Source organism: Monodon monoceros, unplaced genomic scaffold (genome assembly GCF_005190385.1).
Source record: "Monodon monoceros isolate NGI ecotype Baffin Bay Population unplaced genomic scaffold, NGI_Narwhal_1 Super_Scaffold_11, whole genome shotgun sequence".
In the NCBI taxonomy this organism is placed as follows: Eukaryota; Metazoa; Chordata; class Mammalia; order Artiodactyla; family Monodontidae; genus Monodon; species Monodon monoceros.
This window is the reverse complement of record NW_021703767.1, coordinates 3,162,077-3,303,835: the sequence shown is the minus strand read 5'-3', so window position 1 is coordinate 3,303,835 and position 141,759 is coordinate 3,162,077. Positions and strand designations below refer to the sequence as shown.

At 50.0% G+C, this 141,759-nt stretch overlaps 3 protein-coding genes across 13 annotated transcripts in view; 2 read left to right on the top strand and 1 right to left on the bottom strand.

Annotated features, from left to right (window-relative positions):
* The window catches only part of UBASH3A (ubiquitin associated and SH3 domain containing A), a 41,924-nt gene extending 33,964 nt beyond the window's left edge, over positions 1-7,960 (top strand). The window contains exons 12-14 of the mRNA XM_029214792.1: positions 646-752; positions 3,939-4,048; positions 5,870-7,960. Coding sequence (XP_029070625.1) covers positions 646-752; positions 3,939-4,048; positions 5,870-6,007 — 355 coding nt within the window. The 3' untranslated portion in view covers positions 6,008-7,960. The remainder of the gene's footprint in view (positions 1-645; positions 753-3,938; positions 4,049-5,869) is intronic.
* A 22,907-nt stretch (positions 7,961-30,867) lies between these two features.
* RSPH1 (radial spoke head component 1) lies at positions 30,868-44,141 on the bottom strand. 2 transcript variants are annotated; one of them, XM_029215368.1, is made up of 9 exons: positions 44,078-44,131; positions 41,495-41,608; positions 41,287-41,392; positions 39,123-39,213; positions 38,280-38,415; positions 34,967-35,038; positions 32,797-32,953; positions 31,885-32,028; positions 30,968-31,079 (listed from the first exon to the last, which is right to left on the bottom strand). In XM_029215368.1, exons 1-9 carry the CDS (start codon positions 44,129-44,131, stop codon positions 31,027-31,029), a joined length of 927 nt encoding a protein of 308 aa, XP_029071201.1. In that variant the 3' UTR covers positions 30,968-31,026. The 2 variants fall into 2 exon arrangements, with proteins under 2 accessions (XP_029071202.1, XP_029071201.1); XM_029215369.1 differs by lacking the exon at positions 41,495-41,608 and having other exon boundaries at positions 30,868-31,079; positions 44,078-44,141.
* Positions 44,142-60,582: 16,441 nt separating this feature from the next.
* Positions 60,583-128,347, top strand: SLC37A1 (solute carrier family 37 member 1). 10 transcript variants are annotated; one of them, XR_003792340.1, is made up of 20 exons: positions 61,174-61,453; positions 67,609-67,798; positions 76,088-76,169; positions 84,041-84,173; positions 84,822-84,900; positions 88,775-88,910; positions 90,378-90,454; positions 91,382-91,548; positions 96,323-96,360; positions 102,134-102,214; positions 107,252-107,386; positions 110,590-110,680; positions 112,371-112,433; positions 112,881-112,966; positions 113,440-113,488; positions 114,599-114,672; positions 117,363-117,441; positions 117,823-118,102; positions 123,065-123,162; positions 126,887-126,918. XR_003792340.1 is itself a non-coding variant. In XM_029214452.1 (20 exons), exons 2-20 carry the CDS (start codon positions 67,743-67,745, stop codon positions 127,394-127,396), a joined length of 1,605 nt encoding a protein of 534 aa, XP_029070285.1. In that variant the 5' UTR covers positions 61,174-61,453; positions 67,609-67,742; the 3' UTR covers positions 127,397-128,347. The 10 variants fall into 10 exon arrangements, 4 of the variants coding, with proteins under 4 accessions (XP_029070285.1, XP_029070284.1, XP_029070287.1 ...); XM_029214452.1 differs by lacking the exon at positions 117,823-118,102 and adding an exon at positions 127,381-128,347 and having other exon boundaries at positions 126,887-126,951; XR_003792337.1 differs by lacking the exons at positions 61,174-61,453; positions 117,823-118,102; positions 126,887-126,918 and adding exons at positions 60,583-60,673; positions 119,380-121,475 and having other exon boundaries at positions 123,065-123,154.
* The last annotated feature ends 13,412 nt before the right edge of the window (positions 128,348-141,759 follow it).

The window sequence follows — 141,759 nt, the reverse complement described above, 5'->3', positions numbered from 1 at the left end:
CTCGCGTCGTCTGCTGCTGGGGTTTTCTCGTTCTTGTTAAAGAAAAATTACCCACGACACTTGGTAAAGATACCAAGGAAGGCTTTATTCAAGAGGGACCACTGCAGTGGGGGGTTGCAGAACGGGAGGAAGATCAGATTCCCCTCCGAATATAAGGCCAAGTGGGGATTCTTCCTCCCAGGGGCAGTGTGGGGCGATGGGAGATTCTTAAGAGAACAGGGTGATTCTTGCTAAACGGAACCTAAAAGGATCCTTGCTGTGGGCAGGCCAGGGGATCGGACACCTCCTGGGGTTGGAGGGGAAGCCGGGTTTGCTCGGATATCCAGAGTGGTCAGATACGGGGGTGGGCGATTCTGGTTAAACTGAGCCCACAAGGTTGGATGTGAAGCCCACAGGTCGGGCCCGTTGAGAAGAGGGTCAGTCAGTCTGGCTAGAGTCCGTCAGCCAGAGAACCTGCATCTCCCTCTGCCCGTGGCTGGCTGCGCCATCACAAGCCTGTGTGCCTGGTGCTCAGTGAGAAAGCACGCTGGAGGCCCAACGCCAGCTCTTTGCTGGTTTTGAGCACAAATCTGAAGGCTTGCTGCTGACCGCGAGCCCTGGCTAGAGGCGAGCCGTCTCCTTCCTTCTCCCCTCCCCCTCCTCCAGGCCCGCCTTCCCCCTTCCCTCCCTCCTGCCCGCCGAGCGGTACGAGGATTACTTGCACAGGTGTGCGGTGAGCATGGAACAGATGGTCAGCACCCGCCCGCAGGATGGTAAGTGCCCCCATTGTCCTCGGGTACCAGCCGCCCTGGGGGTTGGGTTCTCACCTCTGGGATGGAAATGATTGATTTTTGAACCTAGGGATGCCCCAGCCTCCCCTGCCCCATTTCCCTGCCACTGGAGTGCCACATCGCTGCCTCTGCATAGACACGTGCCCCCCGACCCAGGCCCTGGGGCCCCTGATTTCGAAACCAAGAGCTGATGGGATCCAGGACAGAAGGGTCAACACAGACCAGCCACGCCCACTTCCTAGGAAACAAAGAAACTAAGGAGCAAACAGCCAAATGTTGGGTCATGTTTAAATGACAGTTCGGACAAAGCATCTGTTTAAGTTGATGGTTGAGACCACTAAAGAAATTTGAACATGGAATTTAAATCTGGAATCTGAATATGGAAGTATTTAAGAAATATTAATGCTAATTTTATGAGGTGTGATAATAGCATGGTTGTTGTGTAAGAATGAAAAGTCCTCATTTGGAGATGCAAACCGAGGTATATCCTGTGAAATGGCGTGATGCTTGGGATATGCTTTAAAACGCTTCACTAAGTGTCCATCAACCAATAAATGGATTAAGAAGATGTGGTGCATATACACAATGGAATATTACTCAGCCATAAAAAAGAATGAAATTTTGACATTTGCAGCAACATGGATGGACTTGAAGGGCGTCACACCAAGTGAAATTAGTCAGACGGAGAAAGACAAACACTTATATGTGGAATCTAAAAAATACAACAAACTAGTGAATATAACAAAAAAGAGGCAGACTCACAGGTATTGAAAACAAATAAGGAGTACCAGTGGGGAGAGGAAACGGGGAGGGGCATGATAGGGGTAGGGGATTAAGAGGTGCAAGCTATTAGGTATAAAATAAGCTACAAGGATATATTGTACAACATAGGGAACATAGCCAATATTTTATAGCAACTAAATGGCGTATAGCCTTTAAAAATTGTGAATCAGGGGCTCCCCTGGTGGCGCAGTGGTTTAGAGTCCGCCTGCCGATGCAGGGGACACGGGTTCGTGCCCCAGTCCGGGAAGATCCCACATGCCGCGGAGCGGCTGGGTCCGTGAGCCGTGGCCGCTGGGCCTGCGCGTCCGGAGCCAGAGGCCACAACAGTGAGAGGCCCACGTACCACAAAAAAAAAAAAAAAAAAATTGTGAATCACTATACTGTACACCTTATATAATATTGTAACTTATACAGTATAATATTGTACATAAACTATACTTCAGTAAAAATAAAATAAAAATACTTCACAGGAAAGGGCGTGGGGTAGCAGAGACAGATGATACAAGATGGGCAAAATGTCAACAACCGTTGGAGCTCCCTGATGGGAGCACGGGGATATATGAAAATGTCCATAGTAAAGCTCGAAAAACGAATCCTATAAGATTTAAGTTAGCAAGTGCGTATTGGACATCAGCAATGTGTCAGGTACCAAATAAAGCATCATGGGAAAAATCTAAGCAAAGAAGACACACGTTCTGCCCTCAAAGGGTATGAATATTGTTGGAGGAAAAGGCGCAAACGTCTGGAGTATTAGGAATATTAAATAACATGAAAAAGAGCTCAGAAGGAGTCGATAAGGGACCACCCGGCCTGCTTGCCCCACCATCGTTCTTTCCATCCCTCGTCCAAAGGAGCTCAGGGAACCAAAGACTCTGATGACCAGGACCTCGGGGACAGCTGAGCCCCTGCCCTCCCGCCAGAGTCCCCAGTGCACCGTGGGGCACAGGCTCTGAGACCTCAACCTTGCGGTGTCCAGCGCCACACGCACACCCGGCCACAAGACGGGTCCATGTGACCTGTTTTGACTGATGGGCACCCTGGGGAAGGTGCTTTTGGAAACCACATCTTAGTGGCCTTTGATTCATTATCAGTCTCACGTTGCTCACAATTATTGCTACAGGCCATCAGAGGACAGAATGAAATGAGGGCCTTTCCTGCACCCAGGCCCCGCCCTGGCCCACCTGTCTCCACCTGACCCAGGCTGAAATTCAGTGTCCACGGATGAGCTTCCTTCCAAGCATCTCCCTAGGGTCCTGAGGGCTTCTGGAAGAGGATGCAGAACCATTGCTTCATTACCTCTGGGGTCTACTGACCCCTGCCATTGACACAGGTGGCCGCTGCCTGCTGCAGGGATGCAGACCCATCCACCCATGGCTGTGGCAATTGGCTGAGGCACCCAAGATGCAGCACCTGAGCAGTGGAATGAGTAGGGTTTGGAAGGCAAAGGCGGGGCCAGGAGGAGGCAGAGACGTGTGGATCCAGCGGACAGAGCAACGGAAAGTCCAGGGGGGCTGGAGGGTAAAACCTAACACCTGCAAATCCTGCGGCACTGGTGGCCCTTCACAGGCTTTACCTGTTAGGTCCTCACCCTCCCGTGCGGTGTGAGATATCACCTCCACTGACACCATGTGACTTGGAAGCTCAGAGTGTCTAGAAAGCCGCCGTGTCCAGGTGGCCCAGCTGGAGAGCACAGGCCAGGGGTCAAATCTGCATGTCCGGCAACCTCACCATAACCTCGGAGGCCGAAGAAATGAGTGTGAAATTACTCAGAAATAACACAGGAGAAGCAGGTGGGGGCTTGGCTCTGGGGGTCACACCGGAGAATTTATAGCCACATTAGGGGCAAATGAATAGATCGCTCTGTGACTCTCAGCTTTCCAGGGAAGCTCGGGTTCTGATTCCGTCCTCAGGTGGCGGGCTGGGTCCGGCCTTGGGGCCTCCCTGGCTCACCCGCAGGTCTAACTCCCAGCCTTGCCCGCGCCCATCACCTTTAGGAGACTCACTCGGCCCTGGACTCTGGAGGTCTTTCTGTAAAGAGAGAGTCATCCGTGGCCCCTTTGGCACTGAGCAGCTGATCTTTCGCAAGCTCACAGACAAGGCCTGGACGAGGCCGCTCAGCGCACGGCGCCGGCCCATCCCTGAAGCTTGCGGGCGGGTGCTGCCACCCGAGCCCCGCACAGGATGCGACGGGCTCGGAAGAACTTCTACACAAACGAGAGGCCGACTGCCAGTGTTAATGAGCTCTTACCAGCCACGCCTCCCTCCTACCCGGGGCCTCGGGGCACCACGAGCTTGTTCCGCCTGACAACTTTGCCCCCCCACCCCCGTCTAATAAGACGCGTTCTCTGTGCCTGCTCTGACCTCGGGGTGTCCTTTCTCCCACAGTGGGCGTCATCCTGGTCGTGGGCCATGGCTCGGCGCTGGACTCCTGCACGCGCCCACTCCTCGGGCTGCCGCCCCGGGACTGCACAGTGCTCACCCAGCTAGTGAGGAAGGTACGCGCCCCCTCGTTCGTGTTTCTGCCGCAGAAACACGCAGCCCGACGATGTGGCGTCACCACACGCCCCTCTCAGGACGAAGACAAGCGTCCTGACAACCCAGGGCAGCAGGGACCCACCTGTCACCTGAGAACGTGCCCGCCTGCTCTGACGCAAAGGGCAGTCTTGGGCAGGGAGCTGACGGGGAGGTTTGTCATCTTTATCATTATGGCAACTGTGGCCATTTGCTACCCACATAATATAAAAAACAAGACAGAGAACTTTTATTATCAGGTCACATGATAATTCCTGTCACTCCAGTAGTTGAGCACTTGGTCCAGTGGCGGGTGGGACATTTGGATAAGAAGAGAAAGGGCGGTTGCTGGGCTCACTTGCTCTGGGGACTGGGGGCCTGACGGCCAGAAGGGAGCCCCTCCGTCTTGCCTTTGGAGTCATCCAGCCTCGGAACACACGAGCTGGTCAAAGCTGCTGGGGTGCCTGGTGCCGGGCCGGGGCCGTATAAACACATACTGAAAAAGCAAGCAGGTGACGGATGTGTAGAGAAGGATGACGGGTACTTTGGACCAAACTGTGGAGCATCACCCGGCAAAGCAGAGGTGGCTTTTATCCAGATGACGAGGTGAATGGAGGCGGGAAACTCAGGACTCAGACCCTGCCCCCATCCCTGCCCCCTAAATCTACTCAGGGCCTTGCTCCTGCTGACATCACCAAGTCTCCCGTCCCCGCGTACTCCGACGTGGCCGCTCCTGTTCTTGCAGCCCTTCCCACCCCGGGGCCCCCTGGGGGTCCTCGTCATCCATGCAGACAGCAGTGCTGCACACGCCAGACGCTGGCTGAGACTGCATGGCAATTGCATGTTGACACGGTTCCAAAATCCCATTAGTCTTTGTGGCCAAATTCCCACCCACTCCCCTGACGCTTGGCCTCCCTGCTCGAGATGCCAGCCTTGAACTTCCACACTCCCGCCACTTTCTTACACTGAGAATTTAGAGTCCACCCCACCCCATCCCCAAGTTAGCTGGACTTGCCAGTTAATATCAGAAATTCATCAAGGGCTTTACCAACCAACGATGGCCCTTAAAGTCAGGGGCAGCTGAAAACGGACATTCAGGAGCCCACCCCCATCACACTCATCCCCGAACCCTCTCCCCAGGCTCTACACACAGAAGGAGAGAGGGTCCCTGAGTCAACGCCAGCCCCCACTTGCATCCTGCCCCTCAGGTTGGAATTTTTGCACGTTTCTTCTAAGCAAGGAATTTCCGGACATTGAAAAGAGGGGGGGAAAAGAGGAAAGCAGAACATGTAAACAAACAAAGCCTTAAAAGCAAAGATCTGCTCCAAACCATTTATTTTACAGGGAATTGAGGTCTAAAGTTTCGCTTTGTCCTTTAATCTTGGGTTTGAAAACACAATACCTGTATCGATTTGTGACGCTGAATTCGAGAATGGAAGCCACTCTTGAAGCAGTAGCGTAGACAGAAGGGGTTCTCAGCCTCAACATTGTTGACGTTTGGGCGGGACGATGCTGTGCTACGGGGACTGTCCTGTGCATTGTGGGATGTTTAGCAGCATCCCTGGCCTCTAATCCTGAGATGCCGTAGCACCCCCAGCTGTGACCAAGAGTAAGGTCTGCAGACATTTCCCACTGCCCGTGGGAGGGCGGGGAGGCCCCGCTGAGGGCTGCTGTGTTGGATGTTAGTGCTGCGTTCAAGGCATCGTGGGGACGTCACGCCAGCCTCCAAGGCTGTTGCCTTTGGAACAAGTCTGAAATCCATGGACTGGTATAAAATAATAATAAGTGATTTAACTCTGTTCTAGATCCCTTCTCTGGGTATGTGCTTCTTAGAAGAAAACAAAGAAGAAGGAAAATGGGAGCTGGTGAACCCTCCCGTGAAGACGCTGACTCATGGCTCAAACTCAGCGTTTAACTGGAGTAACTGGATCCCGGGCAACTAAGAGCCGCCTCTATGTTTGCATAATTCACAATGATGAAGAGGGGAAACGCTTGGCAGTGGCTGTAAGATACTGTTATTTCGAAGAGGTCATAGTCTCCCCTAATGTGACTTGTAGAAGCACAAAAGGCACTTTTAGATACCAGAGTGTTTGCCCTCTGCGGACCGTCATCCTGTGAGCTTAGCTGTAAGGATGCCACAGTGTACCATGTGCATTGGCCATGTGGCTTGGAGGGGAATGAGGAACCATGACACTGACCCCACAGAAAATTCTACTTTACTTTATATGTTTTTATTCATCAAGTTCCCAATCGTTTTTTTCTTTTTCTGTTTCAATCACTCTTTGGCTATGTCCACATAGGCCAAAAGAGGTGGAATATTGAATAAAATGTTGCAAGAAAACCACCTACCAGATCAAAACCGGGAAACAGGCTTGGTGACCACAGACCAGGTATTAGCGTCCTGTTGCTGCTGTAACAAGTAACTACACAGTACTGATTAGAGACACAACTTTTTAAACACACACGTGTTTACTGTTACAGTCCTGCAGGTCAGCAGTCCTGAAATAGGCCAGCGGGTTCCTTTCCTTCCACGGCGCTGGGGAGAGTCTGCTTCCCTGCTTCTCCAGCCTTTAGCGGCTCCTGCATTCCTTGGTTCACAGCACCTTCCTCTGTCTTCAAAGGCAGCAGTGGTGCCCCTTCAGATCTCCCTGTTCCTCTACTTACAGTCACATTGCCTTCTGCTTCTGACCTTCCTGTCTCCCTTTTGTAAATTCCCCTGGGATTACATTGAACCCACCCAATAATCCCAATAATCGGGGACTATCTCCCCATCTCAAGACCCATAACTTAATCCCACCTGCAAAGTCCCCTTTGCCATGTGATGTAACATAGTCACAGGTCCAGGGGTTAGGATGTGCACAGCTCTGCGGCCGCTCAGTCTTCAGCCCACCCCACCCCCAGTCCTTCCAAGCACTTCCAGCTGCTTATACAGAGGCCAGGGTGTAAGGATTTGTGACATCCCCCCCTTGGTGCAGGTCTTATTCAGCTTCTCTTTTTCTCCCTTTGATCAAGTGGAGGGGGGGAGGGGAGCTTTGCAAATGGAGGCAGTGGGTCCTGCCCTGACTAACAGGAAGGAAAAACCAGAGAGCCCCCAAGCCCACCAGGCACAGTGAAGTATCCAGAGACGGTGTATCCAACGGTGCTCTGACTTTGAAGAAGCTGGTCCAGGCAGTCAAGGGGGCGCCCCCAGCGATGTCCTCTCACCCCAACCGTGCTGAAGAAACAGAAAAAGTCCTCCAAGTGCTCAGAGGGAGGGCACAGTCGTGGTTGGATGTGCTACACCGCCACCTCGCAATCCCTCTGCACTCTCTCCTGGGTATCCCAGTGCCACACAGACCTTCCTAATCACGATGATGATAAAAACTTCACAAATCAAGCAAATGGGGTTTACATAGTGGTCACTGCTCTGGGGTGGTCCACAAGATGTCCAGGTTCACCCTCTCAGGGGGGAGGCTTCTGGGTCTCACGTCCCTGGGTGATGAAGGAGGCAGACAACGACCTCGTCTTCACTGGGCTGCTGATGGGGGTTTACACGGGACGACGAGATGGGTTTGAATCTCGGAGCTTGAAGTCAAGTGTGCAAGAAACACTGATTTCTTTGTATTCTCTAATTCTTCTGACTAGCCCCCCACTTCTGCTGCAAAGATAGAAAAGCCCACTTCTGTCATTCTCGGCTTCCAGAATGACCCTCACTGTGTGGGGCGTCCTTGGGCACAGAGCTGTCCTGCGGAGGGGCAAGGATGGAGGTGCCTTTGGAAGCTTTTCATTATTTGGTGTAAGTTTTCAACTCTATGAACTAATAAGGAACCAAAAAAGAAGGAAAGAGGGCTTCCCTGGTGGCGCAGTGGTTGAGAGTCCACCTGCCGATGCAGGGAAGGTGCCCCGGTCCGGGAAGGTCCCACATGCCGCGGAGCGGCGGGGCCCGTGAGCCATGGCCGCTGAGCCTGCGCGTCCGGAGCCTGTGCTCCGCAACGGGAGAGGCCACAACAGTGAGAGGCCCGCGTACCGCAAAAAAAAAAAAAAAAAAAGAAGGAAAGAAACTTTTCTGAGCACTCTCCTCTTTCCTCTTTCCTTTGGCCCTGCTGGTCCTCAGGTGTTTACAAGCCTAGTCTGAGCCCTGCTGACGTCATCTGGAAATAGATGTCCTGTGCCCACTGGCGCCCACCTCCGATCCCGCCCACATTATCTCTTTGATTTCCTCACCTGTGAGCTCGAAAACACAAACCTGGAAAGGGGCCCTCCACCGTGTTTTGCTTGCTGCCCCCCACACGGTGGAGGTTAACGTTGTTTAATAACTTTGCGGCACAGTGACTGGGGCTTCTCCTGGCCAGTACTTGGCTCCTTTGGAAGATGAGAGGAGGCTGAAAGCGGGGGGAGGAGCTGGCCTTGGGCTGGGCTGCAAAGGAATTGAGGGGCCTGAGCTCATGCCTGTGACAGAGAAGCCCTCAGCCACAGGTCTGGGGCCACCCAACCCTGCAAATGCTGCTAAGTCTCTCTAAGAAAGAGCCGTCATAATTTTCCACTGAAGCAAGTCTTATTTTAGCACCAAATTTGAGATGCTTTAGGTATGAGTCATGTTGGTGAATTTTATGCGTTGAATCATGTCCCCCTAAATTTTATAAGCTGAAGTCCTAACCCACAGCACTTCAGAATGTGACTTCTATTGGAGATGGGTCTTTAAAGAGGTGATAAAACTACAATGAGCTCATTGGGGTGGGGCCCTAATCCAAGATGACTGGAGTCCTTATAAGAAGAGGAGATTAGGACACAGACATACAGAGGGACAATCATGTGAGGACACGGGGAGAAGAAGGCCATCTACATGCCCAGGAGAGAGGCCTCAGAGGGACCAGCCGTGCCCACACCTCAGTCTTGAACTTCAAACCTCCAGAGTATAAGACTAAAATAAACAACGTTTTTTTGAGCCGCCCAGCCTGTGGCACTTTGTCAAGGCAGCCCCAAGACTCTATTACAGAGCATAAAAAACATTGATACAAACACCAAACATGGATACTTCTGAAGGGCTGGTTACTGGCCAGGGCACGCAGCTCAGCGCAAGGCCCATAATAAATGTCACCATCAACCGAGCCTGTTTAAAGCGTCCAGATCCATACACGACCCCTCCTGACTTTTTCTGTACTTATTTTCAGTTAACATAAAAATCTAACTCCCTGTGGGCAGGTCTTGTGAGGAGTAAAGACCAGAACCTTGGTCACCTAAAGGTCCTCCCTCCCTGGCCTTGGGGAAGAATGAGGTGCAGGGACGTTTGTGCTGACCCCCTCTTCCCACCCCAGTTATTTCTGGGAGCCCTCTGGGGAGCACGAGTGCTCGGGAAGGGATCTGTGGGACACTGCCCTTCTCAGCCCCCAAGATCAAGAGCCCCTAGTGGCTTTGCCATCCTACCGTCTAGAGAAAGGCACCCACCTAGGGTCACGGCCCACGCTCCCAGAACCTCCTACACAGAGCCAGGCTGGGGGTCTCATCCTCTCCAAGTCCCTTTGTCACCCGGTCTCGGGGGCTCACAAAGGCCTACAAACAGCCCTAACTGCTTCTCCCACTCCATCAGACCCCCAGATCAGTCCAAGGAGCGTGGCAGAGGAAGTGGGGAACAGAGGCGTCCCTCCTACCCACGTGCAGAGACCCTGCACCCTCTGGCCACGCATCGAAAGCCAGTTGTCAGTACTTACAGATGCTGGGACCATAAGCCTGGAACCCCAAGAAATGGACTGAAATCCTCGTACTCCAGGAAGAGAATTCAGCAACATGGCTGAGCTCATGGGTAAGTTCAAACATCAATAGCTTTTGTTTAGGGCCACATCCTTAGGAGATACGACACAGAGAATGTCCCGTTTGCATGGCCATGACAGCACAACATGAAACACCTAGGAATACACTTACAGGACTCATGAGAATTTAACATACCACCGAGGGGCACAGAAAAAGGCTGGAATGGTTGGAAAGGCATGCCATTTTCCCCCATAGAAAGCAAGACTCAACATCACAAGGATGCCATCTCCTAAATTCATCCACAGGGTGATCACAATCAAATTCAAATCATGAAAATGACTTTTGAGGGAGAAACGAGTAGATTCTGAAGTTCATGAGGAAAAACAAACTTCCAGGAGGAATAACTAACAAAATCCAAAAGGGAGTGTTGGGATAACGAGGGGAATTAACCCCAACAGATATTAAACACATTATATTTTATTTTATTTTATTTTTTGCAGTACGTGGGCCTCTCACTGTTGTGGCCTCTCCCGTTGCAGAGCACAGGCTCCGGACGCGCAGGCTTAGCGGCCATGGCTCACGGGCCCAGCCGCTCCGCAGCATGTGGGAGCTTCCCGGACCGGGGCACGAACCCACGTCCCCTGCGTCGGCAGGCGGACTCTCAACCACTGCGCCACCAGGGAAGCCCCTTAAACACATTATAAAGCTACTGTAGTTAAAACAGTGTGGCAGAAGCGCTGGATTTTAGGCAGAGCGATCAGAGGTATAAATAGAAAGGCAGGAATCAGCTCTGAAATATAGGTGTTTATGTATGTTAAACTGGGTAATGGAATGACTGGGTGGTGGGGCGGAAGATGATTAAGTCAGTGATGTTGGGACAACAGGGTCGCCATCCGGGGAAGAGAAGGTTGGAGTCGTTCCTCACTCATTGCAAGGAAAAAAAAAAAAAAAAACAAAGGTTTAAATGTACAAAGTAAAATTGTAAAAGTACTGGAAGACACCATGTGAGAACTTTTTATGTGAGAACTTTTTAAAAGTATCTCAGAGTGGGGGGAAGGCCTTTGTAACCATGACACAGAAATCTGGAACTATAAAAGGAAAAATAGATAAATTCAACTAAAATATTCTTCAAATCTGCTTTAAAAAGCACCTTAAACAAAATTTAAAAGTACAAGCTGGGAAAGTACAAAATTTAAAAGTACTACAGGCGTAACCCTACCCCCAGCCCACCCAGCCTCCTCCCTCTGCACCACAGGGACCCCGATGCCCTTAGCCATGCTCTGCCTCGCTCTGCTGTTTGCTGTCACTTATTTGTGTAGACATTGCTTATTTCAAAGGGTGCAACGGTGACCACGTGCCAAGTTCACCGCAAGCCCAGGACCTGGGCAGGGAGTGGCACCCCGTCACCTCTGTGACAGTGATTCACCTGCGAACCTGCTCCGTTTACGTGGTCCAGGGTTTCCCAACCTCGGCACTGTTGACACTGGGGAGGGATAATTGCTTCTTGTGGGGGCTGTCCTGTGCATTGTGGGCATCCAGCAGCATCCTTGGTCTGGACCCAGTAAGATGCCAGAAGCACCCCTCCTCCCCATTATGATAACCAGAAACGTCTCTGGACATTGCCAAATGTGTCTGGGGGAGCAAAATTACCCACCCCAGTTGAGAACCACTGATGTATCCCCTTCCCAGAGATGCCGAGAGCCCTGTCCCCAGGCGATGACACATGAAGTCACCCGGGCTCCCCAGGACCCACACACGTGTGCAGGTGGAACCCCTGCTGGGTACACGTGCTATTATGGAGAAAAATGCCTTAACCAATAGGTCCCTATCTTGAGCTGAGCAGCCTGTGTTGCTCTGAAGGGCAGGGCTTTGTGCATTACAGGACAGAGGAAGCCCGGGGGTACCTGTGAACAGCTGTGTGAGCCTGGGGGGCTGCACGGAGGGGTGGCCGAGACCAGCAGGGGAGAGCTCTGTCAAGTGGGTCTTTCTGTCCAGGTGGCCGAGACCTGGTGACAACCCAGCCTTGTTTCTAGACTTTTAGTCCATTTGACCGAGTCCCCCAACCAAATTCTAGAACTTGAAAGTCTGTTTTTGTTTTTTTTAAATTTTTACTTTATATTGGAGTATAGTTGATTTACAATGTTGTGTTAGTTTCAGGTGTACAGCCAAGTGATTCAGTTATACATGTACATATATCTATTCTTTTTCAGACTCTTCTCCCATATAGGTTGTTACGGAGTATTGAGTCCCCTGTGCTATACAGTAGATCCTCATTAATTTATCTATTTTATATATAGTAGTTATGTATATTAATCCCAACCTCCTAATTTATTCCACCCCCCACCTTTCCCCTTTGGTAACCATCAGTTTGTTTCCTAAGTCTGTTTGTTTTGTAAATAAGCTCCTTTGTATCATTTTTTTAGATTCCACGTATAAGTGATACTATATGAAAGTCTGCCATGAACGCCCAATGGCTGTAGAGTCTTCGGACACAGTGCATGGTCCCAAATCAGAGTAACCTTCTCAATCCCTATCCCGTACTTCCTCCCTCCCCCAGACCCCAAGGGCCAGCAGACAATGGATACACACAAAACTAATAGAATTGAAAGAAATAGTTTCCAATAATGAAGGAGACATTAATTATTCAACGTCACCACCAGCATTGTCCAGAGGAATTAAATTGGGTTTGGGAGACCTGGGTTTGAGCTCCAATTCATGTGACCTCGGGTACCATTTCTGTGTGTTTTGCGTGCGCCACTGTGACCTGGCATTGACACTTCAGGAGGAAGTGTCACTCTCTTAGCAGTGAGCACTGGGGGGCTGAGCTGGGGTGTCTGTGGCGTTTGCCAATTTCCATGATGCAAATGCTCCTCCCACCGTGGTTGATTCTGAGCCATCAACGTTTTAACAGTCGATTTACAAAATGCCTGAGAATTTCAAAAGCCGCTCTCCTGAGCTGGTGTGAGCCGGCTCCAGCCCACCACTGCTCTGTGGGGAGAGGTCAGGGTCAGTGAGAGGGGCTTCGACTGGCCTGTGGGCACCATCGCAGCCATGTGCTTCGGGCTGGTGCCCACTTCCTGCTAAAGAAAACAAGCCTCCTTCACAAAGAGGGGGACGGGCAGGAGGAGGGAGCCAGAACAGGAGAGTGAGGAGACTATGGCCCTGGGCTGGGAGGAAAGACTTGGCAGAAGAGCCGGGCCAGGGGGTATCAAGTGAGATGCTGTGTGCTGGACCCTGGACAGACGTTTGGCTCCTAGGATCCCACCAAGGTTGTGTCTCTTCCGGGTTCCGGGTCCAACCAGCGACTCTGGTGCCTGGACCCTGCCTGGAGGGAGCCCCACCGCTTGCCTGTACCCAGTCTCCCTGTTCAACTGGGCACCACCTGCTTCCACCCCCTCCTGACCTGCTGTCCCCCCCCCACACACACACACACGAGAAAACCACACACTTCCTCCAAGGCAAGACAAAGCCTGAACACTCCACGCACTGAGTAAAGTCTGGGGGGTGGAGATGGCAAACTACCAAAGCTGAACTTGACTTTTAGAGATGTCACAGATTTTACAGGCTTCTCCATCACAAAGGGTAGTAGGAACTCAGCTGTGTCGAAAGGTCTTTGCAAGTCTCCGCAGAAAATTTCCAGAATCCTTAGCTTCTCATCCCTGTTTGGTTCCAAGTAAATGCCACTTCCAGTTGTTGAATACCATTTGCTTCTAAAACTGAAGCCCCCCAAAAAGCTAAGAATTAGACACACACACACATACACACACATGATCTCCTCAGTGGAGCAAAGACGTTCTTGAAGAAATCATTCCAAAAATGAATGATCTGGAAATGTCAGATTTCTCCTTCTCCCTCCAAAAGTGTTTCTTTCAACTGGTAACTCATTATCTTTCATTCTGTTCCACTCACAATAAGGTGAGAATCTGTTAGTGCAATAAGCCAAAGTGTTTTCCCAAGAAGCTACAGCACATAAATCCCAAAGGAGAAATGCTCTGAGTGAGCTGCAGGTAGGCTCTCCCCCAAAACCCTTCCCAGAAAGGCAGTCCAGCTGATTTTAGTGGTTGATTCTGGAAAGTACACGTTTTACTGCCTTCAGTGATACTTGGACCATTTTGCTCTCCTTGCTCGGGGTGCTGACAGAAGGGCGGACCCTCTACCCTGGCTCACGTCGACATTATTAAAAACCGGGGGTCCCAGAGCTTATTATCTGGGAAAACACAACCAGTCTTTGAGGAAAAGCAAGGAACCCTGAATAAGCCATCTATCAACTTGCTTCTCAAACATGCAGTGGGATGGGCATCACCTGGGAGTGTGCTAGAAGTGCAGAGTCTCGGGCCCCTCACTCACCTGCTGGGTCAGAAGCTGCATTTTGACTCAGTCCCCAGCGGGTCTGCATGAAGTGAACGTGAAGAGGTGCTGTCTGCCTTGAAGAAAATATATTATGTCATGTGCCATGAGAAGATGAAAAGGGACACAGCAGAGAAGGGAACACAGTGATGGTGACACAACATTTGTGATAGAAATGTGCCACCATCCCCACGTCCTGACCCTCTGAGGTCCCAGTTGGCTGCTCTAACATCTTCCTAACTAGTCCTCTTCCTTTGTTTATTCCTTAAGATAAGTGAACCCAAAGAGGATGTGGTGCATGTACACAATGGAATACTACTCAGCCACGAAAAAGAATGAAATCATGTCATTTGCAGCAACGAGGATGGACCTGGAGATGATCGTACTAAGTGAAGTGAGTCAGACAGAGAAAGACAGATGTCACGTGATATCACTTATATGCAGAATGTAAAAAAAAATGATACAAATGAACTTATTTACAGAACAGAGACTCACAGACATAGAAAACAAACGTATGGTTACCAAAGGGGTGGAGGGATAAATTAGGAGTTTAGGATTACTAGATACACACTACTATATATAAAATAGATAAACAACAAGGACCCACTGTGTAGCACGGGGAACTATATTCAATATCTTGTAATAACCCGTAATGGAAAAGAATCTGAAAAGAATATATGTGTAACTGAATCACTTTGCTGTACACCTGAAACTAACACAACACTGTAAACCAACGTGACTTCAATAAAAATAAAAGATAAGTGAACCCAGATTCTCCCACTAAGCTTTCTTCCGCCCTTAAGACCTCCTCGGAAGCCTCAGAGTTTATGTGAGATGAACATGGGCATCATCTACGTGGGCAGCTGGAGGCCCTGGAGACAGAAACTTAGACTCAGTCCCCGCCGTGCACAGGACATGCATGGGTAAGCGAGCGATGGGACATCATCGGGGCGTGCGGGGGTCTGGGGAGCCCCAAGGAGACCGCCTCACCTGATCAAGTCTGAATGGGCACATCTCCAGTGCCCATTCACTGTTACATAAACGTCATCCCGGTCGTGTCCTCTGGCTCTGCAGCCCAGCCCCACCGAGGAGGCCTGAGCAGCAGCGGAAAGATAGCCAACCACGGGGCTGGGAGAAAACACTGGTCACTTCGTATGAGCTAGAGATGAAACGAAGCTCAAAAAGAGAGCCGGCCCCCAAATTGAACCCCGGTGAACTGAGTACTGCTGTCCACCCCAGGGGTTATAAAGAAAGAAAAATGGACCAAGCAGTCCTTGTTCACAGCAGACTGGTTCTCGACTCAGGATGTAAACCCAACCTGGTCCTGGGCCCTGCTGGGTGGATGGACTCATCTTTCAGGAGCAGTGCAGGGGACAGGGGCTTGGTTATCACACCTGACAGTCGCCTGTAGAGGCTCAGGAAGAAGGACACACTGGAATCTGTGGGCTGGATGGGTGGATGAGCTGGGCCAGGCCTGCTCCGGGGCTGGAGCGCTCACCCTGGGCTCTCACCCTGCAACAATCCAGGCCTCCAGCCACCCTGCCAGCAGGTGCAGGGGACAAGGGAGGGAAGCAGAGCTACGGCCCGGCCAGGACGTCATCTGGGGAGGACATAAATCATCTTGCCACGTCTATGCTTCTTGAGTTTCCTGTTCCATCTCGCTTGTATAGAGCATGGAGCAGGACACCGGAGCTGGGGAACCTCTGTGGACTGTTTGCAGTCATGATTGGCGTGGGTGACGTCAGAGCACGTGAAGTGGCCCAATCTGGTCATTAGGTCACGGTGGTGCAGAGGAGCTAAAAGGAGCACAAGCTTCAAGTCAGAGAACTCTGAGTTAAGCCCACACTTGACACTCACCTACTTTGTGACCTGGAGTCACTTAATTCTCTAAACTTCTATTTTCTCACCTAAAAAATGGACATATGTTAGTACCTCCTTCATAGGATTGCTGTGAGGTGAAGCTAACCAATGTTCTTTACATAAAATAGTTAGCATAATGCCTAGAACACAGTGATCTCAATTTGTGTTGGAAGCTCTGTTATTTTTTATATCGCAGCTTCGATTACCAATAAAACCACTCAGGTTTTTTTCTAGATTCCCTCCTCCACTCTGGCCCTGTGAGCCTAGATGTGGAGTGTTTAAGGGATATTTACATGGGGTATTGTGAACTGAGAGGGAAGCAGGACCTAGAACTTGAGAAAACTGATTTAAATCAATTTTTCTATGCACTTGGATTTAAAAGAATTATATACAAAAAGGTAAAGTAGTAATTTGTTGTAATCAGAAAGTTAGAGCAATTTAGAAGAGAAAATGGCTCCTGAAAAGAGCAAGATGACAAATAACAGTAGCTTCTACAGAATGCTTTTTATTTTCTTGAATCATTTTCTATTCTTTCAGTTTATGCTTTTAACACTTTATAAGAGGATGAGTAATACCAGCTCAGTATTAGTGAAAAGGTGTGGCTTTTCAAGTCAAATACCTCGTAAGTGATGGAGCCCAGGTGAGAAGAGTTGGGTACAGGTTTAGAAACATTTAGATCCAGTATCAAAAGTGAAATTGGGTCCTGGAAGTAATTGCTATGGCACTTGCCTTCTCACCATGAACAATGAGAAGGCTCATCAAATATATGAAACAGGTTTTTTTCAGATGTTGGACAATGGGCAGTGCAGCAATTGTCCATCTTACTGACTGAAGAGAGGGTTTCCAGGTCAGAGTACAGAGAGCAAGAACCTAGGTAAGCCCAGTAGGCTGCCTGAGTAGATGAGGAGGGGTGAGAGTTTGTAGAGACAAGGCAGCAGGGATTCACCAGTACCAGAAAAGAGGGTGGCACAGAGAGAGCTCTAGGGACATGTGCATGGTAAACTTCAATTATTCAGCAGAGCACTTACTTAAGTCAAATTTCTTGAGATGAAAACTACAAACCCTCAGCCAAGAATCTCAACAAACTCCAAGCACAAGAAATATAATGAAAATTACATGAGAAAAAATATAATCAGATCGTTCAAAACCAGGAATTAGGAGAAATCTTAAAAGCAGAGAGAGTGAAAATATACAGAACAGACAGAGACACAAATTTAAGAATAACAGCAGACTTTTTGTCAGAAACAATACAGGTAATGTGGAGCAGCATCTTTAAGTACCGAAGGAAAAAGCTGCCAACATAGAGTTCTATACCCAGGGAACATGTGCGTCAAAAATAAAAGTGAAACGGAAACTTCTTCAAATATAAAAAGCTAAAGAAATATATCACCAGCAAACTCACAGGACAGGAAATCTTAAGAAAATTCTTCATCAGAAGGAAAATGATGCCAGATGGAAATCTGAATGTACACAAAGGAATAAGGAGCATCTACAACGTTAACTGCATGGATAAGTGCATAATATTTATTCTTATTGTTATTTTAAGAGACTATGGGATATATAAACAAAAATAATAACAATGTAGGATGGGGTTTATAATATCTGTAAATTAAAATATAAGACAACAATAGCCTGGGAACAGAGAAATAGGGTTCTTATACTACACAAGAACTGATATACTATTGCTTGAAAGCAGAGTGTGAAGAACTAAATACGTGTACTATAGACCCTAAAACAATGACTAAAAGAGAAGACAAAGATTTATATCTAATGATCCAAGAACAGAGATAAAGGGAACCATGAAAACAATCTAAAAGAAGACAAAAAGGGGGGGAGAGGGTAATAAAATGACAGTTGGTATTTAAACCTAGTCATATCGATGATACCATCAAACATCTGTAGTCTAAACATACCCATTAAACAGCATAGCTCAACAGAGAAGATAAATAATCAAGACCTAACTGTGTGCTACCTACGTGAAACCCCTTTCGCCTATTTTAAAAAATTATTAGAAGTAGAAGAATGGAGAAAGACATACCCTGCTAACTCTATTCAGAATAAAGCTGGAATGGCTATATTGATGTTAAACATTTCAGAGCAAAGATTATGGCAACCCCAAAGATTTGTACTACAGGTAACAGAGCTTCAAAAACTGATAGAACTGCAACTGTGGAAAAATCCACAATTCTAGTCATGGATTTCAATCTCTCTCATAATAATTGATAAAAACTAGTAGACAGAAAATAAGTAAGTACATAGAATTTGGCAACACTATCAACCAACTTGGCCTAATCAATATTTATAGAACACTCCACCAAGCAACAGCGGAATTCACGTCTTTTTCAAGTGTGCATATGGGCCATTTACTAAGATAGACCATACTCTAGGCTAAAAAACAAGTCTTGGTAAGTTTAATGAAAGTACTCAAGTCATTAAATGTTTGTTTTCTTACCAAAAAGGAATTAAATGGAAATTGATAACAGGAAAATATCTAGAATATTTGGAAACTAAATAACACATCTCTAAATAACGCATGGATTAAAGATGAAATCAAAAGGGTAAACGGAAAGTTTTGAACTGAGGTAAAATGAGAATATGTGGTATCAGAACTTGTTAGATGTCATTAAGGCACGATTTGGAAAGAAATTTATAGCACATTAAATGTCATTCTTAGAAGAGAAGTAAAGTCTAAAAGCTATGAGCTTAGCTTCCACCCTAAAAACTAGAAATATAACAGCAAATTAAACCCAACATAAGCCAAAGAAAGGAAATGATATAGATCCAAGGATTTATCAATGAAATAGAAAACAGAAAAACTAATAGAATCAATGAAAACAAAAGCTGGCTCTTCGAACACATTCAAGAAAAGGTATAAGCCTCCAACAGACTAACCAGAGGGAAAAAGAGAGAGAGAAAAGACAAATTACCACTATCAGGAGAGGTGACATCACTACTGAGTTGGCAGATACTAAAAGACAACATTATGGGGCTTCCCTGGTGGCGCAGTGGTTGAGAATCTGCCTGCTAATGCAGGGGACACAGGTTCGAGCCCTGGTCTGGGAAGATCCCACATGCCGCAGAGCAACTAGGCCCGTGAGCCACAACTACTGAGCCTGCGCGTCTGGAGCCTGTGCTCCACAACAAGAGAGGCCACGATAGTGAGAGGCCCGCGCACCGCGATGAAGAATGGCCCCGACTTGCCGCAACTAGAGAAAGCCCTCGCACAGAAACGAAGACGCAGCACAGCAAAAATAAATAAAATAAATTAATAAAACTCCTACCCCCAACATCTTCTAAAAAAAAAAAGACAACATTATGAACAACTTTGTGCCAACAATTTCCAAAACTTAAATAGAAAATTTCTTAAAGACGCAAACTGTCGAAGCTCAACCAAGAAAAAAGAATCTGAACAGTCTTATACCTAATAACAAAATTGAATTTGTAGTTAAAAACCTTTCCACAAAGAAAAGTACAGGTCCAGAAGACTTCACTGGTGAATTCTACCAAACAATGAAGGAAGAAATAATACCAGTTCTAAACAAACCCTTCCAGAAAATTGAAGAGAAGGGAACGCTCACCAACATAGTCTATGAAGCCAGCATTACCTTGATAACAAAACTAGAGAAAGACATTTCAAATCAGAAAACTACAAATAAATATCCCTCATAAGCATAGTTGCAAAACGTGTTAACAAAATTTTAGCAAATCAAATATAACAATATATAAAAAAGGTGATATATCCTGACCAAGTGAGGTTTACCCCAGAAACTGGGTTTATCCCTTTGTTGATGTCCTTATACCCTATTGTTATTCAGTCTAACTTTGCCAGAACCTCTCCCAGCTTTGTATGTGATTTGAGCAGTCATTCAACATAAATTTAATCAATTCCATGAAATCCTACATCTTTTGCAAGATTCAAATTTTCATGTTGCCATCTGTTGGTAATAGACTTGTATTGTACTGTGGAAAATTTGACAATCAGAAAAACTGATTGCCAGAAGTGTGGGCATGATGGTCAAGGACAGAAAGATGCCAGCACTGACCAGGGCTGGGTGCTGAGTGAGGATGTGGTCTGGAAGTGGCCGGTGCAGTGGCAAATACGGTCAAGGAAGCCAGACCCCTTTTGCTTCACTGTGTAACAGGGGGTCCTAGGAATAAGCATCCCACTCTAAGCCCCACCTCCAACACGCTACCTGGCAAGCAGCTGGCTTTCAGGAAGTATTTGTTGAATGAATGAATTGAAAATTATGAGACATGGCATAAAGAAAAACAAAAGAGTGCTAGGAGATAGGACATTAGGAGGGGCCTAAAAGAGATTGGGTCAAAGAAGGCCTTTGTGAAGAGGTGAAAGGTAAGGGTGGTGTGAAATAATAGAAAATATATAAATTGGTCTCTGCTCCTGGCACAGAGCTCCTGAAACCCTAGTCATTTCCTAGGTGATAAGACAAGGTCAACTTGTTGACAGTTTGTCAACAATTAAGACAATTAGAATTTGTTCTTATATTTGGTCTTTGACCGCAGAGCTCCTAAATCCCTTGGAATGTCCTGGGTGATAGGAGTGTCTTTTGTTCTAATGAGGTGACTCTGGGCTCCTGAATGGGGGCTGGTCTCACCAGAAAGACCAAGCCACGATTAGAACCTTGGAATTTTCAGCGCCTTCTCCTCAACATTCTCCAGAGATGGGACAGGGGCTGGAAATGGAGTTAATAATTGATCATGCCCTTGTGAGGAAGCCTCCATAAAATCCCAACAGTATGAGGTTTGAGGAGCTTCCAGTTTGTGCATTTGGAGGGTGATGCACCCCAATTCCATGGGGACAGAAGCTTCTGCACTCAGGAACCTCCCAGACCTCGCCTTTGTACCTCTTCATCTGGGTGTTCATCCGAATCCCCTATCTCATCCTTTAATAAACTGGTAAATGTAAATAAGTGTTTCCCTGAGTTCTATGAGCTGTTCTTGCAAATTACTGCATCCAAAAGGGAGGCAGTCATGGGAACCTCCGATTTGTAGCCAAGTCGGACAGAAGTTGTGGGTCGCCTGGGGACCCACTCCTTGCCATTGGCATCTGAGGTGTGTGTGGGGCAGTCTTGTGGGACTGAGCCCTTAGCCTGTGGGATCCGATGCCATCTCCAGGTAGGTAGTGTCAGAACTGAGTTCAGTCGTAGGACACCAGCTGGGGTCACAGAAGTGCCGGGTGTGGAGAAACCCACACAGCTGTGTCAGAAGTGCTGTGAGTGTGGCAGTCATGGAGAGTAAAGGAGAAATGCAGGAGGTAGATGGAGCTTTTCCTAACACGTGTGGCTTTAGAGGGGGCGTGGCAGGGTCTGAAGGGTCAAGATTCAGCGGGTACAAAGCAGAGACGGGAGACTCAGACTCCGCTGGTGAGGTACCCCGGTGGCGTTTGTCTCTGTAACTCGCATGATGGCAGAGGAGACAGGGAACAAGCACGTTGCACCCTCTGAACCAGCCCCGCACCCCTGGGTTCACACGCTGCCCGAGGAGAGTGGCTGAAAGATCATGCAGCATCCGGGGTCTGCAACCTTGCTGGAGGGTTCCCAGAATTCCTGTGCTGCACGCTCTTTTTAGCCACAGAAATAGATTTATCTACAGAAATAAATGCTTTTTGCTGGTGAGATTCCATTACTGTAGACATCCAGCAGCAGCTCCATTCACCCTCCATGCCTCTCTTTCTACAATCCTTTCCACCCTCTTTCCCTTCTCTGCTTCCTGCTCATTCACAGCAGCCTTGCTGGAGGCCCTCCTCTTCCCCTGTCCCCCTGCCTGCCCACCCCAAACTGGGACCAAACCAAATCAACAACCAGGAACCAGTGTGCAGGCACCTGGCAGGAGAGCCCGGGAAGCTGGACCCCCGGCTAGAGAGGAGGGGTGAGCCAGCATCCAGACCACCCTTCTGGGTTGGCGGAGAGAAGAATGGGTGGAGTGGAGGGGCTTCTCTGAGGTGGGCTCCCAGACACCTCACTCGGGAAGGCAATTACGCAGGGAAGGGCCCCGGGATGGGCTCCAGCAGAGGGGGCAGCTCTGAGGAGGTGCCCTGGGCTGAGGCCCAGGACGCCAGAACCCACGGAGCTGGCCGAGGCCGGGGACAGCCCCGGGTGTCAGAAATCCTGAAATATGAATCACTCACATCTTGAGATCAAGATGAACGTCTTACTCATTTCATTTATGGTAAAGACATTTGGTGAACAAAACTCTCCTCTACCCAGCATTACGCACTGAAGGTTCCGAATTCAGTAAGCTCCTTCCAGACCTAGCCCGCCTGCAGATAACAGGAGGTAAACTCTGGGGAAGTCACCAAACAACTACCTGATGCCAATGGAGTGAAAAAAAACTGGCCAGGACCTGACAGAGAGCTGACACCTGGAGAAGGGATATAAGGGTGAGCTTCCGTGATTATAACTTTAGCCTGGGGCAGTGGTAGCCACACAGAGTGACTAGATGCCGAGAGAAAAGGGCACCTCTCTGATCTGAAGAGCTAGAGGACCGGGCTCAGGGCCACCACAGCTGCTGGAAAGTGAGCAGAAAATCCAGGAGCAGAAAAAGCCAGAAAGGAGGAGCTTCAACTTCTGTGGATAAATCTGCCCAAATTAGATCATCAGAATTTCAAACTTCTTCTTGTCAAGGACACTGTCAAGAAAAGAGGCAGGGCTTCCCTGGTGGCGCAGTGGTTGAGAGTCCGCCTGCCGATGCAGGGGACACGGGTTCATGCCCCGGTCCGGGAAGATCCCACATGCCGCGGAGCGACTGGGCCCGTGAGCCATGGCCGCTGAGCCTGTGCGTGTGGAGCCTGTGCTCCGCAACGGGAGAGGCCACAGCAGTGAGAGGCCTGCGTACAGAAAAAATAAAAAAGAAAAGAGGCCAGCCACAGACGGAAAGCAAACGTGTGTCTGATGAAGGAATTACATCCGGAAGAGATCAAGAACTTCCACAAATCAAAAAATAAGACAAGCCAGTTAAAAACTAGAAAAAATATTGAACATTTCACAAAGAATGTTATGTAAATATCCAATAAGCACACGAATAAATGATGAGTCGTTAATATTAGCTAAAAAGGACATTAAGGGGAAAATTGATGAAATTTACATAAGGTGTGGGGATTGGGGGAATCATACCAAATTACATCAAGGTGAAGTTTCCTGATTTGGATAATTATACTGTGGTTATGTAAGAGAATGTCCTTGTTTCTAAAAAATACACTGAAAAACTTAGACATATCTTACATTCAAATGGTTCTGAAGAAATAGTGTATATATATACTATATATGTATGTATACTATATACACATGTATATAGTATACATACATATATAGTATATATACAAATAATAGTATATAATATCCTATTATATTATTAATATACTATTATAGTATATAATATATACTATATATAATATATATAATAGTGTGTATATATATATATGAAATAGTATGTGTATAGATATATATAGTATATCTATAGTATATATACTATACTATAGTATATATAGTATAGATACTATATAGATACTATACATACTATTCTCTTTTTCTGTCTCTAAAGCAAATGGGGCAAAGATGTAAGTTATTAAGTAATTGCTGAGCCTGGTTAAGGAGTATAGGGGAGTTCCTTTTACTGTTCTTGCAATGTTTTTGTAAATTTGAAAATACATAAAAATAAATTATAAAAACACTGAGGAAGATGTAATGAAATTTTCAAGGACTAACAGAGTTGTGCCCAAAGGACCAGAAGCTAGCATGAAGAGCTACCACTGGCCAAAGCTGTGTCTGTTTCAGCATGATAAAGAATAAGAATTGTAGTGGATTAAAACACATGGAGTCAATGAAAATCCAGGAGTCCATGATGACTGCTCAAAAAAGAGAGGTCCAGAACAAACTAATCTGTTACCATTTGAAGCACTTATTGAACTAATGTCTTGCTTTTAAAATTGGTAATTCAAAGGAAGGAATTAAGTATTTACCCTGTCTTCCCAGGAGGACTGTATTTCATGGGAACCAAATAAATGCACATTTTACAGCCTAATAAATGCAGAAGGAACGGTAGTTAGAAAAACCATTTTTTTAAACCGTAATTGTAGTGGGCTGAATAGTGGCCCCAAAGATAGCAGGTCCTATACACTGGAACCTGTGAATGTTACCTCATTCGGAAAAAGGATCTCTGCAGATGTGATTAAAGATTTTGAGATTATCCTAGATCATCCAGGAGAGCCCTAAACCTAATCACACGTGTCCTTGTAAGAGAGACAGAGGGAGGTTTGATACAGATGTGAAAGGAGGCATCGACGCGGTGACATGGCCACGAGTCAAGGGACATGGGAGCCACCAGAAGCTTGAGCGGCAGGAAGGATCCTCCCCCGGAGTCTCTGAGGGAGCGCGGCCCTGCCGAGACCTCAGTTTTGAATGTCTGACCTCCAGAACTGTGGGAGAATAAGTTTTAGTTGTTTAGAGCCACCCAGTTTGTGGTAATTTGTACAGCAGCCCTAGGAAACCAAGACAATAATGAAATTAACTCAGACAAAGGTTATCCACTAGTGTTGAAACTGTCAGGTAAGTGACTGTGGGGAACTGGACGGGCACACAGAGCCAGAATCACACCAGGCACACAACTTTGAGCAGCAAAGGGGACCAGAGAGGTATCGGCCACTGTGCGAGACCAGGGTCAACCACGACGGCGGGTCAACCAGGTTCACCACACCTTCTGCTTAATGAAGTGGGGAGTACACACGACCACAAACGGTGAATCATCACGCCTTTAGCTGTAACTTCTAGAACATAAGAAATACGGGGACAGAAGAACAAGCTAAGAGAATCCAGACACATGGAGAAGGTCAGATATTCTGCCAGGGAGTGGCTCAGTTTCTTCAAAACCAGTGTTGCTAAAAAAACATTATAAAAAACAAAACCAAAAAACCCCAGCGATGTGAGAGGGACTGTACAAAATAGAGTGTGAAGGGCAGAGGGGATTTATCGTGAATTCAGCTCACCAGCCTGGGCCCTTCCAAGACCCTGACTGTGCATTCACGTGGTGACTTTTTTTGTGTAGTTGCAGAAGCGAAGTATTTTACCCATAATCACCTGCGTCCTCCGTCTCTTTTCTCCTGGCTCATTCAGACACGTCCTCACTCTGGGGTCACTTGAACAATCAGGGGCATTTTTAGAATCCATTTAAGGGAGCATTGAGTGAGCTGAATTGAGGATAGACTTAGGAGTTTGGGTTTGGTAGAATATATGTATCTGTGTGTGACAGGTTTGCAGTAACTTCCACGTGTAGTTCTGTCACTGCTAGCTGTTCTGGAAAGGCTTCCAGAAACACTCCTGCCAGCCATTTGGATAACTTACCCAGGCTTCTGACACCCCAGGGCGTGGGGTCAAAGGTCAAGTCTCAGTCTGAACTTGTCTGGTGAGTCCAGCACCATAGGTGTGGGAGTGGAGAAGGAGTACAGGCTCCAGGCTGTGGGAAAGTATTTCAATCACCAGATGTGCAAAGCTGTAAGGGAGGCTCCTCCTGACGCCAGATCAACAGAGTATCTCCTGTGGGGAATATGATGGTACAATGCATACAATGTTGTTGTTGTTTTTATTGAAGTATTGGTAATGTACAATGTTGTGCTAGTTTCAAGTGTATAGCAAACTGACTCAGTGATATATATCTACATATATATATATATATATATATATGTCCTTTTTCAGATTCTTTTCCTTTGTAGGTTATTACAAAATATTGACTATGGTTGCCTGTGCTATACAGTAGGTCCTTGTTGTTTACCTATTTTATATATAGTAGTGTATGTATGTTAATCGCAGCGTATACAATTTTTGAGGGACTCACATGCAGTGGGGTTTATCACAGTGCTTGTTTGAAATGCCAAGCTGGAGCAATTTCGTGAGTAGCAACATGCCCGCAGGGGAAGATAAGCGTTTTGTGCCCCTCGACCGTTGGTATTTCATAAACCACGCTCAAGGAACAACTAATTTTCTTGCTAATGTCCCTATAGAAAACCTTACAAAATTACTGTCGTAAGAAGAGGCAATCAAAGAACATGCCGGCGAAAAAATTGTAGGAAAAGAAACACTAGAGAATTGTATTAGGCAATGAATTAGTAGCAGTAGTCTGACAGTTTTCTAGTTGTGCTATATGTGGATTTGTCACCTTTTAGCTTATAATCATTTTGAAATTTCTCATTCTGAATAAATATTTGCTTCATGTAATTTTATACCCATAGTGCTGTGTGCTTTTTCTTACAGAGGCCCCACGTTCAGGGGCATAACCACCAGATGCAGTGCATGACCCGGGGTTGGGCAGACCGGCTCCCAAGGACATTTTGGGGTGAACTGGAGACCCTTGCCCTCTGAGTGACTCTGGGAACAGGGGAGGATGGGTGAAGCCGAGCTGGAGAAATGGGAGGCGGGGGCTCCTCCGGAGTTCATGATTTCAGAGCAGCGGGGCCTGAACTGGTGCTGGGAGAGAAAGGCGGGGCCAGGAGGGACCAACGCAGGCAGACCTCAGAGAGACTGCAGGTTTGGTTCCAGATGACAGCAATAAAGCGAACATTGAGGTAAAGCTAGTCACGTGAATTTTTTGGTTTCCCTGTGTATATAAAAGTTACGTTTACACTATACTGCAGTCTATTAAGTGTGCAATAGCCCTAGAAAAACAATTTATGTTGGTGGGAATGTAAATTGGTACAAACATTATGGAGAACAGTACGGAGTTTCCTTAGAAAACTAAAATTAGCAATCCCACACCTGGGCGTATATCCGGAGAAAACCATAATTTGAGAAGATACACGCACCCCAGTGTCCACTGCAGCACTATTTACGATAGCCTGGACATGGAAGCAACCTAAATGTCCATCAACAGAGGAATGGATAAAGAAGATGTGGTACATATATACAACGGAATATTACTCAACCATAAAAAAAGAACGAATAATGCCGTTTGCAGCAACATGGATGGACCTAGAGATTGTCATACTGAGTGAAGTAAGCCAGACAGAGAAAGACAAATATGATATGCTTATATCTGGAATCGAAAAAAACTGGTACAAATGAACTTATTTACAGAACAGAAATAGAGTCACAGAGGCGAAAAACAAACGTATGGTTACTGGGGGGAAGGTGGGGGAGAGGGGCAGGGAGGGATAAATTGGGAGGTTGGGATTGACATATACACATCACTACATATAAAACAGATAACTAATAAGGTTGCCGATTATAGCACAGGGAACCAGGGTCAACCATGTAGAGCACAGGGAACTCTACTCCATACTCTGTAATGAGCTATATGGGAAAAGAATATAAAAAAGAGTGGATACATGTATGTGTATAACTGACTCACTTTGCTGTACAGCAGAAATGAACACAACATTGTAAATCAACTCTACTCCAATAAAATTTTTCAAAAATAAAAATCAGTGTACATACCTTCATTTTAAAATATTTTATTGCTAAAAATTGCTAACCGTCATCTGAGCCTTCCACGAGTCAAAATCTTGTTGCTGGTGGAGGGTCTTTCTTGGGTGTTGATGGCTGCTGGCTGGTCGGGGTGGTGGCTGCTGAAGTTTGGAGCAGCTGTGGCAGTTTTTAAAATAAGACCCCAATGAAGTTTGCCACGTCAATTGACTCTTCCTTTCACGAATGATTTCTCTGTAGCAGCAGTGCTGTGTGATAGCATTTTGCCCGCAGTAGAACTTCTTTCAAAGTTGGAGTCAATCCCCTCAAATCCTGCAGCTGCCTTATCAACTAAGTTTATGTAACATTCTAAATCCTTTGTTGTCGTTTCAACAGTCTGCACAGCATCTTCACCAGGAGTAAGATTCCATCTCAAGGAACCACTTTCTTTGCTCATCCATAAGAAGCAACTCCTCAGTCGATTAAGTTCTATCATGAAATTGCAGCAATTCAGTCGATCTTCAGGCTCCACTTCTAATTCTACTTCTCTTGCTGTTTCCACCACATCTGCAGTTGCTTCCTCCATGAGGTCTCGAACCCCTCAAAGTCATCCATGAGGGCTGGAATCAACTTCTTCCAAACTCCTGTTAATGTTGATGCTTTGACCTCTTCCCATGAATCACGAATGTTACGAATGGCATCTAGAATGGTGAACCCTTTCCAGAAGGTTTTCGATTTACTTTGCCCAGATCCATCAGAGGAACTACCATCTATGGCAACTACAGCCTTCCGAAATGTATTTCTTAAATAGTAAGACTTGAAAGCTGAAATTACTCCTTAATCCATGGACTGCAGAGTGGATGTTGTGTTAGTAGTCATGAAAACAACACTAATCTCACTGTACATCTCCATCAGAGCTCTCGGGTGACCAGGTGCCTTGTCAATGAGCAGTAATATTTTGAAAGGAATCTTTTTCTCTGAGCAGTAGGTCTCAACAGTGGGCTTAAAATATTCGGTAACCCGTGTTGTAAACAGATGTGCTGTCATCCAGGTTTTGTCGTTGCATTTACAGAGCACAGGCAGAGTAGACTTAGCATAATTCTTAAGGGTCTTAGGATTTTCAGAATGTTAAATGAGCAATGGCTTCAACTGCAAGTCACTAACTGCATTAGCCCCTAACGAGAGAGTCAGCCTGTCCTCTGAAGCTTTGAAGCCAGTCACTGACTTCTCCTCTCTAGCTATGAAACTCCTAGATGGCATCTTCTTCCAATGCAGGCTGTTTTGTCTACGCTGGATAACAGATGTAGCCACCTTCACTAATTATTTAGCTAGACCTTCTGGATAACTTGCTGCAGCTTCCACATCAGCACTTGCTGCTTTATCTCCTACTTCTATGTCAGGAGACGGCTTCTTCCTTAAACCTCACGAACCAACCTCTGCTGGCTTCAAACTTTTCCTCTGCAGCTTCCTCACCTCTTTTAGCCTTCACAGAATTGAAGAGAGTTAGGGCCTGGCTCTAGGTTAGGCTCTGGCTTAAGGGAATATTGTGGCTGGTTTGATCTTCTATCCAGACAAGTAAAACTTTCTCCATACCGGCAATAAAGCTGTCTCGCTTTCTCATCATTCGTGTGTTCACTGGGGCAGCACTTTTAATCTCCTCCAAGAACTTTTCCTTTGCATCCACAACTTGGCTGTTTGGTGCAAGAGATCTAGCTTTTGGTCTGTCTCGGCTTTCAACATGGCTTCCTCACTAAGCGTCATCATTTCTAGCTTTTGATTTAAAGCGAGAGACATGTGACTCTTATTTCTCTTGAACACATAGAGGCCACCGTAGGGTTATTAAATGGCCTAATTTCAATATTGTTGTGTCTCAGGGAACAGGGAGGCCCAAAGAGAGGGAGAGATGGGACAACAGCCGGTCAGTGGAGCAGTCAGAACACACACAACATTGATCCATTTAGTTGGCCATCTTATATGGGTGCAGCTCATGGTGTCTCAAAACAATGGCAATAGTCATGTCAAAGATCACTGATCACTGGAATTATCACTCAGCCATAAAAAAAGAATGAAATCATGCCATTGGTAGCAATGGATGGACCTAGAGCTTATCATACTAAGTGAAGTAAGTCAGACAGAGAACGACAGATATCATAGGATATCACTTATATGTGGAATCCAAAAAAATAAGATACAAATGAATTTATTTACAAAACAGAAACAGACTCCTCACGGACATACAAAACAAACTTATGGTTGCCAAAGGGGAAAGGTCGGGGGAGGGATAAATTAGGAGTTTGGGCTTAGCAGATACACACTGCTATATATAAAACAGGTAACCAACAAGGACCTACTGTACAGCACAGGGAACCATACTCAATATTTTGTAATATATATATATATATATATATATATATCTCTGAATCACTTTGCTGTACCCCTGAAACTGACATGATATTTTAAATCAACTCTACTTCATTTTAAAAAAAAAAGATCACAGACCACCACAACAAATATAAAAATAATGAAAAAGTTGGAAATATTGTGAGAATTACCAAAACGTGACCCAGAGACGTGAGGTGAGCAAATGCTCTTGGAAAGATGGTACCAATAGACTTGCTTGACACAGGGTTGCCCCAAACCTTCAATCTGTAAAAAAACACAGTATCTAAAGCAAAACACAATAAAACAAGGTGGGCCCGTACTCAAGGAACTTGGAGGTGACGTAGGTGTCAGCCCCCAGCCCACCAGGAGGCCTGAAGAGCGTACACACAGGCCAAAGCCATCTCTGCGGTCAGCCCTGCCCCTCAGCCTTTTGCAGGGACCTCCCGGCAGGGAGCCCCAAAGCCCACCCCGAGATGCCGAAGGTGCAGAACGGATGGGAGTGCCCCCTCCGGCGGCACCTGAGGGTTTCTTACCCAAGCCTGACATGTATTTGTTACGTTGTGTTTTATGAGCATTGCACACAGGAATTCTTATTTTCTAGGTGTTTTCCTGGCTCGCTTGAGGGTAATTTGAGAGAGGGACTTCACTATCTAGTCACCCAGCTAACTTAGCCAGAATCCATTTCCATTAACCATCTTCAGCAGAGTTACAGTCATATGATGTTTTTCTTTCTCCTAGGAGAAAACAGCACTAAAAAAATCATGGCAAAATAACCTGGTAACTTTTTTTTTTGGCTGCGTTGGGTCTTCATTGCTGCACACGGCCTTTCCCTAGTTGCGGCTAGCAGGGGCTGGTGACTTCTCCTGTTGCGGAGCACGGGCTCTAGGCGCGCGGGCTTCATTAGTTGTGGTGCACGGGCTCAGTAGTTGTGGCGCACAGGCTTAGTCGCTCGGCAGCATGTGGGATCTTCCTGGACCAGGGCTCAAACCCGTGTCCCCTGCATTGGCAGGCGGATTCTTTACCACTGTGCCACCAGGGAAGCCCCAACCAGGTAACTTTTAAAGAACTGGGAGCAGAGGCTATTTCACAAACAAAGGATAATGAAGAAATTTATTTGCAATTGTAAAACATCTTAACAAACAACTAAGTAAGAAAGATTAGTGATAGATGAGTAATAACTACCCTGGTAACAGACGCATCTTTAAGACTCAACCTCCTACCACTCGGGCTTTTGCTTCATCTTAATTCAGCAGCTCTGGCTGTCTGGCTTCCTCTTCTTCAAAACTAACGTTTCCTGGGAAGAAAAGGGAAATGTGAGTGTATTACCTTTTTTCTATTTAAAAATGCATGATTTGCTAGCAGATCTTTTGCAATAGGTATTATAAATATTAAACATTTCTATTTATCAGGCAAAATCATAGAACGTTAAATTTTATCTTATACAGGCTTTTATAGTTTTTCTTTTGGTACCAGTAATAAACTAAGCAAAAGGTTTATTCGGAGTAAATGCTAAGACAAAGAACATCCGTGTAAGTGAGAGTAAGGTCCAGCATTATCTTTTGCCTGCGCGCACTCGTCAGTGAATAAAATTGCTGGACTATAATTTATAAGTAACACTGTTGAAACTCTGATCTCTGTGGAAGCTGTACTCCACGCTTCCCACCCTCCTCCCACACCCCCGTAAGAGCATTTGTGGGTATTAATGCTGAAAAATTAAATGGTAAAAGGGTTTAAATTTTGAAGGTGTTTGCTGTATATTATCATACACGCATCATTATAAAGCGTTATAAAGGTGAAAAACATGTAGTTAAATGAAGCCATGGGATCAATCGACTGGGACCTGCAGCCCGAGGCATGCCGTATTGGTGAAATGCAGACTAGCAAGGACCGAGTTAGAGAGAACATGCATCGCACGGCTGTCCCTACCAGGACACCTAAGAAGGAGCGACATTCCCAGGGCAGGTCCTCTGAAATGTCCCATCCCTCAGGCCTGGCCCAAGGACGGCCTCGGTCAAAGGCAGAGAAAACCCTGCACCCACCCCGGCGTGCCTGGTGCCTCCTTCCCTCCCGCCCTCCTGGCCCCCAGAGCTCAGGCTCACCCTGGTCTAAGCTGTCGTAGGGGAATTCCTCTCCGTCCTCCCTGCTGGCATCTCCCTCCTCCTCTCCAGGATGCACTGAATCTAATTCCCCCTCTGACATGTCATCGGTCAGAGGCTGGACCTCCTCCTCCGGCTCTGCCCCGCCTGAGATGGAACAAAGGGAACCGGTATCAGCAGACGCCTTGCCACACCCACCCTGCTGACAGCAGTGCCCGCTTCTCCATCAGGGGACCACCCCCTAACTCAGAGTCACAGCTCCACCCAGGCCTGGCATCTGCTCCCTCATCCCCATCACAGTGATAGGTTCAGGGATGGGCATCACTGCTCTGAAGCGCTAATTCCCAAGGGCTTTTTATTTTAAGTATACAATATATATCCCAAGGGTTTTGATGAGCATTTGGAGAGAGAAGCTCTCTGTTCCCTAGGGTTCTTGAGCGGATTGGGTGGCAATCTGATAAAGTCACTGGGCTTTGGTCGCCAAAGGGAAGAGGATGCTGGCAAGCAGAGCCAGTGCACAGGAGAGAGGAGATCCGAGCGTGGAGCCCTGATCCAGCCACACCTGAGGCTCTCTCCCCGCCACCGCTCCAATTGTATGAACCAATGAATTAGTATCAGTATTTTTTCCACTTAGGCCAATTGGAACTGGTCTTCAATCACTTGCAACAGAAGGGCTCCTGCCCAGTGTAACCTACCTTCGATACTCCACAGCCCCCTGAGGACTTCTTAGGAAGCCCCCTGTGAGGGTCACAGAGAAACGCTGTCCAGATCCCCTTTAGGAAGGACCTGTCATCCCAGCTGCTGTCGGAGCCTTGCCCAGGTCACACCCATGGCCAATCACTGACCAAGGGGAGGGACTCAGAGCCTGCTTCCCGGGGAGCCCTACTCCATCTGCCCCCCAGGGCCTCCATATACCCTCAGCTCCTGGGGCCTCGCCCTGGCTTGGTCCATCCGCATTGGGCTGCTCCTGGGGGCGGGGCGGGGTCCACAAGGCCAATTCTGTGATTTTGGTCACTTTCCATTTTGGAATGACAGTTACCAGTGTCTCCTCCTCATCCTCTTCTCCTCTTTCCTAAGTTAAAAAATGTAACTTGACCAACATGCATGGGACATTAAAGTGAGGGGAGATGGGACAGGTTTTGAATTGCATTGGGGCATTTTTATAACAGGATTCAGTGATCAGAGTAATTGCCAACTCTCCACAGTATAATCCAAGGGCTGAAAATGAATCTTGAAAGAACGAGGATGAGACACGAAGGTGAGGGCAACACAGTTCCTGTACTCATTCCGCTGAGGGCACAAAAGGCTTTCAAACGCTTCCCAGTTAAGAAATGACCAGGACTAAGTGCCCTTTGCAGCCGCTCAGCCACATTTCAGCTCTAAGATTCTTTAAACGTAACAAAACAAACACTGAAACTGAGCAGGACCTCGTGGGGCTCCTGGACACCAAAGCCTTTGTGTTCCCCGTTTCTTGTTTTAGGGAATAGGCCCCAGCCTCCATGACCTTCCCTGAGTTCCAAAGGGCAGGTTCAAGCCATTACTAATCAGGAAAGGGAGGGGATGCAGAGATAAGAGGGGAGGAACCAAGAAACAGTGGTGCAGCCTTGGGGCAGGGTCCTCGTTCTGCCTCAAGGGATACACAAAACAATGTCTTTGAGCTCTTCTGCAGAACTAAAACCCCCAAGAAATGGAAGATGTTCGTTTGAAGATGTGCATTTGATGAAACTGGAATGTTTCATCACTCCTTGAAGAAACATTGTTCATTCCAGAGAGAAGGTCACAGTTTGATAACCTTGAGAAGCTCATCAAGAGACCACCTGAGGCCAGATTAAAGGAGCGCAGGCCCTGCACACACCCTGATCCTTGTCAGCAACCCCACCCTTGAACCATTGCTATGAAATTCCTCACCAAATTCCACCAGGTTGGGACACACAGTTTTGAGGGCATTAGCCCACTGTATCCCCCTTTGCCTGGCAAAGCAATAAAGCCATTCTTTTCTGCTTCACCCAAAACTCTGTCTCTGAGATTTGATTCAGCACTGGTGCACAGAGGCCGAGTTTCGGTATCAACATCACTGTGAGAAAAAGCCTAAAGACACCCAAAGACATCCATGGAATGACATGGAAGGGCATAAGCCCTGAAGCTCTAGTCTCAAGGATTATGGAGAGAAAAGTAAAATGCAGTGAAAGTAGACAAAGTTCATCAGCGCCAAATGTGGAAGAATTTATAATAATGAATAATTCCAACAAAGGTTAACAGCCAACACGTGGCAATCTTACCAAGCATATTGGTCTACTTCTCAGTTTTGTAACTATCACAAAACTCCAAAGGTTGAACATCAATCTATAAATATGGAAAAGAGATGACAATACCTGTGACAAAGAGTGACAGACCCCTGCCTGTTACTTCCGTTGAGTCACTCAGAAATACACTGCTCTCCTCCATGTCCAAATGCCTGAGTTTCTCCAGGACAGTGGTGCTCAAACTTGAACTGCACCAGAATCCCGTGGAGGGGCTGTTGGAGTCCAGATCGCTGGCCCCAGCCTGAGTTTCTGATTCAGGAAGAATGGGGTGGGGCCCAAAACTCTTCATTTCAAACAGACTCCCAGGTAGGGCCAGAGCTGCACGCAGGGACTGCGCTTTGAGAACCGCCCCCAAGGGTGTCTGCTCTCTCATTGGCTCCTGTGTGATCATGTGATCTCCCCCCCCCCTTCAGGTGCTCACTCCTCCAGCTGCTGGGCGTGTTGGCAGCTGGTTGCTCATAACAGAGTTCCTGCCAGGAACTGCCCTCCATCAAAGGAGGCCGCATTGTCCAGGTTTCATGCCCCTGTCCACAGGCAGCCCACAGCCGGTGACTGGTCCACATGTGGGTCACAGGTCCTGGCCTCCATTCAGGACACTTTGAAGGGTCATCCCATTTCAGAGCTCCCATGGGGTCCCGTCAGAACCCAGCTTCCCCTTCTGCCCAATCCCCTTTCCTATACTCCCTTAGGGCAATTGGTCCCGACGCAGATCTGTAGGATCAGTATCACCGAGCAGCTGGTTTGCCTATGAACGTAGGAGTGATATAGACTCTGCAACCTACCACATCTGTTAAGCGATATTCCCCGTGCTGTTCACAGCCAATATCAAACACGTATTTTCCAGGGCCAACGGGCTACGAGCAAAGAGAAACCAAGAAATACTTCACTCTTGAGCATCAACACCCAGTAGAAAGTACAAAATGCTTTATAAATGTGACTTTCATAAAACCTACCCCAAATCATGGAACTGGGGAAAATTCAGTATGGATTAAAGGTGCTTTTGTGAACTAATGGCTAATGGAATGCAAAGTATAGGCCCCCTTTTGTTTGTTTTAAAAAAAAACTTTAACTACATTTTATCTCTTTATAAAAGTAATGTATTTATGACAAAAATTTCACTTAGTTGACCCACACAGTCAAACTAGCTAAAAATAGTACTATTGATATTTTTAAAAATTTTATCTAACTATATAGTTGATTTACAATATTGTGTTAGAACTACTAATATTTTGATGTAGTCTCTGTAACCTTATTTCTAATACAGAGATTTTTTTTTTTTAAATAAAAATCTGACCGTAACTACACGTGCTGACTCTTGTTCTATCTTTACTTAGAAATAGGGCATGAATGACCTCCCATATCACAGATATTCTTCCATAACATCAGTTGTCAACCTGGTATGTTATTTCATCAAAGAATTATAATCTGTTTTACTCACCTACTATTGTTGTTATTTGGCATACTGATACTTTGGCAAAAAATGCTATGGTAAACATATTCTGAGTTAAATCTTTAGGTCCACCCTTGGCATTTTCCTCGGGGTAAATTTACAGAAGTTGAATTTCTGGATAAAAGTATGTGTTTTATATATATATATTTAAACCAGAATAAGGCTCTAATAATTTTCTTTCCCACAACAGCACTTAAGAGCCTCTCGACCGCAAACCCATATTTTTTCTGGGCTTAACGTTTGTTATACTTTTTTATATATATGTAAAAAACAGGACCTCATCATTTGAAGTCACACCTTTTAAGTTATTAGCAAGGCTGAATTTCTTTTCAACATTTTTGAAATTTAAATCACGTTGATTAAGTTCTTTACAAATTAAATGTTACAAATATCTCAAGCCCTTTTGTCAGATATCTTTTACATTTTCTTTATGGTGCTCTCTAATCTATATTGGCTTATTTTTATCAAGTGAAATCTTTTGGGTTTTCCTTTCTATTTTTGTATAGAAAGTCCTCTTCCTCATTCCAAAGGTCATAAATACTTATTCTTCTATCTGTGACTTTCTTGTTTGCATTTAAATCTTTATTTCTTCTAGTAAGTATCTTCATCTACATGCTGGAGGACAAACTTTGGTTTTATTTTTTCTCCCAAATGGTCATCAAGCTGTCCTAGCACTATTTCTTTTTTTCCTTTTTTTTGTGGTACGCAGGCCTCTCACTGTTATGGCCTCTCCCGTTGCGGAGCACAGGCTCCGGACGCGCAGGCTCAGCGGCCATGGCTCACGGGCCCAGCCGCTCCGCGGCATGTGGGATCTTCCCGGACCGGGGCACAAAGCCGTGTCCCCTGAATCGGCAGGCGGACTGTCAACCACTGCGCCACCAGGGAAGCCCTCCCAGCACCATTTCTTGACTTCTCCCCACCATTCCTTTTAACTGGAAATGACATCCTTTCAAGTGCTAAATTATTTTATATACTTCGATCTGTCTGTGGACTCTCTAACCTGCTTCACTGATCTATATTTCTCTATCCTAGTATCACACTGTTTTCATTATCGAAGATTTATAGTGTGTTTTCATAACTTGTCAGCAAGGATGTGAACAGGTAATTGTCTGAAGGAAGAAAGTCAAACCAGCAATAAAAGTGTGTAAAGGTGCTGGGCCTCACCAGGAATCAGGGAATTCCACATTAAAACTATGAGATAACATTTTTTACCCACCAGATTTGAAAAGAAAATGTTAAAGACTAATACTATCCAATGTTGATGGAAGAAGTGATGAAGAGACTCCCATATCCTGCTGACCAGAGTATAAACTGGCTTAGCTTTTCAGGACAATTAGAGTATCCATCATCATTTAAAGTATCAGTACTTGTAGATTTGCAATTCCAGTAACTAACCTACATAAAAACTTCTGAATACACAAAAAGATAGCTTTTTCGGGGGTATATTTTTGTGTCCTGATATAGTGTGGTTCTATTTATGTAATTAAAATCCCCATGCTGTAACTCTGTATAAGCTGTACGTGTAAGTCTGTGCCTTTGCGATGCTTGAGGTGGGCAGGCGGGATCCAGAGTCTGGGCGTTTCACGGTTGGAACTACGCTCTGGCACAACTTTAAAGTCTTTTTCTAACTAGCAGAACAAAGCCCCACTCTGCTCTTACTCCTCAGATGAGTCTAGGTTCACAGCATTCATTGGTTCCTCCCAGTTAACTCGTATCAAATTCTCTTTCTTCCACCCACCTCCGTGTGCCGAAAAAGATCTCATGAGATTTTGCTGGGAGTGACGTATTCCATGTACAGATTTGAGGAGAACGTGCCTACACTTACAAAGACTAAAAGCAGAGTCTGCGATTAGGGCGTGAATTATATGGAAATGAAAACTGAGTTTTAAGGGTCTGAGGCTACTTTATTAAATCAGTTAGATGTTCCTCTGTCAAACTCTTAACACCTTTCATTTGCTCAGCAAACTCCTTCTTCGGGGAAAGTTTCTGCTCAACCCCTGATCAAGGCTACATGGCAAATGCAGGGTGGTAGGTAGGTTCCAAATTATTCAGGGTTTCTCTGCATCCCATCAGGGCTCGGGCAACAAGGACAGGTAAGGCCACAGAGTCCTCCAAACAGAAATGACCCATCACGGGTACTGCGAACCGGAAACCTTCAGACCCAAGGCCTCCAGTTCCACCACCACCTGGAGCAGGTGGGTGGGCATGGGGCTCCAGGGAGGACCTGGTGGGTCTTCCTCCCTGCGGCTCCGGCTGCGGGCCTCCCGGGGGAAAGAAAGTCAAAACACCCACAGGCTCAACTGCAGGAAATGCTCAGTCGTTCCAGACAAATATGTATTTCATATCCGATTTACTCATAAGACCAAGGTCAAGATGCCCCCAGTGCTATAATGATTCCCACTGCTGGGAGAGAGCATGGATGTTACTGAGATGCAGAGAAACTGGCTGAGCTTCCCCCGCCCCCGCCCTGCCCTCTGTGGGTATCAGTGAGGCTCGGAGCTCAGCACAGCTGCCCTGTTTCCCTATCTGGAGGGGGTGGGAGGGTTTGCCTGGGTTTGTCCTATTTTCTGCTCACACATTTACACAGGCTCGGGGAGGAGGGTGTTGCTTATTTCATTGGCAAACATCGCTGCCCGTTGACTTACATTTTTGTTCAAGAACTTGCCCTGGTACCTGTGGTTCAGGTGGATGAGCTCGGCCATGCCCTTCTGCTGGCCGTTCACCCAGGTACCCACGTACTTGCTGCCCGTCTCCGCGTAGAAGTAGGTGCCTTGCCCGTGCCTGGTGAAGATGAGGACCGCGATGCACTCGGTTCCGTTGCAGTGAAAACCCCTCCAGGTTTATGAGACACACATTTGGTTTGGTTTTTTTTTTTTGCGGTACGCGGGCCTCTCACTGCTGTGGCCTCTCCCGTTGCGGAGCACAGGCTCCGGACGCGCAGGCTCAGCGGCCATGGCTCACGGGCCCAGCCGCTCCGCGGCACGTGGGATCCTCCCGGACGGGGGCACGAACCCGCGTCCCCTGCATCGGCAGGCGGACTCTCAACCACTGCGCCACCAGGGAAGCCCTGAGACACACATTTGAATCAAGGGGGCGCCTAGGCTGAGGTGGGCTCAGAAGTGGCTTCTGTATCTGGGCCCAATCGAAGCACACCTCCTGCTCGTGGCCCCAGCTGAGAGCAGGCATCCCTGCTGGACAGCGGCGGCCTCCCGCCTATCAGCTGGCTGGCTCGGGGAAAAGGCAGGGCTCCTGGGAGCTGCAACTCAGCGCCCAGAAGGTTCTCCTGTGCCCTCCGTGGCCTGGGGCCCTTGGGTGGGTTCCCGGGAACCTGCAGCCGTGCAGCAGTACATTGCTCCCACGCTGGCCTGAAAGCCATGAACCATGGGGCAGAGCTGGCCAGTGGGCTCTCCGGTCATGATTCTGTTGCTTAGTCACCGTCATGTGCTCATGACGTGAACTGATCTGCGGGCCCAGGGGGAGAACCGAACCTTTGGTGAGCAAACCACTCCCCGGTGTAGCTGTCATTGTTGATGTAGCAGTACACGCCGTGGCCATGCCTCAGGTCGTCCGCCCACTCCCCTGGAAGGGCCACACAAAAGCAGGGGTCAGGAGGAAACAGCTCCGCCCTTCACCGCTGCCCCTGCCCACTCTGACCCCCCTCCATCCCTGCCTCTCGGCCGGACCGATGGACACCTGGAGTGGGGAGCCGGCGGAGGGAGGCTGAGCCGGGCCTCTGGGGGGACGGGCTGGCAGGTGTATGTACTGGGCCACTGTCGCCTGCATGTGCTAACAGCGGCTTTTTCCCACTTGGCCGGCGGCACAGCAAGGCTTCAAGCCAGGGTTTGCTGCCCTATGGACAGTGGCCCCAGCTCCACACCCCTGCTGCCTCGCGTGAGTTCAGTGACCCAGCAACAACTTGGAGCCTCGGTGGTCTATTCTCAGCCACTTGCCGGCATTTCAGTCTGTTTCCCACCTCGCACCTGCTCCGGCACCTGGGGCCGCCCCCCCCGCACACCTGTGTTGAGCATCCTCGCCAAGTGGCCGCGGGCCGGTCTGCGCCCCTTTCGGCCAAAGCAGCGGCGAAGAAGTCCCATGTTAACTTGGGCTTTGGGCTGGAAGACTGTGGACTTACTGAGCTAAAATGAGTACTTAGCCTCCGAACTCAGAGAGGAAATCCCTGGGCAGTGACTGCGCCCTGCACCCATTAAGGTACAAAACCATAAGGAGACACGACAACTTACAACTGCCTCCAAAGGCGTTTTATATGTTAGCTAATAACCTTCACAGTAAAAATTCCTTCAACCCCCTACTCTGAGTGCATATATATGTATCTCCACATATGCATATATCTTCTCATACATCACATATATAATATATATAAACATATATGTTGTTCAAATTAGATTAACATCTACGCTGAAATCAAAATGACAATAATGAGATTAGGTTCATCAGAATCTGGAAAGAATTAAATCCTAAATTAGATTGTGTCAAGTCGATTTAAAAAGCAGATGGGTCTGGAGCCAGGCTTCTAAGATTTATGAAACAAAACCAAAGAGAAATTCCATCTCTAGTAGGAACAGCAGTGACACTGTCCACCCAGGTGTCGGATTCCAGCAGAAGCCCTGTTTGATGATGCCTCGGTTCTGGTTTTATGTGGCCACCAGACCCGCAGCTCCAGCCCACACCCTCAGAGGGTGGAATCCGTGGTAAGAAGCGCTGCTATCACACAAGCTACACTGCGGCCCACCGACATTTACTGAACACATACGATCCGTCAGGTCTGGTTCTGAGCATCTCACGTGTGTTCACTCATCTGATCCTCGCACTGCAGGGGAGAAGGCTGAGGCAGGGAGGGATGGGGTCCCCTGAACCAGGTCACACCTACTGTCACACCAGTTCCAGGGTTGGGCTCACAGACCTTTTTGGAAATCTGATGAAAACTAGATTAACTTCCCAGAAAAGCAGCCCAGAACATAACCTTTGCACACCGTTGGCGAGGCTCACAACCCACCCCCGCTCGTCTCTCTCCCTGGGTTAGGAATGGCCTTCACCGGTCTTTGGGGTGAGACGTCACACTGTCGTCACACCAGGTGACAATGGTGGGTGGGGCGGCAGTGCGGTTCTTGGAAATAAGGGGACAAGAGTCTTCCTGAGCCACATAACATTGGCACGTAACGCACTGCGGCAGAGGTAAGAACGCCACTTTAACGAGGCAGAACGCCTCCCAGATCAGAAGCCTTCAGTGAAGGAACCACCATCTAAACCAACAGGGTGTTCATCAGAAGAGGGGCTGGTCAGAAATGGAAGACAGCAAGAACAGTTCCAAGGAGACTCTACCACTGAGCACCAGTTGACCTGGGTCCAACCCACCCCCCGAGGTCCATGCTCGCCCAGCAACCTCTCTCAGCGCATGGGCCCCCAGGAGGGAATGTGCGGGCCACAGGGACAGTCACATGTCCCCCTGTGGATCAGTTCACTAATTACAAGGCTCTCTGGTTTCTGCATCAACCCTGTGAACACAGGAACATAGATCGTATTTGTTGAATGACTGGGGAACTTGAAGCTTTCACGTGTGTCTCAGCATCCCCAGAGAAGTTCCATCCCCAAGTCCTCCACAACACGGAAGTCTGCTTTGTGGTAATACTTTACCTTCATATCTTGATCCGTCTGGATAGATAAAAGTGCCTCGACCGTGTTTTTTATTTTTAACATATTCTCCAATGTACCGTGCACCACTTTTAAATTTGTAGGTCCCCTGAAACACATTGATTATATAATTCATATCAATCCTGAATTTAATCATTGCTAACAGAGTATTAAATTGGGTAAACCACCCACTCAAGCCACTGATTCTGACCTGGCCGTGCCTTTTACCATGTTCGTATTTCCCTTCATACGTGTCCCCATTGGGCAGTCTCGCTTTCCCATGACCATGCCGCTCACCGGCCTCGTTCCGCTCCCCTTCGTATTCCTGGACCGAAGAAAACAAGATGATCACAGTTACCATTTATTAAGCACTAACCAGGGATCTCCCTGGTGGTCCAGTGGGTAAGACTCTGGGCTCCCAAAGCAGGGGACCCGGGTTTGAACCCTGGTTGGGGGACTAGATCCTGCATGCTGCAAGGAAGATCCCACGTGCTGAAACGAAGACCCAGCACAGCCAAAATAAATTTTTTAATAAATGAATAAAATAAATAAAAGCACTAACTATGTGTTAGGCATTTTATAAATAGTATTCCATTGCATCCTCCCAACCCTTGGCCTTGTCTTACAGGTAAGGTAGGTACCACACCTGGGTGACATGGAGCATCCGTCCAGGGTCACACAGCTGGCACCTGTCCATTGTGGGACTTTCACTCTCTCCCTCCAATGTATTATGATAATCCTTTAAGCTGTAAACAAAACTGACCATTTTGAGGAAAATGCGAGGTGCGCCAAGTTGTGTTCTTTATAGGAACACGTTTGAAGTAGCATTTGCGGGTGGAACGTGTCCTAAACCCACCTTCCTCCAATAATACAGAACTTAAAATGCAAATCATCCCTGGGGTGTCTGTGGCCTGAAGACAGCTTTGACCTTCAAGGAAGCTCTGATGGTGGGAGAGGGGCAGGGGGAGCTGAGGAATAAACTGGGCTCAGTTGTCAACTTGGGTCTCCCAACTCAATTTAGTTTATCTTATTTTTAAACTCCTTATCAAGAGACTTAAGGTTCAAACCCTCATAGCTAAGATCGATAATTAATCTATCTTAAAAGTAAATCAATAAAAAACATAATACAAGCTTGTTGCTTCCCTATTTTCTCGATCCTTCATGAAATAAACGTTTCTCAAGCACCTAATACATGAGTGTAGGGTGCAAATAATGAATAATGAAATGGCGAGGGCATAGAGCAATGATTTGACATGGCGCTGGATCTGGATAGACATTACACACAAGCTCAGACACATTAAGTCAAGGGCTTCAGAAACAAACATTTTTGCAGTTCTTGTGCTTTTCTAGCACTGTTTGGCTCAGAAATTCATGCTCAGATTATAACGCAGAATTTTATAACCTTACAAACTTGTTTCAGGGTTAGTCTAAGTCAAAGTGTACAAAAGGCTCCTCCTGCCGCCCCAAAGACCTCTCAATACACCCAGTACTGAGACGCTGGGGTGCCTGAATAGGAAGAGAACCCTTGAAAATGACCCCAACTGTGAATCGAACCTGAAAATAATGGACGCTAAAAAGTTACAGATCGGTAGGGCCATTTGAGGGGATGAACTAGAAAGCTTACTGGGAAGGTGATGTAGCTTGGGTTCCCCAGAAGCAGACCTTGGAGAGAGATTTTTTTTTTTTTAAGTGCTCCCAGGAGAAACCAGCAAAGGGGGTGCGAAAACAGACGTGAAAGAGGCGGCTGCCAAGCATGGGTGATGTCGGGTGATGTCCCAGACTCAGCCTCATTGCACAGGGCGTTCTGGAGTGTCGATCACGGCAGTTTGTCCTGTCTTTTAGCACTAGCTGCTGGCTGTCCCGGGATGCGTACATCCCAGGCACTTCCGCCGCTCCCTACTGGCCAGGTGGCTCCAGTGCACAGACGTGCTTGTCTTCAGCAGCAAATCAGGCAGAAGCTGGAAGATGGGTGTGCAGAGCTAGTAAAAAAAGGTCTGAGCAAGCACATCTATCTCAGCAGGGGTGCTAGATTTTTCAGGTAATTCTGAAACTATTTCAACTCTGTACCCTGCACACACACAGCGGATGAGGTTCCCAACCTGCCAGCCAGGCAATAGTCACCCTCTGGCTTCAGGCAGCACAAATATGCCCACATGGAGCCCAGCTCACATCACTGAATGTGCATCCCTTACCTCCTCTCCGCTGTCTAAACCAGGAAATATTTCCAACGACCCGGGTCATTTCCAACAAGAGTGAAGAAAGCACATGTGATTACAGGCCTGTATGGTAATACTTCAGGAAGCCTTCGCTGAGCCTGGGACCTCCTTAGCATTTCTTGAAGGCTGCCAGGAAGCAGCTTTCCCCCATCTTCCTTTAATCCTGAGGAGCCAGGCTCCATTACAGAAATAGTTTCAGAATAATATACAAAAATACATTCAAGAATAGTATGGTAGCTTGGGATGACCCAGCCATCCAAGGAAACTGCCTCGATGAAGGGTGACAGCAGGGAAGAGGACGCTTCCAAAGCCTTGGATTTGGAAATCTTTGCCTTTAACGATAGGAGGAATTGGTGGAGGGGGGAGCGAGAAGGGATTCGGCAGGCGGACGTCATAACGTTTCACCTTTCACAGCCATCTTGCAGGACGCAGCGCCCGCTGTGGCCTGCGTGGTCCTTGCTCTTGGCTGGGCCTCCCAGTGGGACTGTGGCTGGCCTCCAGGCCACCCCACTCTCCGAAACCGGCTTCCAAGGGTCCGCGCACCCCTGGGAGCTCCCCCCCTTACCCGGAGATCTCACCCCAAGATATTTCTCTCCCTCCTCCTCCAACTCTTCCGAGCCCAGGTCCGACATGATCCCGCCCCAGTCTGGATCCCGGCTGCCGCCTGAGCCTTTCTAGTCGGTAGGTACCAGCTGCCTGCAGCGCGTCGGCCGTCGCCACGGAGACGCGGCCAGGCCCGCCTTCCTCCCAACTGGGGCGTAGAGGCCGAAAGGTGGGGGTAGGAGTCACTGTTAACCATCGCATGCTGTCATAGCAACGGGATGCATCCACCAATCGCCGCTTGGGACGGGAGAGAGGCGGGGCCTGGGGCGGGAAGGCATAGGGAGAAGCCAATGGCAGCCTTCGGGGGCTGTCACAGCAACGAGAAGGGGAGCCTCGGCCAATCGTCGCGCAAGAGGAGGGAGGGGGCGGGGCCTGAGGCGTACTGGGTACCCACCTGCTCGCTAACCTGGACACCACGTGGCTTGCCCCCTTTAACCAGCTGCTGGGTGATGCTGCAACGAGGAGGGGTGCAGGAAGAGCGTCGGGCCAGTTCTCTTGAGGCCTTCACCCCTGCCTAGGGCTGGGCACTGCCCCTTCCCAGCCCCGGCCACTGGTTCCTCGGATCCCTCAGCAGGCCCTCTTCACCCTTCTGAGCTCTCTTCTGATCTTTCGGTGTTGGCGGTCCACAGAGATGTGTTCTTCGAGATCTTTTCTTGTGTTTGTAAACATCTCCTCCTGACTCAAGGAGTCAGCTCTGACCTATTAGCAGACGCAATCTACCCTGATGCCCGTCAGGGTTTGACGTCTCTCCTCCACCCTAGGTGTGAGTCCAGCCCCCTGGGGTTCCCATATGGAGCTCGCTCCCTCACACACGCCTAGACAGTCACTCACAGGCGCACACATACACCTGCACATTGACACTCACTCCCACTGGTTAATGGGCCCCTCCTCCTAGCTTCCCTCCGGTCATCTGACCCTCGGCCTGCCCAGGGCCCCTCATGATCTCCTTCCCAACTCGTCTGTCACCAGCCCTGATCCCAGCCTGTAAGTTCTAGCAGTGGTCTCTAATTCAGCCTCTCTATCTCCAGCCTTTGGTACTCTTCGCCACCTCACGTTCCTCCTCTACTCTGAAGCCCAAATGCAAATCAACCTTATCCACTGGCGTTCAGTCCCTCCATGTTCAAGCCCTAAGTCATCCTCTCAGCCTCATGGTCCACCATCCCCTTCCTATACTGGTTTAGATGCTTCAGACAAAAGAAAACCACAGGCACTTGCCCCAGTACATCCTTCACTTCCCCACTTTTATGCCTCTGCCTGTGCCAGACTCTCTCCCTGGAAAGTCTTCCTTCCTCCAGCCTTGCCTATCAAAAGTCATAGCCATTCATCAAAGACTGGATAAGAGACCACTTCCAGAAAAAGCTCCAAATTCATGGTAAGGGTGCCCTCGTGGAGGAAAAGGGGAATGGGGCTTAGAGAAAGAGGAGAGGACTTCAGCTCTGTATCATCTATCTGGCTGTCATCCATCCGTCTACCTATATATTTTAAAGGTCTGAGTGTGACAACATGCAAAATTTAATTTTAAGTAGTGAGTTTTTATTAGTATATAATAACCATATTTCTCTGTATTTTTAACTTTTTGCTCTAAATGTTGGACACCTCCCTCCTGCAGTTTCCATTGACCATTCAAGTTAGCTGTGCTCACTGTCTCTCTCTTAATTCCCATCGTACCTTTAGCCATCTTCATCAAATACACAAGACAAGTTCTGTCTCATGTGACAGTCATCTGGGTGGTTGTCTGATTTCTGGGTATCAGGAGCCATGCCGCCCTCATCTTCGTTTCCCCCTCAGCACCTCATGTTTTGCACACAGTGGATGCTCAACCAAGCCAAGGATATCCAGTCCATATGGGCCTTTAGATCCCCTGGTGAGATGGAAATGTTTTTCCTTTATCACTTTTACTTAAAAGAATCTCTATTTTGTGTGTGGAAGTAAACAAAGACCACCCAATGAGAACAAGCAAAGACTATTTTTTCGCGGCTTGCTATAGCAAGGGACTCAGCCACCATCACTTGCATTTCGGCAGAGACTCAAAGGCAGGCAGAGGAGTGGGAAAGCTTTATAGTGGGAAAAAGGAAGCGGGTTGGTGCCCTGACTGCAGGCTGTGGGTGTGGGAAAGCTGCCAGAGGGCTCACGAGAACCGAGACATCCCGTGTGTTTGGTTACAGTAAAAATTCAGCTTTCTCTGGTTGGTCCTAAGGGGGAGGGGGGGGCAAAAATTAGGGTGCCTCTCAGTTATAATCAAGTCCTGGCCATTTGGAGCCAATCGTTAAAGGGGTTATTGTTTGTTACTGGATCAGCTAGTAGAGCTAGCGACTGACTTCCTGCCGGTCTGGCCTACAGTAGGCTGGCTTCTTGCGATGGCTACTGTAGATAGTGGGTTGGTTTCCTGGGCTTTGTTGCTGCAACTTGTGGGTCAGAGTTCTATTTCTATATATGGTTTGACCATTGTACATTTGTATATCCAATTTTAATGTGTTTTTGCAAATTATACAAATAACTGTGTTTCATCTTAAATCTAAATATTGTATGGTGCTCTTAGTTGCTTTTGAGATTTAATACCTTCAACAATAATAATAACCCCAACTTTTTATTTGTTTAAATCTAATATTTAAGTATTTTAAAAATTGATCTAAATGGAGGGAAAGCAGGTCTTAAAGTCATCATCATTTAGTGGAAATATTACTCCCCTAGAGCCAGAATGCCCAATGTCAAATTCTGGGTTCCCATGGCCTATTAGCTTTGGTGACCTCAGGCAACTCACCTGCCCTGAGCCTCAGTTTCCTATTCTGTAAACTGAGGGGAATAAACCCTTCCAAACTCGAAGAGCTGCCCTGGGGATCAAAAATGGTACTTTATTAATGTATTGTTATTTATTATGATAGCTATATAATGCCATCAATGAAGATCTAACAAAGAAATCACATATCATTAATAGAAAGTTCTCCTCGCACCCACCCACCCCCCTCCCAGGTGTGTCGTGTGATGTTGCTGGGGGATGGGGAGATGGGGGAGGGTAGCAGTGCCTGAGAAAACACAAAGGCCAACTCCATGAGGTGAATAGCTGAATAATCAACAGATCTTCCAGAAGACACATAGCATGCCAACGTTTCCCTCTGAAACAACAGCATAATGGAAGGTTGCAACCTTAACCGCATCTCAGGCCCAAATCCATCACTTACCGAAAAAAGAAACAATGAACAGGCAAATTAACACACAAGACCCTACAATTATATTGTTTGTTAGTTGCAAAGATAAAAAGATTGTAAACACCCCAAATTAACAGTTTTTCTTGTGGGAAAAAGTGGGGACCTTAGAAGGACCGATGACTATGATTTTCTTCTTTATACTTGTCAGTTGCCACATTTACTACAGTGGGGTGTGTCTTTTTATAATAATACCTCAAAATATTTTAAATGTTAGAGATCTGGAATGGTAATACAATCAAGAATATGCAACCAGATGTTAGCTTTTTTGCATATAAAAATAAATGTCAGGAATTCAATTTTCAAATTTTCTCTAAAAATGCCAGTGAGTAATGTTTGCTAAGTTTTGACTCTGCGCTGGCAGTGTTTGAAGAGTTTTATATATGAATTATCTTAACAAATCCTCACTGTCATTTCTCCATTGTACAGCTAAGGAAACGGAGCCACAGAGAGGTGCAGCTGGGTGCCTAGCCATTGAATTATTAGATCCTAAAATTTACAACTGGATTTATGGCTTATGCAAATTAGTCAGAATCCTCCCCACCCACCAAATCTTTCAGTCAATCTATAGTAATTTCTTTACCCTGCAGGTTTAACAATCGTCCAAATAAGGCAAGATCGGGTAAACATCAGGACCGGCCTCCCAGCCTCCTGCAGCACAGAGCCCAGAAACTCCTTCCAGAAAGAGGCTGCTCCCCGCTCACGGCAGGTAGAAAGCCCCACCTACGCTCTCCCTATGAGACCTGCGTAGTCCAGAAAGACCTCATTCGGCCAGCCTGATGCCGGGCAGCCCCAAACTCCCTGACCCTTAAGCCCCACGTGACACGCAAGTACTTCGTGATCACAGAAGCAGCGATTTCAAAATCCGAAGGCCTGCGAAACTGTGGCATAGCTCATCCTCCTTTCCCGGAGACAAAAAGGTGAGGTCTCACTAGGAGGAGTTTCTTCACTGGAAAAAGGAGGAAATCCTACTTCTCAACCTTGACAGGGAGGCACTTCCCCTACACCCCCAGCCGGCCGGCCCTTCCCATCACCCCCCGGGAGTGGGTTCCCATCCTCTCCCCTCCCCCCTCCCCCCCACCGCAGGGAGCGTGCGCAGATGAGCCCTCCGTGTAGAAGGGAGGGGCGAGGCGGCAGGGCTTCAGGTGAGCCGAGGAGGTGAAGGACCACGGTTCCTCCCAGCTCCATTCCCCCAGGCAGAAATTATCTTCTTGCTTTTCTTAAATATAAATGAGACCCTCCTCTCTCTACATCACCCACCCCCGCCAAAAGAAGGGGTGAAGGAAACCCGATCCGTGGTTCTGCCCAGAGGGGCTGGGGATAGTGGCTTCGGCTTCTATGGTGGGACCACCCCGGGGGAGGAATGGTGGTGGTGACTTGGAGGCCTCCTGGGGGTCCGCTTCCCGTGTTCCACAGCTTTCTGACCCACCTCCGAGCTGGGTCGGGGCTGCCTGGCGGTTGCCATGGCGACTGGCTGAGGCCCTGAGCCTGTCCCTTTTGGACCGTGGAGGACAAGGCAGAGGGGAGTCGGCAAAGTGCAAACAGGGTTGTTTCTGTGTTTGTTTACAAACTGCTCAGATAAAAAGCAGGGACTTTCAACAAAATGAATTCAGGCCCATCTTCAGTGTGGAAATCTGTGGTTGTTTATTAAAATACTTGTGTTCTTGAGAATGGAACTATTTTATATATATATATATATATATATATATATATATATGCACATTTATAAACATACACTTTTAGGTATATCTATAGGTAGATATAAAAACACAGGCCTTGTAACTTCTTTTTTAAAATGGAGTTTTTATGGCATTTAGTGGGTAGGAGTCAGACCCAGGTTTGAAATCCTACCTCTGTTTGCTTCTTTCTGAAGTCAATTTACCCATCTGTAAAACGGAGGTAATAGTTCACTGCCCTTTTAGGGCTGCTGTGAGGTCTAAATAAGATGTTTATAATGAGCTTAGCACGGGCCTAGCACACAATAAAACACCTAGTAAGTATTAGCTATTACTAATAATTGTATTATTGTTACTCAGCACTTAGTAAATGTTAGCTATTATTGTTAATAATTACACTGTGGTTACTCACATAGTAACCAAGCACGTTCTGTCTATCCATGGGTCTTTGGGGAAGTTCTGACGTCAGGTTGTCTTGGTCATTTTCAATTGTGTCTTCCCGGAGAGCATCAAACTGCCAAAGATGGTTCAATCAGGTAATCGTGACAATCAGAAGTTAGTCTGTGAAAAACAGATTATGTTTAATGCTTATATCCATTAGCACTGATACACATGAGGATGGGAAGAGACCGAAGTTTCTAGAAAGATATTGACGAGTAGATTCTTAGGTAAAAGGAACTCTTTTAACTGTTTGACGTTATGTCTCTTATATAAGTGACAACTGACAAGGAGGAAATAAACAGATACACACACACACACACACACACACACACCCCTACACACCTACGTGAGGTATGCGGTTTCATGGAAGGATATTGAGAATGCTGTAGTCCAGAAAGGAAGTAAATTCTTTTCCATCCAGGTAGTGGGATTATTCAGTAATTCAGCAGCAGCAGTGGGCGGACGGGTTCATGCAGTCAGGCAGGGTGGAGCCAGGAGACATCAGGAAGTTGGGCCAGCTCGAGTTTATGTTAGGCAGCAACTTGAGGGCACAGACTGTGCTCACCTGCGCTCACCTGTGCTCCCCTCACCACCACCACCCCCATAGCAGTGCCCGGCACATAGTAAGCTCTCAATCAAAGAAGCTTGTGATCGTGGTGTTAGGTAGCATTTTGTAACAGAGTTGTACTTTATGCAACACTTGGGAAAGAAAAAAAAAGGTAAAGTATATCAATTTCTCATTCTTTTTTTCTTCTATCTTGTTTTTTTTATTCTCCTTAAATCAGATTCCATTTTCCAGGGGCTCTCTCAGTATGTCAGTTAAATAACTATGGCTTAGTGTGTGCTGGGGCCCTGGTCATATACTAGGGGTTATGAGGAAATGAGGGAAGAAAAAGTACAGACCCATTTGGGGCAAGTTTGACATTAATCCATGCTATTTAAAAAATTACCAAAACTATGATATCTGATGGCTACATGTTAGTGCCTCAACCTAGAATGGACGTCCTTTCCGACTAGTGGATAGGAAGGTTGCTTCTATGTTTGACATTACCTGTCACCTTGCTCTGGCCAGTGGTAGAGGTGGTGGGAGATCCCATGGTACAAGGGGCTGCACCTTCTAGGCCTAAGGATGGATCAGTCTCTCTGAGCAAGGAGCAGGTGGGGAGGCTGCAGGCCGCTCTTCCCAGAGTCGGGCTCACCCTACCCAACCTTCAGAAGGTCGTAAGGACCAAATAAGACGGTGAGGATGAGAATGCTCTGGAAATGGCAGATGCTGGAGAAATGTAATGTGTAAGTTGAACTCACATTTTTAATTCACTGATTGTACAATATTTGACGCATACAAAAGAATACATATTCATATGTGTCAGTGATGTAGCAAAGTCACACACAAATACCTGGGAACCTACTTCCCCAAATAAAGAAATGAATGAAGAAATAAAGAGAATCACCACGGACATCTGAGTGCAGAGATCTCTGTCCACACCTCAAATCCGACTCTGTAGAATTTGGTTATAGAGAATGAAGAGTTACTGGGCCGGTGGGAAGGAACCTTAAGACTAAATACCTACTACCACATTGCCTTTTAGAACGGCCGGCCTGGGCCTGCTCTCTCCAGCAGAGTGACGGATTCCTGCTGCTGCCTGGTCTGCTGTAAGTCATTTCTCTTCTTTGCTAATTTGCTGGGCAAAACAGCGTCTCCTGGTGCCTTTACTTTGTACTTCCTTGATTATTTGTGAAGATAAGCACTTTTCCCTAAGGCTCATTCTCCATCTACGTTAGCTGTTGTTAACTATTTAGATCACTTTTCTCCAGGACACCCTCAGAGATCTATGTATGTCAGTTCTCTCTTTCTGAAATGCAAGACCTACCTGGGTCTTGTTTCTCTACCTGGGGAATAGTTCTTCAACTTTACCCAGATGTCACCTCCTGGGGACGCCTTTGCTGGCTGCTTCAGGCCCCTCTGACCACCCCTCTGGCTGTGCCTGTTGCCCTCCTTGCATAGTTGTGACTTGTGTTTCGGGGTCAGCCTCCCTAAGGGCCCCAGGGCCTTGACCCCTGCAGTCTAGCGCAGAGCCTAGGCTCGGATTCTTAAAAATTACTAAACGCTCTTGGCAAATTGGGGAAATACAGTAAAGTACAAAGAAGAAAGTAAAGAGGACCACTAACCCCACCTCCCAGAGAGAGGTGCCACTGCTGGCATCTGGTGCGCGTCCTCCCAGGCTTTTTGAATGGGTATATATAATGTGTGTACTTAATTGAAGTCGTTTTATTTATCACTTGCCATTATCACTTACCATTATGGGGTGACAGGTCCCAACTTCTTCAAAAGTGTTTAAAAGACTGAAAAGTATGTCACCTTAAGGATATACCAAAATTATCTTGACTCAATCAAGATTTGATAAAAGAATGAATGGGAATGTTTAATACAAGTTTGAAGGATGTAGGGGGCGTCACCTAAGGAAATTGTACTCCATTGTGTTACTAAGAAAATACCGTTTCAGGTGTCTTTTCTGGGTACCTCATTCCCCCCTGCTCTGGGATGACCCCCAAAAGCCCTTTCCCAGCTCTGGGTGCTGGCCTCTCCTCTATGCCTCTGGCGTACCTGCTTGTCTGTATGTACAGGCCCAGAGGGAGCTTTAAAGTACAGTCCCTTGGTTTACAACACATATTTTACCAAACCACACCTAGGCTGAAGAGTATCGAGCCTTGCTGAAGACCTTATAAAAATATTCCAACTTGGTTATCCTATTTATCTGCACTAGCTCAGCTGAGGGGTGACTCCCTAGTTGACGGACCGGCTTCCTATTTCCCTTTCCCTGACCTGCTATGACCTTATAGGCTTAAAACTAGGAGGAATTTACAGCGCATGGGCTCGGGCAACACGTGAGCCCCAGAGGGGAGCTCCACTGCCAGGAACACTTGGCTGATGGAAGCAACAGTCCCTGCATTCGGTGCAAGCCTCTCTAGCAGCCCCGCTGGAGTCAGGGTCCAGCTACGCCCAAGGCACTCAGGCATCCTCCAGCGACCACTCCCCTCACCCCAATACAGAAGAAAAGCAAGAAAGCTCTCAATTAGGAAAAACTGCCAGGGCCCTGGAAGCAGGGACCTCTGCCCACCGCCCACCTGTCTTACACGAGCAGTTCGCCAAGGACCGCCCTCGCAAATGGTAGTTGCCTCAAGTGTTAGGTGTTATCATAGGACTTACAAAGCTCCTCTCCCCCAAATACGTCCCAACTCGGGTATCACGGGGTCTAAAATCCTACCGCTAACAAGCCATTGCCTAGGCTAAGCACATCGTTCTATCTTTTTTTTTTTTTAACATTAACGTTTATTTTTATTCTGTTTGAAAATACACGGCTTTGTCCTTTTTGTGCCTCTTCTCACAGCCCAGAGGCAACTGCTTTCCACTCTTAGCCTTTTCTCCACGTTTCTAAAGACAATGAGTACGCCGCGACTTTACTGTCCAGCTTAGACCTCTTGCTCTGCAGACGAGATCTAGCTCTCTGACATCCCCGAGGATAGTTCTAAGTGCTGTTAAGGCTGCTGCCTGGGCTTTTCCCATCCAGGAGGAGAGCCTTGGGTGGGGACAGAAGGGGTGACTCACAGAATACGTGAGTCAGCTAGGGTCGAATCAAGAGATCTGTAGCCCGAGGCCGCCAGAGGCCTGGCCATCTCCTCTCTGGGCCCCTGGGGACCCAGCAGACCTGCTCCTCCATTCTTGGTCAGGCTACGGCTCCTTGGTGTGTGGACTCTTGTCTGCCTGGAATACAAGATGTGCTTCTAGTGGGAGGCTCTTCATTCGATTCTTTACCAACAACATTAGCAATGGAACCAAAAATCTCCCCGGCTCACCGGTTGAGCGCCCCATACTGCTAAAATTCTTGCTTTTTGATCAGTGGAGATAAAATGAAACTCCTTCACGGTCAGGAAACCCGTTCTGTTTCCTTATCTCTCTGATAATATTTCATGCTTTTCTGCTTTCTAAGTTGGTGGCATTTTCACGAGCTCTGAAGCCCAGTATCCTCAAAGCTCCCTACAGGGAGCCATCGGCCCGCTTCCGCCCTCCGCAGGCAATGTCTGCTCCTCCCTGGATGCACATACCTCGTGGTTTTCCTGCAGTGACAGAGCTTCTAGGCAGAAGGTCCTTTTTTCCAGTCTTATTTCTCCTTGCAATGCCCACTACTAGCACAGAGCTTGTTTTGCACATAGTAGGTTTGCATTCCTAGTGCCTCTCTACCATGGATGACCCAACCCTCCAGCAGGTGTCAGAGTTACCTCTTTCTTAAGACCAGGGAAAAGGAGTGAGTCTTCCCTGCGAGTTGGGGGCCGTGAAAGCCGACCCTTCCAAGTGGAGCTGTCCACCTGTCTGTCCTCTCTCAGCGCCGCTGGGGCTCACGGACACGCTTGCACCACCTCTCAGATGGGCGCTGAGAGAAGTTCATTGTCTCATGACCTTCCGTCTTGTCTCCGGGCCACACCTGCTGTCCCCTCCCCAGGGTTCCCAATGGTTCCCCGGAACCCTCTCCATTTCCCCAAAACACCTCCCTCTTCACTTTCACAACTGACTCCCTTCTGCGACAAAGGGGACAGAGGGAGGAACCCTCCCCTCGTACCTGCCCACCGGCAAAGTGACGGCTCTCTGCCCTTTTTCCATCGTCACTTCTCCAACCCGAGGCTCATTCCTCCTCACATATTCTGGATTCCTTGTCTTTCCGCCTCTGGAAGGACGTGTCATTCAAGCACGCAGCTCCCTTTCCTGGACGTGTCCACACCCCCCCTCCCTTCTGGCTGCTCTGGGACCTGGGCCTCCCGTGAGAAGGGGCTAATTTCCAGGTCTGGGGCAGGAGGTGCATGGGATGAGCTTGTGAGGACATCCTGTCACCCTAGAAAGCAAGGACACTATCAAAGGTACCCGGGTCACGTCAGAAGGACTCACTGGCCAATGCGATTCAACAAGGAGAGTAACTGGAATGGATGCAAATACAGCAACTGTGGCTCAGCCCACTCGTGCGGAGAATAAAAAAGCAAAACAAAGGAAAACTCATGGCTAACTTTTGAAGAACAGTAGAAAGCCAACTCATTATTTTGACAAGTGGCAAATAAAGGAATTCCACGTGTATCCTGCCTCTCCTATATGAACCGTGCTGCAGAGTTAACTAAGTAACTGATGAGGGGAAGTTTCTCTTTATAGAAGTAGGCTAGCAAATAAAAAAGAAACAATGAAATTATGATGTCCATTTCACAACTATGAATTCTACTTCTAATGAATTAATGAACTTAGGCAAGGAATGTCTAAATACGGCAGATGACCAGATACCAGATGCCTCACTGGCTTGAATCGTCCCGAATCTGATCAAGCCTCGGGAGCTCCTTGCCAATTTCAGGTAGTACACAGGAAGCACATAAAGAATATGTTCGACCATATCACAACGATGGGGTCAGCACAATGCAAAGCGTAGGAGACTCTGCAGGAAGAACGGCCTGGCCTCCGTGACAACAGCAAGAAATTGCTTGGGACAAAGATGCAGGGGAATCTCCAGATGGAGAGATCTAGGAGACACATCAGACAATACATGTGTGGACTGTTTGGGTCCCCATCCGAACATAAACTGGCAGAGTGAGACCATTTATAGGGCACTCAGGGGAGTGACAACACGGGCTGGGGATTTGATGCTATTATGGAATCATTCTTGCTTGGGGAGCCCTCATGATGGTAGAGTGATTATGTTGAAAACTGTATCTTTTAGAGATACACACTGAAACTTTACAGGTGAAATATAACGTCTGGGATTTTCTGCAAAATATCCTGGGGCAGGAAGTGGGTCAGGACAGAGGAAACAAAATCGGTGGTGCATTGATGAAGCCAGGCAGTGGGTACCTGGAGCTTCGTTCTAATGTTCTCTCGACTTCTGTCTACGCTTGAAAATGCCCATGCACTTCCCTGGTGGTCCAGTGGGTAAGACTCCGCACTCCCAACGCAGGGGGCCCGGGTTCGATCCCTGGAGGGAGAACTAGATCCCCCATGCACGCCGCAACTAAGACCCGGCACAGCCTAAATAAAGAAAGAAATATTAAAAAAAAGAAAGAAAAGGAAGGAAGGAAGGAAGGAAGGAAGGAAGGAAGGAAGGAAGGAAGGAAGGAAGGAAGGAAGGAAGGAAGGAAGGAAGAAAGAAAGAAAGAAAATGTCCTTGCGTTTAAGAAATGTCCTGCCTCCCCGAGTCCTTCTCCAGCTTTGGGCCCTTCACTTCTCCCCAGCGCAGCCAACCTTCCTGAAATGGTTTTCTGCTCTCCTTCCTCACCCCCCCCCAGGCCTCTGCCACCCCCCACCCAGGAAGCTTCATGACCTCCAGGGTAAGGCCAGTAGACAATGACTTCCTTGCAGCCTCCAGCTCCACACCCGCTCCCTCCCCATCAGCAAACACTGCCTTGCTGGGGCTTCCTGGACATCACACTCTGGCTATTCCCTCTGCTCCATCCACAGCTTCCAGGCCCTCCTCCCTGCCTGGCCCTTAGATACTGGCACCCCTGGGGGCTCAGCCCTAGTCTCCGGCCCCAGGCAAGCTTTCTCCTCCCCTGCTGTCTGTACCAGGCCTCTCTCACCCACCTAGGATTCTTCCAGAGACTCCAGACTCACACATCCAACCCCAGTTAACAGCCCCACTGAGACACCCCACGGGAACCAAACGCTCAACAAGTATAAATTAATTCCTTGCCCGCACCCTGCCCCTCAAGTCTGTCTGTCCTTCGTCTGTCGCCTCGCTCCACGAAGATCCCGCCATCCAGCTCGCTGCCCAAGCCAGACAACTGGGTGTCATCCCAGCTCTGTCTTCTTTCTCTCACCTCTTGAGCCTTCCTTAAGTCTGTGCTCCCAGACAACCATCCTCGGGCCGGATTGCTGCCAGGGTCCTCAGCCTCCCCCCTCCCTTTCCCTGCTCCGTCCTCGCTCCCCATACCAGCCTGCGGGCTTGTGTCCACGCTGTACCCCCTCTGCACAGACCATGTCCCTTCTCTTCCCCGAGCGCTTGGCCAACTCCTTGTATGCTGCTGAGATGTCACCTCCTGTGACCATCAAGTCTGGGTCAGGTGACCCTCTTTTGCACCCCGTGTCCCCTACTGCACTGTGTGACACAGTGCTGTGATGATCGCTGGTGACCTGTCGTCTGACCTCTCCGCTAGCTGGGAGCTCTTGGCAGGGAAGGACCACATCTGTCCTGGGCTGCACTGCGTCAGGGGGGCTCCCCCGGCCTCCGCCCCCCTCCTAGATCAGGGCAGTTGGAGGGCAGGAGGGGAAGTGGGGCTGCGGACTCCCTGCTTCTTCCCCGCTGCTGCTTCTCTACCAAAGTGCCACCCTGGCCCAGGGGGTCCCTCTACAGCCTCAGCGCCCTGGGTTCCAGTAATGGCTCACTCCCCTGGCCTCTTCAGGCCTCGGGTGCCAACTTCCTGCTGCCTCTGGCCTGGGAGTGCCTTCTCCACCACCTGCTCAGACTTATTTAGCCTCGTAGTGGGTTAAATAATGTCCCCCTCCGTTCCCGCCCTGCCCCGCCCCACAAACTCATGTCCCTCCCTGAAGCTCTGAACATGACCTTACTTGGGAATAGGATCATTGCGGACACAGTCAGTTCCGTTGAAGTCCTCCCGGAGTAGGGTACAGCCTAAATCCAACATGGCTGGTGTCCTTACAAGAGGGGGGGACACAGAGACACAGACACACGGAGAGATGATGTGAACACAGGCCAGGTGACGACGGAGGCCTATTAGAGCGATGCACCTACAAGCTAAGAAACACCCAGGATTGCCAGCGACGCCACAAGCTGAGAGAAGGGCACGAAACCCATTCTCCCCTGGAGGCTTCAGAAGGAGCACGGCCCGCCAGCATCTTGATCTAGACCTGTGGCCTCCAGACCTGTGAGACCATAAACATCCATTGTCTTCAGGCCCCCAGGTCTTTGTTATGGCCGCCCCAGGACATGAACTCAAGTCCCTTCTGCTCTTGCCGCAAGCCTCTTGCTCTGTGGATTCTGCAAAGGCAAGGCCCCAGTTGACTGAGGCCTCAGTGCCTGGCACGCTCTGGCCCCGGTAGGCACCCAAGACACACCTGTCGGATAAGAGTGAATGTGCCTCTCATTTGGTCTGTTCCTCTTGTTCTGAAATAAAAATCAAAATAAATTCAAAGCAAGCGTGGAAGTCTCGAGTTAAAGCAGAGGCCCGGCCAGGCAGGTGTGTTGAGCGGGCAGCCCCAGGTCTGGGCACATTGGACTCATCTCTCTGGAAGCCTGGCCATGGGCTGTGGCAGCGGCAGCCTGAGGGCACACCTCCACCGGTCCCCACGCTGTGTCATGAGTTCGAAAAGCTGGATATGAAAAGTTCAACTGGGTTAGAAATTCATTTATTGATTCGCACAAGAAATGTCAACATTACACCTAGAAAGAAAAGGAAGAGTGTCAGATTCTTAAAAATAATTTCAACTTTTGTGAAATTTGTGTGATTGTAAAAAAGACTTTAAAGTTATCATCTACCTGCGCCAAGAAAGAGTCTCCAGGGTGACATCCCAGCTGTGCCCCGTCCTGAGCGTGTGTGCAGTCATTTCAAGCGTAACACCTGATATGATCATCAAAGCAATCACACGTTTTCGTTTCAAAATGTGAACCGTTTTATTTGGAGATTTCATACAAATTTACTAACTTCCCTAATCCATTTTTAGGTGTTTCTTACCATCATACGAAAGATTAATATAGAAACTAATATTTTCTAAAAGATTAATATTTTAATCTTTGTAAAATTCATAGATGAATATCTTCGGCAAGTATTATATAGACCACCTGAGGTCTGTCTGGTTTTCCCCAGTGTGCCATACAAACATCGTCATTTTCTAGGTGAGAAATGGTGTGGAAACGTGGAGCATCCCTGTGCTGAGTCCTTCCGCACCTGTTCATGCAGTTGGCAAACGTGGATGAGACCTTCTGAGTAGGGCAAGGCCCCGAGAACCCCTCCAGTCCCAGGCTAGGGGCCAGGAGATAGATTTAGAAATAACCAGTACCAGTTTGGTGTGCTAAGTCAGGAGCAAGAGGTAACTACAGTGCCCTGGGAAAGCAGTGAAGATGGCCTGAGAGAACAGACAAACACCTGACCTGGGTCTCGAAGTCTGAGCTCACTAGGAAGAGCCGGGGTCTGGAGGGCTAAGGCAGAAATAGCCACTCAACGTGTGAGAAAGTCCTGGAAACTAGAAGAGTGGTCCTGAGCTTTGGTCGTGAAGTCGAGAGTGGGTTAGGGTCTTGTTTTCCAGCTACTAAGGACTGAGGCTCTTTCCTGATCCGGAGGGGGATCTCGAAGGGTTCTCATCAGGAACGCCAGGGTCCCATCTGCTTTAGGAGGGCAATTTGAAGGGCTGGAGGAGTGGATTTGGGTGGGGAGAGCTTGCAGGCAGGGAGGCTGATGCTCAGGGAGAGAGGAGGAGCCCGGAGCAGAGCCTGGGGTGGGTGCAGAGCAGGGTGATCTGGAGAGAGAGGTGTGCCAGGCTGGGCAGGCTTGCATCACCATGAATGGAGAGTTAGGGAAGGGAGGGAGGAGGACTGTGAGAGAGGAGGTCTGCGGAAAGAGACCTCGCCAGGGGGAGGGAGAAATCAGGAGGCGCGGGCCACCTCCCTTGCAGGATGAGGGGCCAGCAGCCATCCTGCGGCTGAACCCCAGGGCTACAGTGAGGCTGGCCAGTCTCCTTCCTGCACTGAGAACGCTTCTCAAAGGCCTACAGAAGCGATGCATTTGACACCCAACTTAGCCAACGGGAAAGGATAGCAGGGTGTCCCCAAGCACAGGCCTGGCAGGGGAGGTGGGTACCTGCCAGGAGGCTGTGTGCACTCTCCTTCTGACCTCTTTGGGCAGTTACTGCCAGGCCTTGGATTGGTTTTATTTATTTATTTATTAACATCTTTATTGGAGTATAATTGCTTTACAATGGTGTTAGTTTCTGCTTTATAACAAAGTGAATCAGCTATATGTATATATATGTCCCCATATCCCCTCCCTCTTGAGTCTCCCTCCCACCCTCCCTCTCCCACCCTCCCTCTCCCACCCTCCCTCTCCCACCCCTCTAGGTGGTCACAAAGCACCGGGCTGATCTCCCTGTGCGATGCGGCTGCTTCCCACTAGCCATCTATTTTACATTTGGTAGTGTGTGTATCCATGCCACTCTCTCACTTCGTCCCAGCTTACCCTTGCCTGTCCCTGTGTCAAGTCCATTCTCTACGTCAGCGTCTTTATTCCTGCTTGGATTGGTTTTAACTTTAAGCATTGTTTTAACAAGGGGGAGACTTCTTCCTGCAATTTCTTCTGCAAAACATGCTTTCTGCCTCACTGGGCCCTTCCAGGGAGGTGATTTCCTGGGAGCTGGGCACCTGGGCTGGATTTAGATGCCATGTGTCTACCGCGGGTGCTTTGCAGGTACCCCAGGAAAATAATCAGGCTTGTGGGGGGCGGTGCCCCGTCACTTTCTGGCAGGAAGTGAGTGTGGGATTCGCAGAACACTGTTCCTGGGTGAGGTGGGAAGCCTGTTATGGCACCGGGGGAGGGTCCGTCTGGTTCAGGTGACTGAGACCCAGCGAGGTTCTCCAGCACAGCCACGTGAGGGGCGTGTCACACACACACACACACACACACAGGTGTGATCAAAGATGGTTCACCACAGCCGATCGTGGGCCCCATTTTCACTTAATACGAGGCTAGTCTCATGAGTCTGACCCCTGAGAGGAGGTAATAAGAATAATGTCCAGGAGACCAAGGCTGGCCCCCTTTAGTGCCGGTCCTTTCTCGGGAAGCCCGGCTCCGCTGCTGTCGGGGAGGACTTACCTTGAGGACAAAGGGTCCTTGGGGAGCTCTTCTTTGGTCAGTTTCGAACTCAAGCCCGGGCGCCCGCAGGCAGGTGCAAGGAGCGGGGACCGCGGGGAGGAGTCCTGAGCGGCGGTGGCCCGGGGTCTCCTCGTGGCGGCGTCCCCGCCCGGCCTCCTCCGGGCTGGCTGGGCCTCTGGGTGCGCTCCGGGGCCGCGGGAGGACCGGCGAGGGGATGAGTCGGAGGGGGAGGGGCCGAGCCGCCGCCGCCGCCGCCGCCGCCGCAGCCACCGCCCGGCCGGGCGCCCCGCTGCCTCAGGAAAGTGAAAGGGCCGCCGGGGCCTCCGCGCGCCGCCCCAGGAAGTCGCGAGCTGGAAGCGCCGGCGGCGCCCGGGCCGGGCAGCGGGGCGCGGGCCTGGGGGCGCAGGTGAGACGCGGGGACCGGGAGGGGGCCGGTGGGGAGCGGGCGGCGCGGGGACCCCCTCCCCACCGCCCGCGCCGGCCGGGCCGCGGGACTCGGGCGCCGCGGCCGAGCGACACCTGCCAGCGCGGGCGACGGGCGGGGAGGCCGGGGGTCCCTGCGCCGGACGCGCGTCTTTGTGCTCGTCCGGGGCGGAGGCGTCCGGTGGGCCCCGGGCCCGGGGCGGCCCTTGCAGCGGGCGGGGGCGGGGCTGGAGGAGCGGCCGGGCGCCCCCGGACCCGGCGAGCGGACCCCGGAGGAGCCGGTGCCGGGCCGGCAGCCGCCCACCGGAGCCCCGGGCGGGGGCGAGCCCAGCCGTCCTCCGGGCCTTTTCCCCGGCCGGGCAGCCGCGGTGACAGCCCAGCCCGGGGCTCGAGAGGGGAGCCCCGCGCGGGGTGGGCGGCGCGGCGGGACGTGGGTGTGCCCGCCAGTCCTCCTCCGAGACGGGCCGCCGGGGAGGAGCCGACTCCAAAGCCGGCGGGAGGCTCGGAGCGCCGGCTCCCTGGGCCTTCGGCTTGTTCGTCTGAGCAGCTGGTTCCCGGAGCCGGTGAGCCTCCTGGAGGGATTTTACTGGACTCAAAGCCCCGGAAAGTCACCCGGCTTCGGGGCCCCAACCGTCAGGCTCTTTTTTCCAACACCCCCCAGCCGCCGGCCCTCCCAGCCTCTGCAGCCACGCTGCTGATCCTGGGGACCTGGCGACCTAGGACTGCGACCAGGATCCTGGGAGGCCCCTCTGCACACCGCCAGGTTTGAATTTCTCCGGGTGGAATTCCAAAGCCCGCCTTCCCTTTATTCTCCCTGAGCTTTCTGTCTGGAAAGTGCCCACCTGCCCTTGAATCTGAATTGTGTGAGGATGTTCGAGTTGGTAACTAGATTAGATCTCCCCCTCCCCCCATGGCTCCTTCTTTAATGTCCTTTAAGGTCAACCTTGAGAACCCAAGGCTCTAGATCTTCAGTGTCTCACCATGTGGTTTTGGAACGGTATTTGCAGGTTCTGTGTTGTACCCGCCACCTTGAGGTTCTGTTTGTTGGTGGGAGAAAGTGGTACAGGTAGAGGATTCCTTTTTGTGTTTAGGCCCAGGAAAGAAATACTGGCTATTGTCATTAATTTTTAATATTGCTTACAGCCTTTAAAGCACAGACCATACAAAGTGTTTTCTCTGAAAAGGAAGTTGTGTTTCTCTTTCTCTTTCTCTCTCTCTCTCTCTCTCTCCTAAAAGAAAAATGTCTAAAAACTTGTTTGGGGAACGTGCATTCCCCCCGCCCCCTGCATTTGCCTTAAAATAAGATCTACTTTGAAAAACCTTGCCTTTAAGTAGATTCTTTAAGATGCGCCTGGGGCTGCTTTGATTACTGACCACAGCGCTTCAGTTGTGGGAAGACCTTTTGAGACTCATTTTCGTCTCCAGCGAGTACGGAACTGTTCCCCAGGTAGTGTTTCTGAGGGTTGGGCTCCAGAATGTGTATTGCCCTCAGGTCATCCCATTTTATAGTTACATAGTTTATAGACTAGGTTGGGCACTTCCGGAACATGGGTATAAAAATGTGTATTTTAGATTGTAAGAGAGATGCTCTAATGGGGTGTTTCTGAAGTTGCTGTCTTTAAGAGTAGAATGAAACTGGGTATTCTGACACTTTTCCCTACTGGAGTGGTGACTTCCAAGGGTGCCTATTAAGAGCCGTTTTTTTTTAAGTACGTTTTCTTTTTTATGTGCTTGGATTATGTGCCAAAAACGGGGCTTAAACCAAGTGATCTGCTCCAGTTCTGCCGCCCTCTCTTTGGAGGAGACCTGCCCAGAGGAAGCAGGTTGGAGGGAGGAGGGCACTGAGGGAAACTGGACCAACCTGAATTTGCCCCACAGCGTCCATCCAACCCAGATCAGCCTCCGGGCCTCTTCCTCGACACGGCAGTGGGGCTCACAGGAGAGCACGGAATTTGTCACTGATGACCTTGGCGGTCTTGACCGGCTGTCGCTGGAATGATTTTCAGTGGGCACCGTCCAGGCTTTGGAGGAAGGGGCCTCATTAAATAGAGCTCTTAATGTCCTACGTGTAAAATCTCTATGTTTACACATCTTAATTGCACTTACGGTGAAAACTTATAGCGCTTGAGTTCACCCATTTTACAGAGGTAAGAACCATGGTTTTAAAAGGAAATCAAGATTTTTTTTTTCCTGCTGACTTTTCCAATGTCTTCTGGATTTCTTTTTTTTTTTAACATTACAGGTTTTACCAGAATTGAATTGAGGTTCATTGATTAGTCGATGTAATAGATGGCCATAGAATATTTCCAGATGAGCTGTAGGTACCTAGAGAAGCAGCATCTGGACAGAGGAGGAAAGTTGACTCTGACCATCCATTTCCAGGTGCTGTAAAACTTAGACCAAATCCTTTACTCTAAAGGAATCACTCAAAGATTGTTTCTCAAAGTATATTTAGGCCCAAACAGGAGTCCACTCATTCTGAGGAGAATTTTAGTAAAACGGTTTTTTTAAATCTAGAGATTTGAGCAAAAACATTGCGAAGCATCTGTGGAGCTTGGTTCAGCGCATCTCCTGACCGCTCGCTCTGTGCTGGGTTCTGAACCAGGGGATGGGGACCAGGTGGCTGCCTGCAGCGCTGGGCCTTCCTCCGTGATTTCTACTGAGAGCGATACCAGCTGCTGTTTACTGAGCATCTCCTCCACACCGGGCTCTGTGCTGAGAGCTGTCCATGGATCACTCATTTCATCTCTATAACAACCCGAAGTAGCTGCCATCATCCCTGTTTCTTAGCTGGGGAAGGCGAGGGAGCAGACAGTTGGTGGCGTGCCTGGGATTACCCAGCCCAGGGTCAGCTGTCGGGGCAGGTGGCACTCTGGTGGGATGAAGAGCTGCGGCTGTGACATAGTTAGGGCCCCGGTGGGGTGTGGGTGCAGGCCGAGTGGCCAGGCTGGCTGTCCAGAGCAAAGCTGTAGTTCCCCTGGCTGGAGCAGAGGGGCCTCAGTGCCTCACTGAGAGGAGATGGGGCGAGTGGGGAGGGTGTGAGAGCTTGGCAAGGTGCATTTTGAAAACTCACTCTGGAGGGAGAGCAGGAATGAACGTGGGGAAACTCTTTTAATTGGGAAGACAGGCACTGAGGAATAGTTTAGGTCTTCTAAATCGGAACTATTTGCTATTACTTATCTGTTCTCTCAAGGAAGTTGTTTAAAGACACTGAATACATTTCAGCTTTAACTCGAGATAAATGTTTAGTCAAAAGTAGCTTTCTTGAACAGCGTTATATAACCTGTGACTTCTCGATAAGCATTAAGGTAGAACAGTGCATGCTTCTGCATGCACTGTGTGACTTAATGCATGGGCCCCAAAGCTTCCTTGTCACCGAACATTGGAGAAAAACTGAAGAATGGCACGAGTCGTGAGGTTGGCTTTGGGACAGGAGACCAGGCCTCCCTGCGCCTTCCTTCCCGTCTGGCTCTGCCTTCAGCCCTGACCGCAGAATGGGGCCGTTTTCCAAGGCCTCTGAGGTGACCACAGGTGTGAGAAATGAGGTGGCACAGACGAGCTGAAGTTCATTCCCACGGCATTACGTGCATTTAGACTCCATTGCAGAGCCCCAGTCAAATGATGGGCTTCATGACCTGCCACCTTGTCCAGGCCTATGTTCCTCTCTGTTACTGTGGCTCAGACGTAGCCCGGGACACAGCTTGGGGGAATGGAGCACGGCCAGTTCCCTGGCACCCTGGTGATTGAGCACCTGGTGCGACCACTGGGCACATATGGGTCTCCTGTGAGTATGAATGTTAGCTCTGTAGAGCACTGGGATTGAGAGTGAGCAGGGTGACCTCAGGAGGGCTTCCAGATAAAGAGGAGTTCAGTGGTTCTTTCTTTTTTTTTTCTTTCCACTGTCCATCTGTTTATTATTTGTTTTTTTTTTAACATCTTTATTGGGGTATAATTGCGTTACAATGGTGTGTTAGTTTCTGCTTTATAACAAAGTGAATCAGTTATACATATACATATGTTCCCATATCTCTTCCCTCTTGCGTCTCCCTCCCTCCCACCCTCCCTATCCCACCCCTCCAGGCGGTCACAAAACACCGATCTGATCTCCCTGTGCTATGCGGCTGCTTCCCACTAGCTATCGATTTTATGTTTGGTAGTGTATATATGTCCATGCCACTCTCTCGCTTTGTCACAGCTTACCCTTCCCCCTCCCCATATCCTCAAGTCCATGCTCTAGTAGGTCTGTGTCTTTATTCCCGTCTTACCCCTAGGTACTTCATGACCTTTTTTTTTTTTTTCTTAGATTCCATGTATATGTGTTAGCATACAGTATTTGTTTTTCTCTTTCTGACTTACTTCACTCTGTATGACAGACTCTAGGTCCATCCACCTCACTACAAATAACTCAATTTCGTTTCTTTTTATGGCTGAGTAATATTCCATTGTATATATGTGCCACATCTTTATCCAATCGTCTGTCGATGGACACTTAGGCTGCTTCCATGTCCTGGCTATTGTAAATAGAGCTGCAATGAACATTTTGGTACATGACTCTTTTTTGAATTATGGTTTTCTCAGGGTATATGCCCAGTAGTGGGATTGCTGGGTCGTATGGTAGTTCTATTTTTAGTATTTTTAAGGAACCTCCATACTGTTCTCCATAGTGGCTGTACCAATTCACATTCCCACCAGCAGTGCAAGAATGTTCCCTTTTCTCCACACCCTCTCCAGCATTTATTGTTTCTAGATTTTTTGATGATGACCATTCTGACCGGTGTGAGATGATATCTCATTGTAGTTTTGATTTGCATTTCTCTAATGATCAATGATGTTGAGCATTCTTTCATGTGTTTGTTGGCAATCTGTATATCTTCTTTGGAGAAATGTCTATTTAGGTCTTCTGCCCATTTTTGGATTGGGTTGTTTGTTTTTTTGTTATTGAGCTGCTTATAAATTTTAGAGATTAATCCTTTGTCAGTTGCTTCATTTGCAAATATTTTCTCCCATTCTGAGGGTTGTCTTTTGGTCTTGTTTATGGTTTCCTTTGCTGTGCAAAAGCTTTGAAGTTTCATTAGGTCCCATTTGTTTATTTTTGGTTTTATTTCCATTCCTCTAGGAGGTGGGTCAAAAAGGATCTTGCTGTGATTTATGTCATAGAGCATTCTGCCTATGTTTTCCTCTAAGGGTTTGATAGTGTCTGGCCTTACATTTAGGTTTTTAATCCATTTTGAGTTTATTTTTGTGTATGATGTTAGGGAGTGTTCTAATTTCATACTTTTACATGTACCTGTCCAGTTTTCCCAGCACCACTTATTGAAGAGGCTGTCTTTTCTCCACTGTATATTCTTCCCTCCTTTATCAAAGATAAGGTGACCATATGTGCGTGGGTTTATCTCTGGGCTTTCTATCCTGTTCCATTGATCTATCTTTCTATTTTTGTGCCAGTACCATACTGTCTTGATTTCTGTAGCTTTGTAGTATAGTCTGAAGTCAGGGAGCCTGATTCCTCCAGCTCCGTTTTTCGTTCTCAAGATTGCTTTGGCTATTCCGGGTCTTTTGTGTTTCCATACAAATTGTGAAATTTTTTGTTCTAGTTCTGTGAAAAATGCCAGTGGTAGTTTGATAGGGATTGCATTGAATCTGTAGTAGAGTACAGATTCTGGGTAGTAGAGTCATTTTCACAATGTTGATTCTTCCAATCCAAGAACAGGGTATATCTCTCCATTTATTTGTATCACCTTTAATTTCTTTCATCAGTGTCTTATAATTTTCTGCATACAGGTCTTTTGTCTCCTTAGGTAGGTTTATTCCTAGATATTTTATTCTTTTTGTTGCAATGGTAAGTGGGAGTGTTTTCTTAATTTCACTCTCAGATTTTTCATCATTAGTGTATAAAAATGGCAGAGATTTCTGTGCATTAATTTTGTATCCTGCTACTTTACCAAATTCATTGATTAGCTCTAGTAGTTTTCTGGTAGCATCTTTAGGATTCTGTATGTATAGTATCATGTCATCTGCAAACAGTGACAGCTTTACTTCTTCTCTTCCAATTTGGATTCCTTTTATTTCTTTTTCTTCTCTGATTGCTGTGGCTAAAACTTCCAAAACTATGTTGAATAATAGTGGTGAGAGTGGACAACCTTGTCTTGTTCCTGATCTTAGTGGAAATGGTTTCAGTTTTTCACCATTGAGGACGATGTTGGCTGTGGGTTTGTCATATATGCCCTTTATTATGTTGAGGAAACTTCCCTCTATGCTTACTTTCCGGAGGGTTTTTATCATAAGTGGGTGTTGAATTTTGTCGAAAGCTTTCTCTGCATCTATTGAGATGATCATATGGTTTTTCTCCTTCAGTTTGTTAATATGGTGTATCACGTTGATTGATTTGTGTATATTGAAGAATCCTTGCATTCCTGGAATAAACCCCACTTGATCATGGTATATGATCCTTTTAATGTGCTGTTGGATTCTGTTTGCTAGTATTTTGTTGAGGATTTTTGCATCTATGTTCATCAGTGATATTGGCCTGTAGTTTTCTTTCTTTGCGACATCTTTGTTTGGTTTTGGTATCAGGGTGATGGTGGCCTCGTAGCATGAGTTTGGGAGTGTTCCTCCCTCTGCTTTATTTTGGAAGAGTTTGAGAAGGATGGGTGTTAGCTCTTCTGTAATCAGTGGTTCTTTCTTACACATCACGTGAAGTTCATTTCAGTGACCTTTGAACAAGCTGGCCCCCACCCCACCCGAGGATGGATGCTCTACCCCTACCTGGTGGCTGTCGTGGTGGGAGCGCCCTGTTGCAGGGAAGTCCAGCTCTGCTGTGGGCTGGTTGACCACACCCCATGCGGTTACTTCTGCCAGGGCCTCCGACGGTGCCATTGTCAGAACACTTGACTTTTCCACCCCTCCTTCTCCTTGTAGAGAGCCGAGCCTCTGCTGGAAGGAAGAGGGGAGGCGAGACCCCACAGGACACCCCTGCATGCTTCCCAGGGTTAAGAACCTATTTATGAAGCATCTTATTTCGTGACCGAAGCTCCACGGTCAGTGAGACGTAAATGGCCCCACTTCCCCCCGGCATTCGCTTCATCGTCTCGTTCTCCAGGGATCAGTGGTAAGTCCTTGGGCACGGTGGCCCCCTGCCCCCAGTTTCATGATAAAACGCATGTGGATGACCAGCCTCCCTATAACTGTTGAATGGTTTATTGGTGGTGGAAACGGTGACCAGGGACACGGCTGAGCTGTCCATCTTTGGTTCTGACAGTGACAGACAGACTGAAAACCTTCGGGGTTTTCAGTGGTTTCTGGTCCACTGAAGATAATCCTGGCCCCCACCCACAGAAAGATGATCACTGACTACTGGCAGGATAATAACAGGGCCGTGGGTGAAATGAATATATTAACTCTGAGCTTAGTGAGTGGCCTCGCTGGGTCAGGACTTTCAGAGAGAAAATGAAATCCGAGCAAGTTACACGCAGATCGCTCTGTGTTCTGAGGGCGCCTGGTGTGCTCTGAGAAGCTTTCTCACAGGAGATTCGTGAATCCCACACTCCTTGGAGCAGGCGGATGGTGAGGGCGGAGTGCAGAGCTGGGCTGTCTAGTCTCTAACCCACACTCTCAGTGGGTTTTCTCCCCTGCTGATCTCTGTTGGGAAGGAAGAATTGTTCCTCTACCCTCATAGGTTGAATGATTGGGGGCATGTGAATTAAACTGACAGAAAAACAGATTCACAAGAGAAAAGACAGATTTAACCACGTATGTGTGGGAGTTCACAGAAAAACGTGACTCCAGGGGGCCTTAGCATTTGGGGATTGTATACCATCTTAATAGGGGAAGAGGGGCAAGAGAAGGGCGCTTTTGGGAGAACAGGTAACTTTTTGGAAAGGTAAATGTGCCCTTAGGAGACTAGCTGAGAGCTAGGATACCGTTGTGCCAATGTCTGTTTAGGTGTGATGTGGGCACATCCCGTTTCTGGCATTAAGACTCAGTCTTTCCTGGCTGCTCCCAGGGGAGGATCTATGACAGCTGACTTCTTTCTCAGAGGCTCTGCTTTTAGGCAGATAAGCGATTTCAGGACTCACGTGTCTTCTGCTCAAAATAACATTGATGCTGCAGTAGCGTGTTCTGAATCCCCTCAGCTCTGTCTCACCGGCGCACTCTTGGCCTCCGCACCTTTTGCAGCTTCTCAGGCCCAGGCTGGTGGGTGGAGCGCCCACAGGATCTCAGGTGTGACTTCAGACATCTGGCTCTTTCCACAGCAGTTCGCTTGTCCACTCGTCTCCCGTCTACTGCTAATCTAGCCACAAGTGGTTCCCTTTTATTTAGCGGGTGTTTATCTTTCCCTTGTTTTGAAACTTTATTTTGATACAATTTCAAACTCACAGAAGAAAATAAGAATGTTACCAGGAGCTCCCGTAGAACTCTTATAATCACAAATTCTATCTTTTTTTTTTAAGGTTGAGACCTACAGAGATAGAAAGGTGCTTCTCACACTTTAGTGTGCCTGGGAATCACCTGAAACGTGTTAAAATGCAGATTCTGACTCAGTAGATCTGGGTGGTGACTGAGAGTCTTCATTTCCCAGGTGATGCGGTGCTTTGCGTCCACAGACCACACTGTGAGTTGCAAGGAGATAGCATATCTGTCTTCATTTCTATTCCATCTCTACCTCAAACTTGCTCTTTGACCTTGAAAGGTTATTTAACCTTTCTAGATCTCAGCTTCCTTAGCTGTAAAAGAAGAGAATTAGCTTTTCTTCTAACATTCCTGGGAAGGACATTTTTTCTGTTTTTCTACCCAGCATGCGTTGCCTCTTCCTAACAGCACTTTGATTTCCTTTGGAGAATTGACTTCCCTCCTTTGTGTGCAGGTGTGATAGGTAGGTGAGTCTCAGGATTTTCCATCCCGTTATGGCAGCCCCGTGACCTTCCGCCATAGCCCAGGTCCAGCAGGAGGCAGGAGAGGACCTAAGGTGGGCTACGGGCCTCTCTCTCCTGGGACTTTCTGTCTTGAGTTGAGTGAACCTAGGGCAGAGGAAATGGTGAATCGCCTCTGGTCCAGCCGTGGGGGGCCAGGTTCAACTGGCAGACAAATTCTTAACATTTGTCCTCATTTGCTTCTCCCCCTACTTTCTCTCATCTGTGTGTGTGTGTGTGTGTGTGTGTGTGTGTGTAGATGTACTTATACACACACACACATTTTTTCCTGAACCATTTGAAAGCAAGTTAAAGACATTATGCCCTTTTATTTCTAAATACTTCAGTATGTACTTCCTGTGAACAAGACATTTTCATATAACTGCACACAAAGATCAAAATAAGCAAGTTTAACACAGATATAATGCTATTATCTAATCTACAGTCCATACTCAAAATTATATCAAATGTCCAATAATGTCTTTTATAGATTTTTTTTCCCTGGGCCAGGATCTCGTCTGGGGCCACACTTTGCATTTAGTTGTCCTGTGGGTTTAGTCTCCTTTAATTTGGAACTGTTTCTTGGCCTTCCTTTGTCTTTCATGAGCTTGCCATTTATGAAGGATACAAGCCATTTCTTTTATAGACTGTCCCTTGTTTTGTGTGTGTCTGGCATTTCTTCATGGTTAGGTTCAGATTATGCATCTTTGTCAGGAATAACACAGAAGAGAGACAGCTTCTCGCTGATGGTAAAGGAGTTACGAATATTGGTGGCGGGGGGGAGGAGGCACAGAATGAACCATGTGGTGTTGGGTTGGAATTAAAGATATCAAGAAGAACTGGAGAGGAAGTAGGGGGAGAAATGTGTGTGTGTGTGTGTGATGTGTGTGTATGTAGTGGGTGTGTGGGTGTGTTGTGTATGTATGGGGGGGGTCGTGTGTGCGTGTATGTAAAATGCCCTCTCTCTGCCCGCTGAGGGGCCCTGGGAACAGTAACACCCCGGCAGCAGTGAGCACACCCGGTGCTGGATCTCAGTTTCTCTGTAACGTTTTCCACTGAAGGAGCCAGTCAGGCATCCTTGGAGGCTGGGTCAGCACTGGGCAGGGAAAGTGAGATGAGCCTCGAATATCTTGTGCCTGCCAAGAAATAAGGAAGTGCTTAAAAATGAAGGGGCGCCCACTGGCCCAATCTGGGATGAGATTTGAAATAAACGATACCAGTAATGGATTATAGCCCATTGAATAAAACAAGCATCCGGTGAGTCCATTCTGCTATAACTAAATAACGCATAAAGGGGAGGAAGGAAAGCTCCTTCCTGCAGTACAATGCCAGCCGCTAAGTAGAGCAGGAGTGTCCAAGCTGGAGCATCGCCACCTGAAACCATCAGGGCCGCTTGGTTTAGGCAAGGATCATCAATGGACACACACGACGGGGGGAAGGTTGGAGGAACAGGATATCTATGTAACCTCAAACTACGTACCCACAAACTCCTTATTGACTACTAGAGGGAAAAACTAGCTCCTCTGAGGGGCGACCACGCAGAAAGCCCCTAAACCAAGCGGTCAGTGATAACATTACTGACGTCGTGGCCCTCCTTTAGGGTGCTCTGGAGAGACACAGTGTGCCTCGTTTCCTTGTTCCTAAATTAGGGATGTCTTCTTACTAATTTCTGTGCCAAACGATACTGTTCAGTGACTCTCGTCTAAAGAACTTTTTACTTATTTGCATATGACCGAGATAAATAACACTCAGATAAGGAAACAATATTCTCCCTTGAGTCTCTGAATTGTCTGGGAATGCCTGCGGCATTCTAGAGCATTGCTGAGGAAGCTTTGAAGGTGCCTTGCTGAGATAGGCTTTTTTTGCTAGAAACTTGGGGTTAACCCAAACACTATTCTTGTAGTATTGGTGGATACAGAGAATGCTATCTGTTGTTACAGAAAGCAGGTGGAACACTGATGAAGTAAAGGTTTAAATCATTCGTTTTTAATTGTATTTGCTTAACATTCATAAGCCTAACTGTAACGCAAAGCAGAAATTAAAGTATCGGATTATATTCGTTTCCTGGCACTGCTATAACAAGTCCACAAACTGGGTGGCTTAAAAGAACAGAAACTGGGGCTTCCCCGGTGGCGCAGTGGTTGAGAGTCCGCCTGCCGATGCAGGGGACGCGGCTTCGTGCCCCGGTCCGGGAAGATCCCACGTGCCGCGGAGCGGCTGGGCCCGTGAGCCATGGCCGCTGAGCCTGCGCGTCCGGAGCCTGTGCTCCGCAACGGGAGAGGCCGCAGCAGTGTGAGGCTCGCGTACCGCAAAAAAAAAAAAGAACAGAAATTAATTTTCTCGTGGTTCTGGAAGGCAGACGTCTGAGATCAAGGTGTCGGTAGGGCTGTACTCCCATGGAAGGCTCAAGGGAAGCACGCTTCCTTGCCTCTTCCCGTTTCTGGCGGCTGCTGGCGGTCCTAGTTTTCCTTGTCCAGCTCTACCTGCATCACCACGTGGCCTTCCTCCCTGTCTGTCTCTGTGTCTCCCCCTGGCCTTTTATAAGTACACGGAGCTGGATTTAGGATCTTAGTGGATTTTAGGTCGTACGTGAGTTAAGTATGACCTCAACGTAACTAATTACATCTGCAAGACCCGATTTCCAAATGAGGCCACATTCTGAGATTTATGGTGGACATCAATTTTTGGGGGGACAGTATTCAACCCACTGCAAGATGGATAAAAGGAAACAAATATTATCCAAAGTCCTTGCTTCACAAGTGATAAAGGAAGAGGGTGGACGAGGATAGAATTACAAAATGAGAAAGGGCTTCTGGAGGATTGTTTAATCCCCATAACCCAGGATAACCCTGCAGAAGTAAAAAGTCTGCTCGCTCGCCCGGACGGGGGTATTGCCATGGCCGCTAGGAAGGCACCAGCCCCACAGTGGTTTAAAAGTGACCAGTGGGGCTGTGTTTAGGCCTTCCAGAAGTGGAAAGCTCAGCCTCTAGCTGCTGGGTCTTCCCCTCTCCTCAAATCCTACGTAATAAGATGAGGAAAGAGAGAGGAAGGATTTGAAAACAGAGGGAGTAGAGTTGGCCTGATACTGGCGAAATGAAAGATCGGGTTCCTCTTTAGGAGACATACATTCTGTGTGTGTCTAGGAAACTCCCGGTTTGCAGGGTAGGTTGACCCTTTGCCCTGATTCTGCAGAGCAGGTTCCCTCCAAGAACCCTGCTAACTGGCAGGCCGGTACTCTTCCCAAAGGGGCTGATTCATCAAGGTGTTTCACCTCCACCCAAAACTGAACTGAAAATGTCTGGAGGCAGGTTCTCCACTCTGTAGCCCTCGGTGTTCTCGGGGCTTCCACGGCTGTGCTCCAGCGTGTGGCATCCCCCAGCACGGGGCGGTCATGGGAACTACTTCCGCCCCTGCAGGCTCTGGGCAGGTGAGCATCCCATGTAAGACCGCCCGCTAGACAAGAAGGCGAGGACCCGGGAATGGCTGCTGGGTTCCAATAACCTGGACAGCTTGACAGCCTAGGAATGAATGCAGGTGTGTTAGGGCCCCAGGGGTCTTCAGACCTGATTGAGGCATATGGACGAGCTTGTTATTTCGGGGTTTATTTATTCTATTTAATAAATATATTAAATGCACTTAATAAAACTAGAATATTTATAAGTGGAATGTTCTGGGTAGAGAGTGGAGACCATGAACCTGAGGCCCATTTTCTTTTTAAGTTTATTTATTTTATTTTTGGCTGCGTTGGGTCTTTGTTGCTGTGCACGGGCTTTCTCTATTTGCGGCGAGTGGGGGCTACTCTTCGTTGTGGTGTGTGGGCTTCTCATTGTGGTGGCTTCTCTTGTTGTGGAGCACGGGCTCTAGGCACGCGGGCTTCAGTAGTTGTGGCACGAGGGCTCAGTAGTTGTGGCTTACGGGCTCAGTAGTTGTGGCTCGTGGGCTCTAGAGCACAGGCTCAGTAGTTGTGGCGCACGGGCTCAGTTGCTCCGCGACATGTGGGATCTTCCCGGACCAGGGCTCGAACCCGTGTCGCTGCATTGGCAGGTGGATTCTTAACCACTGTGCCACCAGGGAAGCCCCCCAAGGCCCATTTAAGTAGACCTGCTCTTTCCAAATCCTTGTGAGCTGGGTGATGATGAAATTCAGAGTCTCCTGGCCGATGGCACACCTGTAAGCTGGTTGTATGTAGCATCCTTGAGGGCTCCAAATCCTCTCAGACTCTGATTTGGGAAGGGCTGGAGGTAACTCAGACTGAGAATATTTTCTTACTCCTTGTGGAGATGGGAAAAGGGAGCTCTGTACCCAGATGGGGGCCGATCGGGGTCCCCCACAGTCCACACTAGCCCTAGCAAGTGGGCATCAAGCAACCAATGAGTCTAGCTATGGGCTGGAAATTCGGGTGTTGAAAGTTCCAGTGGCCTAGAACCTCCATAAGCTGGTGCAGAGGAGCAGGGGGTGGGATGCGGAGAGGTTCCAGCAAGGAATTGAGAGACCTCCAGCCCCTACCAAAACGGATGACTTTCAGAAACACAAGGACAAAAGCCTAGACTTTTGTCACAGGTCCACTGTACTTGCATAGTCTGTGTTCTTTGCGATAGACGACACACTCACTTGGTTATAGTTTCATTTTTTTCCTACCTGCTCATTGGCAGGGGCTCAAAGAGCAAAGAATCCTAGGAAAACCATCAGTAAATGTTTCCTTGATGAAGTCGGTGTGGTGTGCCCTCGCTAAGCGCAGGTGTTCCAGAGGTTGACAGTTTGAGTCCCACGGTACTACCAAGCCTTTTTTCCCACCTGAAATATGACCTTTTGTTTAAAAGCTGGCAATATTTGTTTGACTCCTGCCTTTTCTGGTGGCCAGGGAGCCAGACACCCTCAGGAGTCTTCGTGTTAGTTAGTCCAGAAAGCTACCCTTGAGAAGTAAATCACAACATTGGAAATGTGGGTGGGAGACAGGAGGAAGGTCCTCTCCTCATCGAGGGCCTTGAATGAGCCGCCTCCCCAGGGGCCGTGGCCCCCCTGCAGCCCCTGTCTGTTCTGTTGCCCCTGCCTCCGCCTTGGGTCATTACGGGTTTAAGCCCGCATGCAGTTGGAAGGTCATTGGCCTTTGCAGACCAGAACAGGACGGGTTCTTCAGGGTTAGGGGCCCCAAGAACTTTTTCCTCCTGACCCGTTGTCTTCCCTAAAGGGCCGCTTTTCTATAGGGTGGTTCAAACACTTAGAACCACATTTAGACCTGAATGAACTTTCGTCTTCTTGCTAAAGTATCTTCTTGTCTGTAGTCTCCATACACCTCAGCACTTCCTCTCGAACTGCTTTTCTCATAAACCAAGCACAGCAGCAGGGCTTTGGGCCACTAGTTTTTATGCCATTGGCCTTATTCATAGCTTGTCAGCGTTACTGAGTTGTTCTCACTGAGGCCGGTGAAATAGTTATATTTCTGCCTTGCTGTGTCCTTCTAAAAAGTAAAAAATAAATATGATCTTAAATGCCCAGGGTAGCAGGCTTATAAGTCGCTTGCAGTTGGTTTCATTACAAACTAAATCATCCTTCCTTTTTGTCTGCTTTGTAAACCCATGTGTACAGCTGTGTCCCAGGCTTCTCTTTGGTTAGTTTTTCTCATGATGGTTTAAAATAGTCTCAATTAACAAAGTAAAAGTGGCACATTTTTAAAATATTGTAGTGCTGTTCTAAACAGGATTGATCTTTGATGTAGGACTGAGTAAAAAACATACAGCATAAGGAAATTTAAGACTACCGTTGTAATGGATTCTTAATGCACCTTTTTTTTTTTAATTGAAGTATGGTTGATTTACAACGTTGTGTTTAATTTCTGCTGTACAGCAAAGTGATTCGTGTATATGTTCGTTATACGTATATATGTTCGTTTTCATATTCTTTTCCATTATGGATTATCACAGGATATTGACTATAGTTGCCTGTGCTCTACAGTAGGACCTTGTTGTCTATCCATTCTCTATGTAGTAGTTTGCATCTACTGATCCCAAACTCCCAGTCCAGCCCTCCCGTCAGCTTCCCTCCCCCTTGGCAACCACAAGTCTGTTCTCTATGTCTGTGAGTCTGTTTCTGTTTTGCAGATAGGTTCATTTGTATCGTATTTTAGAGTCCACATATAAGTGATATCATATGGTATTTGTCTTTCTCTTTCTGACTTACTTCACTTCGTATGATAATCTCTAGGCCCATCCATGTTGCTGCAAATGGCATTATTCCATTCTGTCTTACGGATGAGTAACATTCCATTGCATACATGCACCACATCTCGTTTATCCATTCCTCTGTCGATGGGCGTTGAGGCTGTTTCCACGTCTTGGCTGTTGTAACTAGTGCTGCTATGAACAAACATAAGGTGCATGTATCTTTTCAAATTACGGTTTTGTCTGGGTGTATGCCCAGGAGTGGGGTTGCTGGATCATACGGCATCTTCTATTATTTTATGTCATCCCTGCCACTGTTTTGTGTTTCAGGTACAGAGCCTTCATTTTTATTTTGACATTTTTGCTGTATGCAAGTTTTCACTTATCTCGAAAGCCTATCAGCATAGTTAAGGTAAGAAATCATTAAAAGCACCCGATGTCATTTCCTGCCTGTAATCTCTGCAAGGAACTAGTGAGCCGGTTGGGGGGAAGGGGAGTTTGGGGGAGAGCAGTAAGATAAATGGAGAAAATGGATTGTTGAGAAGCAAGGTACTTTGCTGCTTTGGTTTTTAGTTTCTCTTTTCTGAAATGAATAGCTTTAAAATGGTTTTGGGATTTATAATTTCAGAGGTAGTATACTTCCGGTTATATTCGTTGACAGTCGCAGAATTCTAAAGCTTAATTAAGTATCTGCTCTGTCTCGTGTGAACTTTCCCTCCGAATAGGTCCAGTCTAAAAATGTTCCCCAAATTGCTTCTATGGTCATTAGGCTTTGATCCTAAGTCTGGCAGTGGTGGTGTTTCTCCATTATTCCTAGAACACCGAGTTCCTGTGTGAGTGGGTGGGCAGGAAGTCATTAAGCAGGCATTTAACTCGACTTGGGGAAAAGAAGATTAAAGGAGACAGTCCTGCGTAGCAGCCAGTTGTAACCTGGGAAAAAGCAGAGTCGTTTTCTTACCCTCACTGGAATGACATCATTTTGCCTGCAGACTGTCAGCTGGCTTGAATGGCTGCTGAGCCTTTATTATAGAAGGGACGAGGAAATCGTCCAGGGCCAAAGGTAGTTCATTTACAGCCCGACTACCCCTCCGTCACTTTCTCCTCATTGGCCGGGACGCAGGTCCAGGACTGTGATTCCACTGACCTTTGTAGTCCTGCCTCCTCTGCTCCCCGGGTCGGGGGGAGGAGGGGCCGACTGCTGGACAGCTGTCCTCTCGGGCTCCCGGCCGGTGGCAGAGGCAGTGCCGAAGCTGTTGCTTCTCTGGACGGTTCTGTGTTCCCTGGTCTCCAGCAACTCCCAGTGGGCGTGAAACATCATCCATCTACTCCAAGGATCCTAAAATTCCTCCTTGACCCCTAGTAAGCAGGAATTTCCCCGGCCCTTCAGGTCCCTTGCAAACTTCTCCCTTTTTTAATGTACGAAGTTTGAATAACTATGGCAATCTTTGCAGACCTTTTATAATGCAGTTTTCAAAACAGAGAAAAGGATGGGACAGGAGAGGGTGGGCCGTCATCCACTTGACCAGTGTCTCTAATATCAGTACCAAGGACCAACCTGCCCCTGTCAACTTAAATACTACTAATTCCTGTCTTCCTGGTTAGGGAAATACACATATGGCTCAAGAGAAAGGCAAGTTATGAAAAGGGAAGAGACCGTGGAAGGGACCTTAGAGAGTGCCTAGAACTGAAGGAGCCAGCGGGGTCGGGAGCCTTCCTGCGGCTCCGATGGATCCTGCAAGGCCGGGCGAGGATCCTGGGGCCAGTCCTGGCCTGCTGGGGGCGTCACGGTGCAGCAGCAGCCTGACAGGCGCGGGGCCCGTGTTGGGACCGAGGCAGCATGCTGAGGGGGGCTGGCCACTGGAGGGTCTCCTTCTGGTGGCCACGAGGGTCCCCATTTAGCCAGGAAGGGATGCGGCATTGTTCCAGGCCACTCTCGCGGCTTCCCCGTCGGGGGCTTGGGGCTTAGTGATGAGGGGTCCGGCTCTTAGTTAAGTTTTCATCAGTCACGGTGACTGCCACTGGCTGACCCCGCGCCTGACAAGGTGCGCGCCTCCCTTATTTAATCTCATCGTCACGGCAGTCCTGTGGGTGTCCTTTTGAGGAAACTGAGTCTCAGAAGCCTAATTCCTCTGTGCAGGCCAGGGCCACCTCAGGGGAATTCCACGGGGTCGGGCTGACTCCAGGGTCCCTGCCCTTACCCTGCCTGCCACAGGGTCTCTAGGGCAGGTGTAAGAAGCTGGGTACAGTCGCAGCATCACGCCCAGATTTTCTTCAACACGCAGATTGTCTGACTCAGCACCTTAGACGTGCCTGGATGTGTGGATTGGCCTAACGCAGAACCCCGGGGATTCTTTGCCTTCTGAGATAGATAAGATGTCACACTACATACGATAACTTACTTTGCAATGCCTTTATTTAGCTAAATATGCTTTATTTAGCTCATCTTATTTATAAAACTAGAAGTAGTAATGGTGCTGTTGACCCAAGGAACAGCCTGAATTATCTATAACCTATATTTATTAGCACATTATGAGCAAAACAAAATTAAAATATATTTGCGTACCTGGAATTGATCACCAGGGGTGATGAATCATAAAATGATTCATATTCTTTAATGTCACTTACAGGGACATGACATGTCGTGGTGGCATGAGGCTACTCTGTTTAGACTTAGTTTAACCACTGATGAAACCTTTCATTTTTCTCTGATTTTAGTATATGGCAAAAAGGAAAAATAAGTGATAGTGATGAAAACAGGGCTGGGAGGAGGTGGGGTTACAACCCCGCTGTCTTCTGAGAGCTGCTCCAGTGCTAGCCCTGCCTCTTAACTGGAGGCCGATGGACAGGTGGGGCCTGCACACTGCCCGAGGGACACTCTGGGGGGCTCTTCCCTGGCCCCCCACCCCCGGGCTGGGCCAGAACAAAAGCCTGAAAGCAGAGGGTTCTTGGGGAGAGCCTGAGCTGCAGGGGATCCAAGGTCTCCGAGGGGAGCCATCACATTGATCGGTCTGAGTGTGAATGTCCAGCCCTCTCTGCACACACGGGACCCAGGAAAAGAAAGCCGTGAAATCCTCAGTGGCGGACAGAAAACAAAGCCTGAAAGGCTGGAAGTGCGCACCTTGGCTTTGGGTGGGAAACTTGCTATCTGGAAAGTTCTACCGTTCCCAGTATTCGTATTTAAATAGGACACAACTCCAATGAAAATCTCAGCAATGTCTTTTTTAACTGAATAAAATAGTCTTAGAGTTTATGTGAAAAGAATGACCAAGAATTAATTACCAAGGGAAGTGTGGAAAAGGGAACATTTTTTAAGCCACTATAATCCAATTATTATGGTATTGCATGAGGATAGACAAAGAGGCCAGTAGAAAAATATAGAAAATACTGTGGAAACATACAGTAGAATGGCTGACAGAGGTGATGGGAAAAGTGTAGTTCATCTAATAAATGGTGTTGACACAACTGCAGATTCATCTGGAAGAAATAAAGCTGAACCCCTATCTTATAAAGAATAGATGGATGGGTTAAAGATTTAAATGTAAAAAGTAAAAATCCAAGAACAAGATGATGTCCCTCTTAGGGGTATGAGGTTGGGAAATCCAAAGGAATGACGGACGGAGGGGGTGAAGAGGCAGTTCACAGACAAGGGATATAGGGATATACCACTTTATACCCACAAAGTGGCAAAACACCTGAAAGAGTAATAGCCCCTGTTGCTGGCCGTGATGGCGGGAGAAGACTTCCAGGTACGGGTGATAGAGATGTGAAGTGTTACGGCCTTTTGGAAAGCATCTGGGCAACACCTGTTGACATTAAAAATGCTCGTCCTTCAGTCCTGCGTCTGGGAACCTTGTCCATAAGAATGAAAGCGCCAGCCCTTAGGAGTATTTGCATCTTTTTTGTAGCATTGTCTGCAATTTTTTTTTAAAGGAAAAAAACCCCACAAAAACCTGGCTATTATGTGAACTTAATCAGCAGCTGAAAGTTTGAATAAATTATGGCGCATCCATATTCTGATATGTGCACCTACTTCAAAGAATTAATTGGAGCCAAACCAGTTGACTCAGAAAGATTCCCAGCAGGTATTTTTGAGTCAGAAGAGTCAAGGTGGACATAAGTCCGTGTAGAATGATCCCATTTAAAATAAAAAAGACAGTGACCCAAAAGCTTCCCTATGTATTTCTGTACACCTTTGTGAGTGGGTGTACCTTTGCATATGCAGGTGTGTGTGTCTGGTCCATTTTCACGTGGCTCCTGTGCACTGACCACCTCCTGGGTGCTGGGGCCCAGGTTGTCTGTTCTTCCTGTTTTGAGCGCTGTCTCATCCACTCTTGCTGCTGTAACAGAATACCATCGACTGGGTGGCTGTAGCCAGCAGACATTTGTTGCTCACAGTTCTGAAGGCTGGACGTCCCAGATCAGGGTGGGTGCAGCGCGGTCAGTTTCTGGTGAGGGCCCTCTTCCAGCTTGCAGACGGCCGCTTCCCTGTAGCTTCACTTGGTGGAAGGTTGAGGAGCTCTCTGGGGTCCGTTTAAAAGAGCACTAATCCCATTTATGAGGGCTCCACCCTCATGACCTAATCACCTGCTAAAGGCCCTACCTCCTAGTACCGTCACCCAGGGGTTAGGTTTCAACACGTGAATTTGGTGGGAACACCAGCATTCAGAGCATAGCAGGCACCAGAGCTTTCATTTCGCTTCTAGGACTTCTTTTGCATAATGCTGTGGAGAGTCCTTTTAACCGAGAGCTTTATAAAAGGAGTCTAAAGGACTAGTTAAAATAAATGGACCCACACAACCTAATGAACCCTAGAAAATTTACTAAACATATACACTCTGTATAGATTATGTACACACTCACATGGACACACGCGTGCACGTACGTGCACACACAGGACACTCCGTGTGTCGTTCAGAGGTGAAGTGAAGCTGACGCAACCCCCCTCCTCCTGATGAGGCCCGAATCCCCGGCTCTCAGTCTCCTGCCCCTCTCAGCATCTTCTGGACCCCTTCCCCACTCCCACAGGCAATGAGCAGCTCGCTGTAGCCTTGGCCAGAGAACCGAAGAGCCCATGTTTTTGGAATGAATGAGCGCATAAAGAGTTTCTCAGGGTGAAGCTGCTCAAGTTCAGAGTTTAGCGCGTAGAGTCTTCATTAATGTACATTTATATAAATACATTGGTGCCTAAGTGACTGCACGGGCCGGTGTGTGTGGAGCTTACGGGGAACATGTCTGCTGCAGCTCCAGCTGCCCAGTGCTGGGGGTGGAGGGCGCTAGAGAGGGGAATCTGTAGGTGGGAGGCAAGTGCACACCCCCGTGTCTCTGCCCCTGCCCCCCACATGGTGCTTCGTGACATCATGGCTGTCTTCTGCATCCTTCCATCATGTCCACACCTGTCTTCTCTCACTCCCCACCCATCCACCCCCCCCACCCACCTTCCAGTCACAATGGCGTCTTGCGGTTTATTGTGTTGTTGCCGTTCCTTTGTGTATTACACAGACATTTCTAAACACTTATGAGCCCCATGCACCTGGAATGTTCCATTCTGCTCTTCCCCCTTGGCGTTTCACAGCCGTATTTCTCGGCTGCCACATTGTCTTTTGAATGATCGACTTTTAATCACTGCCTGGTGTATTTTGATTAATTTTATGTGTTATCTGTTGAAAGGCACATGTGTAAGAAATTTGCAAAGGAGACTGCTTTTATGAAAGCAAAGGACTAGCTCCCCACCCCCAAAATGATTTTATAACCTGGTAAGAATCAGTTCACCTGGTGAGTTTTCTTTCTGACAAACTAAGTTTATCTTAGTTTCGTTAATCCTTCATTTTCCTGCAAACACCAGGTTTGGGGAATGAAACTCATTGGAAAGTTAAAATATGACAGCGTCTTACTGAAGGCTAACATGTGGTCATTTAATATCCTCAGAACTCTTTATGCTCAAGTAATGTCAAGCCTTTTATTGCTTTTGCTTCAGCTTCTCAGCGGGGTGGGCTGGAGATTGCATTTCTCATATGAAGGAGGAGGGCTGGGGAGAGAAGGGAGCTGAATGAGATTAGGGCCAGCTGGAGGCCCTGGGGTGCCCCTGTGTGGGTGGACCCCAAACACACAGCTGCCAGTCGCTGAGCCTTTCTGGGCGAGGGACCCGGAGAGGAGCTCTCTGCACACACCTCCACATGCTCGTCTTTACAGCAGCGCCGACGGGCCGCACTGTGCCGGCTTCTTAAGAGGCCGTGGGGAGTCCCCGTGAGTCGGCCGAGGTTGGAAACCGGGACAGCTGCACCAGGATCCCGGCTCGGAGCCCGTCTCCGTGACCGGCACCTCTCATCCCGGGACAAACCAAAACAGAAAACCTCTTCTGCTTGTTAATGAAACGAAAAGGGATGATTTCTAATCCTTTATATCCCCCGTGCATGGTGAAGGAGGATATGGACCTGCCAGTGGGAGCCACGTCCATAACGGTCCTCTTCCCGGGCTTCCATGTAAGGCGTGTGTTAGGAACCCCACGCCAGCCCCGCTCGAGGGTCCCCCTCAGCCCATGGGGGTCCTTGCATCCTGCCTGTGGCTCCCTTATTGAAAGGTGAATAGACAGCATCAGTGGTGCCTGCAGGCCCGGCTGGCTTCCAAGAGAAGCAGCAGAGAAAGGTGGGCGGACACACCTGACTTCTGAAGGCAAAGAGGAGAAGGAAATGATCACATCAGGCGGGTGGGGAAGTGCTGACAATCCAGCTTTATGCAGAGAGGCAGGGCTCCCCTGTGTCCCCGTCCCAAATTCACAGCCACGTCCACAGTTTCTCAGGCGGGCAGGGAAGGGGCTCCGAGGATCCCAGGATGACAGCACCCGGCCTCCACCACCGGGGAGTGGGAGCTCGGCTGAGGAAAGCTGTCTGCAAAGTGTTACTTTGAGTTTGGAAAGCGGAACCTTGGCTAGTTTTAGCGGAACCTTGTGTTTAAATTACAGCAGAGCAGCCCAGCGATGATGACAAAGCCATGTAACCAGAGTGGCTGGGTCCCGTGTGCCAGGCCAGGTCTCGGGGGCATGTGTCCGTGTAAAATCAGGTGTCCCACCGTGGCTGACCACAGCCCTAGCAAGGTGGCCTTTTAAAGGAGATCAGCCTCTTTAGTGACCCCTCCTGAAGAGGCGGGGTACCCACAAAGCGAAGGTGGTGGACAGGCCTCCTGGCTGCCCCCCGCACCTCTTGGACTGGGGTGCAGCTCCCTGCCCGCTGCCCTGTGTCTTGACCCCGGGGTAGATGCTCCTTCCGGGGCCAGGCTTCCTCACAGCCCCCCAGGCCCAGCCTCTCTCAGGTCACAGCTCACTAAAGGACGCCCCTTCAGGACCTCTGCTCCCCCTGAGGGCCACCTCCTTGACCTTGAGGACGCCTCCTTTCTGCCCTCGCTCACACCTGATGGATTGGTTCATCTGAGCCCCGTGTAGCGGAAACCCCAGAAAGCACACAGCAAGGGAGAAGTGGGAGCCGGGGGCCACCTGGGAGGGGACATGTGGTGGCACCGCAGGCGCATGGAGTCCTGTCTGCTGCCCCTTGTGTTTTAAGGAACAAGTCACCTGTTACTCAGGTCCCCATAACAGGACGGCCCCGGCTGCCCTGCAGCACTTTTCTGGAAGTGTGGATGCCTCCTTAAGGAGCACCTTGAGCTAGTTTTGGGCGGGGGGTGGGGGGTTGACATGTGATTTGCACATAGTAAAGTGCACAGATCTGCGGTGTCTAGCCTAGCAAATATTTACATGCTCACCCGGGAAATCACCCAGGTTAAGGTCTGGTCCCCGTCACTGTTGCCCTTCCCTAGGTGATGAATGTCACCTGGACTTATTCATTTCCCTCCTCCAGAGCTTCGTAAACAGAGTCCTCCCATTTGTGCTCCTTTGTGTCAGGCTTAATATGTTTCGAGATTCATCCTCGTCCTTGTGTGGACCTATAACTTGTAGTCAATGATATCAATCCAGCAGGATGAATCCATTCTTCCGTTCTGGGCAGGTGGGCCCCCATGCTGCCCGGCTGCTCTGAGCAGTCGTCTCTGGGTGGCCCGGTACAGGCTGTGTCGGCTGTGTCTGTGCTCAGGAGGAGACGGCCGCTAGGGAGCTGGAGGAACCGTCCTCATTGGCAGGCACTCAGTGGGTCCCCTAGACACACCGCCCCAGAGGTGCCGTATCCCCCTAGAACGCAGTCACCCTAGGACAGCTGTAAGGAGAGGGGTGGCTGAGCCCCACCTGAGTGCACTCACTCTCTCTCTCTCTGCCTTCTGTCCTCCCCATGGATGTCCCAGGGTGAGCTGCACAGCTACTGCACGGCTTCATATGAAGGGGAGGTCGGATTCCACAGCCAGAGCCCAAAAGCCGGGGACACCCCCGCTCAGCAGCTCCCAGACAACGGGACCGACTGTGGCTGGGCCCCATTTGGTGAGTTCTCCGTCTGTGCCCTTGCTTTCGTCCCGTGGCTGAAGCTGGCCATCCCTGCGGGCCTCCTCCACAGGTGGCAGTCCCCGAGCTGGCTGGCTGATCTCAGCAGTGGTGATGATGCTGTCAGATGCAGCTGCGCCTCCAGGTGCAAACTAACCTCTCCTCCCAGCAAACCAGCCTTGCACCTTCAGCTGCTGCACGTTTCCCGTGCGCGTGTGCAGGGGTGTTGCTCAGTGGTCAGATCTGCTGCAGGTCATCTGCAGGTTGCATTTGTCCAAGCTGGAAGTTAGGACTTACAGAGCGTAAGCTGTGGGTGGAGAGAAGAGAGCAATCTCAGAGCTGTGGTGTGGGGCTGTCCTGGGGGGCCCGAACCAAAGCCAGGGTAACATGTGAAACAGAACAGAACCCACAAGCTCACCGCCAGCAATGGGGATTTGACCTGATGGGAGTAACGTTTATGTAGCGATTATTGGAAACATGGTGACTTGATTTCCAGTTGCTGTATTTTCTGTGTTCCCTTCTGAGGACGCCGCCCAGACGTAGAGAGCAGAGGTCTCGTACGTCATTGTACCTCTCCCGGACATAAATTGGTGTTTAGTGAAAAGTAAACAATACCCTCCTTTTCCTGTTGCTTTTTGCCCCACGTAGATCAGGACAACTTCCAGCAGCTGCTCGGCGCCCTGGACTACTCCTTCCTGTGTGCGTACGCTGTTGGCATGTACCTGAGGTAGGTCTGGCTAAGACTGCAAGACCCAGGTGGTCCGCTGGGTGCAGAGCGCAGCTCAGGTACGGCTGAAGACGCGGCCCCGCCCGCAGGTGGCTGGTCCTCCGGTCTCTCCTCAGAGACAAGTGTGAGGTGGAAGCCACCACACGGCCCGGGTGTCCTGCAGATCGGGCAGACTGTCCTCGGACGGCTTTCCTGGCCCCGGGGTTGGATGCACCGTGAGCCCTGCCGGGACCCGGTCTCTCAGGAGCAGGGCCCTGGCAGCTCCCCACCCGGTGAGCATGGCAGAGCCTCCTCTGGTTTCAGGGGCCGCCGTCTCTTTCCTAACCCCGCCTGGCATCAGAGCAGTTCACACAACGGGTGCTTGGCGTGTCCACCTGGATGGCCCACTAGGCCGGAACAGAGCCTCCCCTGAGTGCCAGAGGCCGTCCTGCCTGGCGGTGGGAGGTGTGGACCCCAGAGGCACGTTGCTGGGATTCGATCCGGCTTGACGGCCCGCTTGGGTGGCTTTGGACGAGTTACCGCACCTCCTTGGGCCTCAGTTTCCCCTTCGCAAAATGGGGGAAACAGTAGTTCTTAACTCACAGGAGTGTGGTGAGGTTTAACTGAGTTAATATGTGCAGAATGCTCAGAACAGGGCCTGGCCCGTGCTGTGTTCCCAGTGCCTGTTACATAACAATCGTTAGCCCATTCTTTTTTTTTTTTTTTTTTCGGTACGCGGGCCTCTCACTGTTGTGGCCTCTCCCGTTGCGGAGCACAGGCTCCGGACGCGCAGGCTCAGCGGCCATGGCTCACGGGCCCAGCCGCTCCGCGGCATGTGGGATCTTCCCGGACCGGGGCACGAACCCGTGTCCCCTGCATCGGCAGGCGGACTCTCAACCACTGCGACACCAGGGAAGCCCCGTTAACCCATTCTTGATCCAGCTCTGAATTGGCCTAGGGAGGTGGTAAACATTAGTGGGTAATAACAGGACATGCAGTTGGCCGGTTAAAAACTGCTACTGTGTCAGTCCAGCCAGGTTTAACAGGAAAAACAAAACAAAACTTACAGGGACTAAGGCCTTTAGTCCAAAGAGGGCTTTGTTCAGAGACACAGAGTTTCAGAGCTTTGGGAATCTCTGGAATCCCTGTAAACGTTTACCTTCTTCCCTGAGATCCACCCAGACTGTGTTATCACCGAGACCTGGACCCCCTCCCCAGCTCAGGACCGTCTGGTGTCTGGTACCCAGACAGGTGGTTCCTGCTGATGGAGTGGCTGTCACCCCTTTGTTGAACTTGCACATCTGCATGGAGCTGCAGGGCTTGTCCGAGTGCGGAAAGAATAATACGGATGCAGCACGGAACGGGAGCCCAGCTGCGGAGAAGGACGGTGTAAGCCTCAGGCGCCTTAGGGCGTGGGCTGCAGCCGGGCTGCCAGCCGTATTCCATCCTGCGGTCAAGTATTTATGTTCTAAAAACCGCAGTGTTACTGGACACCAATAATCAATAATATAAAAAGACCCCAAGGTTGGAGTGTGTTTTTCTCAGTTACTAGAAAACACTAGTTAAAGGTGGTTCTCAGCGGGGAGTGATGTTGTCTGCTAGGAAGCATTTAGCAATATCTGGAGATAGTTTTGGTCGTCTCAGCTGGAGAAGGGGGTGCTACTGGCATCTAGTGGGCAGAGACCGGGGGTGCCGCTAAGTGTGCTACAGGACACAAGACAGCCCCTCGCCACAAAGAATTACCCGGCCCAACATGCCGAGGGTGCTGAGGCTAAGAAACCTGGTTTGAATAAAGTGGTTTCATTATTGCTTATTTATTGGCAAAGATCGTTCTTCATGCAACTCGCCAACGAAGGTTCTTATTAAATAATTTTATTTTATTGTGAAATAGCATTATGTATTTTCATAATAACCTAATGTGAAACCCACAGTGGACTCGCGACGGGGATGAGGGTGTACCCTGCTTCCTTGCATGCTTCCTCGCATGGCTTCTTAGTGACATCATGACATTGCAAGTGAGATGGATGGTGTTAGTGTACCAGATAACTCAGACGTGGTGGCACCTTCGCTAACCCAGGTCATTGCTGGCAGGTTCAAGCAGGTGTGGCGTGGCCTTTGTTACCTGTAGGAGCCTGATACGACGTGGAATGCTGTCCATTCCCTTAGGCCTTTTCTTTAAAACTTTAAAATAGAGACCAAATTGAGTCCCAGTATGGTCTAGCAAGACTAGAGGATGTTTGTAAGCCCCGGCCGATGGCACTAGCTTGCAGGAGGCCCATCTAACTCTGGCACCTACTCTGTGACCTTGGGCAGGTCAGCCAGCTCCTCTGGGACATGTTCCCTCTTCTCTGAAGTGAGCAGGATGAAGTGGATAATTCCTTTAGCTCTCGAATGCTCTCGAGTTTGTATGTGATCAGTTTCTACTCAGCTTAAAATTTGACCTGAATGCTGTTTACAATTTTAAATTACTTCCTCTGCTTTAGTGTTTAATAGGTCATCTGTGTGATACTAGGTTGATCTTTTTTTTTTCTTTGGTAAATTCTGAAGGAAGATCTCTCTGGGGTATTTGTTCTTGAGATGAAAGACCAGAATTTTGGAGCTGGTTCCCAGGGTACTGTTCACAGGCAGGCAGGCAGGCAGGCGTCATCCTTCATTACGTTTCATATTTATCTGACTCCTAGAATGATTACCGGGAAGAAAACGAGACCCACAGAGTGTATGTAAAGATTGCAAAAGGCTCACAGTCATTTGTGATTGTTCTCCAGCTCTTTATTCACTTAAGAAGTCACAGTGTCAAGCTGTTCCATAGTGACATGTCCTACAAGGCAGTAAAGAACGTATTCCATATGGCATTGGGTAGTGAGGTGTGATGGTGGTAAAGGCCTGTTGAATGTATGTCCCAGTATGAAACTGGAGATTTTCACCCTCCCCGGCAGCACTGGAGCTGTTTGATTGAGCACCCACTACCTTGCCAGGCACTGAACCGAATGTATCTCGTTTGAGCACCCAGGCAGCTCTAGGAAGCAGTTCTCCAGAGAGACTAGCTCTTCATGGCGTCACGTTGCTGTTCAAAGGGAGCATGGAGGCTTTGCCCCACGTTTCAGACTTTACCTTAAGGAAAAGCCTCTGTCCTTAAACCAGATCACGGTGCTTGTGGCCAGAGGGTCGTTGGCAAGAGCGCCTCTGGCCTGGCCACTGATGCAGCGGCTAAATGCCAGCCCGGGGGCCAAGAGACGTGCTCAAGGTCACAGGTGACCCCTTTTCGTATTTGTCTACAGTTCGACACTTGAAATCTTAAAAATACTCTATACGTTCACTGGCTGTTGTTTATATAAAACAGGATTAGCCAGCAGGACAAGGTTTTGGTTTTGTTTTTTTAATTGGCAGGTATCATATATGTCAGAGTGTTTCAGTTTTATTATTTGACAGTGACTTTTTTGTTTTGTTTTGTTTTGGTTTTGGTTTTTTTTGTTTCTTGAGGTACGCGGGCCTCTCACTGTTGTGGCCTCTCCCGCTGCGGAGCACAGGCTCCGGACGCACAGGCTCAGCGGCCATGGCTCACGGGCCCAGCCGCTCCGCATGTGGGATCTTCCCGGACCGGGGCACGAACCCGTGTCCCCTGCATCGGCAGGCGGACTCTCAACCGCTGCGCCACCAGGGAAGCCCTTGACAGTGACTTTTGTTAGAAATAGAAAGTCTTAAAAGGTGTTGCCAGTTTCTGGTTAATAAATGCTCCATTGAAAAATGATTGTGATTAAAATTTACTGGAAATCGGAGTGCCTTCAAGTTCTAAAAGCTCAGAGCGTGAAAGCATCCAGCAAGGAATCGCTGGGTCATTTACATTATGGGTGTGTTTCTTTTCTCACATTTGTCTTTCTTTTTTCTCTGTCCCCAGTGGCATAATAGGGGAGCGCCTGCCCATTAGGTATTACCTGACTTTCGGAATGGTGGCCAGTGGTGCTTTTACTGCCCTGTTTGGGGTAGGGTATTTCTACAACATCCACAGTTTTGGATTCTACGTGGTGACCCAGGTAAGGTCTGGTCCACGGCTCACCATGTATGGGATTTCCATGATGAGCCAGACGGGGTGTTAATGTCACGGGTCCCAGGCTCTGCCAGGAGAGAACATGGCAGGTGGTGGGAGTGGGCGCAGAACTGCGTCCTGGCTGAGGTCAGGGTCAGCGCTGGCACATCCAGCCCCTTTTCTCTCCTCTGCTCTGAAATTCCAGCAGCCGTGAAGTGTTTCTTAGTTTCAGGAGTTGCCGCCTAAAGAATCCTGTTTTTCGGTACCCCAGCAGGGGGCTTGAGGCATGAAGCCCTTCTGAGTCCTTCTGCCTTAATTTAGGTGCATTTGAGATGTTCTGTCTTGTGTCAGACTTGACCGCTCTGGGGTTGGGGGGATGAGGGGCGTGGTGAGGGAAGGAGGTTGAGGGGACTTGGGGATTGTCAGGGGCAGTCAGCGGGGGGGCGGGGGGTGGAGGGGGCGGGGGAAAGGCGAGGACCTAAGGGTGATGCAGGGGAGTGAGGGCCAGCCCTTCCCGCGGGGCTCAGTGCTTCCAGGAACTCTTGGATCTGCCCCTCCCCACAGCCCTGTGGATAATATTGGCTAGAAATGGAAAATGACTTGAAACAATGATGCTCAGCTTCCGAGGCTCTCCAGACACAGCCCAGGGAGATGTGGCAAGGTCATCAGGGCAAATCGTATGTAATTTGCTTTTAAAATTTTCACCACAGGACCTGAAAGAGTTTGGCTCTTTTCATTACCAAAGCGATGCCCACTTTATGGTGATACAGAAAATCAGAGAGAAGGAAAAAACCTATTTCCCAGAGTCCCAGCACGTTCCTGGAGGGAAGGCTGAGCTGGCTGGCCCTGAGGCCAGACCAGGGGCTCCCAGTCGGCCTCTGGAAGCTGGTCCTTCCCCGCGGCAGTTGGAGGAGGTGGCCCCTGAGACTAAAGCAGAGCCAGTTGCTGATACACTTCCTAAATCCCTTCTTCAAACAAAAGCTCGGGGCGCTCTAGGCAAGTTGGAGAAATCATTTCTCTAGGCACTAGTCAAGGTTCTGCTCCCTTCGGTGGTTAGCAACAGTACCTTCTTCGTGATATAAGAAGGGAAAACGTGCAATTTACAAGCCACCCTTATGGTATCATCACAGTTCTATAAAAAGGAGAGGGTTTTCTCTTTGCATAAAGTTTTAGCTTGGAAAGAGAACGGACAGCTCGGCCCCAAGCTGTTGAGGTAGTTCATCTCCGAGCAAGAGATTTTCTTTTCTTTTTTTTTCCTCTACTTTAAAATTTTCACAATAGGCACGTACGACTCTCGTGGTAAGATATACGCGTATATTGTTAAAATACACGTCTGGCTGTCGAGGCTCACATCGAATCGGGTTCTGCCCCTTCCTTTTGTGAGAGTCCCCGCTGGGCGCCCAAACCCCTGAGGCCAGGCTCCCGGGTGTGGGTGTCCCCCCTCAGCGGGCTCTTCCTTTGCCCTCTGTCACAGATCGTCAACGGACTGGTACAGACCACCGGCTGGCCCAGCGTCGTCACCTGCCTCGGCAACTGGTTTGGAAAAGGGAGGTAAGGAAGGCAGCCCTGCTTCCAGCAGCGTTGATTTTCAGAAGATTCTGATGAAAACCAGACCGCTTTATGTTTAGTTTTTCTTTAGATTCATTACAGAAAAAAACACGTCAGTCTACTATATGAAATAAGATGACTGAAACCTCTGGGTCTTGAGGGTCTAAAATTCAGGCAGGCCTCTGTTTCAGGAGATGCCACCCCCGTTGCGGGCAGGGTGGAGTCTGGGTCATCTGCGCAGCCAGCCAGCAGCCCGGGCCTCACCTGGCCTCCTGGGAAGCTGGGAGAAATGCAGTCAGGGCCTTGCCCCAGGCCTTTCGAAGCAGAAGCTACATTTTCACAGGACTGAAAGGCACAGGGAAGTGTGACCTGTCCAGGTCACCCAGGGCCCGGTAGCAGAGCTGTACCCAGCCTCCGGTGACCTCACTGCGGTCAGATTCCATCGTAACGTCTGTGTGACAGGCAGCACGGCCGGGCCCACGGTTAGGAAGTGGTCGAAGATGCAGGACAAGATGGGGAAAAACTAAAGCAGGAAACTCACTCCTCCAGCCTTACTTAGCCTCGTTCATCTGGCAGGTTCTTCAACGTGAACTTTGGTTAATGGGGTATTTCATCAAATGATCGTATTTAGATTGCAAAGGCACAAATTTAAATTTGGGGCCTTCCAAGAATTCTAGGAAAAGGCCTCTTTCTTCTTTTAGTCATAGAATGAATAAGCTCAGAGACATGTAATTATGCAGCCGGAGGTAAGTGAAGATACTGTCCTCCTGTAAACGCCCCTGGTCCCAAGCCTTGCAGGGGTGGTGTGTCGCACTGCCTGTTTACTTCTCCACCAGCTCTTACGCTGTGCAGGCACTGTTGTAACCTCACGTACTGATCCGTGTAAGCCCCGAGACATCATTTGCCCCCTTGTGTTTCGCTGTGTTGCAGGCGAGGTTTGATCATGGGGGTCTGGAATTCCCACACGTCTGTGGGCAACATTCTGGGGTCCTTGATCGCTGGCTACTGGGTGTCCACGTGCTGGGGCCTGTCCTTCGTCGTGCCTGGGGCCATCGTGGCAGCCATGGGGATAGTGTGCTTTCTCTTTCTCATTGAACGTAAGTACCGGTGGGTGATGACCTCTCCCCGGGAGGGCTCTGCGGGGTTGCGGGGGGTGCGGCGAGTTTAGGAGAAGAGGCTGCTACTGCTTCATCCCAGGCGGGGATGGGGTTGTCCGGCTCTCCTTTTGCCAGGAAGACTTCCTTCTTAGGTATAGGCTTCCCTGATGAGCCGTTGCTCTCCTGGTCTTGCTGGATTTTCTGCTGTTTCCTGATTTCTGGAGTAACCAGTGTTGACACTCCTCCCGCCCTGTCCTCTGGCCCCACGGCACTGGGCATGCGTGGTCTTCTGCCACGCTGCTCGCTGCCCAGCCCACGTGGCTGCACCTGCTCACGCCAGTCCTGCTGCCACAAACTGAAATGGGCCTCACCAGCTTGTTTGCCTTCTGATAAGATATAGCCTTGTCAATGTTTTCAAACCATGACATGACTTAAGATCATATACCTTAATTAGGTAGTGTTGTACCAGAAAATCCAAGCCTTTGTTCCATCCTAGACTCAATCCCAGGCTTTTGTTTTGACTGAATTTTCAATTAATTTTTTGAATAGAAATCGGCAGGACGAGCATTGCTAACAATTACACTAATGATAGAGAAGCAGGTACTGCTTTAGCTGGTACCGTCAGGGTGCTCTAGGCCCACGAGCTATTCTGATGCGTTGTATTTCGCGTTTGCCTCTTTGATTTGTCTTAAAGCAAAATGAGATCGTGTGGCACTAGATGGCTCCCACTGTCAGCTCCCAGGTAGGGATGCTCCAGAGTCAGATGACCTCATCCCTGGGAAGCGCTAACTGTAGCTTCAGCTTTGTGTTCGGAGTTGCCGGTTTTATCTTCCAAAAGGTTAAGGCGCTGTGAAGTCTCTCACTCTTTTTGCTTGTTGCTAATGCTAACCTTTTCATTTTTAAAATAACCGCCATTTAGTGGAGCACACGTGAGGTTCTCAGGCCAGCGTTGTGCTGTCAGTGAAGAAGGAAGCCAAGGTTAGATGAGGAATCAGACGCCCCCCTCCCCTGGGTGTGAGCAGAGGGCACGGGGTTGCTCAGCTTCCATCTTCACCGTTTTCTCCAGGGGCCCAGTAAGCTTTTAGCAACATCTCGAAATGGCCCAAACAAGTGAATTGTTAAACAGATGGGGGCGCGGGGGGCGGGGGGAGGGTGGGTATTGTGACTTCATTGCCGACATGCCGACCTGTGGCACCAACTGTCGCTTGTGTGTCACCGGAGTTCCAGGAAGGATCATCGTGTCACCTGGACTCTCCAGGGGCTGCTTCCACACTGTCACCTGGACAAGGATGCGCTTCCTCTATGTTAGTGCAGGGACACCCCCCAACCCCGCCCCTGCGTGCCTTCGGCCCGAGGTCGAGAGTCCACGGTGGCTTTTATTCTCTTCCTCAACTGATAAAGGGGCGGCTCTGGGGAAAGGGGCGGAGTGACAAGGAGCGGAGGGCATGGCAGTGGACGGGAACTTGTTTGCTGGCCCGGCCGGGGCTCTCAGCGCCAACACCATTCAGCTCAGTCATCCTGGGCGGGGCAGGATTTCCAGGAACACGGAAGCCCTGGTTTGGTCGTTTATAATAAAATGAGAGCATCCTCGCACTGAGCCGCCGCTCCTGTAGCTTCCAAGGGGGCGCGAGGCTGGGGGGCTCTCCTGGAGCTGCTTTCCACCGCTGACCATTCTCTCACCCCCTCTCCTGTTTCCATGGTGACCGTGGGGCTCTGCCTCCCTCCCTCCCAACCCCGCCCCCGCCCCCGCCCCGCCCCGGCCCACTCTGGAATGAGATGCACTCGCTCAGCTTCCCCCAGGCCCGTAAGGTGTTCCTGGGAGAGGTACTGGTACTGACTCGGGACAGATGAGCACTCGTGCCCCCTCCTTGGCCTGTGCGGAGGCGGCCCCAGCGGGCACTGAGGACGGACGGGGCCCTGGGGGGCCACGGGCCGCCGGGAGGGCACTGTGGGCTGAAGTCCGGGCCACAGAGGCCGTTCTCCCCTCCTCCCTCAGCCCATCGCATTCCCCTGGGCCGTGTTGGTTCTTTTCACCTGGAGTCTTAGCCTTTAGCTGTTAGTTGTCCAAGGTAAACATGGTCAGGGTTGTGCAGGATCGTCCGTTGAGTTCCGTGCCCCCGTTCTTCATGAGGCCGCCAAAGATTTCCTCCCACTGGGCCTCCTTTCCTGCCCTCACCCCTGCGCTTCCCTCCCGCTGTCCCCATGGCTGGGGCAGGGCTGTCTGGTGTCCCGCGAGCATCGCTCAGTCACCTGGTCCTCGCTCTCTCCGCCGTGGGCCGGTCACCTGTCACCGGGACTGGCCGGCTTTGTCCGACTGCCCGCGGCTGCTGCTTTCCTTGCCTGGCCTCCACCCAGCTCACCAGGGCCCAGCTTGTGCGGCCGGGGGCACCTTCCGGACTTGGCGTTTCTCCACCTTCTCGCTGAACGTCTTCCTCTTGAGCTCGGGCTCTGGAGGCACTGCTCTGCGCACACGACTTGGACAGGACGCCCGCCGACCGTGCCTCTGACACTTCCCCCTGGGGGCAGCTCCTGCAGCCGGCCTCACGGGAGGAGGCGTTTCTGTGGCCCCCTAACCCTCCCACGCTGGGACCCGGCACCCAGGGCCCCATGTCCACGAGAGTCTCAGCGAACCGAGAGAAGCCGGTTCGCAGTCTCGGACACCCTTACTCCTCCTTGCGCAGCCCGAGCCGGGCCCTTGTGAACAAGGCCTCTCCTCCTGGGCCCGACGTCGCCTGTCAGCCTGAGTCCACCGCAGGCACAGGCCTGTTGCTCTAACAGAGACCCTCCACGGCGGAACGAGAATCAGACCGCCGGGCCCTCTCTGCTGAGAGTATTGGTACCTGTACTCCCCTTGGTAACAAGGAGGTGGTGTCCGTATGAGTGATGATGAAAGCCAGCTGCAAGCAGTGACCAGCAAGTCCTGTGTCCAAGGGCAGAACACTGCAGAGAGGAGAGACCGGATCCACGTGCATGTCGGTGGCTTACTTCTGCTCCCTCCCGGTCCCTAATCCCCTACTGCAGGGTGGGCGGGAAAGCCCCAGGAGCGCCCCTTCTCGTGACCAGCAGCTGGGGACCGGCTTGGCCCTGTTCCCCCTTCCTGCCGGGGCTGGGCCCAAGGGACAGGGCACCTCATCCACAGGCCCCTCCAGGACTGCCTGGGAAGCTGCCCTCAGATGTGTCCCAGTCAAGGGTCACTGGTACTAATGTCCTGCAGGGTGAAAGCCCAGGAAAAGCCATGTCCTGGGGACCAGCCACACCCCATCGAGACTGACCCTGGGGCTCACAGCACAGCTGGGGAAAGCCACGGGCTGGGGAACTGCTGATGTCACTGCACATCCCCAGGGCCATCGGGACCATCAGGGCTCCCCAGGCCCACCCTCCACAGAGGGCAGCGGGGAGGAGCCTCCAGCCCAGGAGCACATGTGGTCCAGGGGCCCCTCCGCGGTGTCACCCTCTGCATCTCGCGGGAGGGAACGCCGCTGTGGGAAGTTTAAAGCCCTGTGGCTCGGTTTGTGTTTCAGGGCGGTTAAACTGTCTCACCAAAAATTATAAAAGAAGACCCGGGTTCTGGGTGATGGGGAAGGAGCAAAGCTGTTAAAAGACAGCTGTCTAGATTCTCAAGGAGTGGAGTTTGCTTGCCAGGGCTACTCGTGGCCCTAAGCCCGGCTTTCCTTCCCGGGTCACACCAGCGTGATCTTAAAGTAGAAGATGAAAAAAGCCTCGCTTCTGGTTCTGTTCACTTCCACATGTCCTTCCCTCTGTCGACAAAAAGTTAAGCAGTGGATCTAAGAAAAAAATGGGACACTTTATTCAAGCCAAATTTGAGGATTGTAACCCAGGAAGAGCATCTCAGAAAGCTCTGAGGACTGTTCTGCCCATTAGAAGTCAAGACACGGTTATGTAAGGTTTTTGAGACAGAGGGATTATTGACAGTTTACATAATCCAGGTCTAAGTGGCATCGTGGTGGGTCATGTGGTCCCTTACAGGATCAGTAAGGAAAGTTATCTTTAAGGAGTTGTCCTGTGGATGCTGGGAGAATGTTGCTCCTCTAGGCTGCACAGGTATTCCTGCTCATGGGGGAGGTTTGCTTGATGCCTCATGTGGATACATGGTGCACGGTGCGGGGGCAGAGGACGCCAAAGGGCAGAGAAGCATTTTGATGTGTACGTGTTTCTTGTCCTGCCGTAAAACGTGAATTTTATTTCACACCTCCTTGCATTTAGGTAAAAGGCATTTTGTTCTATTTCAAGGTAGATGTTCTGTGCCCGCTAATTTTCCTTCTAGTTAATTCCATAACATTAAATGACTCATCCCAAACGTTATTCAGAACCCCGCTACTCTGATCTGCTGGTCATGTTTTTCTAGTTCCTTCTGATACTTATGTCCTTTACATGTACCTTACACGGCTCGTCACCATAGTGTATTTAAGGTCTGTTTATTTTTATTTGTAAACTATTTTCCATATTGTAAAGCAGCCTTCATATTCGTGACGATTTGCATTTGTCGGTGCTGGTTTCGTACTCTCCCGGCTTCAGGGCGTGGGGATCAGGCAGTCACGGGGCCCGAGTGAGGGAAGGGGCGCTTGTGGGTTCTTGCGGGGGTGGCTGAGCTGCGCCCTCACCCCACCAAACGTGCTGCCTCGTGCATTGTCTTTTTTCTGAAATTGTTGCTAATGTAGTAAAAGCATCAGAGGGTGCCTTGCTTTGGTTTACGTTCTCGTGTCGGAGGAAGCAGCCAGCCCTGGTTCACCCTGTTCCGTGTTTGGTGTTTCAGATCCGAAGGACGTCGCCTGCTCTTCCTCCCCGGCCATGGTAAGGACGTGCTCCCTGTTTCTCGTGTCTTCAGTGTGCTGTGATGATGACTGTCGCCAGCCTGGCCCTGTCTGTCCTGTCAGTGGGTAGCAAAGTATGGACAGAGGTCCTGCCCTCAAAATACAGGCAGTTTTAGAAAAAGATTAATCATAATGATAACAACCAAAACCAGACGAGAAGCTTGGTGCGGTCTGGGTTAGGGACTCAGAGAGCAACCGGGAGCTGGGGACCGGCCGGGCCTCACGAGGAGCGGGGACATCATACTTTTCCTGGGCGGGTGTGACTACAGGCTGACGCAAAGCTAAGCTGGCTGAGGTCACTTGAACCTGGCGTCCACACCTGGCAGGTGGCCCGTTAGGACCGCCCAGCACCAGGACCACGTTCCCTGGGTCATTGTCACTGCTCACCGCCCCTGACCTGCTCACGCCCAGCTGGTGAGCGACGTCTTCGCGGCCCTGGAAGGGCGCTTGCCCCGCCGGCGTCCGCAGAGGTCTCTGCCTACCCCCAGGTAACTGTAACTCTGGGAGCTGCCCAGGCCAGCTCCCCGCCCCTGGCCTTCGGCTTGCCCTCTCTCCTCTGTCGCTCCCAGCAGAGGTGTCGCGCTCGCACCCGGTTTCCTGCTTAACCTTAGAGTAGACCCCCCGAGTCGTGCTCCCTGACTTCCCTCTCCCGGCTCCCCTCCTGTCCTCTGGCCTCCACCGCTCTGCCAAAGCCACCCGCCAGGGCCCCCAGCAGCACGGTCTGGCCACATGTGGTCAGCGCTCTGGCCTCACCCCTGACCTGTCACCAGCGTGTGATGCGGTGGTCTCCTGCCTCCATGAAATGCTCCCTTTGGGGGCTTGTAACACGCTCTCCTGCTTCTCTGGTAACATGCAGAGCGCTTTGCTGGCCCTACTCTGCCAGACCCCCAAACGTGGGAGCCCCCCGGCCCGGTCCTTGGCCCCTTCTCCCCTCGTTCCTGCTCTCGCCGTAGGAGATCCTGTGCAGGCCTGGGGCTTTCAGCATCCTCACGGCACCTCTGTGTGCGTTGGTGTGCAGTCCCCAGCATGGTCCTCTGCCCTGAGCTCCGTGGTCATAGGACACACTGCCCACCCGACATCCCCACAGAGGCCTCTGGGTGTCTTCCCAGACTTAACACGACCAGAATGTTCTCTTTATTTCACCCCATAAACTTGCTAGGCCCCTGGCATTCCCCGTGTCAGTCAGAGAACCGCTGTCCGCCTGTTGGACAGGCTGGATCCAGAGGACTCGTCCCAACTCCTCCTTCCATCAGCCCCGTGGCCCATCCATCACCAGGCCCGCCAGCTCTGTGTGTGTGTGTGTGTGTGTGTGTGTGTGTGTGTGTGCGCGCGCGCGCACGTGCACGTGTGTATGGAGTCATCCTTGTGCACAGCTTCAGACGTACGGGAAAGCATACCTGTGCTAGAGGCGTTCCTGCACTTGTGTGTGTGACCTGGGGCCCAAGCTGTGTCATCTTCCCCCGCTGAATCCTCCCTGACAGCTCACTGAGCCTCCCCAGGGTGCATGGGGCAGGGTGGCCCACGGAGCTGGGGTTCCTCTTCCTCTTTCTTCCTCTCAGGGGTCAGTCAGAAGGAGAGATTGGACTGATTTCTGGGGGCGTTTCATCAGCTTCTGCCACAGCCCCGAAGTTCTCTTTCCCACAGGAACTCTCCTCACTTCCTGTGGGGCCCTGGAGAGACCGGTGTCACAGGGCCTTCTCGAGGGGCCCCAGGGCCTGGGGAAGTGAGGGCAGGCTGGGCTGGTTCTCTGTCTGCTCTGTCCCTTTGCACCTCCCCCTTATCATAAGCAGAGCTTCTGTGCAAAGCCGGATGCACTTGCAAGACATCTCACAGGCGCTGACTTCTAAGTAGAGCCGTGTCCTGGGGATTTCTCATCTGAAAGTGTTATTTTCAGCATCAAGTTCTTCTCCTTCCCAGTTCTTTAAAGTTTTCATTATGGAAATTTTAAAACACGTAAAAAGGTAAAAAGAATAGTATCATGAACCCGCATGTGCCCATCACCCTACCAGTCTTATTTCATCAGTACCCCTTCTAATACTCCCTCCGTCTCCTCATGATTTATTTTGTAAGCAAATACCAATCGTCATATTATTTTGTCTCCAACTATTTCAGTATATGTTTCTAAACTCTAAGGACTCTTTTATTAAAAACAAACAAGCATCAAAAAACATTACTGGGGCTTCCCTGGTGGCGCAGTGGTTGAGAGGCTGCCTGCCGATGCAGGGGACACGGGTTCGTGCCCCGGTCCGGGAAGATCCCACATGCCGTGGAGCGGCTGGGCCCGTGAGCCATGGCCACTGAGCCTGCACGTCCAGAGCCTGTGCTCTGCAACGGGAGAGGCCACAACAGTGAGAGGCCCACGTACCGCAAAAAAAAAAAAAAAGATTACTATACCATTAGCACACCTAGAGACCAACAGTAAAGAATAGAAAAAAAAAAAAATAGAGATAATCAATTAAGCCTGACAACTGAAAAAACACACAACCTAAAAGTTGTGAGTAATGTTTATTCAGGGACCTTACTGAGGACTGTAGCCCAGGAGACAGCCTCTCCGTAGCTCTGAGGAACTGTTCCAAAGAGGTAAGGTAGGAGCCAGGATATACGGGAGCTTTTGCTGGAAAAAAAGCCATGTAGTCAGACATCGAAAGATTACTGTTAATCACAAAAAACAGACATCTCAAGTTAATGATTTTATTGCTTGTCTCTGTATGGGAAGATGCAGGGGTCTGGGCTCATTGAAATTATTCCTTAGATATGCATCTTAAGGATCTAGGGCCAGTATCCAGTTTCTCTCCTTCCTGAATTCCCCTCAGGGCACACAGTTGGGAGGGGCTGAGGTGGGGACTGCAGTGGCTGATAGCTTGGTGGCAGCAACATTCTTTGTTTACTGAAACGGCAGACCACATTTTTTGTCCACAAGCCAAAATTTGTTCTTCGAAAAGATCAACAAAATTGACAATCCTTTAGACTGACCAGGAAAAAAAGATTCAAATTACCAAACTCTGGAATGAGAGAGGGGACGTTACTGCCAACTTCACAGAAAGAAAAAGAATTATAAAGGAATACTATGAACAAGTGTATGGTAACAAGTTAGATAACTTAGAATAAATGGGAAAATTCCTAGAAAGATGTAAACTACCAAAACTGACTCAAGAGATAGAAAATCTGAATACACCTATAACAAGGAAAGAAACTGAATTATTAATTTAAAAATTGACTGCAAAGAAAATCCCAGGACTAGATGGCTTCATTGGTGAATTCTATCAGACACTTAAAGAAAAATTAGCACCAACTATTCACAAACTCTTCCAAAAAATAAGAGAACACTCCCCATTCACTCTCTGAGGTATTATCCTGATAACGTAAGGAGACATCACAAGAAAACTAGAGACCAAGCTCTCTTATGAATGTACATGCAAAACACAACAAAATACGAATCCAGCAACGTATAAAAAGGATTAAATATCACAATCAAATGGGATGTATTCCAGGAATATATAGTTGGTTTAGCATCTGAAAATCAATTAATGTAATACTCCACACGAATAGAATACAGGACAAAAACCATAGGGTCCTTTCAGTAGAAGCAGAAAAAGCATTCGACAAAATCCAACACCCCTTCGTAATGAAACACTCAACAAACTAGGAATAGAAAGGAACTGCCTCAACCAGATAAAGACTATTAAAAGCCACCGCTAACGTCATACTTAATGGTGAAAGCTTGGATGCTTTCCCCGTAACGTCAGGCACAAGACAAAAGATACCTGCTCTCACCATTTCTACTTAACGTTGTACAGGAGGTTCTAGCCAGAGCATTAGGCAAGAAAGTGAAATAAAAGACATGCAGATTGGACAAGAAGAAGTAAATGTGTCTCTTTTTGCAGATGACATGATCTTGTATATAGAAAATCCCAAGGAATCCACCAAAAACCTATTCGAGCTAATTAAAAAATTAGCAAGGTTGCAGGATACAAGATCAGTATATAAAAATCAATTCTATTTCTATACATTAGCCATGAACAATCCAAAAATGAAAATAAAAAAACTTCATTAACAGCAGCATCAAAAGGAATAAAATACTCAGGAATAAATTTAACCAAGGAAGTACAAGACTGATACACTGCAAAATACAAAACATTGTTGAAAGAAGTTAAAGAAGACCTAAATAAACGAACAGGCACCCTGTGTTCACTGACAGGAAGATTTAATACTGTCAAGATGGCAGTGTTGCCCAAAATTGATCTACGGATTCAGTGTAATCTATATCAAAACCCCAGCTGGCTTCTTGGCAGAAATTGACAAGCCGATCCTTGATTTCATATGAAAATTTAAGGAATCCAGAGAGGCCAAAGGAATCCTGAAAAAGAACAAAGTTCCCAATTTCAAAACTTATTACAAAGCTGCAGTATTCAAGACTCTGTATTCCTATCGTAAGGGCAGACATACAGATCAATGGAATAGAACTGAATTCAGAAATTAAACCCTCATACTTATGGTCAGTTTTTTGACAAGGCGCTAGGACCATTCAGTGGGGAAAGGATAATCTTTTTAACATGTGGTGCTGGGACAGCTGGGTATCCACAGGCAAAGAGTGAATTGGGAACTGTTTGTCACGGCGTACGCAACATTTAAATGCATCAAAGACCTAAATGTGAGAGCTAAAACTATAAAACTCCTAGAAGAAAATATAGGAGGACATCTTCATGACCTTGGATTAAGCAAAGCCTTCTTAGATATGACACCAAAAGCACAAGGGGTGGAAGGAAAAATAGATAAATTGGACTTCACTGAATTTAAAACTTTTATGCTTCAAAGGGTACCATCAAGAAAGTGAAAATACAACCCAAAGAATGGGAGACAATATGTGCAAATCATATATCTGAGGAAAGACTTGTAACTAGAATGCATAAAGAACACTTAGAACTCGGTAATAAAAAGACAAGCTAGTTTAAAAAGGGGCAAAGGATCTGAAGAGACATTTTGCCAGAGAAGATAAATAAATGGCCAGTAAGCACATGAAAAGGTGTTTAGCATCATTGGCCATCAGGGAAGTGTATCAAAATCACAATGAGATACCACTTCAGACCCACTAAGATGGCTAGAATCAAAAAGAGATAATAATAAACCGGAACCCTCATGCACTGCTGGCGGGGCTGTTAAAATGGTGCAACCACTTTGGAAAACAGTCTGGCAATTCCTCAAAAGGTTAAGCATAGAGTCACCATATGACCCAGCAATTTCACTCCTCGGTATATCCAAGAGAAATTAAAACATACGTTCATTGTACAGACACACACACACGCACACACACACACCCCCGTGGCCCCAGTGGTCGAGCTCTGTCTTGTCCGGCAAGCCATGCTCTCCTTCTATATGGAGGGTGTTTTCTTCCTTCTGAATCGATCTGCTGTTGTAGGAAGGGACTCTGTTTTTCACTGGTTAGAGGAAAAGTCGTTTAGAAATGTCAAAGCCGTTAAGGAGAGTTAAGTTGCCTTCATCGGCAGTTTTACGTTTCTTTATTCCTCGGTCTTGGATTATTCTTCAGGAAAGGATTTGATTTTCACCCTCCGTTATCTGAGGGTCTGGAGCCTTGAGATTAAACTGATTAGCCTTTGTTTTGTTTTAATCATTTGTCTTATTTTCCCTTGATAGCATTTTTGTGAAGATATTTCGTGTCCTTGCTGCAGTGAGTTTAGGTGTAATTTCTGTCCATTGATTCGGTAATTGCTCTAATTACATTTTTTTCCTCCCAGCATCCAAAAAGCTACGAGAACGGCACGCACAGAGTTCGGCTGCAGAAGCAAGCGCTAACCGAGGAGAGGAACAAACCTCTGGTGAGTTGCACGTGAGGCCGCTTGGCAGGAAGGCAGAGTCCTGCCTCAGCGACATCTGTCACAGACATCCAGGGGCTTGTATTTCTTCAGTTTGCCTTTGTTAGTTTGTGAATCCAATTTGTAAGCGATTCATTCATCCGACAGCTGTCTGCAGCATTCAGGGCTGCAGCACCGGTGCCATGGACATCAGTCCCAGTGTCCTGTGGAACTCACATCCTGGGGTGGGACGAGTGTGGGGTAGAGAGAAAACTAGCAGCAGACAGAGCCACCCAGAGGACTGAGCAGGCACTAATTCAGGCCTGGTGTTGGGAGCTTCCCGAAGCTGGTGGCTTTGCGTGGAGCTGTCAAGGAGGTGAGGAGTGAGTCTGCACACACGTGGCCCAAGGGGGTTTCAGGTGGAGAGAGCGTAGGTGGTCTGGGAATAATAAGAGTGACCCGAAGGCAACATAGGAAGTCGACTTCCAGCCCTCCGCCCCTCCACTGCCCCTCTGTTATACAGAAGGGGAAGCTGAGGCACGGAGATGCTCAGTTCCCTGCCTGGTCCCCTTCACAAGTGGGGAGGCCAGGATGCAGTCCAGGGCTCTTCCCCAGCGCTGGGCTCACCCTACCCTCTCCTTTCAAGATGCAGTCAGCCTCCGTATCCACAGATGCGAACCCGCCCATGCAAGGGCTGACTGTACTAGGCCATTGTACGTGAGGGACTTGAGCCAGATTTTGGTCTCCGCGGGGGATCCCTGGGACCAACCCCCTACAGATCCCGGGTACCAAGGGATGACTGTCCTTCCAAGAAATTCCTCCCATTGCTTCTGCCTAGCTGACCACATGGAGCCGCAAGGGCATTTTAGGTTTGGTTTTAATTCTTGAAAGTATAAGATATCCTCTTTTCCTTTTAAATCAGTTAGCTTAAAGGATAAATGTACTAAACAGACTTCTTACTTTTTTTTCTTTAGTGCCCAAGGAAGTTATTTCTGGTGGTTGAAATAATGGAAGAGGGGAAAATGGTGTCTCATACATCTTGGTTCTTAGATCTTAGTGAAATTCAACTGAAATGCTTTAAAATCTCTACTCACTTCTGAGTTTGCATCAGAAGCAGGCGTCTTAGATTGGGCTGCTGTAACAAAAATACCCTAGACTGGGTGGCTTAAACAGTAAACATTTATTTCTCGCATTTCAAACATTTGTTTCTGGAGGCTGGGAAGTCCCAGATCAAGGCACCAGCAGGTCTGATGTCTGGTGAGAGGCTTCTTCCTGGCTGGTAGGCAGCCGCCTTCTCTGTGGATCCTCAGGTGAAAGAGCAGGGAGAGAAGCAAGTCCTCTGCGGTCTCTTCCTATAAGGGTATTGATCCCATCATGCGGGCTCCACCCACATGGCCTCATTACCTCCCAAAGACCCCACCTCCTAATACCATCATATTAGAGATGGGGGTTCAACATACAGATTTTGGGGGAACACAAATGTCAGTCCATAGCATCAGGTCTTAATCAATGTCCAAATGGCTATAATTCGTCCCCGCTTGTTACTGAAGACTTATCTTTTCCCTGAGGCAAGAGCCAGGCCCTGTGTTCTCATGTAGTTACTGACCAGTAAAGCTAGCTCTGTCTTCTGAGCATAACTTCCCTCTTCCTTTTTTCTGTTCCTTCTATTAAAGTCTATTTACTAACATGTCACCAAAGAGACAGTTACATATTTAGAGGCCCCCGTAGGTCCTGTTTCAGGCCCGGCCACGCCACAGGCTGACTTTGATATGGACATGACCGGGCAGGTGTTGGCCGCAGTGGACGGGTGTCCCCTTTCAGCTGGCCCCTGCGTGCTAACCAGGCTTTATTTGGTCCCCACCCTTCCGTAGCATGGAGAGCTCACATGCTGGAGGTGGCTCTTGGGTCAGCAGGCAGGATGTCCTACACGTTTGGCAAGACACACTGGTGTCACCTTTCCCAGAGTGACCTGGCTCAGATCCACGGGCTCGGAGTGGAGCCTTAACCCAGGACCCTGATCACCACTGCTTTTCACCTGGGACTGCTTAATTCTCTTCTATGCCAGGCATGGTTCTTAGACTTCGTGGGGAGATACGTAAAGAAGGGGGTGGGCAAGGAAGAGAATGTGAACAAAGAGAAAGAGGCTCCGGGGTCTCTTGCCACGCGGCAGACCTGCGTCCAGCCTTCGTGGGTGTTTATCATGTCATCTTGGGGATGTCGACCTCTGTCGTCTTTGTAGTCACATGTCCTCCATGTCATCCTTGGCTTCTCTGAGGGTCTTTATTTTTTTCTTTTTAAATTCTTTCCATTTTGTGTTCTTATTTTTTATTTTTGTTTATCTTTTTTAAAATTTTATTTTCATTGACATATAGTTGAATTACGACGTCGTGTTAGTTTCTGCTGTACAGCAAAGTGACTCAGTTATACATACATATACATTCTTTTTCATTTTCTTTTCTATTATGGTTTATCACAGGATATTGACCAGAGTACCCTGTGCTCTACAGGAGGACCTTGTCGTTTATCCATTCTCTATATACCAGTTTCCACCTGCTAACCCCAACCTCCCAGTCCACCCCTCTCCCACCCCTCTGAGGGCCTTTCTGATTGGCTGTGGCTCAGCGGCCACTTCAAGACCGCTGAGTGGGTGTTTTGATGCTGAAGGTTTCTCCACCCAGTGCGCCAGTGCGACTCCATCTGAGGCCAGCACGTGGTGAGGCAGGGCTAAGCCGTCATTCGTGCAAACTCCCCGTGTGCCTTTGCTCTCATCACACGGAGCCCTTTCACTCTGTGCATGTATAAACCTCAGAGGAGGGTCCCCAGCTGAATAAGCCCCCAGCCCACTGAGGGCTCCCCATCCCAGCAGATGCCCCGGGGGCTCCAGGCACACCGCTTCCCCTGCCCTGTCCTCCCAGCAGGTCTCTGTTGGCTCCGAGGAAGAGGCAGCCTTGCTCTCCTGATTTGCTTTGGAAAACCCGCCATGACCTCACGCATCCCACCGTCTCCTCCAGACACTGCAAAAGACTGGACTTGGGTGGCTGGGACGGCCCCCGCCCCCCAGACTGTGCATAAAGGATGAGCAGGTGTGGGCAGGAGGCCCATCCTCAACGAAGACAGGGCCTTCCCTGCCTGCCTGAGGGGCTGCTCGTGGCTTAGAGCAGAGGGGCTGGACCAAGGCTTTAAACCAGCCCAGTTTACAGAGCAAGGAAGGGCCAGGTGCTGACCCAGGGCTGTGACCTGGTGGGTTTCTGTGCTGGACCTGCAATTACTACTGTCCTGGCTGAGCAGAGTCTTTTCACTTTATTTTTTCCCTTTATCTGGCTGTATTTCATGGTCTACCAGTCAGACCACTTAGTGTTAAAAAACTCTGTCCTGTGGTTCTCAGCCTTGACTACACATCGGACTCTCCTGGGGCCTGCCCCTGAGACTGCTGTATTCGGTCTGGGGTGCAGCCTGGGCACTGGGGTCTCCCAGAGCCCCCAGGAGATGCCAGGGTTGAGAACTACAGATTTCGTCTCCTACACTGGACAGCCGGCGTAATTCACGAGAGAAAACTTTATTTCCAAACGCAAATCATAATTCTCTGTTTTCATATACTTTTGCGGAATGGTCGTCAGGAGGATGTTCTGCATCCCGAAACATCAGAGCACGTGGTTACCTGCGACCATGTTCACCAAAGGCCGGTTCTCAATGCCTGAGTCATGGTGGGCGCCGGGCTTCTCGGTGATGCAGCCCTTGCTGCCCGAGAGCTGAGGTGCTGCGTGCTCAGTGCCCATAGGGCTGCGTTTGCTGTAACCTGCCAGCCCGTTTCCCAATTTCTGTCTTTCACCGGAAGAGAATTCTAATATCAAGAGTGGGATACCGCAATGCATTGTCATTTTTTTTTAATTTAACTGCATTTTTTAATCTAACTCGTGTAGATTATAGTGAGATAAGTACAATAAAACCTATTTGGTTTTGTGGTAAGTCCAATATACATAAAAACATTGCTTTTTCAATCCTTGACCTGTATAGTGCCCTCATGAAGGACACTTTTAGATCATCCTTGCTCTGACTTGATATCCCCCCCAGAGTTGAGGACCACAGTTCTTTGTTTTAATGAAGATAACCTTTTTTTTTTTTCTATTTTTTTTTCGCGGTACGCGGGCCTCTCACTGTTGTGGCCTCTCCCGTTGCGGAGCACAGGCTCTGGACGCGTAGGCTCAGCGGGCATGACTCACGGGCCCAGCCGCTCCGCGGCATGTGGGATCTTCCCAGACCGGGGCATGAACCCACGTCCCCTGCATCGGCAGGCGGACTCTGAACCACTGCGCCACCAGGGAAGCCCTAATGAAGATAAACTTTGTCCTTTAGGGATGTCTGGAATTAGAATTTATGAAATAGTGGGATTGGTTTATGAATTTTAAAATAATATTGTTTTTGATCATGTATGTCCTTTGTGAACTCCTTAAAAAAATACAGGATCATGGAAAGAATTTATCGACATTTCACACAAATTACATGTAATTCTACCATTCAGTGATTACCATTGTCGGTTTAGAATTTAGCTTCTTTCTTCCTATAAATAAATCCTTTAGTTACCTACTTACATAGGTACATATTTAAACATTCTTTGAGATCATAATGAAAATGTGCTTTTGAATGATGTCTTATTACTTAATGTATCGTAAGCACCTTCCTATGTCATCAAATCTCACAAACTTTCTTTTTTACAAGTGCAAGATATTTATATGGATGTACTTTAGCAATTTTTCTCAATGATGGTGTGACATTAATTTTATCATATAAGTATTTTTCCACTTCCCAAATTATTTTTCACAGAGTCCTAGAATTGTTGGGTCAAAGGATAGGATTTTGTGTGTTTTTAGTTAGTATTTCCCAAAACCACGTGAATGTTAATGGTCATAAAGCAATGGCCACAGTGCGGGTGTTATCCAAGGCGTTCCCCAAGACCTTTAGTGGAGCAGCTTACCACACCTCAACCAAATAGACTACCTGGTGACACCTTTTCTTTTCTTTTCTTTTCTTTTCTTTTATCTTTTCAACGGGATCTGTCTCCAGGACCCAGAGATGCAGTGCTTACTGCTGTCGGATGGAAAGCGCTCCGGCCACCAGAACCACGTGGTCATTCTCCCTGCAGACGGTGGCGGCGGCGGCATCGCGGCCATCAGCTTCGTAGGGGCCTTGAAAATTCCTGTGAGTACACCCGTCCAGGAGAGTTTCAAAAGGGGGCATTTATGCTTACTATGAACAGAAACTGGCCTGTTGATAACCAAGCTTAAAAAGAGAAATCCGTGATTCTCTGGATCACGTAATCCATAAATTAGAAATCCATAGCATGAATCAGAAGTTGCAGACAGGTCAGCTCAGGAATGAATAAGGCTGCAGAGTTGTGTTAGCCTCTTAATAGTTATAAAATATATTATATATGTATATTATGTATACGAAATTCATGGGCTCCCTCAGCAGAGCATCTGGGGAGCCATGCAGAGGACTCTGAGGAGCTGTGTTCTGCTAACGGGGAGCCGTGGAGGGTGCTGAAGACAGAGCCAGGAACAGAGGCAGGATGAGAGGAGAGAGCACACCCCACCCTGCCCCTGGGGGCCGGCATGGACGACCCCATGGGCCACACTCAGAAACACCTGGGCTCCTGCCCTTGGGTCCTATTCAGGGGAACAGACATGGGTCTCATACAGCAAGAGCGCTTCCCTCACGCTGGCCTCGGGGAAAACCAGCAGAGAGAACCAGAAGCTCCGTAGTGACCGTGTGGGAGCTGGAAACTAAAGAGTACACCCAGAGCCTTAGAATCATGGCCCAGAAATGAAAGAACTGAGAACTTCGGCTTTAGAACAGAAACTTCTGCCAGCGCCCAGATGAAACTGGGCTGTGGAGGACCCTGTTGCCGTTCTCCTGCCAGAAGAGAATGTTGAAGGCCAGGCCTGGACATCTCTGTGGGCTGGCCAGAGGACATGCTGGTTCTAACTTAAAAAGTTATTTTTTAAATGTTGCTAATAACAACAAGTAACTTTTCTGTTGTACCTTATTGTGTAGCCACCTCAAATACTTCTGCTAAAAAGTAGGGTGCACGCTGTAAATAGAAGTGGGGTGGTGGAGAGAACAGGCTTCAGAGCCCTGGCCTGGCCTGGCCTGGCCCCGCTGCAGATGAGCTGGGTGTGCCTGGCAAGGGTGTTAACCACTCTGGGCCTCCATTTCCTCACTGTAATACAGGCTCAGGACCTGAATTACTACTCAGTGCTGTTCTGGGGATCAAATGAGATCATCAACTACACAGTAAGCACAATGCCAGGCACATGGTAAGCATGCAGTACCCCACCCACACACACCCTCATACTGGGTCTGACTGTGAAAGCATAGCTTGCTTAATTTCAAAGGCACTGCCATGAATTGCATATTGTGTGCTTTGCCTAGTTTCGAGGGATGTTCGTAACTATGCAGTATAACCTGGGAGGAGCAGGGGAGGGAGTCAGTACCTTAGTGTTACCCGATTTCTCACTCAGATTTCCCAAGTGATATCTGGACTTACTGTCTCACAAGGGCCACCTCTTTGTAAACGCAGACATAAGATGGAACACAAACAAGCATTTCACAGTAGCCGTGAGACTCCAAACCTCAGTGTCCTCACTGAGATCTACGTCTCCCTTTTGGGTGTTAACCAAACTCCAGTTCTGCTGCTTGCCCTCGAAAATCAATACTCGAGAGGCAAGTGTTGGTTAGAACGGAAAGTCGCTTTAACCAGAAAAGCTGACAACCGGGGAGAAGGCGGACTCATGTCCCCAAAACCACCTCCAAAGATTCTGCTCGGCCGTGAACGTTTTTAAAGAGAAAAGGAGAAGAAATCTCAGTTACTCATTGAGATAAGGGGTCAGAGTTGTCACCATCCCCCAGTGTGTGCAGGCTTGTTGACTTCTTGTGATCTTTCTTTAGATGCTATCTTGTTCACACAATTTGTTCACAGGCTTACGGACAGGGAAGCTAAGGAAGAGATCTGGTCATCCATTGATGTTAATTACTTATTCTTCATTTTTACTTCTTTGATCTAGGAAAGAACCAACAGGTTAGGCAAGGTATCGTGTAATCAAAAGATTTGACAGGTGTGCTTAGGCCAGAGACGCGTAGACCATGGGGGTGCCTGGTTTAAGGTTAGTTACAGTACAGCTCTGCTAAAGTGACGAGAGAAGGGGCATCTCCCGCAGAGAGCTCTTTCCTTCCAAAAGCTGCTGACAGATCCCCCTTGTCAGAACATCATCCCATTTCTGTGGGTTCATGGGGGAAGGTCCATCTTCTATAACTTCTTCATGCTGACATAGGATGCCATATTCTCAGAGTGGGAGAAGTTGACATGGGGCACCTCCTTGCTGACAATTTTAGTTGCCTGCTTATGTGCGTGGGCAGAACAAGCTACAGTTATTGGGTTGGCCCAAAAGTTCGTTCAGGATTTTCCATGACACCTTATGGAAAGACCCAAATGAATTTTTTGGTCAACCCAATATTTTGATGCCCACAAAGACAGAGATTATTATGTGCAACAGTGTTAATGCCGTTCTCTTGAGGCCAGTCCTCGGAACTGTGCTAACCGTAGATCCAGTACTGCTGAAGGTGAAGCAGCTTTGTCATGGCTACCGTCTGCTCCTCACGCAGTCAGCTTTTTCCTCTGGTGGCAGTTACAGTATCTGTAAAACAACTCGGGAATGTGCGTCAGACACTGAAAGATTCTGTGACTCTGTTATCCTGGTTACTAACGGCTCAAGCCTATTCCCGTGTGACTCAGGGAGGCCTGGGAGACTTCAGCTTCTCTACAGACAAGAGGCAGGGGCATGGAGGGGCCTTTGTACTTGGACGGGGAGGGGGCGTTGCAGGGTTCTGGCACCCAGGGTTGCAGGGTGTTTCCCCAACACCCACTGGCTTGCTTAGTGCCAGGCAGGCGGAGGTAGCCTGTGTATCTTACAGGATGGTCGGAATCGTTTGTGCTGTGTGTTTCCAGATCTCTGTCCTTTGCAGTGATGTCAGTTTTAGGGGGAAAAGAAGTAGCCAGTAAATAGTAACTAGATGGCCCTGCACGACATCTGTGCCCTTTGAGAACCCCTTTAATAGCTAAGTTTCAGAGAGATGGCGTGAGAATTAAACCAGTAGCATTTTTATTGACTCCGATCTGACGTAAAGACATTGAATTGCAGCCTTAAAAGGTAAGAGTCCGTATCGGTCAGTTCTCCAGTTACCTCACACCCTCCACAGCAGTACAGTATCCGTGCATCTGGAGGTGCTAAAAGCGGACCCAGGATGCGGGCTGCGTTTATGGGAATGAAGTGCTGTGTAATTCTACTGCAGCAAACCTGCCGAGCGCACTTTCGGGGTGAACCCCTGCTCTCTCCCTCTTTCAGGGCGTGATAGAGTTCTCTCTGTGTCTACTGTTTGCCAAGTTGGTCAGCTATACTTTCCTCTTCTGGCTTCCACTGTACATCACAAATGTAGGTGAGTACCTGTTGCTAGCATCACAGCTGGGAAGTTCTGTGCAGGGTCTGTGATCGGGACTCCCTTTTGTCCATTGGTGTCTGTCTACAGTCTTGGAAAGGAAAGGGATGCATGATGCTTTTGAATCAAACAACATGATTAGTAGAAATGTACAGACAAAAAGAATTCAGACAGCAACGTTCCATTGCCATAATGATAACCTGTATGGGGTTTAAAGGGTTGACAGGGTATGTCCCGGCTGTGGCTACAAATTCCATGGGGTTCTTCCTGTCTGGGGCAGCATACTTTTAATGTAGGCTGCATCGGACTTTGGGTCACAGCAGCTGGTGAACAGGAGCAGAGGCCTGAGGGATCTGAGATAAGAAAGGCTGAGTAACTGGCCTGGAAATTGCTTCCTGGAGAGGAGCTCTAATTCTGGGGAGCAGACAGTTTGTCTCGCATTTCCAGTCCAGCAGGGACTGAAGCCGGAGATTCTGACAGAGCAGACTCGCCCCGCAGTGACGCCCACTCCCTGTCCCGTGCGCGACCACACGGGAAGATGGGCAGGGACCAGCAGCTCCTCCGGGGAGAGGTCCTGTGCAGGGGCCGCAGCCGCGGCTAAATGGGGACAGGGATGGTCAAGGAGGGCCCCACGCTCTGGGCCCCGGGGTCAGGGAGTGTGAGGACAAAGCGAAGAAACCAGGGTCCCCCGGAGGAGCGGGCTCTAGCGAACGTGAAAAGAGGAGACATTTGGGACATGGGGGCTCCAGAGTACAGACCAGTAACTCCTGGCAGTGTCGTAGGACCAGCAGAGGTGGATGTGAGCCCGAGGCCGGAGGGCTGAGTTTCTCGGGGATGGAGGTTGTGGAGGCGGCGAGGGGACCACCCTGTGTTAGCAGGGACCCCGTCAAGGCGGGGCTTCGGAGCTTCCTTCCCGGGCCAGCGACCTCCACTCGTTACCGCAGGCAAGGCGCACACGGTGTAGACACGTGGGTGCCTGATAGGCCGGCCCTGCACCTTCCACCCCAGCGGTCTCCTGTGACTGCGAAGGGCTCACATCATGAGTTACCGGCGTTTACCGTCCGAGGGATTGTTTGAAAAGAGCAGAGTTCCCGGTATGTGCCGTTTGGGCCTCTAGGAAGGGCAGGACCTGATTCACAGTCCGGAGGCTCCCAAACCTCCAGGCGCTGACCAGCCAGAATCCAGCTTGAAGCTCAGGCTTTGTGCTAAGTCCAGCGACAGATCCCGAGCCAAGCGTGAGGACACCTCGGTCTCCTCCTCCTCTGGAGGAGAAGGTTCCAGCCGCCCCTGGCCTGAAAGCTGGGGGTCCTATGGTCCATGTCCAGGGCGCTCTTGCGGCCAGCCCCTTCCCCAGGTGGTGCCCCACAGGCCCTGCCTCGCTTTCGGGCCGTGTCTGACTTCACGGCTGCCCCGAGGGGGACCCAGAGCAAAGGCTGGGTGTTGCTTTGACTGAGCCAGGGGAATCCTCCCCTTTCGGTGAAGAGTGTTCGGTTTCCATCCTTTCTGTGTGTCTGCGCACAGAGTGGACTCTTTCTTCCTTCTCCTCTGTAATTACTGCCTTGACACTAATCTGATAATGGATCTAACTGCTACCTGGTTTAAATCATGCTTCTGAAACAAAAGAGTGTCGTGTGAGGCTCGCACGCTGCTGCGATGTGCTTGCGGTGACGCTCTGCTGTCACGTTAATAGATCACCTCGATGTCAAGAAGGCCGGGGAGCTCTCCACCTTGTTTGATGTGGGCGGGATCTTCGGTGAGTTCATTTTTGTTCTACTTTGACTGAAGCCTTCACCGCCGCGGCGCCGCGTGAACACCCGTGGCCCGCGCGCTCTTGGAGTGGACTTCCAACCGGGAGGCCCCCGAGCCGGGCCTCTGAGGGCAGGTCCCTCCCCATCCTGGGCCGTGAGCGGTGCTCCCTGGGGACCAGGGCACGCCTCATGTGGGCGACAGACGGGCGGTGTCAGGACCCTCACAGGCAAAGGGGCTTTGAGGCCCGCCTGAAAGCCGACCCCTAGACCTAGGTGCCCTCGGGTCACGGGTCAGCAGCGCTGACGCGGCTTCCTGCTCACGGGCTGTGGAAACGGGTCTAGAGAGGAGGTCGTTCTCTTCTTGCCGCTGCTGCAACACGGGTCCTGCTTCCTCTCCACGGGGTCCTGCCCTGGCCACACACGCCCCTCAGGACCCTCCCTCTCCCTTGCAGGTGGGATCCTGGCAGGTGTGATCTCCGATCGACTGGAGAAGAGGGCCTCCACCTGCGGCCTCATGCTCCTACTCGCAGCCCCGACGGTGAGACCAGCCCCCAACCTCGTCAGGGCACCTGCGCCTCTGGAAACAGCTTCTCTGTCTTCCCCGCAGCACACACGCCAGCTTCCCGGGCCCCCTCCTCTCAGGGCTCTGGTTTCTGGGAACGGCCATCACCTCAACCCCAATCAGGGCCCTGGTGTTCGGGACAGACAGCCTGGGAGGGGACACGGAGCTCAGGGGGAGCTGCCCCAGACCCAGGCGCCTCCCCTGGGAGCTCAGAGTGGGGCCACCCCCCTGGGTTCCCAGCTCACAAGCCTGGGGGCAGTTGGCCGAGCACTCTGGCTGCCTGTCTCTGGGTAGCCTGCCAGGGCGGCGTGGCCTTCCTTCCTTTCTAGGGGTTTCCACTGTCTGGTTGGCTGCCTGAGAATCACTTTTCAGAAATACACATTCCTGGGTAATCTCTCAGCTAGTCGTAGTAAACCTTTGTCTTTCTCTGGCTTTGACACCGTTCACAGCTCTACGTATTCTCTGCCATCAGCACAATGGGTCTAGAAGCCACCATCGGTGAGTCTATGAGGCCTTTCTTTACTTTCACACACATTTTTTTTTGTCCACACAGCCTTGTGAAATGAAACTTAAAAATCAACAAAGAAGCGGTTTGTGCGATGTAGCTACAATTGTCCCTGTGTCCCTCTTTGGGGGGTGGGGGGGGCAGATGGGAGGGGCCCATAGAGACTTCTGCTCCCGGACCTGAGGCCTCAGGTTTAAGGGCCAGCGTGGGAGGGTGCAGGCCCCTGGGCTGGGGCGGTGAGAAGCTCTGGGTGCCCAGTGCAGGAGGCACTCAGAGAAGCCGCACGTGCCCCGGAAGGCAGCAGGCGGGGCTGCAGAGACCTGCAGCCCCAGCATCACAGCCCAGGGGCACCGTCCCCTCCTAGCTGCTCTGTCAGCTGCCATTCTGGGCACAGTTGCTATTTTTAACTTCCTGCAAGGAGCGCTATCAAATTATGGCTCTGACACTGAGTAACTACTTCTTCTGTTGTCACGTGACAGCAGTGGGGATTGGCAGGGATCCCGTTAAAAGTTATCCACAGGGCAGCTTCCTGATTCAAGGAGACCGTGGAGTTTCCTGGGACCCCTCGGTCCAGAAGCTTCCGCACAGAGGAATGTGAACCAGGGGATGGTCTGGGAAAGTGAGCCCAGGGGACAGGTTATGAGCTCGGTGGTCCCGCCCATGCGGAGCTGGGCTGTGCAGCTGTGGGTGCAGAGAGGAAGCCCTGTCTGCTGCAGACGAGGCTGTGGCTGGTGGTGGCATCCAGGCGCTCACCCGCGTCACGTCTGTGGTCCCGTCTGTGCCCGGGTGCCAGGGCTCTCAGTTCCTCTTGGCTTTTGACAACACTGCTGCCCATCATGTTTGAGCAGGCGGGGACCAGGTCCTCTGAACGGAGCTTGGATCTTTGGGAAGTGTGATTGGACTTAGAGACATCTCAGGGCAAGTTTGAAGGAAGGTGTTTGTGACGTTTGCCCCAGCAGTGGCCACTCCCCGCACCGGCCTGCGTCCCGACCCGTGTGTGATGCCGGGATGCCCACCTAGGAGTAGCTAAGACGGTAGAGGCTCTCCCGCAGGGCCCTGTTCTGCTGGCTGAACCCCCCCCTCCCGGTTTCTGTTTCCCGCAGCCATGCTGCTCCTCAGCGGGGCCCTGGTCAGCGGGCCGTACGCACTGATCACGACCGCCGTCTCCGCCGACCTGGTGAGTGAGGGCAGCTCAGCGCAGAGCCGGGGCCAGATGCTGCCCGGGGCGGCCGCCCTGTCCATCGTGACGCAGTGGTCCCTGTTAGTAAAATGGTCTGTTTCTATAAGCACTCTTTTGCAGATGACCAGTAAGGATGCCAAGAGTCTTCTGAAGCAAATAAGGGGACATGGCAGTCCCGTCCCATAAACAAGTGGGCTGAGATGGTCTGAGGCCCGAGGTCCGAAGCCAGCAACTGGCTCGCTCCTCTGAGCTGCCCTGGCAGCCCCGGAGGCTGGTGGCCGTGTGCCCCAGAGCCCCCCCTCGGGGCCTCAGCAGAGTCCAGCCCACCCCGGGTGCCCCCTCTGTGCCCAGCCCCCTGCTGGTCTTGGGGACTTTAGGGACAAGCCCAGTGGGGTCCTAGCTCTGGGAGGACATACTCCAGGCAGTAGGCCAACATGGCAAAGAAACGGTTCCGGTACAGGGTGGTGAATGCCACGGCAGGGCCACCCAGGGCCTTGGAATCCACGGGGGCTCCTGACCAGTTCTCCCTGGAGGGGAGGCTTCTTACAGATAACATTTGACTGTCGACCTTAGGGGCCCTGAGAGAGCAGGGCTGTCTCATCCACCTGATAGGAAAGAGTCAATTTCGTGCAGTGGCCACGTGCGGACATCTGAAGGACACGCTGCACTGAAATACAAAATCTCCTGTTAGAAGGTAGTTTCCATAAATAAACGGGAGAGAAGAGGCAGGTGTCCTGCACAGAAGGGTTTATGCAGGTCCTCTGCCCTGGGGGAGGGAGAACACCTCCCCTTTCCTAAGGGGCAGGCTGTGCACAGGGATGTCCTCCCACAGAGGGCAGCGTGGGGAGGGGGAAATAGAGTAACTTCTCAGGGGAGAAACCTGACAGCCCCACCTCCACCAGGGGTCACCATCAACACCAGCAGGGATGCGTCATGTTGATGCACGGATGCCGGGTAAGAGGTGATGAGCACGGCCCTTCACCTCTGTGGTCCCCCTCCCAGAACCCACACCCTATCCAATCACAAGAAACAAGGAAAGTCCCAGAAATAAAGTCTGAGAAGCTGTCACAGCCACGAGGAGCCCCAGGAGACACAAGGACTAAATGTTATTCAGTGTCCTGGGTGGGATCCTGGGACAGAGAGGGATTAAATTAGACACTAGGTAAAAGCCCAGGGGCTCTGAATACAGCGTAGATTTTCATGAGCACTGCATCGGCAGTGGGTCATTCATCATGATGAACACAGCCGAAAGGTGTAAGGTGTTAACACGGGAAAATGGGAGCAGGGTTTGCCACAATCTGCTCTCTCTTTGCAAATTTTCCGTGACTCTAGGACTATTCTAAAATTAAAAGCGTATTTAAAATCACGAGCAGTTCCCCAGAAGTGGTTTACAGACTTGTGGGCAGGGCGGCCGGGCATCTCAGCCATCTGGTCCTGCATCCCCTCCCCCAGCCAGCTCCCGGGTGCCCTTGAACTTTCCTGCCAGCTCCAGCGACCCCCTCTTCACTTCGGCGTCTCTCAAGTCCTTTCTGCATCAGACCCAGAACCCACCAGCCTCCAGCTCACTCTCCCGTTTAGAAACCACAGCAAGCCCATGTCTCTGCAGTCCCCATGCCTGCTCCCGCGTCCCCTTCTCTTAGGGCCGCGGGCGGTGTGTCTGCCTGGCCCTCGGCCCTCGTAGAGCCACCAGTCTGCCCTCACGCACTGTCTTCAGCGTCCCAGGCTCTTTTCTTCCAGGCAGAACCAGAAGTCCTGTCCTGACAGGGGAGCAGAGAGCAGAAGAGGAGGGAGGGGGTGCTTTTCTCTTCCTCGTCGCCACGAGGGCTCAGGCTCCTGTCTGTGTGAGCACAGAAAATTCGGGAAGGGTGTACACCGGCCCAGCAGCGTGTTTGCCCTCATGGAGTTAGAGGGCGGAGGAGGGACTTTCGCAGATTCCAGAAGACGTGGATTCTGGGGGATTAACTCGTCGTGTGTGTGCTTTATTTTATACTGTAGATGGTTGCGTACACACACAAGCACTTGTATTTTACAAGCTTTGGTTTATTTGTACAGTTTTAGGCTTCCAGGCACTATTTTTCCTGCTTTATGTTTTCCTTTTATTGTCCTCAGTTTGTGATTTTTTTCCCCCCAAACCTGTACGTGTGCTTTTTGAAAACTAGAGGTCCTGTTGGTTTTTCATTTAGGACTTGTGCCCCCTCCGTTGGTTTCTTGGGTCCTGCCCTGTTACCCGTCCCCGGGCACTTGCCACTAAGTAGACACTGCAGAGGTGTCTCACCCACGGCACAGAAAGCCCCAGGCAGACTCGTGGACGCAGGCATTAGCACTGGCACAGCTTAGGGACCGGACGAACACCATTCATCTTTTCATTTTCCACGCTGGCCGGTACGGTGCCTCGGTGATTGTGCCGAGGAAAGATTTGCTTACTGAAGAGAATTCTAAGACCTTTTCCAAACTAGAATATACTTGGACAAGTATTTCTGATGAGTTCTTACTATTAAAAGCACTTGAAACTTTGCATCTTTTTCCAAGGTGAGATTGGGATGGAACAGAACTTAAATTTTCTGATGGAAATACCCGTTTTGCTTTGCGAAGTGATTTGGTTGAATTGTCATAGAGGAGGTGTAGGTTTATTTCTGCCTCTGCTGTTGCTGGGACGTGTTTCACGTTTGTGCTTCCCTCTCTTCTAGGGGACTCATAAAAGTCTGAAGGGAAACTCCCACGCCCTGGCCACCGTGACCGCCATCATTGACGGAACTGGGTCTGTAGGTACGTGGATGCTTTTAGCCCATCATTGTGGCCCTCGGGGAGACACATCGTCACATCCTAGTTAACAGACGCCCAGGATTCCAGTTGCCTTGGTGATATCAGGATCAGCTGGCCTTCTTAAAATGTGAGCAGATCAAAAGCACGTGCAAACCCAGAGCAAACAGGTGGCTGGCCCTGCCTATCCTCTTTGGTCGGATGGTTCCAGAGGAGACCTGCGCACGTGCCTGGCAAAACAAGATTTCCTCGGTGTGAAAGGAGGGGGACCCAGGTTTTCTTCCAAGCCAGTGGTGGGCAGACTATGGCCCACGGGCCTCTGGGCCACTGAGTGTTTATCACAGTCGTTTCAAGGGAGATAGGATCTTATTTCAATATAAATGACAGGTGAACTGGTGGGTCCCGTGGCACACAAGACTCCGAGTGTTACCAGCCCCGTTAAGGATCTTGGAGAGAATGCAGTAGCATATTCTGGAGGGAAAAAGGAGCAACTCACCACTCTGAGCTGGGCCGATGGGAGCTGGTAAACAGCAAGCCTGTCCTGATCCGTGAGTCAGAAGGCTGACAGCAAAGTCCATGACCTTTGTTGAGCCTCTTGGGAGGAGCACACAGACCGGGACCCCTTCCGCCAAGACCCCAGAGCTGCCTGCCCCGGGCTCCTGCGTCGGTGAGGGCCCCTTGCTGGAGACACGGGAACTGAAGCTGGGAGGTGGGCTGGAGTGGCCCCGATGGCTGCTGCAGAGGATCTCGGTTGCATCCTGATGTGTCACCTGCTGCCCCAGGCCCCTGAAGTAGGGGGACAATGAGAGAGAGGGCAGGCCAGGTGGGGAGGGGCCCTGGGGGGTCTGGACCACCCTTGTAGCAGTAAACCAAGCGCTTGCCGGACAAAAGCGGCTCTGTAAGCACAGTTCCACCCAATACTGGCCTCTCGGTCGGCCCTCCTCGGTCCACCCTGTCTGGGGCGTGCGGACCCCTCCCTGCCCAGGCTCAGGGCCTCTCCCCGCTGGCCCGCCCTCCTCTGGAGCACCGTCCACCTGTCTGCTCTGTACTGTCCTCTCTCCCTGCACCTGAATGGAAGCCCCAGGAGGACAGGAGTTTGTTTCGTTCTCGGTTGTACTCTGAGCCCCGGGACGGTGCCTGGGATGGAGCAGGCACTCAGTAAGTGGGTGAGGAAGGAATTGCCCGGTGGCTCTAAGACGGGAGATCGCAGGTGGGCCGGGCAGTCTCCCATCCAGGCTGTCGGGTTCGAAGATGAGGGGCCGGGTAGCAGAGGCTACCTGCACGGCTCACTGGGACAGGGGCCTCCCCAGTCCCTGCTCTTGCCGCACTGTGATAGTGGTCTCACCACTCTGATGTTCTCGGTGAGAACATCCCCTCGGGGGCACCTCTTGGGAGCCGGGGTACAGGTCTGGGGTTAGGGAGGTAGGGCAGGGGGCCGTGCCGTGTGACGGGTGTCCGCGGTCTGCCAGCACGCCCCCCCGGGCTCACATGGCCCCTGAGAAGTTTCCCACAGCCTGGAAGATGCGCTGTCGGGAGACTCCTGGGCTGAGCACGGCTCTGAGGGGCTGTGTGACCCGGCCACATCCTCTCTACCTTCTGTCCACAGAGGCCTCTGTCTGAGTCAGTCCAGCGCCCACCGTGACACCCTTTTCTGAAAGCAAATTGGGAGCTTGGCCGGCAGCCCTGATTGCATTTTAAAGCAGAAGATGGGGGGTTAAAAAGAAGGAAATTATGAAGTAGCCTAAAGAACACATTTTTCTTGATCTTCTCAAAACAAGAGGGAAGCAGAAGTTCTTGGCCCCGGGTAGAGACTCTGCGTCTCTAATCGGGGGCAGGCTCTGAGCTGCAGGAGGAGCCAAAGCCCAGCTCTGGACACCTGTCACCCCTCACAGAAGGAGGGCAGAGGCTAACTCAGACCATCCCTGGCCTCTACACTCGCTGCAGGTCCTGCATCCTGGGTCTGGCTGAGCCTTGGACTCCAGGGGCTCTGGCAACCCCGGCGCACCGGGACAGAGGAGGTGGTCGCCATGGAAACGGCAGGCAGGCACGTCCACCACTGTGTCTCCCCCACTGTTTCTCTGCTTACGTGCTGCCCAAGTAGATGGAAGCAAAGCCAGGCTCAAGCAGAAATGCACACAGTTCCAGCAGAAATTCTGTTCACAAGGGCGTTTACCCTGATGTATTTATTAAATGTTGTAAATGTTGGTTCCAACGGAGACAGAGCTCGACTAATTGTGAACAAGCTGGTGCCTTCTCGCAATTCACCAGAGCCAGACGGTTGCAGGGACACCAGCTCATGTGTTTGGTGCGTTCACAGGGTTGAGAACTGCATCCCAGCGGGCTGCAAGGCTGGCTGTTTCTTTATGTTTATGCAGAGCGATTAGATAGAGCCCTGAATTGCTTCAAGTTAATTTTTATTTTCTCAAAGTAACACACAGTGTTACTTTAGAAACCAGACAGTAGTCTTAGAAACGTATATAATGCAAAATGACCGTCGCCTGCCCACGCCCCTCCGCCCCCTCTTTCTAGAAGCCATCACTTTCGACCATTCTTTCCAGTCTTCCCCACGTACACATTCACACGTTTCTTGATCCGTCACCTTTTGACCTTCTCTGCTGTCCTCCTGGTGAGGAAGCTGGGGACCCTGCTCCCCACGGCCCCTCCTCTCGTCCTCCCCAGCCATCCTGAGTGCTTAACCTCGCTCGCTCACTCTTGAGCCCAGAAATAAACTTTAACTATTACACCCTTAATATGCACGTTCTTGGTTTTCCGCAAAGTAACAAACGTCTTGTTTTCCCTTTTGTTTACTTTTCTGTCTCGGCTGTTCCTTCCTCTCCAGCATGGCCGGCAGCCTGTGAGGGGCCCTGCAGCCACGTGACCCCTGTGCTCTGCCTAGGACACGGCTCCCATCCCAGAGCTGCTTGTACTGCCCTCCTGCAAGCCCCTTTCATGTCTTGGCCACGGTGGACCCCTGTTTTCTAGACCCCGTGTTTACTTCTCCTCTTTGGTGGAAAGCGTCTCCTAGTAGCTTCCAAGGAATAGTTTGCAGGAGGCAGATTTGAGAGCTTGGGAGTCTGTGGGGTCTGGATTCAGTTCTCTCCCTTGGTGGATAGTCTGTCTGGGTATAGAATTCTAGCTGAGAGTCCTTTTTCTCCAGAATTCTAGTGTCTTCTAGCTCCCGCTGTCACCACAGAGAAGCCCGTTGTCACCCTTAGCCCAGGCCTCCACCTCTGACCTCTGGTCTTTCCTCTTGGAGGCCCCCAGGCTCACTTTACCTCTGCAGCCTCTTTGCATCCCCCATGCCCTGGGCACCTGGGGCCCACCCAGTCTGGAAACACATGCCCTGCATCCCTGGGAAAGTGTGCTGTGTTTTCTCTTTGACAAGTCTCCTCTCCTGTTTTTGTCTTCCTAGAAAACCCATTAGTTGGATGTTTAACTTTCTGGATTCATCCTTCAATTTTCTTTTTTCCTTTTGCCTGACGATGTCTTTGTTCTCCTCTGCTTTCTCCGAGATGTTCTTGGCTTTCCTTTCCAACTTCCGTACTGAACTTTTTATTTCAGACATCACAATGTTATATTCATTAGTGTCATCCTGCCCTTTCAGTGCATCCTGTTCTTCTTGGATGCAGTGTTGTGAGATTGAATGCTGTGAAATTGCTGAAGCTGGATGGTTTTCAGACACAAAAGTGGGAGTTTCGCATGATTCAACTGCTTTTTCTGTTAGTTCTCCGAGGGTATGACATTTTCCGGGGAATGTTCTTCTCCACGGTTTCTTTATTTCCTCCAGATTCCCCCTCCTCCCGGCTTGTCTGCTTTCACGTTGAGGCTTTTTCCTCTACACGGGTGAACCTCGGCCATCCCATCATATATTCATATTTAAGACGGAGCCACTAAGAACTCGTCAGAAGCCCCTTCTGCACGGGGCGCATGTCAACTGCTGGTCTTTGGGGTCCGACTGGGGTCTGGAGGAGGAGACCCGCCCCCCCAGGATCCACAGGGGTGTGACCTCACGGCCAGCATTCTTGCCACTGGGAGGCAAGGTTAAGCTTCTGCTCTCCTGGGGTGTGGGTTTGGGGGGGGGGGTGATCACTGAGTAGTGATGCTGAGGAGGAGAAACCTGGGATCAGAGGGGCCGGAGGGTCGTATCTAACCGTTCATTATAGAAGAGTCTCAGCCAGATCCCGTTTTCTCCTACCGCCCCTCCGCCCCTGCCTCGTGCACTTGGGCAGTCTGGCTCTGAGCTGGGAGTCCCCGGCCCCTTCTCGTGAGCAAGGAAAACCATGCCAGTCACGCCCTTTAAATCCCATCCTCAAAAGCAGTGCCTTCTCTCATCCACCCGTCTCCTTGTGGGTTTTCATTTTTTTTTAACTCAGTTATGGTTCATCCTGGGGTGTTCGGGAGGGAAGAGATAAACACGTGTGAACAATCCACGTTGACCTGGAGTCCTTCTGTGGCTTTCAAAAAACACAGTTGCTTCTCCGATTATAAAAGTAGTAAGCACTCTTTGTGAACACTTAACACTAGCACGTCTAACGTAGGAAAGACCCTCATCAACCTCTCTCTCAGAGGTTAAAGCTCAGTCAGTAACTTGGTGGGAATTCTCCAGGCTTCTTCCTGTTCCGAGCCACTGAGCCATCCTCCACGCGTTTCATAACTTATTCCAGTCTCTCTTAGGAAAGTAAACAGCTGTGGCAACAAACATTCTTAAACAGATATTTCTGGATATTTTGAGGAATATTTGCTTTCGTTTTATCGTTTTTTTAAAAATTATTTTGACATAATTTGAGACTTACAAAAAGGTTTCAAAAATAGTACAAAGAAATCACATTTGCTTTATCATTCCCTCTCCCTCCCTCCCTCTCTCTTTTCTCTGTCCCTGTACATACACACCCACACACGGGCGCATATGCATACACACATGAGTGTATACTTATGAATATACACGTGCATGTTTTTTCCCAAACCACTTAAGAGTAAATCGCAGACATGCTGCCCCTTTTACCAATAGCTATGTGTTCAGCGTGTATTCCCCCAAAACAAGGAATTCCTGGTATAACCACAGTACAATGATGAGAATCAGGAAGTTAACAGTGATACAGTATTAACATCTACCAACCTTATTCATATTTAACCAAATATTTTTATAGCATAAGAATGTCTAAGGTTGTGCATTAGGTTCTGACTACTTTATAATAATTTTTTAATGGGATTGTTGGGTCAAAAGAATGGATATTGTAAAGTGAAGACACATTTTTAGATTTGCCTCCAAAAAAAGCTTGGACCAATCCTGCCTTCACCAGTACAAGTACCAGGCTTTTTTATCCCTTATCAATCTGACAGGTGAGAGTGAAATTTTAGCGTTTAATGTGGTTTTTCTTTTTTGGGGTCATGCTCCATGGCTTGCGGGATCTTAGTTCCCCAACCAGGGATCGAACCCACGCCCCCTGAAGTGGAAGCTTGACGTCTTAACCACTGGACCGCCAGGGAAGTCCCCTTAACGTGCTTTTTTAAGTTAGGAGTAAGGTGTCGAGCACCTTCCTGTATATTTACTGGGCCTGGGTATTTTGGGTAGTCACATTCCAGAGTTTTCTGCGCACAGCACCACGCGTGTCCCTTTGCCTCGTTCCAGGAGCAGCGCTGGGCCCATTGCTGGCCGGGCTCCTCTCCCCGTCGGGATGGAGCAACGTGTTCTACATGCTGGTGTTTGCAGATGCCTGTGCTTTAGTGGTGAGTCATCTTGCTTTTCAGCCAAGCAGCTTTCACGAGTGTCTCTGTGGCTGTCAGCCACACACCGGGGGCACTTTTTCCTGCGGCTCTTGGCAGCGTTTGGGCCGGTGACAGACCCCTAAATGTTCGTGGTCCTAGGCCCTTTCTCTGGTTTAAACAGATGTCCGAAGCAGCAGCATGTGGTTTCCAGCAGGTTGGGAAAGAGGCTGAGAGGGGGCTCGTGTGTGCCTCGGGCGGGTTCTTGAGCCCCTCTGCTCCGAAGCATCCACCTGTGAAGTGGGCAGAATAACGGCACCAGGGACGGGATTTACTGTGGGGGTTAAAGGGGACGGTGCACTTAGCTGGCCTCCTACCCGGTGCCATGACTGCTCCCACACCCCTCCTGCCCCCAGTCGGCCGCACTGGGGAAGCAGCTGGTTCCCGCACCCAAACTGTTCTAGAGTTCAGAACAGGAGCCGGGGCCGCCCATGCAGCGCTGAGCACCGCGGTCTCTGCGCCCCGCGTCTGTCCCCTCCTGCACGCGAAGGTCGGAGGCTTTCCCCTGGATGGAGAAGGCCGGTCCCGACGGCACAGCCCTGCAGCGGCCACCTGCAGGAGTGGCCACCGCGCCTCCCCGACTGGTCACCCCGCGCAGGGGCCCAGACCTGAAGCCACCGTCTCCTCTCATGTCACCCGGAAAACCGAATGTTGATCCCATTACAAATGAGTTGAGGATCTTGGAAATATCAGCTCCATCAATTAAATGAAACCTTTATGTTTTCATTCCCGGAAGCCCTAAGACACGGCTCCCCCCATTTCATACAGAATCAAATACCGACTCTCAACTTATGAACGTGTTAGGTGTTAAAAGCAGCTCTTCAATTAAGTCCCCAGATCATTTCCGCCAAGTAGCAGTGAAACTTCCATCGTTATGGCTGTTTAAGGCTGAAAACACTTCAATTTCAGAAATACCAGGTAATATATACACTAAACTTCCTTTTAAAGCACAGCTAAACTCGTAAGAAAGGAAAGGATATCCCCAGGACCCCAGAATGTAAAGATAACTAACATAAGTACCCAGGCTGATGCTGGAGCAGCCAGGGTGAGTCGTCGGTCTCAGGAATTGAGGGGCTGGGTGGTTATGCCTCCCCTCCCACAGCCCTGGGACTAAGAGGCGCGGTGCTGGGCCGGCCCACGATGCGGAGCTGGAAGTGGAGACCCCTCATCAAGCCCAGACCGTCGGGGGTCCCTGCGTGTAGTGAAAGCATGCACGTTTGCACACTGGTACAGAAGACAGCCAGGATGTGTGCCGTCTCAGCCCACACGCCAGACTGGGGGGAAGTCCTCCCTGAGAACTTTTAGCCATGGACCTGCTTACAGTCACCTTCCAGTTTTTAACTTAGCATTATGTAAATATTATGTAACACCTACCAAAAATTAAGTAAAGTTGGTTCTAGGGTGGTGATGTACCTGGTTCTTCGGCAGAAGCAAATCCCAAACCATGTGAGAGGAACAAAGTTCACCCCCCGCCGCGTGGGGCCTCTAACACCCAGCTGCACGTGAGCTCACACTCCGAAATCAGGAAACAGTAGGGAACGGCCCGCTGCGATGCAGTGACAGGCACAACAAACAGACCCCCAAACGGCAGGTAAAAGGGTTATCGCATAAACCGTAAAAATAAACACTTGTAACATTACTAAGATGATCATACTGAGTGAAGTAAGTCAGAAAGGGAAAGGCAAATACCATATGATATCACCTGTATGTGGAATCTAGAATATGGCACAAATGAACCTATCTGCAAAACAGAAACAAACTCACAGACATAGAGAACAGATTGTGGTGGCCAAGGGGAAGGGGGAGTGGGGGAGGGAAGGGTCGGGAGTTTGGGGTCAGCAGATGCCAACGATTATACAGAGGATGGATAAGCAACAAGGACCTACTGTAGCGCACAGGGAACTATATCCAACCTCCAGGGATAAACCATAATGGAAAAGAATATGAAAAAAGAAGGTATATATGTGCATAACTGAGTCACTTTGCTGTACAGCAGAGATTGGCACCACACTGTAAATCAACTAGACTCCAATTTAAAAAAGATGAAAAAAAAATTACTAAAGATGGCAAAGAAGGAACTGAATTCATGTGCAAAGAACAAGAACTAAAAAAGACGGAGCTGGTGACATACAGGTATAAGGAAATCATCCAGGATGAGCCCAGAAAGGGGAAGATGGAAAATACTAGGGAGCAGATAGAGATTGGAGGCTCAGAGGAGACGGCCCGGCACCGTCCAGCAGGAGTCCCAGAGGAAGAAACTGGAGAACCTGAGGTCGAGGCAGTCGTTGAAGAGAAAAGAGCTGGGAGTGAGGGATGTGGGAGAGGATCCCAGCGGGTCTGCGGTCACCAGCAGACGGCAGACTGGCTTGGAAACCCCGACTCCAGTTACTTACAGGAAACACACCTGAAATGTCAGAAAGGACGAAAGGGAAAACACATAACAGGCAAACAATAACTGCGAGGCCGAGGCACCGGCTAGGTTAGATGAGGGACTACAGCCAAAATCGCTGCAGGAGAGAGAGCGAGAAGGACAGCCAGCAGACGGCTCGGTGGTTCCACTGAGGACAGTCTTTTCAGCCTTAAAGATCAGACGGGATTCCCTGGTGGCGCAGTGGTTGAGAGTCCGCCTGCCGATGCAGGGGACACGGGTTCGTGCCCCGGTCGGGGAAGATCCCACATGCCGCGGAGCGGCTGGGCCCGTGAGCCATGGCCGCTGAGCCTGCGCGTCCGGAGCCTGTGCTCCACAACGGGAGAGGCCACGGCAGTGAGAGGCCCGCGTACCGCAAAAAAAAAAAAAAAAAAAGACCAGACATGCCTCTTCTCTTCTGGGGTCAGTAGGCCAGTTTCACCTCCTTCCACGTCTGAGGCTGGACCTCCACGAACCCGGCAGGTGACCCTGGGGGCCTGCGGACTGTCTGGCTGTGATCACACCTGGGGCCCTGCTCTCCGAGCCCCGGGCCTTCCCCTCTCCCTCTGACCCCCGTCACACGGGGCTGCAGCCACCTGGGCGGGCTCTGGGGCCAAGAGGCCCTCTCCCTGCTGGGCAGTGTACACAGACGGCTGCTTTTGTCACGTCTGAGAAGTTGGTGGGGCGACCAGCAGGCCCTGAGGCGGCAGGGCCGGGGCTCTCGCAGAAGCTACCCCACGAAACAGGGCTGCTCCAAGGATGGCCGGGCAGCCCTCCGGTGCTGCTGGCTGCGGACCCTCGCCTGGTCCTCCGTTACCCTGGTCTCCCCCAGTGTCACCGTGACCATGGGTCACCTTGTCCTCACTGTCTTTTTCCCATTTGGACACTTTATGACTGGACTGGTTTCATTTTAAACCAGATTCCTTCTGGCTGGAATCTGTCCTAAGGGCGTTATTCCCAGGAGCACGGCCTCCGCAGTGACACACGGGACTCGGTGCCCAGCAGCCCTGCCCTGGGACCCGGCCCGTGGGCAGCTGTGCGGGGCACTCCCACCACTCTGCTTGAGGCTTTTAAGTTCTTTACGTTCTGAGGAAGAGGCCCCTCCGTGGGCAGCTGGTCCCCAGCGCCCCACGGGAGAGCCGCAGACACGGTGAACTTGAGCGCCCGCTGGGTTGGGCTCCCGGGCGGCGGGGCTGCCCTGGCACCTTCCCGCTGCCAGCAGGGCACCACCCGCAGGGTCTCCCAGCAGTAACCGTGGCCTTGTCTTTGCTCTGGGTGCAGTTCCTTCTCCGCCTCATACACAAGGAGCTGAGCTGCCCGGGGTCGGCGACGGGAAACCAAGCTCTGTAAGTGCGCCCTGCCCCCTGCGCCCCTCAGCCTCTGAGCGCCAGCCCGGCCTGTCTGCCGCCACACCTGCTTCTCCTAAGAGACCACACCTCACCCGTGGTCCCTGGCACTGCACGCCTCATTCACGCTCATTTTTCCTTTCCTAATCAACACCTGGTGTGGGTACGATCCCGGCAACCTTTCCTCAAAATGGAGTGAAAAAATGTGAGGGAAATTTACCTCTTTTCTGCTCTTTGAGCTTCAGCTTTCGGACAAACATAGCAGCTCCCAGGCTCAGCCTGGCTCTGCTCCCCCTTCCTGTGTCCTCTCCCCTTTTCTGTCCCCAAGGCCTCAGGACAGGAAGGGAGAAGCTCCAGGCTCTGCGCTTTGGGCGTGAATTGAGCGCTGCAGGCTGGGAGACCAGCTGCTGTTTCACCCTCCTCTTGCAGGTTTAAGGAGCACTGACCCCTCGAGTCCCGTGGAGGGAGGCTGGGCCAGTCCTTCACAAACTGTCTTTCAAGGAAGAGTTCAAATAAAGGATCCTGTGTTGAAAAGAGTGATTTACCCTTGCCTTTTGCACATTCACCTGGGAAAGACACACAAGCCACTTTGAGAAATCCTGGTACTGCGTCAGCCGGGCCGTGGAGCTCCCCGGCAGTGGTGGAGCAGCTCGTGGGCGGTGCTGGCTGCCGCCCGCTGAGCCCCATGAGCTGGCACCTCGGGGCGCCGGGTGGCCCCTCCACATCCTGAGTGGCAGCGGCCGGGACTGGTGTGCGGCACCCAGGGCAGCCTCGGTCTCTCTCAGGTATTTCAGCGCGGGATGTCGGAGTGGGTGGAGCTCAGATGGCAGGAACGTGCCGGGGGACAGTCAGGATGCTGCAGGCAGTCGGGGTGTGGACAGCAGAGACGCCTCTGCAAGGACAGAGCTGACATCTGCATCAAAACCAAGACAGAGCTCAAACCCATCATGTCACCCAAAAGATGTCCCCAGCACTTCCTCCTGCTCTGCACCCACCCGGAAACGGTCCAGGGTGGACTGCGGTGAAGCCGTCAAAGCCTGTGGACAGACTGGAGGACAGACGGCCGCCCCGGAACCCCGGGGGTTCCCGTCACCGGAGCCCCAAGGGCCCCGAAGCCACTGGCCCCGGGTGGGGTCGCGGGGAGGACGCGGCGAGGCCGGGCCCCCAGCCCAGCCCTCTGTCTCCCCCCATGACGCCACGCACAGACCTGGGCCTGTCCTTGGTGACACAGCACTGGAGCGGATTTATTTATTGAAATGGGTGATGTGTTACAGAAGCTTAGGGAACATACGTGGCATCTTGTCATTGATTCAGACAAGCTCCGATTGTTCTCTAACCGCTTGTTTCCTCGGGTGTTGCCTCTCGGTTGTTGACCTTTGAAATAAAATGTTTAAAAGAAAAACCAACTCAGGCAGAATGTTGGTTATTTCTGCTCACGTCTCCATTACATTCAAAAAAGAAAACTTCCAAATAGAGCTTCGTGCTCTTGGTTTTCTCAGGGTCGGACACAGTCCGTGGTTTTGCAGCTGGAAGCAGAGACCGTTTCCAGCAGAGAGGGGGTCACCTGCTTGCGGACAAGTCCCCAGTCTACACAGAAGGTCGTGCCCAGGCCCCAGCAAACCCAGCGGCTGGGTATTTTGTAAATCATGTGATGCAAGGAATACCCCAAGGTTTGTCCTTGACCATGAACTGTCACACCGGCAGGATCAGGGCTGCACTTGAAAACTGTACAGTTCAGGGCAGGCTTTCAGATGTCCTTCTCAGAACAGGCATCTTCTAAGGTGACACACGTCTTTGTCAGACAGGGTGCCGAGTGTTAACACCTGTGCGCTGAAAGGCAGGCTGTCCCTGGGGCCGTGGTCAGGGTCTGGCCATAGATCACGGCCGTCTTGTTGTCCCCACTCTCCAGTGGCGGGCAGGCGAGGTGAGGGCCCTTCTGAACACACTGGTCCTCACAGGGAGCTTGCTTTTTTATTAACCAAAGTTATTTACACACTTAGAAAGTTTCCTCCTACTAAAGATAAAATTTCCATCAACACTAAGTGGATTCCATACAGCTTCGCACACACGGTTCACTCAGCCTCATCCTTCTGTCCCCCCGGCATCCCGTGTTTCACCCTCTGCCTCTGGCCCACCGTCCTTCTCATTCTCCCTCCCTGCCCTTGGCTATAAGCATCCTTCTCGCCGGCCTCCAGGGATCGTGGTGGCCTGAGTTTTTCTGTGCCCTGCAGGCTGCGGCCCCCTTGCTACCATACAGCCTCTGTCCTTTTCTCGTTACTAAATTGCATCAACAAGGGCAGGAAAAGACTCAGAGCTCCCGCCTCAGAGCACAGTTCTGTCTGGGGCCTGAGCTACTCAGATGCCCAGGTGAGATCTTGAGTTGACCCAATTCAATTTTGCACCTTCCCCGAAGAATAGCTACCCTCTGTTGTGGTTCAGCAACAGAAAGCTTTTTAGGAGGCGATCATTGTTTTTCCCAACCCAGGGCACTAAGGTATTAGAAGAAAATCTTCCACAACCCACAGAGGAAGAGGGGCGGCCGTCCTGAGCCTGCAAAGGGACAGCAAACAACGCCCTTGGAGGGGAGAGTGGACCCCTTTAGAAAAGGAGGCTCACACACGGCTATTTTCTAAAGCAGCTTGGCTGAAGCATTCTCTATCCATGAATGGAAGATTTCATCCTGACTTTTAAGGAAAAAAGTCTATGATTTCAGTATAAAAATACATCGTTTCATTCCGCGCAGTAGCTGGGATAATATCCTTCTGCAAGTAGCCAGCCGTGGTGCCTACATGCTTGTATTCGTGTGGAAATATAACTCCGCCCTTCTTGAATTTATATGTCGGTACGATTTTCCTATTCAAATCCATAAAAAATGCCCAGGATGATTGAAATGCAAGCTTGTGACAGGGGCAGTGAAGGAGCCAGGGGCAGGGCTACAGCCCTCCGATCACAAATGAAAGAGAAACTGGTCCTAGAAACTCGCCATAATAAAGAGCCCCCTCAAAGTCAAAAACCAGAACCCCCTCAGATCACCAGCTTGTAAAATCCAATAAAAATAAATTATTGGAAAAAATGAACTGGAAAAAGAACATGTCATAATTTTTTATCATTAGATTCAATACACATACAAGCACTCTGCCACATTGCTGTAGGAGTTTGTGAATGCTGACTCCCCTCTCTGCTCACCCTTTTTAAAAAATTTTATTGGAGTAGAGTTGATTTACAACATCGCGTTAGTTGCAGGTGTACAGCAAAGTGATTCAGTTATACATGCACATACATTCATTCTTCAGGTTCTTTTCCCATATAGGTCATTACAGAATATTGAGTAGAGCTCCCTGTGCTCTACAGTAGGATCTTGTTGGCTGTCTATTTTATATATAGTCGTGTGTGTATGTGAATCCCAAACTCCTAATTCATCCCTCCCCCCACCCCCGCAACCCACGTTTCCCCTTCAGTAACCATCCATTTGTTTTCGAAAACTGCTCATCTTATCGTGACCTGTAACCAGTGACCCACCAGACACACCCGGTAATAGGAGGGAAACTTGCAGGGCAGGGAGCTGCGTGGCTGCCTACCCCCCCCCACCCCCCCCGCCGGGGATGGGGGCTCCAGGGTGGATGGCTTGGAGGCCGGCTGTGGGGGTGCAGGGGCTGCTGTGAGTGACCCACACTGTGCGTCACGTGGAGTGTCCCCAAGGAGCCTCAGCAGCCTGGCTTCCGGGGCGCCCCAGGTCTGCCAGGCTGGGAAGTGCCGGCAGCTCCTCTGCTCACTGGCCGGGCTGGCAGGCTTCTGTTTCTCCAACCAGAGCCCAGTGTCAAACGAACACATGGGCCCCTTGTTCAAAAGTCAGAAGAAAGTGCTGTTCAAAGTACTAGAATATGAAACGTTTTCCCTCTTCCCTGGGAAGGGGCGGTAGGAGACAGGATCACGGGACCGCTGAGGATCCAGTCCTACAGCCCCTTAACACTGCCCCACCGGGCTTCACTACAGACCACAGATCCAGAGAGAACACCCTGCAGGACTCAACACAGCAACGGCAGAGCAGTAAACCCAAGCACAGGGCCCGTGGCTGCGGCGGCCGTGGCCCGTGAAGCCATCACGGCGACGCCGCGACCCCACCCAGGCTTAGACAGGACCTGCAGGCCAGACGGGGAGCCCGGGGCCAGAGTCAGCCGGAGGGGGCTCGCGTGCTCTCCCTGCCACTGTGTGGCCCCTGCACGTCGTGCAGCCCGTTCGGGTTAGGGTGGCCTGTGGGCGTCCTCCTCTAGGGTGTCTAAAAGGTCCCACCGCCCCCCGCCAGGAATGGACACGGGTTCTGGGCTCATCCTGTTACCGATCAGCGTTCTTGGCCTCCTTAACCAATAGAAGTTGATCAGAGGCCAGACAAGAAATTCAGGCAGGGCTTTACTGGGGCCCCTGCTGCAGCAGGCGGGATCGGCAACAAACCCCAGGTTCCCTTGCTTGCCTGCTCCCCGAGGGCGGGGCGAGCTGTTCCTTACATGGGGTGAGGGGAGGGGTGTGTCCAGGGGTCAGGCCGGAGGGGCAACTTAGGTGGTCTGCCCACCCCTTAGGTGGCGGTGTGTGCAGGGGGCACGCGCAGTGCCCCACCTTTGCTCTTGGCTCTGCAGAAGTGGCACTTGGGTTTTGGTCTTTTTATATCTTGCTGTCATTAATTTGCCCCAGCTGTGCGTGCACGCGGTTATTTTTAGTCCCTTATACTTTCTTTGTATTTTGTTGCTTGAGAAGACGTTTGTCCAGGTGCAAGCCCCGCAGCAAAGGGTCCCGAGTCCCAGCCTGTCTCAGTCCTTCCAGGTGCTGGGCTGGCCTGCCTCTCCAGCTGAGCCAGTCAGTTCCTTTCAAGTCACCCTTTCACCAGTCAGCCTGGTGTCACTGTCCCCTGAAGGCTCAGACTTCCTGATATGCTTCTAAGGAAGCGTGGTTAAGTGTCCCCATCCCCGGCCTGTTCCCACCTGGCCGCTGCCGAGGGCGCTAACTGACTGGGGCCACTTTACCAAGGCCCATGGGAGCGGGGCCCCGAGGGCAGTGACACCGCCACGGGGAAGGGGTTCCACGCCAGGAGCCGGACTCCCCCACACCCCAAATAAAGCACAGGAGCTGGCACCCTAGACCCACACAAAGCCTGACCCTGACACTGGTGAGTCACCATCCCAGCTGAGATGCTTCCGTGACAAGGCAGGGGCGTCACCTCCAAACTCACTGCGAACCAAATGGGGACCTTGTGACATCTTGACGGAGGGTCCTGGCCCCACTGAGCCATTGCAGGGGGTACCCCGCGGGCAGAGCCGGGCCGTGTCCCGCAGCTCAGAAGGCGGGCAGGCTGCTAGAGGTTTGCCCCTTTAGATGGGCTCATCCCCCCTTTCCTTTTCAGTCGGATGTCTGGGTACCTGTGTCCTAAACACCATTTCCTCTCCTCTTCCCATTGGTTTTACTTATTGATGATTTCCCAACAGCACCAAATGGCTTACTGTCCGGCCGGGACACATCACACATGTGTGTTAAGTGTGCACGGGTCCACCAGTGTTTAAAATAGATCGATTTAGACTATTTTTACTACTTTGAGTCAAACTAAACCTACAACCAAAAACAGATAACCCTGGCCAAAACATATCTTTGTGTGTCGTAGTCGACGTGACTGAGGTCCCCGCGTGGGTTGCATTTGCACCAGAAAAGCCAGGTGCTTTGGGGGCCACAGGAGAAGCAGGTGGCTTGCTCCAGAGGACGAGGGCTACAGCATTCTCTCCACAACGTGTCTGACCCCAAAAGGCTGAGGCCAGTACTGCCTTCCCTCTACCCCCTAAGCGAGAACCAGCCCCGTTCCAGGGGAGCCCCTCACCCCTTCATGTACAAGTGATCAATGATTGTAACTTCACAGCCATGTAGCAGGGATCCAGGGCAAAAGGTAGAAGGTTACTCCTATCCTGGAGAGGGCCCCGGGCCTCCCTGCCCTTCAAAGTCAACATTATTCTGACCTTTCACCAGTTTCCCTGTACTGCAGCAAGCGGGGGGGGTGTTTCCTGTCATGTGTCGGTGGCCCCCGGGCACCTGCGCTGGCCTCTTGAGAGCTTTTGCCCGTTTTCCTGTTGGGCTGCTGGCCTCTTTCTTTCTGCCCGGCAGAGTACCTCCTGGAGCTGGTCCCCGTCTCTGATGGCTGGTTTTCCGCTTGGCTGGTGTGTGTCTGTGTGTGTCGTGTGTGGGTGTGCATGTGTAGTCCCCTACTGGTTCTGTGTGTCTGTTGGAACCCTGACCTGTACAATGTCTTCCTCTCTTGTCTTCAGGTTTTAAGGAGACATGTCTTATTTTTATAATCAGAACAAGTAATAAAGTTAATTTTGAAAGTAGGGGTAACACTAGAGAGAAAGTAAAGACCACTGTTGTGGGTTGTGGTCTCCCGGGCCAGCTGTGTTTCAGCACGTCCTCCCAGGGGCTGCAGCAGCGGCAGCAGGGCTGTGGAGCCTAGGACCCTGCCACAACCTCAGGGACATCAGATGTCACCAACTGCACAAGTGCTGCGTTCAGAACCCCCGGCCGGGTAGCCACACCCGTGAAGACACCTCTCGGGTGCCTGGAGTCATGACTTCAAACCCGATCAGTAGACCGGTGTCATTCTTTCATCCAACACACGTGTCTCCCGGTGCTGGAGAAAACCAGCGACAAGTAGGGTGAGTGCAGCCCCTGCCTTGTGGGGTTGATTCTGTGGGACATAGACCAGAGCAGCAGATAGACCAGCAGTGCTGCGTCGGGGGGCCAGTTCTAGGAGAAACTAAACCAGCGCGAGGGGACAGGAGGGAAGAGGTTATTTTACATCGGATGGTCGTGTTTGAGGAAGGGGTAGTTGAGCAGAGGACTCAGTGACAGGATGGAGTGAGCCGTCCAGGGACCCGGGCAAGCTGGCAGGATGGTCAGTGGGCACCATCCACAGTGGGCACTGCCTTAACCAGGACTGGCAGGGCCAGGGAAGGAGGGAGGGAGGTGCAGGGGGAGGCGGGGAAGGGGGACGGGATCCCCGGTGGGTGAAGGGGCGGGTGGTAGGGGGACTGAGGGCCTGATGGAAGGACAGTGCTGCACGGTCCGGACGGGCAGAGGAGGTGGTCAGCGGGCCTCAGAGCAGAGACTCGGGAGGCCTGCCGATCCTGGCCACAGCAAGGCTGAGGCTGTGATGGCGGAAGTGGGGGCTGACTTGGGGGGGGGCGGGCCGAGCTGGGTGAAGCGTAGCAGAGGCTCGATGTGGGCACAAATCACAAGCTCGGAGCTGACAGACGTCACTTGACGATGGAGGACCCTGAGACCCAAAGAGAGGCCCAGTGGAGACCAGCCCAGGCCTGCCGGCCACTGGTCTGAGCTTTGCCCACCATCCCTTATAAATGCCGAGTCCAGCAGACCTCTGATGGCCAGTACCCCTGGAGACGCCCTTGTCTTTACAGCACTCCTTCCAGCTACCGTGACTCATGCCTCCCAACCCATGGGACCGCCCACGCTCCAGGGGTCCCGGCCACTGACAGACCACCAGGGGCTCCCCCCCTCAGCCAAGGGGCTGGAGGGCTCACGGGACCTGCAAGCCTGAGGGTCTGAAAGGCCAAGACCCCTGTTATGTGTTTTCTTTTGTTCTGATTTAATAGAACCCAGATCTTTTGCTGCCACCAGAGGGCCTCCCTGCGCTGAGTCACAGAAGGACCTGTGGAAGTACGGCCACGTCCCTGGGGGGCTCCTCTGCAGGGGCTCCCTGGGCCCCCAGCCAAGCCCCCAGGCTTCCCTCAGGGCTGGGTTTTCAGAGGGTCCCTTTGCTTCGCTGTCACATTTAATGTGGTACAGGAAACCGAAGGGCAGGTGTCAGATGGCCAGCCTGGCAAGGGGAAAGTTGGACCTGCAGGCGGTGGGGAGGGGGTGGGCCCAGTGCAGCCGGGGGAGGGGTGCGGAGGGGGGCCTGGGAGGCAGGGGGATGGGGCCAGGGGAGGCACCGACCTTGTCAAGCTCAGCTCCACCGCGGGGGGGAAGCTCCGTCACGTTCAGTCACTAGCCCCTCCTCCCAACACTCGTGAGGCCCCGTCTTCCCCTTCGTTTAATAAAATAACGAAGGGCCCGAGGTCTAGACAGGTTGACTGCTCAAAGCTCCCTGAGCCAGGTTAGCATCCACGTTTCTGCCCGCAGCTCACCGTCCGTCCGTCCTTCCCCAGAGAGGCTGGAACAAACCAGCAAAATCCTTGTGATTTTGTTTTATGGTCTTTTTTTTTTTTAATACTTCTTATTAAGGGCATTTTCATGTCTACATGAAATTGACAAGATAACGTAATAAGCTCCACACTCCCGTCCCCGGCCTCAACAGCCATCCCGGCACGTTTCCTGTTTCCTCTCCACCTGTGCATTTTCATTTTCCTCTTATAACGTTACGTATCTTTAGGTAAAATCTGGAATCATATCATTGCACGCAAACACCTTCACTGGCTTCACCAGCCATTTGCTCAGCTCTCTTCTGTAGGAGCAAAGACCAGACGCTGATCTCCACTGTCCAGACAAAGTCACTGACGGCCCGAGAGCCTGAGCAACTTCCCACAGCACGTCCACAAGATTCAGAGCTGGGAGCCCTGGGGACACGGGTCCTGCTGGTGACCTGACCCCAAGGGCAAGGAGCGAGCCCCACCGACGTGGTGGTGTCACCTCTGCAGGTGACCACACATGTGCCACCTGGACCGAAGCAGAAGGGTGACGACACACGTGCCGAGTAACTAGGTCCTCCACTCACCTCGGCCACAAGATTTCAAAAATCCAATCGCCTGGGGTTGAAAAGGAAGAGAAATGAGTAAGAAACTCAAGATACCACTAAGTTCATTTTTAGAAACTGCAGCATGAAATGAGAAATGAGTGTCTCTAGAATACCAAGTAGGGGAAATGATAAACCGATACCTCCAAATCATACGAAATGCCAGGAAACCGTCCAAGTACCCGTGACTCAGAGGGGCCTAGGGGCGGGGTTTGATGGGACCGTGAACCACTGCAGGGCTTGTTGCAACTCAGCAAACAATCGATGGTGTTAACGACACCCTCCGGGGAAGATCAGCTCTCTCTCCACCAAAGCAAATGCAGCACAAGGAACAGTGGTGGCTCAGCACTTCTAGGGCTCCCGAGTCAAGTGGGAACAAAACTTCAGGCCTGGGCTTCCCTGGTGGCGCAGTGGTTGAGAGTCCGCCTGCCGATGCAGGGGACGCGGGTTCGTGCCCCGGTCCGGGAAGATCCCACGTGCCGCCGAGCAGCTGGGCCCGTGAGCCATGGCCGCTGAGCCTGCACATCCGGAGCCTGTGCTCCACAACGGGAGAGGCCACAGCAGTGAGAGGCCCGCGTACCACAAAAAAAAAAAAAAAAAAAAGAAAAACTTCAGGCCTGTTCCCTGAGCTACCCGTGGAGAGACCCCCAAAGGGCTTTCAGGTATATGGCCGGGTGTGTGCCAGGGTTTACCCAACCCCGAGAGCTGAGTCACCACACCTCAGACACCACCCTGTGTGCGGCCAGCACGACCCGGAGCAGGGGCTGGACCATGAAACCGTGTGTGCTCACCCTGACCACGCTGGCGAGCCCACCCGCAGGGCTCATCCTCCCAGCCCTGAAGCTACATCAAGCAGGCTTGTAATGCGTCTGTTCCCCTGGAGTCCCTAAAAGTCCTCCTGCTTCTTTAGTCCTCTGTGGCAGTTATTCGCATTTTCTGCCAAGTATTCTCGCGCCTTCCAAGCACACGCAGCCGTTGTGATGCCAGCCCCCTGCCTGTTCGGCCAACGTGTTGTGAGAGGGGTGACACGTGTCCCTTCTGGGCTGAAGCATTTAACTGCCCGAGTGTGACCCTCCAGAGCAGTTTTCCCTCTGCCCTTGTGGCTGGTGACGTTGAGATGCTGGCTGCTCTGTGAGCCTGGCTTAGATGTGAGCAGAGCCCCTGACAGGCCCAGGGGCGGGGTCCCCGCTGCGAAACCTACACAGCTGAGGGGCTAGCAGAAGGGCCGTGCAGAGACCATCATCAGAGGCGAGAAGAGGGTCATTCTTGGTGGGCTTGGTCACTCATTTAGTAAAACTGTCACCTGTGGCCCCTGGGAAGCAGGTCCTCCACCTTAGGACACCGTAGCTCTAGGGGACACGGTTGGAAATTGGGTTTTAGCGTGTGTGGGTTTAGTTGCTGTTGGAAAGACATTATACAAAAAGATGAGCTCAGAAAATAATTCTCTGGTTTGTAAGCGGGATGAAAGGCAGAGAGTCAACACATTTAGGAACTCGCAGGGCTGGAGAGAAGCTACTGATTCTCAAACCCCAACGGCAAAGTGGTGAAACCGAGAAATGCCTGAAGCAACAGCTGCATGAACCTTAGCCATTTCCAAGGGTGAGATCAGGGCATGGCCTCGCGTCCGTCCCTAAAACCTCTCCGTGGATCAAGGCGACTCCCAGGGAGTCATTCCATTCCAGGTGGACACAAGCAAAGAGAAGGTCGTGTCCCCCACGTCGGCTCGTAGGCTCAGAGACCACAGCCATCTCTGCACCATCGGGGTAAGAGGACGATCCCCCCAAGAGACTACAAACCAGGAGTAAAACAGCCATTGCCCATCATTTGCAGTAGCTACACTGCACGAAGTCGCTGTGAACCCAGAATTAGTGAAATCTGAACCGTTGCTCCAAAGGGGAAAAACACAGGGTCAGGGTCCTGCGAGCCTTTCATCAGTCAATGAGCCTCTTTGGTGACTAGACAGCTAATTTCATACATGTTGTTGATTCTTTAACACTGAGCCCATGCCAGCAGCCCCATAACTCACTCCTGTAGCGAAGCTCATCTGACACGTGTTTTCTCCGGGGAGGCACGTCCCAGCCTTCCTGCACTTAGGACACTAGACAGCCCTTCCCGCTGTGCTTGGGGCCATTGAAAAAGCAAAATCACCAGCAAAAAGCACAAAAATGTGAAAAACATGGCGCTAAATAGGCCCTGGAAAGAATGCTGGTTGCAGCACGAGCTGAAACAAGCAGGCGGAGCCGCCCTGTCACCCTCAGCTGGGGGCTTGCACATCCGGCCACTCAGATCCTTTGCCTCCCTGTGCATGTCAGAAAAGGCCCCTAAATTCCTCGAGTATTGATTCGAGGTTACAAATAAATTTTCTCGAGTAGATGAATTTAAAAACAGAATCTGCAAATAACGAGGACCAGCTGTGGTTGAGACTGATGGGAACCTAAACATACCCTGTTCTCATAGGAGCAGACAGGCTAGGAAAGCAGCTCAGCCCCCCAGCAGGGCGGTTCCCCCATGTCCAGTTCAGACGTGACCGAAGACAGCAACAGCAAAGGGAAAACACCCAAGGGGCAGAGCCACAGCCAGAGCACGGTGGACGGGGCTCTTCCCACCCCACCGGGATTCCAGGATGGCACAGATCTGGGACTCCTGTGTGCCTGTCCTCCTGGCCCTGTCCAATGGGTGTGAGGATCTCTGTCATCCAAGCCCAGTTCCGACATTTTATATGGAATGTGGAGGGGCTAATTTGCCTTTTCACCCAGATCTCTGACCCCATGGGAACCGCTGGGCATCACCCCCAATGCAGAGACACACACACACACACACACACTACCCAGAGAGCCAGAGAGTTTTGTGCAGGACTGAACAGGAGCTGGGGGTGGTGCGGGCAGAGCTATTTCCAATGTGAGGAGAGGGAACCTTGGGCAGTGGAGCGGATGCGTGGGCATCAGTGCTACTCACAATGGCCTCGGTTCTCTCCACTAGGCGCCCAGCCGGGCTCCCAGGGAGCAGACTCTGAGATGGAGCTGAGCACGTAGGACATTTATCAGGAGTTCCCTTGGGATCGAAGCCGTGGTGGAAAGGAGGGGCAGAGAAGGACGTGGCAAAGGGCGCTGTGGAGCTGCTGTGCAGACCAGACCACAGCCTTGGGTCCCCGGGCGGAGATCTGAGCAAAAATGGCCCTCAGGTCCGGGACGGCGGGCCGGTCCTCCTGCTGGCCTGCTGGCTGCCTCCCTGCTGCCAATGCCCCCTGCTGCCCAGAGAGCCTCTCTTTCTGCTCACTCGTGTCTACCCACCAAGGCCCCCACTTACACCTCCTTGTTCCTGCCCTCACGTCCCCCCTCCCCACCTCTGTTCAGCTGGCCAAGTCCATCCCCATCGCTCGTGAATTCCAGTACCTTCTAAGATTGGGGCTGCCTCTCCTTCCACACAGAGCGGAGGACCAGGTGGGCCCAAAGCTCTGCCCACGGGGAGAACTTTCCCTCTCCCTGCAGCAACATGAGAGAGGCTGTCGTTTGGCAGCCGTGCTGCCTTGGCTGGAATGGACCCATCCCTGAACTGGACGGGGCTTCTCCTCCTGTATCTGCTCACCGGATCTTGACCAGGGTCAGGGGCATTTCCAGAGGCTTCCACCTGTCATGTCCCACTGTGATTGTTTTTACCCCCCAGAGACTAAAGACCCAGAGCGAGCTTGCTCCAGTTTTGTCCTAATTATAATCTGGGGTTGGGGGACGTGACCATAGGGGGTCAGAGACCCAGTGGGCCCACTGCAGGCCAGTCCTTGGCCATGACCACCTATAATTACTGCCTGGCTTCTATATACCCTCCCCAACAGGGGGCCACTGTGGAGCTCTGGGTCCTTAGGTACCAAAGTAAACTCTAACCTATGTCTAGCGATCCTTAAAATGTTTGGAGACCCCCCCATACACAAGGGAATGGCTGCAAGCCATTGTAACAAGCTCGCGTGTTACGTGGACCATTCTCCTAGGGACCCAGGCTTCTCAGGTCTGGAAAGAGGGCAAAGGATCATGACTCTTTAATGGGGCAGCTGTTTTTACCCTCCAGATATCCATCCTTGCTTTTGTCTCATGGTCTGCGTTGAGTGGTCCCCTTGTTGGCTGCATGTACATTTTGCCCCTGAGGATGCTATGCTCTATTAACCATTTCAGAGGTCTGCAGGTTGCCATACTGACCCTTCTGCTCTCTGCAGTGATTCTGTCCAGCTGTGTTCTGACGGGTCCTCACCCACACCTGATCCTACGGTTTTCATGTCTTTGTCTCTGGGGCTCTTGGTGAGCCTGGTTATCATGGCCCCTCCTCCGGTGAGCCTGTTCCACAGACGAGGCCACTACTGACTTCTTCGTGAGGCTGGTTCTCGTCTCACCGATGCATTTCATGTGCCTATTGTCAACGGTGTGACCTGCAGGACTTCCCAAGGAAAAGAAGCATCTCGTAGGTTTGGGGCTCACACAGTTTACGCATTCCAGCCAGGTGTGTTAACATCTCCCGCTATCGTTGCATTTGTAGATTTTTCTACTTATTTTCATTCTGTCAATTTTTAAAATATATTTTGGTAACATGTTATTAACCGCATACAAATTTAGAATTGCTATATCTTCCTGGTGAATCAAAGTATCCCCCTTTGTCATTCGAAAATGTGTGTTTCTAGTGATTTTAATCTTGAAGTCAATTTTGTCTGAAATTAGTATATATACACTAGTTTTCTTTTTGTGAGTATTTGCCTGGCATGTTTTTTTTTTCATTATTTTGTTTTAAGCCATCTTTATCCTTACTTTTTAGATACTGTGGGATGCAACAAAGCAGTGTCTAGAGAAACATTTTGGGTCTTGAATGCCTTTCTTCAATGAGAAAAATTCTTAACCGATATTTCTTCGATATTGCTTCTGCCAATTCTTTTTTTCCCTTTCCTTTTCAGACTCCTGTAAATATTATAAAACCTTCTCACAGTAGCCTTTATGTCTTTTCCCCCCTATTTTGTATGTTCGGTCCTGTGTCTCTCCTTGCTTTATTCTGGATGTTTGCTTTTAACCTGTTTCAGATTCACTCGTTTTCTCATGAGGTAATGGAACATTCTGTTAAACCAATCCACTGAGTTTTTATTTCAATAATTGTATATTGCTATTCTCAAATTTGTATTTGGTTATTTTCATTTATGTTATATCATTTTTTATAGTTTTCAATTCTCACTCACTTTAACATTTTGCCTGGTTAATTCCAATATCTACAGCTCCTGAGGGTCTGTCTAATTTCATTGTCCTTTGTTTCTGCTGGTTCTTGTCAATACTATCTTTTCTCTTAGTGTGTTCGGTTATTCTAGATTTTGTACTGGACAATGCACTTGGAGCAAAAAGATTTTATAGAAATAATTGATGAAAATATTTTTCTCTGAGAACTTTTTGTGACTGCCAGGCTCCTGGTTATATTAGCAATCTGGAATCATTTTAATCTAATTGTAATAAGTGAGATTTTCTGAGACATCCTATGTCTGAAAACTGGACTGAACTTTTCATGAAGGCTTGTTTATTTCCAATTCACTTTTTTCCCCTTAGGTGTAACACTTTGGGGTCCCAACCCAAAGAAGAAGGCTTGATAAGACCCCCAAACTTGAAGGACCTTGAACTCTAAATGTCATCCTCTCTTACTATGGGATGGTAGAAGGCACTGCTCGACTTCTCAGTGGCCTCTTCCATGATTGGCAAACACTCTTAGTGGAAAAATTGCCCCAGAAGCTGGGTTCATCTTTCCAAATTTTGATCTTCTCCCTGACGTTGGCCTTGTGGTTTTCACTATCTTATTAGTCCATCAATAGTCAAGAATTTTTTCAGATATTTTGTTCAAATATATCTTGCTGTCCTCAGAGGGAGGGTTGGTCCAAGTTGCTTAGGTCAGTATTCCTGGAAGCACAAGTCTTTACACTGTTTTTCTCAGCATAAATTTAACAGTTCACTCTCTGACACCAAGAGATCAAAGTTTCAAATATGCTCAGTTTGTCATCCTGACTACGTCACTCTATA

Excerpts from the sequence above, each read along its gene's own strand:
- RSPH1 (XM_029215368.1), bottom strand. The coding sequence starts at position 44,131 with ATGTCGGACCTGGGCTCGGAAGAGTTGGAGGAGGAGGGAGAGAAATAT. Across the intron at positions 39,214-41,286 it reads AGACGGATCAAGATATGAAG|GGGAGTGGGCGGACGACCTG; the intron begins GTAAAGTATTAC and ends TGGCCCTTCCAG. Across the intron at positions 31,080-31,884 it reads CTACGACAGCTTAGACCAGG|GAAACGTTAGTTTTGAAGAA; the intron begins GTGAGCCTGAGC and ends TTTTCTTCCCAG.
- SLC37A1 (XM_029214451.1), top strand. The coding sequence starts at position 67,743 with ATGGCCCCACTTCCCCCCGGCATTCGCTTCATCGTCTCGTTCTCCAGG. Across the intron at positions 90,455-91,381 it reads AACTGGTTTGGAAAAGGGAG|GCGAGGTTTGATCATGGGGG; the intron begins GTAAGGAAGGCA and ends GCTGTGTTGCAG. Across the intron at positions 112,434-112,880 it reads TGATGTGGGCGGGATCTTCG|GTGGGATCCTGGCAGGTGTG; the intron begins GTGAGTTCATTT and ends TCTCCCTTGCAG.